We start from the raw sequence: 121896 nt of genomic DNA on the forward strand, positions 1-121896 counted from the left end.
CGCTAAACAAAGTGTAAACAACGGCCGCCAGGTGCGCAAGTCGGTACGGTCTACACGTAGGCATGCACATTTTTCAGTGGCGGGACGTTCAAATGTTATATATAACGGGAGAACCGCGTACACTTTCCTAAAACGTTAAGGTTGACCAAATTAAATAACCTTTGTTACATGTAATAAGACTATGTTGTCTTTAAGTGTCATATCCACTTTAACAGCCGACAGTTCACAGAATGCTCAAAACAGGAATGATCACACTTCTGGAAATAATGTTCACAATCTAGGAAATAAGGTTTGCTCTTCAGGAATCATTCACAGTTCATGAGTTATCATCAGAGGTCAAGTGCTGTACATCTTGTCATGCAGTTCCAATTAAGCAGGACCTGACTTTAGAAACAACTTGGAAAATTCTCAGTGGTGTAATATCAGAGTTCATACAGTTCTTGGAAAACAGTTCTTGGAGATAGTTCTTGGTATTAGTTATTGGAAACAGTTCTTAAACATGCACAGTCACAGGCAGGAGTGCGTGAGAGTGGAATCCCACAGAACATGAAGGAACTTAACTGGAGCGGGGCAGAGCTGCACGCTCTGAGCTGAGAGCCGAAGAGTTCCAAAGTGATGTTGATATGCAGGTAGCTGTAGAGCCAGGAGTCAGTGCAGCATGGAAGCCATGCAGCATAGTGTCTGGGAACACCAGGAAAAACAACACGCTGTGATACGGGAATTAGAGTTGGCCAGTTTACCTTGAAAATAGCTGCGAAAAGCTCCATCGTCTCTGAGTGCATGGAAGCGTCAGAAAAGATGAGGTCAAGGTCATGGAATCTCATGCAGGATGCAATGCAAGAATCTGGCTTCATGGCACGGAAAACCATTTGGCTTCATGGCATGGTCATGGAAAACCACAAGGAAACAGGCAGTGAATGAGCTGCAAGCCTGGGATTAAATAGCCTGCTGCTAATGAGCCACTTATGCACATCAGGTGTGTCGCGGTGATAAGAAGCGGGTGTTCCTCAGCTCTGGAGTGCACTATCTGGGGGAAAGACTCACAAACTACACAAGGTTAAACTAGGCAAGAAGAGAGGCAGACAAAGGCAGACCATGACACAGTGTGGCTCAGAATCCGGGATATAAATTGATTTGAGGTTGAAGGAGTGTCCTTTGTTTTGTTCCAAGTAGTGGTATGTGGCTGAGCAGTAGCTGCTCCCGCTGGCCCTGCAGTATTGTGTGGACTTCTCCTTGAGTGGCTGATTGGTTTCCACAATGTAGGTGTTGTTACATTGAGGATCCTCACACTTGAGTTTGTAGATGATATTGGCCTTGATGCTGTTGTGGGGACTTTCCCAGTTTCTGCATGTGAGTGGAGTAGTGTTTGAAACTGGTGGTGGAGTTTTTCTGGAAAATCACTGAGTTTTTCTGACACCCCTTGAATGTATGGGGGTTATGATGCTCACTATCTTTGTGTTGTTCAGTGGGTTGCAGTGCATCCAGAAAGTATTCACAGCGCTTCTTCATTTTTTTTCCACATTTTATGTTACAGCCTTATTTCAAAATGGATGAAATTATTTTTTCCCCTAAAAATTCTACACGCAATACCCCACAATGACAATGTGGAAAAAGTTGGGTTTTTGTTTTGTTTTGTTTTGGGGGTTTTTTTGTTGTTTTTTTTTTTTTTTTGAGATTTTTGCAAATTTATGAAAAATAAGAAAAATAAGAAATCATATGTACATGCGTATTCACAGCATTTGCCATGAAACCCAAAATTGAGCTTAGGTGCATCCTGTTTCCACTGATCATCCTTGAGATGTTTCTACAGCTTAATTGGAATCTTCCTGGGGTAAAGTTTCTGTGAAGGCTCTCAGCTGTCCAGGTGGTTTACATAGTAGAGAAGCTTGAATCTTCGACTGGACTGGGTTGCTTGATGGGAGGACATTTCGCTTCAAATCGCAGAAGCTTTCTCAGCTAAAATTCTTGCTCTGGTAGTCTGACTTCTGTCTTAACTCTTGTAGAGAAGAAGAGTCTTCTCTACAAGAGCTTGAGAGGTGCCGCAAATATGAATGGGGAAAACTGCCCAAAGATAGGTGCACCATGCTTGTGTCATCATATTCAAGAAGGTTTAAGGCTGTTAACGCTGCCACATTTGCATCAACAAAGAATTGAGCAAAGGCTGTGAATACTGATGTACATGTGAGTTCTTTTTTATTATTATTTTGAATAAATTTACAAAAATTAAAAAAAAAAATTTCATGTTGTCATTATGGGGTGTTGTGAGTATAATTTTGAGGGAAAGAAAGAATTTTCTCCATTTTGGAATAAGACTGTACATAACCAAATGTGGAAAAAGGCGAAGCACTGCATTGTACAGTTGTATGCAAAAGTTTGGGCATCCCTGATAATTTTCGTTTATAAATCATTGGTTGTCTGGATCAGAAATTTCTGTTAAATATATCACATAGCAGATGAATACACTGATATTTGAGAAGTGAAATGAAGTTAGTATTTACAGAAAGTGTGCAATAATTATTTAAACAAAATTGGGTAGGTGCGTAAATTTGGGCACCCTTGTCATTTTATTGATTTAAATACATATAGCACTAATTATTGGAACACAAAATTCGTTTGGTAAGCTCATTGACCCTTGACCTCCTTATACAGGTGAATCCAATCATGAGAAAGGGTATTTATGATGGCCATTTGCAAATGTTTCTCCCCTTTGCATCTCTTCTAATGAGTAGCAACATGGGAGCCTCTAAACAACTCTCAAATGACCTGAAAACAAAGATTGTTCAACATCATGGTTTAAAAAAGGATACAGAAAGCTATCTCAGAGATTTCAGCTGTCAGTTTCCACTGTGAGGAACATAGTGAGGAAATGGAAGACCACAGGCACAGTACTAGTTAAGGCCCGAAGTGGCAGGCCAAGAAATATCTCAAATAAGCTGAAGTGAAGGATGGTGAGAACAGTCATAGTCAACCCCCCAGACCTGCTCCAAAGACCTACAACATGATCTTGCTGCAGATAGTGTCTCTGTGTATCATTCAATTAAACAGCGCACTTTGCTCACAGAGATGCTGTAATGCAGAGGAAGCGTTTTCTGCGTACACGCCACAAACAGAGTCACTTGAGGTATGCTAAAGTACATTTGGAAAGCCAGCTTCATTTTGGAATAAGGTGCTGTGGACTGATGAAACTAAAATTGAGTTATCTGAACATAACAAGGGGCGGTATGCATGGCTGAAAAAGAACACAGTATTCCAAGAAAAACACTTGCTACCTACAGTAAAATTTGGAGGTGGTTCCATCATGCTGTGGGGCTGTGTGGCCAGTGCAGGTACTGTGATTCTTGTTAAAGTTGAGGGTCACATGGATTCCAGTCAATATCAGCAGATTCTTGAGAACAATGTTCAAGACTCAGTGACAAAGTTAAAGTTGCGCCGGGACTGGATCTTTCAACAAGACAACGACCCTAAACACTGCTCAAAATCTACTAAGGCATTCATGCAGAGGAACATGTTGTGGGCTGCCTGCTCTGTTCCTGCTGCTGCTGCTCTCTCTCCTTTCTCTGCACAGGTGTCGCGCCTCAAACCGATCGACACACCTGATTCACATCTCATCAGCGCTTGTATATGAACCCTGGCTCTTCACTCCATCCTCGCCAGAAACTTAGCGTACCTTCCACGGCAACTTGTTTATCTTACTGCATTCCTATGCAAAACTTATTCTGGTTATTTCTGAGCTTCCATGCTCCAGTCTTATACTGGGTAATATTGAGCTTTCATGCTCCTGATTATCGTTCAGTATTTTTTGTCCTGCAGTCTGTCAGAGTTTCCTCTAGCTCTGTGTTTTCTGCAGCAGCATTTCACAGCTTCAGCTCTCTTCAGCACACAGGACACAGACAATCTGTTACCAATTGACTGTGATTACTTAGCTGTGGAATTAATTCAGCCCAGCACTCACTCACCCGTGTATCTTCTCCAGACAGCATCGACAGCTTGCAGGTGGCCACCTGGCTCCGGATCCATCCCATCAGAACTGAAGACATCTGGGCTGTGGTTGCCCTGGTTCCACCACTGAGTGGGCCAGTCTCTACACGGCTAGACGGCCTTGCACATTAGCACTATACTCATCTGTGAACCCATTCTGTAAACAAATCCATGTTCTGACTTCTTGTTCTTGCTCCCTGCTTCTGGGTTCGCCGTTCACTCATGCCCGAACCATAACAGAGCAAATACAACATTCTGGAATGGCCATCTCAGTCCCCAGACCTGAAAATTATTGAAAATCTGTGGTGTGATTTTAAGCGGGCTGTCCATGCTCGGAAACCAACAAACCTGACTGAACACGAGATGTTTTGTAAAGAAGAATGGTCCAAAATACCTTCAACTAAAATCCAGACTCTCATTGGAAACTATAGGAAGTGTTTAGAGGCTGTTATTTCTGCAAAAGGAGGATGTACTAAATATTGATGTATTTTTTCTGTTGGGGTGCCCAAATTTATGCACCTGCCTAATTTTGTTTAAAGAATTATTGCACACTTTCTATAAATCCTATAAACTTCATTTCACTTCTCAAATATAGCTGTGTTTGTCTGCTATATGATATATTTAACTGAAATTGCTGATCCAAACAACCAATGATTTATAAAGGAAAATCATGGAAATCATCAGAGATGCCCAAACTTTTGCATACAAGTACTTTATATTGACAGTTTCTTGGACTCATCCAATGGTTTGAGGGCTTAGTTGAAAGTCCAGGAAGCTACAGTTGTTCAAAACATTTTTACCAAGTGTGGCTACCAAACATGGAACCAAAATCATTCACAATTCACTTATGGAAGACAGTGGATGCTGTCTGAAACATCTGACTGTAGACACCTTATCCAGTTGTTTGAATTATTTTGTACTTTTCACCTGGATGTCTAACCTTCATCGACAAATCTGCCCTTAGTTTCTGCCATGGTCTGTTGGAGAGCTTTGAGGACATGAGAGGGAGGTTCTCTTGCATTGGCATATTCCTATATGCATCTTGAGCATTTCAACAACAAATCTCCCGTATGACTGTTTCCTTGCACTGAAGCCTAACAGCATAGAGGAGCGTCCCACGGATACAGGAGAACTCCTTCTCCTTTAGAGGTTGGGAGAGCTTCCTTTGGCTTCCTTGGGCTGGGACTGTCTGTGTGGGCAGGTCCTGCTGGCCTTGGTCAATGGCTGGTGTCAGTGGACTTGCTTGCATTGCCAGTTCTGGTTACGGGCTTCTGTTGGGAGGCTAACTCTCAATCCTCTTAGGGATGGGACATCTTCCTTTGGTTGCCATGGACTCGCATGGCTGTGCGGGCAGGCTCTGTTGGCCTTGGGAACCTTAAAGCTCTTTATTTATCTTCCATTTATGGATGATAGAGGCCATGGTGTTTCTGTACCCTTCCCCAATCCGATCAGGGCGGGCAGGATGGCCTGCATGGCTCGTACTTGTTTGGGGGCTACCTGGAAGGCTGTGGACCAAATGGCTGGGTAGGTGGCACCAGTTAGTCTTGGTTGACCACCCATCTAGGAGACAGAAATCTCTGATTTCAGACCCAGATGTAGTCAGCATCTGTTACTTGTGGGCCCTTGGCCTACAGCAAATTGACTAGCGTAACGATGGGCAGTAACTCAGAGACCGGCCCTCAGTACCCAGTGAATAAGGGTTCTAAAATCAATGAGGACCCAGCCCGTGATGTGCAGTGAGCAAGAGCCCTGGGTGGTCGTGTATCTGAGCCCCTGACTTGTCCAGTAGGGAACCCTGCTGGGCTTGTCAGTAATATTATGGGAACATTTCGTGTGCCGCATGTGGGGAACTCAGAGCTGGAAGGGAGTGCTGCGACTGAGGGTTTGGCTTCAGATGTTGCTAACTCTGACAGCAATTCTGAAGGGGATGATGTCCATCCATTTTTGGAAAAACATTGAAGGACTATCTCTGGAGGATAGTTTTGCCACCTCCTCAGGGCGGCATTAAAAGATACAACACAAAAAGTGAAGGAAAAATAAGGGACAAGGGACTGCGGATGGAGTGTCAGCATCTGCCTCTTTGGAGGTGGGAGCTGACCATGCGCCACCTCCTGGCACCTCGGTAAAGCTGTCACGCCAGCGTGGCGTAAGTGAAAGCGGGCTGTTGACTTGATGCCAGGGAGTGCTCAGAAGCCCACAAAGAAACAAACAAGAGTGCTCATATTTATAACAGTGGGGGGAGATTTGCAGGTTGTTATCTATCCTGGTGACAACCAGCAAAGACCTCTCACTACTGCTGAGGCAGAGAACATTAGGGCAGGTCTGGTAAACCTGCTAGATCTGGTGCTCCCTGAAGAGGAGGAGCCTCGATTTAACCCTCTGGGGCCGACGCCATCGTATACGACGGCTAAGACCAAGCTTTGCTAAATTATAAATAACTTTTTAATGATATGAGAAAGAAACTTACTTCTTTTTTTTTGGCTGAAAAGGTAACTCCGCAGACTTTCGAGCCAGCCATCAGCCATCTTTGTACTCCTCACAGAAGCTGTGTGATGACGTGTGCAATGTGAGTGTCCAATCGGAATTGGTTCACCGTCACATGGTTTTACAAAATTCAATCGTAGGGCAGATTTATATCACGTGAAAAGCCAAAGATCATTTTCAGGAGTGATATGTTACTAGTTGGTCCATTTGAATAGCCCCCTGGGTGCTCCAATGAGTACATACTATTATTACATACTCAGTGCGCCCTGCTCCATTACGCACAGTGATCAGTGAAAGCAGACAGAGAGCCTTTGATGACAATCTCATGTGAAAGCTGCTTTAGGAGCAGCACAGAACAGTCCAAAACAGAGTAGAAGCAGAAGTTTCTGTTGTAACGTTTGTGTAATAGCAGTCAGAAATTGCTTTGAGATGAAGAAAAAAAACACATAGACCATTTTGTATATATTGTTCAAAATGTGCATTTGTTTATTGTTTGAACCTTTTTGTTGGACAGTCTTTCACACAAGACCTCAAATTACCTTCATAAAGTGTCAAAACAGTTGTTTATTGTTGGGAAAGTGTAGTGACACGGACCCACAACAGGGGGCATAAATGAACGGACTGTGCACAACGAGAATACAGACAAACACAGAATTTGGGTTACAATCAAAATGTACAAGGTGACGTGTGGGCAGGCTCGGGGGTAGGAGACGTCTGTCCCGAGAAGAACCGGATCCCACACGATTTCCACTGCCACCGAACCCGAAGGATACTGCAGCCGCCAAGTCCTGAGTCCCCAGGTGGTCACCGTCTCCGACTGTCGAATCTGGTACTGCTGACAGGAAGCAGAGAACAGATATAATGAGTGTGTGGAAACACACTCAGTAAACAGTCAGCTGGAACAATAGTTTCTGTTACAGTGGGAAAGACACCTCCACCTCAAGTACACAGTTTATGTGGAGTCTGTATTCCTACTTATTGAAGTTCGGAGTGAGGAGTGAAGTGCGTCACTCCTCCACCATCCGCGAACCCAGCCTCCAGCTGAAAGTAGCGAGCAAGACACCTGCAAACAGTTCAACAAACACGAAAACAAGTAACGTGCGTCAGCACAACAACGGCTGAGAATTTACCTCGTAGATAGACGATATCTCTGCGACGAGGTGGAGATGTCGTCCGGCTTTTGTAGGGTGGTTGATGACCTGGTGATTGGTGACAGCTGTCATAGTTGATGAGTGACAGCTGTCACCCCCGGCTGTTCTTGTGAGGCAGCAGCGCCCTCTCGTGCCTGAAGCCCGCACTTCAGGCAGGGCACCCTTTGGTAGTGGGCCAGCAGTACCTCCTCTTCAGCGGCCCACACAACAGGACCTCCCCCCCTCAACGGGCACCCAGGCTTGTCGGGATGGCGGTGGTAGAAATCGGCCAGGAGGGCCGGGTCCAGGATGAAGCTCCTCTTCACCCAGGAGCGTTCTTCAGGTCCATATCCCTCCCAGTCCACCAAGTACTGGAAACACCGGCCCTTCCGGCGGACGTCCAGGAGCCGACGCACAGTCCAAGCTGGCTCCCTGTCGATGATCCGGACAGGAGGCAGCGCCGGTCCGGGAGCACAGAGGGGTGAGGTGTGATATGCTTTAACTCTGGAAACATGAAAAACCGGGTGGATCCGCAGTGAAGCTGGGAGCTGGAGCTTCACTGCGGCACGACTGAGGACTTTAAGGATCCTGAACGGACCAATGTATCTGTCCTTGAGTTCTGGCGAGTCCACTTGCAGAGGAACGTCTCTCGTGGATAGCCATACCTCCTGTCTGGGCTGGTATGCAGGGGCCGGGGAACGCCGGCGGTCTGCATGGGCTTTAGCCCTCATCCGGGCTTTCAACAGGGCAGAACGGGCGGTGTGCCACACCCGACGGCATCAACGCAGGTGGGCCTGGACCGAGGGCACACCGACCTCTCCCTCAACCACGGGAAACAGTGGGGGCTGGTACCCCAGACACACCTCAAATGGGGAGAGGCCGGTGGCAGAGGACACCTGGCTGTTATGCGCATACTCGATCCAGGCCAGATGTTCACTCCAGGCCGTCGGGTGCGCGGACTCACACAGTGTAGGGTTTGTTCCAGTTCTTGGTTGGCCCGTTCTGCCTGTCCGTTGGTCTGCGGGTGATACCCGGATGAGAGGCTCACTGTGGCCCCCAGTTCTCGGCAGAAACTCCTCTAGACTTGAGAGGAGAACTGGGGACCACGATCGGAGATGATGTCAGTAGGTATCACATGCAGACGCACGACGTGGTGGACCAGGAAGTCTGCTGTCTCCTGGGCCGTAGGGAGCTTCGGGAGGGCCACGAAGTGGGCCGCCTTGGAGAACTGGTCCACTATTGTGAGGATGGTAGTCATGCCCTGGGACGGCGGGAGGCCTGTGACGAAGTCCAGGCCGATGTGGGACCAGGGGCGATGGGGCACAGGTAACGGCTGGAGGAGTCCCTGTGCCCGTTGATGGTCAGCTTTACCCCTGGCGCAGGTGGTGCAAGCCTGGACATAGTCCCGGACATCGGCTTCCATGGGCGCCCACCAGAAGCGCTGCCGGACCACTGCCACGGTCCTTCGCACCCCCGGATGACAGGAGAACTTGGAACCATGACAGAAGTCCAGGACTGCAGCTCTGGCTTCTGGTTGGATGTAAAGTTTGTTCCTTGGGCCCGTCCCTGGGTCCGGGTTCCGTGCCAGGGCCTCCCGGACAGTCTTCTCCACGTCCCAGGTGAGGGTGGCCACGATAGTGGACTCGGGGATGATGGATTCCGGCGGATCCGACAGCTCTGTTTTGACTTCGACTTCGTGAACCCGGGACAGGGCATCCGATCTTTGGTTCTTGGTCCCGGGGCGGCAGGTGATCCGGAAGTCAAAACGCCCAAAGAAAAATGACCGGCGGGCTTGCCTGGGGTTCAGCCGCTTGGCGGTCCTGATATACTCCAGGTTCCGGTGGTCCGTGAAAACCGTAAATGGTACCGTGGCTCCCTCTAACAGATGTCTCCACTCCTCAAGAGCCTCCTTCACCGCGAGGAGTTCCCGATTGCCCACGTCATAGTACCGTTCAGCCGGGATCACCCTGCGTGAAAAATAGGCACAAGGATGGAGAATCTGATCGGACTCCCCGCTCTGGGACAGCACGGCTCCTATCCCTGAGTCCGAGGCATCCACTTCAACCACAAACTGGCAGCTAGGATCGGGCTGCACCAGAACTGGTGCAGTCGAAAACCGGCGTTTCAACTCCCTAAACGTGGCCTCCAACCGATCCGACCAGGTAAATTGTACTTTGGGGGAGGTCAGAGCGGTCAGGGGGCTAACTACCTGACTATAGCCCTTAATGAACCTCCTGTAGAAATTTGCAAAGCCAAGGAACTGTTGCAGTTTCCTGCGGCTTGTAGGTTGGGGCCAATCTCTCACCGCCACAACCTTGGCCAGATCAGGGGCGACGGAGTTGGAGGAGATTATAAACCCCAGGAAGGACAAAGAAGTGCGGTGGAACTCGCACTTCTCGCCCTTCACAAACAGCCGGTTCTCCAACAACCGCTGCAGGACCTGACGTACATGCTGGACATGGGTCTCAGGATCCGGGGAAAAGATGAGAATATCATCCAGATATACGAAGATGAATCTGTGCAGGAAGTCCCGCAAGACGTCATTCACCAAGGCTTGAAATGTCGCGGGGGCGTTGGTGAGGCCGAACAGCATGACCAGGTACTCAAAGCGACCTAATGGGGTGTTGAATGCTGTCTTCCACTCGTCTCCCTTCCGGATCCAAACCAGGTGGTACGCATTCCTAAGATCGAGTTTCATGAATATTTGGGCTCCATGCAGGGGCGTGAACACCGAATCTAACAGGGGTAGAGGGTATCGGTTGCGAACCGTAATCTTGTTCAGTCTTCTGTAGTCGATGCATGGACGGAGGCCACCGTCTTTCTTACCCACAAAAAAGAAACCTGCTCCCATTGGGGAGGTGGAGTTCCGGATCAGCCCGGCAGCTAACGAGTCCCGGATGTAGGTCTCCATTGATTCGCGCTCTGGGCGTGAGAGATTGTACGGCCTGCTGGACGGGTACTCAACGCCCGGGATCAAATCAATGGTGCAATCATACGGACGGTGCGGGGGAAGAGTGAGTGTCAGATCTTTGCTGAAGACGTCAGCAAGATTGTGGTACTCCTCGGGCACCGCGGTCAGATTGGGGGGGACTTTAGCCTCCTCATTAGCCGTCACACCGTGGGGAACCGAGGATCCTAAACACTCCCGGTGGCAGGTTTCGCTCCACTGAGCCACAACCCCAGATGGCCAATCAATCCGGGGATTGTGTTTAATCATCCACGGGAAGCCCAAAATCACGCGGGAGGTAGAAGGAGTCCCGATGACTCCCAGACACTACCAGAGTTACTGGCAGTGTCTTGTGTGTGATTAAAGGGAGAAGGGTGCCATCTAGTGCCCGCACCTTCAATGGTGAAGGGAGCGCCACCAGAGGGAGCCCTACTTCCCTTGCCCATCTGCTGTCCAGCAGATTCCCTTCTGACCCCGTGTCCACCAGTGCTGGAGCCTGAAGGGTTAGATCCCCACTCAGGATCATAACTGGGAGACGTGCAGATAGGCGTGTATGTCCCACGTGAATGTTATGACCCACCCTTAGCCCAGTCTCTAAAGGCGAATGTTGTCGTTTTGGCCGTTTGGGGCAGTTTTTCTGTATATGCTCTTTTGAGCTGCAGATAAAACACTCCCCGCGGGCCAGCCTCCTCATTCTGTCATCTGATCTCCTTTTGGCCCTGCTCGTCTCCCTAGCAACGTCAGCATGGGGAGCTGTTGCCACACGGAGTGCTGAGGCTGTGGAGCATGGCGAGGGCGGAACCTTTTCGGACCCGGAAGGGAGAGGGACGGCGTGCCCGGACACGTCCTTCATCTCTCTCCCGACAGCGTTGTTTAACCAATTGTCTAATCGTATGACTAGATAAATAAGCCCGTCCAAATCCCGCGGCTCGTCCTTAGCCACCAGATGCTCCTTTAGGACCAGAGACAGTCCATTTACAAAGGCGGCGCGAGCCGGACCTCGCAGCCGCGATGCGGAAGTCGACTGCATACTCGGCTGCACTCCGACGCCCCTGTCTCATAGACAGCAGCACCGTTGAAGCGGTCTCGCCTCTATGTGGGTGATCGAACACCAGTCTGAACTCCCTCACAAACTCAGTATACACCATTAGGAGCCGTGAATTCTGCTCCCAAAGCGCCGTAGCCCAGGCGCGTGCCTCACCTCGAAGCAAATTAATCACATAAGCCACCCGGCTTGAGTCCGACGCGTACATGATGGGACGCTGTGCAAAGACAAGCGAACACTGCATTAAGAAGTCTGCGCACGTCTCTACACAACCTACGTACGGTTCCGGGGAGTTATGTATGCTTCAGGGGACGGTGGGGGGGTTCGTTGAACGACCAGTGGAATGTCTATATTCGGCACCAGGACAGCAGGAGGAGGAACTGCAGCCGCGCCCTGTGCGCTCGCTTCCACCTCCGCGGTGAAAGCCTCCATCCTGCGGTTGAGTATATTGCTCTGCTCGGTCACTAAGTCCATCCGAGCAGTGAAGGCGGTTAAGATGGGCTGCAACTCACCTAACATGCCTCCTGCTGGCGCCTGTGCACCCTGCTCTTCCATTGGTTGTTCAACAGATGGTTCACGCCCCTCGGAATCCATGACGTTGGCCGAGATATCCTGTTGGGAAAGTGTAGTGACACGGACCCACAACAGGGGGCGTAAATGAAAGGACAATAGATGAGCCAAAATACAACACTTTACTGTTGTGAAATGTGCACAACGAGAATACAGACAAACACAGAATTTGTGTTACAGTCAAAATGTACAAGGTGACGTGTGGGCAGGCTCGAGGGTAGGAGACGTCTGTCCCGAGAAGAACCGGATCCCACACGATTTCCACTGCCACCGAACCTGAAGGATACTGGAGCCGCCAAGTCCTGAGTCCCCAGGTGGTCACCGTCTCCGACTGTCGGATCTTGTACTGCTGGCAAGAAGCAGAGAACAGATATAATGAGTGTGTGGAAACACACCCAGTAAACAGCTGGAACAATAGTTTCTGTTACGGTGGGAAAGACACCTCCACCTCAAGTACACAGTTTATGTGGAGTCTGTATTCCTACTTATTGAAGTTCGGAGTGAGGAGTGAAGTGCGTCACTCCTCCACCATCCGCGAACCCAGCCTCCAGCTGAAAGTAGCGAGCAAGACACCTGCAAACAGTTCAACAAACACGAGAACAAGTAACGTGCGTCAGCACAACAACGGCTGAGAATTTACCTCGTAGATAGACGATATCTCGGCGACGAGGTGGAGATGTCATCCGGGTTTTGTAGGGTGGTTGATGACCTGGTGATTGGTGACAGCTGTCATAGTTGATGAGTGACAGCTGTCACCCCCGGCTGTTCTTGTGAGGCGGCAGTGCCCTCTCGTGCCTGAAGCCCGCACTTCAGGCAGGGTGCCCTTTGGTAGTGGGCCAGCAGTACCTCCTCTTCAGCGGCCCACACAACAGGACCCCCCCCCCCAACGGGCGCCCAGGCTTGTCGGGATGGCGGTGGTAGAAATTGGCCAGGAGGGCCGGGTTCAGGATGAAGCTCCTTTTCACCCAGGAGCGTTCTTCAGGTCCATATCCTTCCCAGTCCACCAAGTACTGGAAACCCCGGCCCTTCCGGCGGACGTCCAGGAGCTCCCCGGCTGTTCTTGTGAGGCGGCACATCCTCTCCACCATTGGTTTTAAGACACCCCTAGCTCACTCTGCACAATCCTGATCTTGATTGGCCCACGGATACTATCAACTGCTGGGGCAACAGCTGCCATCTTAAGTGTCTTAGATCTTCCATTCCGGTCATCCTGTGTGCTAGGGAAACTTTCAGCAGCAATCCCCCAAATTTAATTTTCATTTCTGAAAAATATCCTTCTCACAGACCATATGACTGCTCCATCGATTTGCTCTTGGGGCACCTCTTCATTCTGGCCGATTGTATGACCTGTCATGCCCAGAGAGGGAATCAATGGAGCAGTATATCGAAGAATCCATGGCTGTGGGGCTCATTCACCCCTCGTCATCTCCCTTAGGGGCCAGGTTTTTCTTTGTGGAGAAGAAGGATGGGACCCTGCACTCGTGTATTGATTTTCATGGCTTAAATGCCATTATTGTACGTAATAAATATCAACTCCCGTTGACTAATTCCGCATTCGATTAATTGCATGGGGGTTCCGTATTCACCAAATTGGACTTACATAATGCCTATCATTTATTCAGGATCAAGGAAAGCGATGAGTGAAAGATCGTGTTTAACATGCCCTTCGGTCTCACAAATGCTTCCGCCACTTTTCAAGCCTTAGTGAATGATGTGCTTTGGGATATCCTTAATCATTTTGAAATGGACTGCATTTATATAGTGCTTTTCCATCTGCATCAGAGGCTCAAAGCACTTTACATTTTAATACCACACATTCACCCCAATGTCAGGCGGCTGCCATACAAAGCGCCCACTACACAGTGGGAGCAACTAGGGGATTAAGTGTTGGAAGTCTCACAGGACAAGTTGTGACATGCCCAGCTGTTACACAATTTCTCAGATACTCACTCGACTGAAAAGCCACCGAAAGCCGTCTGAATCTTCCGAATGGTTTCCAACACGGACATGCTTTTTGTTGTGCGCCATGAGCGGCTCCATCCCGATGCGTGAATTCCTCCGCATGTCTTTCATTACAAAATCTCCTGTAACAGTGGAATGTGCCGCAAAAGTGCTGATGTCCACCTCTTCCACAATTTCTCTGGTAGTCAGACAACGTCCCGGATTAACACAGCCTTCACTTTGGAAATGATCTGGTCGTTTCAGCCTGTCGATGGCCGCTCGGAGCGCGGCGCGCCCTGCGCCGCTGTGGGCCGTCTTTAATCCGGTTGTAATGATCCTTAATCTGTGTGACGCCCAGAGTGTCTTCACCAAAAGCCATCTGAATCTTCTGAATGGTTTCCACCTGGCTGTCTCTCACAGTTTCTGGAAAAATTTGATTCAGCGCTGCTCCAATCGCTCAGCCATTTCCCTGACAATGAAAATCCAACGATGGGGCTGGACCAGTGCTCATTCAAAGCCTGCCCACAGGCGAATGACGCAACCGACAGGCGTGAAAAAACTCACGCATGCGCACGAAGGTTCAAGCTTGGCTGATGCAAGCGCACATGATTCAAATCCATATAGTTTTTTAAAAAAAATAAAAAGGTCGGATAGTTTTCTAACAGACCTCCTATATATATAATGTTTTTCTTGTGTGTATAATTAAGCAAAAGGGCATTGCATATTTACATGTTTAAGCTAACATGTTTTCTTTTATAACTTGGCATATGTTAAATGTGATACTTGAATTATTAATGCATTGCCATGGTGAAATGTTTTCTTTTAATCAATGGTTTGTTTTAGAAGGTTTGGGAAACTAATTATATTTGGTGTAGTTAAAAAGAACCTAAGAACAAATGTATGTCAATATATTTTAATGTCTGCATCTGAAGTCTCTGACTTTCTCTGAGTGAAAATACATACTAAATGGGCGGAGCTAAGTGATCTTGAACTTTTTCTAAGGTTACAAAGACTTTAATCCGGTCCCACAAGTTTTTGAGGACACTGGAGTACCATTTTTAACAAACACCTAAACCTTCGTCTGTGGGTCAAGCAAGCCAAGGCAGACCTGCAGAACCACTGGTCTATCCTGCCGGCAAACCAAGCCAGAACCACATCTGGTATCACCGGGAAAACCAGCAGTTCAACCCCAGAACCAGGCAAGCTCAGACTAAACCCAGCCCATCAACAACCAAAGCCGATTGGATCGTGATCTTCAAAGGACAAGCTAAGTGAGCCATCAAAAGATTCAGCAGGGCTTTGTTAATTAAGTGGTACAAGGTGGCTTCATACAGATTTGTGTGATATTTTCTTAATAATAATAATGGGCAACCCAAAATTCATCACTAAATTCCAGATTTATTCAATTAATTCCCTAAACTTCCTCCATTGCTTTAACCTTCAACATCTCATGAGTAACAAAATGCGTCTATGATATATATATATATATATATATATATATATAGATATATATATATATATATATATATATATATATATATATATATATATATATATATATATAGATATATAGATATATATAGATATATATATATATATATATAGATATATATAGATATAGATATATATATATATATATATAGATATAGATATATATATAGATATATATAGATATATATAGATATATATTTAATCATTGTTCATATCCTCAAAATGTCAATAACCTGTTCACTTCTTGTATAATTGTAAATAAAGGTATGTAAATATCCCTGCAGTGGTTTTATTGTGTTCAGATGCCAACAGTGTTGGTCAATTGTATCTTACAAATTACGACTTTTAGATTTGAGACTGATCAATGATTTGAGATTGATTACTGATTAATATTTCAATTAAAAAGAGGCAGGAGAAACATAAAAAGGCCTAAAAGACTGGAGACCCAAAGGATGACTGATAACATGACCAAAAATAGGCAAGGGAACCAACGGGCAGTAAACAGGATGGGTGACACCAGCAGGAGGGCGGCCACTGGGTGGAACCTGGTGCATAGATAAGTTGGGGGATCGGCGTAAGACCAGATCTGGAGGGCAGCCATGAGGCTTTTCGAGACGTATGCCAGCATCAGAGAACCAACTAATGGGGGGACTGGACTCAGAGGCGGAGTTAGAGGCACATACAGGAACCGACATAAGGCCGAAACACCAGGAACCACAAAAGGAGAGAACCAGATGCTTAAAGGTAGAGACCACCATACGGGGAAGCCAAAGAAACTGAAAATTAACAAAAGCCAAAACATCACAAATATGCAATGAGACGAAAACTCACTATTTGTCTCCAAACCCCAATTCCACATAACTATACCCTCCAAGGAGTTCAGAAACCGGTTAGCTACAGTACTTAGATGAGATTTTACAATTTTAATTAAAGCAGTAAGGAGAACAGACATGAAGTACCAAGGTGTTTAATCCATAAACACCAGGAGTTTGACACCCAAATCATCCCAAATTTCCCAAGAGCCGAAAAATCACAATCTGTCCCAAAACCCCAGATCCAGGTAACAAACCACTCTAACCAGTACAGGAACCAGTGATCTAATATATACTGATGAGGCTTTGACAATGTAAATACAGCATTAACGTGAGCAGCAAAAGAGAGCTTATAGGAGGCACAAAGGTGCATAATCTGAAAACCCAAAAGGTTCAGCACCCAATTGCAACACAGCCAAAGAAAATAAATTTCACCAGAGAATGAGTTAATTCTGAAAATCTTCTCCCTCGAAAAGTGCGAAAAATAACGGCTTCCGTCAGATGAGTCCAAAACATGATAGTAACAAGTCTGTAACCAATGAGAGGCTATAGCTGTATGAGTGATGTTAAGTGCCACAAAATAACAACCAATTTCCAGGGAGGACCTGAAGAATGAAATGATTTTGAAGCTAATCATTAAACAGACCACAATCATTAAAGTTAGAAGTCGTTTACCAAAAAACCATCTGTGGTTCTGACATAACACCTTGAACAGATTTCCAACTGCTGCACAAGAAACCATTTCAAGTTTAGACATGGTGCTTTTAAAGAATTTCCAACAGATTCACAGGCATGAAAACAGAACAGCACAACCCAGGGGAAAAACAAAAAGTCACTAACTGTCCCACAGTTACTGTCCTCTGGAGTTGTCTTCGGGACGAACGCTGGAGCTGGCTGAAGAAGTTTTGGGACAACTGAACTGTTTGGCTGCATGTGGAATGCTTTCCCAGGGCCCGCCACTGGCTGTGAAGCAGAGCGCATGGAGACTCTTCCAGCGGCTGCCGAGGATGAATCTGCGGCGGGACATGTAGAGGCTGAGATGAGTGCAGGTGATGATGAGGCAGAGCGAGCTGGTATCGACACAGCTGGCGTCACAGAAGCAGTAGCTCTGAGTGACGTCTCTAGCTCAGCGGCCGAGGTGCATGCAGAGACGGGACCGGCTGATGTCGCCATGAGGACAGAGCTGACTGGTGATGTAGATGATGCAGGTCTAGGCGGTGCGCCAGCATAGCTACTGCTGGGCACACTGAGGAGGAGGTGGCAGGTGCAGCTGAGGAGGTGGAGATCCCTGCAAGAGAGTGCGACGGGGTTCTCCCAGAAGAGATCACTGGTGGTAACATGCACATTCCTGAAGGCTCAACCGGCGATGACGAAGACAGTGACTGCCCAGAATGACAGGTAGGTGTGGCCACCAGAGAGTTGTCAGGTAAAACCAGTGCTACGGTGGTCATCGATGTAGGAATCTCAGAAGCGGGTGAGTGACAGTGAAAGTCACTTGCTTCCTCCGTGGAACAGGCTTAGGAGGGATTTGGAGTGAGACTGGCATCACTGGCTGCATTTCAGGAACAGCATGCAGGAGGGAAGCAGCCAGATTCTGTGCTGCTGCATGCCAGGGTGGAGCAATGGCAGCATCTGAGAGCGTGATTATGCGTGGTTCTTCACAGCAGGTGGCGGTAATCTCAGACTCAACAAAAAAGTCCATAGGGCCCTTCAGGAACAGGGTTGAGCACAGCTGACGTAAGGCATCATGCATATCAAGAGCTTTCCACAGAGACTGCCCTGCATGATCTTGTCATGACAATTGAGAGAACTGTATCTTGTCAACAGTATGGATTAGGCTGTGTTCTTGATATTCAGGGAGCATTAATGCATCAGTTGATTCTATCAAAGTAGCTCTGCAGTCCAAACGTGAGCATCATTGTCACTAGATGGATTGTTACCATGCTTCAATGTAGAAGGGCAACAACTTCACTTGGTGACAGAACAGTAATGATGCCACATGAGGCACGGGTGTCCTCATGGAGGGGTTATCACTCCTCTTTGTTGGTTACTTGTTGTTGACAGCCTTCTCAGTGAGTTAAATAATCTCAGACTGAACACCCAAGGGTATGCAGACGATTTAGCTATCTTTATTGAGGGATTCTGAAATTAATGATGTAGTTGTAGTTTGAATACTTGGTCATACAGCCATTTTGGATAATGAGAGAGTGGACTGACTTGCAAAGTTGGGGAGCTCAACTAAATTTGTGGATCCAGGGCCTATTGTAGGGATGTCAACTGTTGTGCAGAAGACTGCCCTCCAGAACTGGATCAGGAAGCAGCACCACAAATGATGGCAGTGCTTGAGTAACTGCAGTCAGGGAAGACAGCTTGTGGAAGAACCAAATTTAAAGTTTTCCAGGGAGCTAGTTGGCCTGCCTAGTAGTATAATAAGTACAGTGTTTGGGACTCTTGCAGGTCATAACCTATTGAACAGACATAGAATGGTAATGAGACTCCAACAGGTCAGTACATGTATGGTCTGTGGATTTCGCCTATTGCTGGTTATTTTTAGAACGTAACACCCGCGATAAACGAGGGACCACTGTATTCGGCTGGCGAGCTGTTGGGGTTGGTGACAGTACATGTGACGTCACCAAAAAGCCCCCAGGTTGTATTAAGAGAATTGAGAGATAACAGAAGAACTGAGAAAACTGAGAAGAGATAAGAGCCATCAACGAGCCGTGGAGTGGTGACAATGCATGCGGACATCACCCCCAGATTGTGATAGGAGAAGTGAGAGTATAAGCGAAGTGCGCATCTCAGGCCGCGCGGTGCATTATGGGCAGGCTAAAGTTTTCAGCTACCAACCCACAAGCTATGGCGGTGGAAAGCAGCGAGGAGTGCTGTGATTTGGATCATTTCAACCGCTGGAAAGTTGACGATTTAAAGCATTTTTGTAAGCTCCGCGGATTGACTGTTACAACCAGGACTACGTACGGCAGTGGACAGAAATGGAAAGAAAAGCTGGATGTGCTTGCGTGTGCTGCATCTGTACAGAAAGTACCGTTAGTGCCGACAAAGGAGGAAGAGTGCGCTGCTGTCGAAAATGACCCGTGCTTGTTGATAGTTGGAGAAAAACAAATTTCTGACCCCTTGAAGGCAACTGGACTGGAGGATTGGTGTTTCGTCCACAAAAAACAGCATTTTCGGTGGCAAAAAAAAAAAAAAAACAGGTCCCAGAGTAGATAAATCTGAAAAGCCACATCGGCGTTTTCATCTGGGTGAGCAATACACAGCTTTTCTGAAATGATGATGTCATGGCTTCACCTCTCTAACGCAGCCTCTCAAAAATAAATGGACATTACTGTTGTTAAGTGTTTTTTTTCCCTGGTGGATTATAATGAGACTTATTTTCATCATAAACAGAATTCTGTAGAGACAAAGGATGGCTGTGGTGTAGGGGTGTAACAATTAGTTTTAACAATGACTCGATTTGTACCACAAATTGTGGTTGCCGACATGGAAATATAGACCTGGAATGGACATGCACGCCTCAATCTATTAGCGTCGCTCAGGACAGGAAGGCGCCATTACTAAGGTGGAGATGTGCCGATCATCAATAATAAACTGACCGCTTTTTTTGCACTACTGTTGCTATTTCTTAACAGATTTTAATAAATGTAGGCTTGTTTTAAAGCCCTTTGAAAGCTCTTTCCAATGAACCTATGCATGTGTGAGTGAAAAAAAAAGTATGTAAAATGCAGAAATTTGGGGAAATAAGCGAAGTGCACATCTCACGCCGCGCGGTGCATTATGGGTAGGCTAAATTGTTCGACAACCAACCCACAAGCTATGGCGGCGGAAAGCAGTGAGGAGTGTTGTGTTTTGGATCATTTCAACCACTGGAAATTTGACGATTTAAAGTGTTTTTGTAAGCTCCGCGGATTGCCTGTTACAACCAGGACTACGTACAGCAGTGGACAGAACTGGAAAGAAGAGCTGGCTGTGCTTGCGTGTGCTGCATTGTTACAGAAACTACCGTTAGTGCCAAAGAGAGAGCTGCTGTCGAAAATGACCGGTCCTTGTTGATAGTTGGAGACAAATTTCTGACCCTTGGAAGGCAACTGACGGATGGTTAGACAAAGTCCAGAGACTGAAACTGTGGATATTGCAGAATATTTGCTAAGCAGGGATGAGAAATCGCGACTCCGCCGGCTTCATAATGATGACAATGACGGTGAGTCTCACATATAACCTCTTTGGTGTCACGTTTGTTTTGATAAGTTGACAGACATACAATGACATGTTCATGCATGCAGTTTGTTTATAGAACATGTCAATTTTACAATATTACGCGCCACGTCATTCATTGCGCGACATTACAGTCATAAGCCGATGCACGAAAACAGCGGCATGGTTTCAGGATATTGACAAAATAAATGTGTGCAAGAAACTTACAGTTTTAGTCCGACTTTTACGTCTGTCTGGAACTTTCTTTTCTGTGGCAAAATTGTGTAGAATGAACAGAGGTTTACGACCACATTTCTTCTTCTTTCCGTCTTTGTTTGGACTTGGCAGAGGTTTGCAATCGTGTGTTTTCAGCCAACTTTCAAGCCTATAAATTCCATTCAAGCATTTGAAAACAGCACAATGTGCCCCTGTCATTATTGTATGTGTCGCTTAAGGCTTAAAGCCTTTGAAACAATCCCTGTAAAAGCCTTAACTTTTACAGTCCACTAATGCTACTGTATACGAAATTCAATGGGAGCAGTGTGAGTGTGGTAGCTCGGATTTTTGCCCCCGTTTGACCCACGCATGCGCAGATACGATACGCACTTCGCTTATTGAGAACAACTGAGAAGAAATTTACGAGGCTTCGCGCGTAAAGACCGATTCGCTTTGGAAGCGAGACAAAGGAACACCTCCATTTCAACGTGTCAGAGGACAAGTTTGGACATGTCTATCTCGGCTTTCAATGCTTACCAGTCCAGTAAGTATCAGTGAAATTGTGGAGAGCTGGACATGTCCAAACTTGTCCTCTGACACGCCGAAACGGAGGTGTTCCTTTGTCTCGCTTCCAAAGCGAATCAGTCTTTATGCGCGAAGCCTCTGCGCGGCTTTCCATGACAAAATCTCTTGTTAAAAGTGAAATCTGCCAGAAAATGGCTTATGTCCAGCTCTTGTGATAACCAGAGAAAGAGCGAGCACACGACGGTCTCGTATCCACAGAGCCATCCGTTTAGAAATGGTCCGGTGGCTTGTGCCGCATTGTCGCAGCTCGGTGCGCGGTGCACCGAGCGTCCTTAAAGGGGTCCTTAAAGCTGTAGTAACAGACCTTATTCTCTGTGAAGCCCGTAAAATTTTCACCGAAAGCCAGATAAATTTTTCGAATGCTTTCCAGGTGCCAGTCTCTAACAGCTTCTGAAAAAATTCTGATGGAAAAAAAGTCCTTTTCATTTCGCCATTTCCAGACAATGAAAATCTGATGAGGGGGCGGGACCACTCCTTCCCAAGGCGTGCTCACAGGCGAATGACGTCACCGACAGGCGTGGAAAAACTCACGCATGCGCACGAGGGTTTAAGCATGTCTGACGTAAAAACATATGAATGAAATCCATATAGTTTTTGAAAAAAATAAAAAGGACGGTTACTTTATTGACAGACCTCGTATTTCCTGAGAAACTCAACTCCGCCGGCTCCCCTCCTGGTCCAGTTCTCCCTGTGGCTTCCAGCTGTTCCACGGCCTGGAGTGGGCCATGTCCTCCACTCTACAGACCATCTGACTTTATAATTTGTTCTCTTGATTTGTGTGTATTTAAATATCAGTTATTTATTCCTTCCATCTCTGCTTCCTTGCGTTTGGGTCTAGTTCAAATCCTGGGTCGGCTTAAATCCCGCACCCAAACTGTAACATAAGTGCTGCCACCATTGCCAACAAGGTGACGCCCAGATATGGGCTTCATATAAGCTCTTCCAGGTCTCTATAGAAAACCTACAGGTGATGTCACACAGGCTTTGTTCAGTATATATATACAGACAATGGTTCTCCATGGTGTAGACTGCAAAACTCCACTCATACATTTATAAAGCCAACAAAAGACACCAACAAAACTACAGACTTGAGGTATTCAAACATTAAATACAAAGAGAGAGCGATACTGTGATGAAAAGAATGAAAGAATGAGTGAAAGAAAAAAAATGTGCATTTTGGAACGACAACAGTTGTTGTCAAAAAAGCATAGTGTTTGCAGAGGTAAACGATATACATACTGCAATATCACTTTGTCCCTCCATCGCAAAAATGTCAAATATTGGTCCACCTCAGCCCTTTCTGCTAAAATTGACAGTAAGGTTACATACAGTGAGGAAAATAAGTATTTGAACACCCTGCGATTTTGCAAGTTCTCCCACTTAGAAATCATGGAGGGGTCTGAAATTTTCATCTTAGGTGCATGTCCACTGTGAGAGACATAATCTAAAAAAAAAAAATAAAAATCCGGAAATCACAATGTATGATTTTATAATAATTTATTTGTATGTTACTGCTGCAAATAAGTATTTGAACACCTGTGAAAATCAATGTTAATATTTGGTACAGTAGCCTTTGTTTGCAATTACAGAGGTCAAATGTTTCCTGTAGTTTTTCACCAGGTTTGCACACACTGCAGCAGGGATTTTGGTCCACTCCTCCATATAGATCTTCTCTAGATCTTTCAGGTTTGGAGTTTCAGCTCCCTCCAAAGATTTTCTATTGAGTTCAGGTCTGGAGACTGGCCAGGCCACTCCAGGACCTTGAAATGCTTCTTACGGAGCCCCTCCGTAGTTGCCCCGGCTGTGTGTTTGGGGTCATTTTCATGCTGGAAGACCCAGCCATGACCCATCTTCAATACTCTTACTGAGGGAAGGAGGTTGTTTGCCAAAATCTCACAATACATGACCCCATCCATCCTCCCTTCAATACGGTGCAGTCGTCCTGTCCCCTTTGCAGAGTATGATGTTTCCACCCCCATGCTTCACGGTTGTGATGGTTTTCTTGGGGTTGTTCTAATCCTCTAAACATGGTAAGTGGAGCTGATTCCAAAAAGCTCTATTCTGGTCTCATCTGACCACATGACCTTCTTCCATACCTCCTCTGGATCATCCAGATGGTCACTGGTGAACTTCAAATGGGCCTGCACATGTGCTGGCTTGAGCAGGGGGACCTTGCTGCCCTGCAGGATTTTAAACCATGACAGCATCATGTGTTACTCATGTAATCTTTGTGACTGTAGTCCCAGCTCTCTTCAGGTCATTGACCAGGTCCTCCTGTGTAGTTCTGAGCTTTCTCAGAATCATCCTTACCCCACAAAGTGAGATCTTGCATGGAATCCACGGACTTTCGAGCCAGCCATCGGCCATCTTTGTACTCCTTATAGAAGCTGTGTGATGACGTGTGCAATGTGAGTGTACAATCGGAATTGGTTCACCGTCACATGGTTTTCCAAAATCCAAACATAGGGCAGATTCACCTCACGTGAAAAGCCAAAGATCATTTTCAGGAGTGATATATTACTAGTTGGCTTGTTTGAATAGCCCCCTGGGTGCTCCAATGAGTACATACTATTGGGCTGCAAATGCACCCTGCGCCATTATTCACAGCGATCAGTGAAAGCAGACGGAGCAGACAGAGAGCCTCTGATGACAATCTCACGTGCTCAAACAAAGAGTGTGTAACTGTCAGGATTGCTCCACTAGTTTGCATGTGAATGTTACTGGATAACTCTGTTGCTTTCTCGGCATAAAGCACTGTTTACCATATCAAAATAACAAAATTCATAGACCATTTTGTATATATTGTTAAAAATGTGCATTTGTGTTTATTGTTTAAACCTTTTTTTGTACAGTCTTTCACACAAGAACTCAAATTACCTTTATAAAGTGTCAAAACAGTTGTTTATTATAGCTTGCTGTGTGTTTTGAATAAATGTGTGTGGAAAATTATTTTTCGCTTTATTTTTTCCTTGCCTGTTTCTGATTATAAACCTTTATTACACTTATAAAACACAACAAAAATATACATATTCTGAAAGCACATGTTGTCCTGAAAAAAAGAGACATAAAACCTGATTGTGGGATGCACGGAGAGCTGTTAACAGCAATAATAAAACATTTATGCCAAGTGAGTGAACTGTCCAAAAAATGCCCTCGGACCCTGTAATGATAAGTTAATGAGTTGCAGTTTTACCCCCTGCCACTAGATGGCTGCAGATATGATGTACCCCCGGATGTGTGTCTGTGTGTTGGAAGTCAGCAGTAGATGAAGAATAAACATACATATCACGGTGTACCTGTATCCTCCTGACTCGCTATGTTAATAAATAAGTTTAGTGATGAACCCAAGTTTCTTCCATAACATTAGAAACATTATATGGTACCAGGAGTGATCCAACAGATGTCATGGAAAGTGTGAAGCCGCCTGAACCTCTGAATTGGACTGGAAATGTGGACTGTGAGTGGCGAACATTCAAACAATGATTCAACTTGTACCTGCAAGCACTGGGCCTGGACACAAAGCCAGACGCGTGGAAAATAGCACTGCTTCTTACTGTCGCGGGACCTCAGGCTGTGGAGGTATTTAATACGTTCGTATTTGCTGAAAGTGATCACCAGGAGCAGTTTGACAAAGTCGTGGAAAAATTTGATGAACACTGTTCACCAAAGAAAAACGAGACCTTTGAACGGTATGTGTTTTGATACCGCATGCATTTGCAAACTGACAGTTTTGATGCTTTTGTGATGGACTTGAAATTGAAAGCAAGAACATGTAACTTCTGAGAACTGAAAGACTCAATGAATCGTGACCAAATAGTGTTCGGAGTGCACGACAAAAAAGTTAGAGAGAGGTTACTACAAGAACCTGAACTAAAGTTAGCTGAGGCTATTAAAATTGGCAATGCGAGCGAACTGGCTAAGCAGCATGCAAAAACATTCAGTGGGCAGAAGGATCAGGAGAGTGCAACGGTGCCCGTGGCTGCTGTGAATAAGCAAATGCAGAAACAGAAAAAACAGAGTAAACAACAAAAAGACACGGAAACGTTTTCATGCAAAAGATGTGGCAATCAGCATGCACCTAAACAATGCCCAGCATTTGGCAAAACGTGTAGCAAATGTAAAGGGAAGAATCACTTTGCTAAGCAATGCTTTTCCAAAGGGAAACAGAGTGGCAGTGATGGAGTCCACACAGTGGAGGAAACGGAGCTTGCTGATTCGTTCTTTGTCGGCATGGTAGCGCAAGCTGAAGATAGCATGGCAGCATAGCCAAAAGACATTGAACAGTGCACAAATGCAACCTGTGTTGGAAAGGACAAGTGGATGGTGCCACTGGAGATAAACAGTGCAGTCATTCCGCTGAAGTTAGACACAGGGGCAAAGGCCAATTTAATCAGTGAGTGCAACATCAGAGCAATGAAGGTGAAACCACGCATCCATCCCAGCTCAGTGACGTTCAAAGCCTACAATGGACACAGCATTGACACAAAAGGCACATGCAAACTAAAAGTGAAAATTAAAGGAAAAGAGCATCACCTAATGTTCGTAGTTGTTCCGGATGGACATGACTCATTATTAGGGGACACTGCATGTGAAAATTTAGGCTTAGTGAAGAAGGTTTACTACATTAACAATGTTAATAGCCAGACTAGTGTGGGGTCAATAGTGAACCAATACCCAGACATCTTCAAGGGGTTTGGAGTCTTACCATTCAACTACAAGATACAACTGAAGGATGATGCACAGCCAGTTGTCCATGCTCCCAGGCGCGTTCCAGCTCCCCTATGAAAAAAGCTGAAACAAGAACTGGATAGAATGATGTCACTGGGTGTGATAGAGAAAGTGGAAGAGCCCACGGAATGGGTGAATTCGATGGTGTGTGTCAGAAAATCGAATGGAGAACTACGTGTGTGCATGGATCCAAAAGATCTGAATAACAACATAAAAAGAGAACATTATCAAATACCTACCAGAGATGAGATAACAAGTGAGATGGCCGGTGCCAAATACTTCAGTAAATTGGACGCCTCTCAAGGCTTCTGGCAGTTAAAACTGCATGAGGACAGTACAAAGTACTGCACTTTCAATACACCGTATGGGCGCTACTGCTTCCAGAGAATGCCTTTTGGCATATGCTCCGCTCCAGAAGTATTCCACAGAACGATGGACCACATCATAGAGGGCATTGAAGGTGTATGTGTGTATGTCGATGACTTGATCTTATGAGGATCTACTCTTGAGCAACACAATGAAAGGCTCATCAAAGTGCTTCAGAGAGTCCAGAAGTACTAGCTGAAGCTGAACAGATCCAAGTGTCAGTTCGGAGTGAAGGAAATCACCTTTCTTGGTGATAAGTTGTCAGCAGCTGGTGTTGAACCAGACAAAAGCAAGATCAAAGCAATACTGGAAATGCCAAGATCGGAAGACAAAAAAGGTATGCTGCGTGCATTAGGCATGATCAATTTCATTGGAAAATTCATACCGAACTTATCCTCCAAGACTGTGCACTTAAGAGAGCTACTACATGACAGGTGTGAGTTCAAGTGGACGTCTGAACACGAGGCAGAATGGTCCCGTCTGAAAACAACTCTCACAACAGAACCAGTGTTGACGTTTTTCCATCCATCTAAAAGGATAAAGATATCCATGACTCATCAAAGGATGGCATTGGAGCTGTTCTGCTGCAGGCATGTGGAGAAGACTGGAAGCCCATCGCCTATGCGTCAAGAATGATGACAAGTGCAGAGTGCCGCTACGCTCAAATTGAAAAAGAGTGTTTGGGACTGGTTGTACGGTTTCCAGAAGTTCCATGGCTATGTTTATGGCCTACCAAAGTTTGTAGCAGAGACAGACCACAAGCCGTTAATAGCCATCATCAAGAAAAACCTCAGTGAAATGTCACCACGCATTCAAAGGCTCATGATGAAGCTACAACGCTATGATTTTGACCTGATTTACACACCTGGAAAGCACATAGTGCTAGCTGATGCTCTGTCAAGGGCAACCACACAGAGCGAGGAGCAGGCCGAGTGTTCCACTGAAAATGAAGTGAATGTTCATGTGAACCTGATCACTGAGACACTGCCCATGTCCGACATGAAATCCAGGCTGATCACTGATGAAACAAAGAAGGATGTCGTCCTGCAGAGAGTCATCCAGCTGATAAATGAAGATTGGCCACAGGGTGAGTGTCAACAATATTACAACATTATAGTGCAGCAGATAACCAAAACAGTCGTTCAGTTTGTGATAAAAGCATGAAATTTGGTACACATATAGCCAAAAGGCATACCGAAAAGATTTGCATATGGAGGCATTATGAATTTTCAACATGGCACCCATGTTGATGGGCGATGTCCATGTCTGATGGTGAAATGCAGACCATTCTATCTGTCGAGAGAGTTTGGCGCAGTGTTTATTTTGTCTATTTACATCCCGCCACGTGCGAACTTGGCTACGGCATTGGGGTTGCTGCATGACGTCATCAGTAAACAAGAGACCACGCACCCGGATGCCATGTTCATTGTTGCCGGCGACTTTAACCACTGCAACCTGAGGACTGTCCTTCCCAAGTATCATCTGCACGTGAGCTTCCCGACGAGAGAGAACAACATACTCGACCAAGTCTACAGCAACGTGAGGGAGGCCTACAGACCGTTGTCTCGGCCGCACTTTGGACAGTCCGACCACATTTCTGTGTTCCTCTATCCAGCATACAGACAACTCCTCAAGCAAACACCTCCAGTAAGTAAAGATATTAAAGTGTGGAATGAAGAAACTGACTTAATGCTTCAGGACTGCTTTGATAGTACCGACTGGGATGTGTTTAGAACTGCCGCTGTGAGAGAGGATGGCTCTGTTGATTTAGAGGACTATGCTTCTGGGGTAACAGGTTACATCAGCAGTTGCATTGAGACCACTGTCCCCACAAGGCGCTGCACAAAATACCCTAATCAGAAACCCTGGTTAAATGGTGAGGTTCGGTCCATGCTACATGCTCGCCATACTGCATTTCTCTCTGGCAACACTGAAGACTACAAAAGGTCCAGATATGACCTGCACAGATCTATCAGTGAGGCAAAGAGACAGTACAGACAAAAACTGGAGGGCTACTACACCAGCACAGACTCCCGGCGCATGTGGCAAGGACTGCAGCACATCAACTATCAACAGATGAGCAGGTCAGTCACAACCAGCCACTCTTCACTACCTGATGAGCTGAATGAGTTCTATGCTCGCTTTGAAGCCCTCAACCATGATCGACTGGAAGAGGTGGTGGCCAAGGAGCATACACAGAATGCACCGCTCATTGTCACACCAGCAGATGTGCACAGGAACTTGAGGAGAATAAACCCACGGAGAGCAGCTGGCCCAGATAACATCCCAGGGCGTGCACTCAGTGTCTGCTCATCAGAACTGACTGATGTGTTCGTGGATATATTCAACCTGTCACTTGCACAAGCTTTTGTGCCATCATGTTTCAAGAGTACCACCATCGTGCCCATTCCAAAGAAAAGTGCTGTGACCTGCCTAAACGACTACCGCCCTGTGGCACTTACTCCAATTGTGATGAAGTGCTTTGAGAGGACAGTCATGACTCATATCCAGGAGACCATTTCTAATACCATAGATCCTCTTCAGTTTGCGTACCGTCGAAACCACTCCACAGATGATGCAGTCAATACTGCCCTTCACACAGCCCTCACACACCTGGAGGGAAAGGAAACGTATGTCAGAATGCTGTTTATCGACTACAGCTCAGTATTCAACACTGTCATACCATACAAACTTATATAGAAGCTCCTCATCCTTGGACTGCCACCTGCCATTTGCAACTGGGTGTTGAACTTCCTTACGAATAGACCCCAGTCAGTCAGAATTGGCAGTCGTACATCCAGCACAAGAACAGTGAACACTGGGATCTCCCAGGGCTGTGTGCTGAGTCCCCTCCTGTACACACTCTTCACACATGACTGTGTGACGTCTCAGAATAACACCAGTATCATCAAGTTTGCCGACGATACTACAGTCATTGGTCTGATCACTGGCGGGGAAGAGACAGCATACAGGAAGGAGGTGGCTGAGCTTGTGGTCTGGTGTCATGACAACAGTCTTTTATTAAATGCAGACAAGACCAAAGAAATGATTGTTGATCCGAGGAAGAAGCAGGTGCTGCACACACCCCTGTATATAGGTAAAACGGAGGTGGAGAGGGTGAGAACTTTCAAATTCCTTGGCATCCATATCAGTGAGGATCTTACCTGGTCTCACAACACAAAGACCATCATTAGGAAGTCCCAGCAGCGATTATACTTTCTGAGAAGACTAAGGAAATTTGGCATGCCAGCCAAAATTCTTAGTACCTTCTACAGGAGTACGATTGAGAGTGTTCTCACCAGCGCCATCACAGTCTGGTATGGAAACTGCACTGCTCAGGACAGAAAGGCTCTCCAGCGTGTGATCAAGACTGCTCAGTCCATCTCAGGAGCAGCCTTTCCCTCACTACAGGACATTTATCACACCAGAGTTATCAGGAGGGCCCAGAATATAATCAAGGACAGCACTCACCCCCAGCACAACCTCTTTACACTCCTACCTTCAGGCAGACGTTACAGGAGTGTGAAGTCCAGGACCACAAGACTAACAAACAGTTTTTATTCACAGGCCATCAGGCTTATAAACACATCATACACTACCTCCTACCACCTCCTACATTCACCCCTGACATCGTGGTGAATGTGAAGCATAATTGTAAAGTGCTTTTAGCGTCTGATTCAGATGGAAAAGCGCTATATAAATGCAGTCCATTTACCGCCTCTCCTCTCCCACCCTGAACTGTTTTTTTTTACTTTTGCCTGTTTACATTAGATTGCACCTTAAATTCACCGTACTGCTGTTATTGAAATACTGTTTACATAGGTTTATTTATATTTGTTCTGAATACTACTGTCCACATCTGTTACTCGTGATTTGCACTCTCTGAATCGCTGCTCCACATATTTGCACAATTTGCACAATAACTTAAGTGTTTTTTTATTTTAAACATTTCGCCTTTTCCTCTCTCTCTCTCTCTTTCTTTCTTTTTAAGATTATATTGCTGAATGGAGGAATAGCAAAGTAAGAATTTCATTGTATAGTGTAACTGCCTGTTTCTGCTGTACATATGACAATAAAACTCTTGAATCTTGAATGGCAGCCATTTTTCAAAATGGCCACCAGCAATGCCTGTTTTCTTATGAGTGACGGACATAATATGATATTTTAGACATATTTACCATATATTGTACTTGGTAAATGTCTATAGGATAATTAAAAAGTTGTCATTTCATATTCAAGATGGCCGCCATTTCCCAAGATGGCAGCCGTCACTTGTATGACGGTCTGATATGTATGATCTCGGTGTCAAATCAGTCATCGTTTATGATGCAGAATTCAAATTCTGAACTTAAAATTGGCCAGAAGCATCCTTCTACCTCACAACTAAACATGACCACTGTTTCTCTCAAAATGGCAGCCATATGGCCCACAATAAAATGTATAATTGCATGTAAATAGAGCTATTATACATTTTATTGGAATTAAAATGTTGAACAATAAAGTAAAAATCCCCATATCTGCAAGAACTGAACCATTCAATGAATGGAAATATAATAGAGTGGATGTCAAAGCACAGCCAGGGCACACTGGTGACACCACTGCTGTGAAACTCAGCATGGGTTTCAGTGCCAGCTAAATACACTCCTCTAGTCTTAATAATGCCATATTTTCTGTAATGTGCTGGTTGTGGTGATAGTTTAGTGGTAGTATAGTTTAGTTTCCTAAATGCTATCTAATGTTAGCCCCACATCTACTTAATAGTTTATTAATTTAGATTTAGTTAGATAGCCGCACCTGAATGGACAAGATGTGCCAGCGCGAGAGAGCCGAGCCAAAGGTAATGGGGCTTTATATGACTTTCATATTGTTACCCGGATGGTGTACAGATCGCACAGGAATGAAATGGCATTGGATGAACGATCGGGCTAGGTGTAGGACAATTTTCTTGTCCGAACCTAGTTGTAACCCATACACAAATGTGTTACTGTTGTCCCTGGTAGTAAACAGTGGTAAAAGGATAAACCCTCGGCCTTTACTGCAAACATTTTTTTTGTTGAGAAAATGTCAAAGAAATTACAACTTGTGAATTTTGATGGTCAAGGACCATCAACTTCTTGCACAGCCAAGACTGACTGGAAGCTCTGTATTATTTGCCAAGAGCACACAACAGAGGCATTGAGATGTCCTTTGCAGTCTAAGCGAGAAGACAAGGGGAGTGGATATACTTCACTTGCAGAGCATTTAATCCAGTTCAATGAACTTGGCCAGCTCCCTTCAACATTTCCTACTGGAAGACTGGATGAGGGTCATGGTATTGAAGCAGCCATGGTTGTGAACAAAGCTCAATATCATCATACATGCAGGCTGAAGTACAATGAAACCATATTGAAAAGGGCAAAAAAGCGAGCATGCAGTGAAAGTCCTGATCAACAGTCAGAATCCAAACTCAGAAGATCCCAACCAAGTCGGACTCCTGAAATGAGACGGGACATCTGTTTCTTCTGCAAACAGCCTGCTGGAAATGAAGGCCTTCACGAGGCTGCAACATTTCAAGTAGACAATCGGGTGCATGCTGCTGCAACCCTGCTTCAAGACACAGAATTACTTGGATGACTTAGTGCTGGGGACATGGTGGCAATTGAAGCTAAGTATCACTCCAGATGCCTAGCAGGTCTCTATAATCGTGCAAGAAAGGTTAACCTGGAAGGTCTTGAAGGTAATAGCAAGGGACATGCAGCATCAACCTCTGGTGTTGTTTTTGCTGAGTTGGTGCTTTACATTGAGGAGACCAGACATGATGGGTCAGCACCAGTATTCAAACTAGCAGAACTTTCCCAGCTCTACAAGTCACGAATGGAACAGTTAGGAGTTGAGGTTGAGAGCAGAATTAACTCTGCACGGCTGAAAGATAAACTTCTTGCTGACTTCTCAGATATGCAAGCTTACACGTAGGGAAGAGATGTCCTAATGGCCTTTGAAGATGACATCGGCACTGCCCTTGTCAAAGCCTGTGAGCAGGATAACAACGAAGATCATAATCATAATCCCAATTCCACAACAGCTAGGGATTCTTTCCATGGCACAGCAATCTCTTTGATCCAGCATCCATCTTTTGTTGGTGAAGGGATTGACCGAAGCCTCCTGGCACTCAGTGGACCTGCAGGAGGATGTTCCAAGACCAGTGACCGCTTGCCAGCATACTACACTGAGGTTCCCCCTGTTGCTAGCAGTATCAAGGTCTCACAGGTTCCAGAAACCAGGCTAGAATCACTCACTAGAGATGGAATTAGCCAGTATACCAAGGAAGAGTACCAGTGGCTGGACAATGCAAGTGAGGTCATTGAAAACAAAAGCACTGCAGACTCCTTGGATACCTCTTGGGCTGCCTTCCATGCTAGCCATCAGACACCAGGAATTCGTGCCACATGTTCCACTGCTCTCCTTCCACTGTTTCAGGAGAGTGCTCACACTGTGGCCATGATTAAGCATTCACTTGATGTCATAAGTAAGGCTGTGGAACACCTGAATCCTGGCCAAAGTCCAGTGGTCACATTTGACCAACCATTATACACCCTGGCAAAACAAATCCAGTTCAAATTGCTGGAAAAATGTGGTGAAGACAAGCTGGTGGTTATGTTTGGTGGACTGCATATTGAGATGGCGGCATTGAAGATTTTGGGGAACTGGTTACAAGGAAGCGGTTGGGTTGAAGCACTAGTGCAAGCTGACATATCTCCAGGGAAAGCTGACTCCTTCCTTAAAGCAGCCCATGTAACTCGCACCAGGAGAGCCCATCAAATTACAGCAACGGCTCTGTATGTTCTGCAGTACCGGGCTTATGACAACTATTGTCAAAAACAAACAGATCAAGTGCCGCTTGTGTTTGAAGTTTGGTGCAGCAGGAGAGCAGAAAACATCCCACAATTTCAATACTGGTCTATTGTTCTTGAATTAGAGCTGCTCGTGCTACTATTTGTGCGGTCATTGCGAGAGGGATGTTTCTCCAGGTACCTTGATGCACTAACAGAACTAGTCAAGTGGTTTCATGCAATGGATCATACCCATTATGCAAGATGGATTCCAGTTCACCTGAGGGACATGGCTGAAATACCAAGGACACACCCGAGCGTAGCCCAAGTGTTCAGGGAAGGCAAGTTCACTGTCCAGAAGACCAATAATGTGTTTTCCTCTATGGCCATTGACCAGGCTCATCAGCAGATGAATGCTTGCATCAAAGGAGATGGTGGTGCTGTGGGCCTCACTGATAACTCATCTGCACTATTGCGATGGATGGTAGCAGGACCAGAAGTAGCCCGATCCATACAGGAATTTGAGATTAGTTAAAAAAAAATCAGATAACACACTTCACCATGATCAAACAACAAATGCCCAGATCTCATTCATCAAAGATGTACGGTCTTTGGTTAGTGCAATGGAACATTTTGGAAATCCATTTGAAGAGGAAAGCAAGGACTTGGTTGTTCTCCATTCAAAGGAACTTGCTGGACCTTCAGCTGCTGAGGCAGTTAGAAAGGTGAAACAGACAGGAGAGCAACAATTTGACGCTTTCACAAAAGAACGCATTGTTGAGAGAATAAAACCAGTGGATGACACGATACCAAGAAATAACCTGCAGGTGTTCGGTACTTCAACCAGGAGGACAGTATCAAAACCAAAACAGAAATTGGTTTCTCTCAGACAGGATATGGCACTCTTTTCAAGACTATTTATTGCTTGCCAGACCAGGGATGGAAACTTAGATGAATTCTTTCGACACGAGAACCAACCGTGTCCACCAGCGCTGTCTGATGGGGGAGGTCTCCACCTGGGACAGAAGAGTGATCTGCTTCCATGCCTGGAAAAAGTTCACAGTGCATACTCAGAAAGTCCAAAGGTTACCTGTACCATTGTAGATGGGGCAGCCATCATCCAGATGCTGAAACCAAGTTCAGTAAAAACCTTCAGTGACTATGCCCATGTGATCTTCATTCCATATCTGACCAGAAAACTTGAAAGTGTGTCCAGGCTTGATCTGGTGTGGGACCGCTACTTGTCTGATTCTCTGAAAGCTGCTACAAGAGCAAAGAGTGGAACTGGGATTCAGAGACGTGTGGTAGGTGATGCAGCCATTCCCGGGAACTGGCCAAACTTTCTCAGAGTTGACAGCAATAAGACAGAATTGTTTGCCTTTCTCTCAAAAGCTCTTCTCACATCATTACTGCAGGAGGACAAACAGCTTGTTATCACTAGTGACATAGAAGTCCTTAGCAAGCCACCACTCCCAGATAGGTCTTCGATTGCTCCTTGTTTGCATGAGGAAGCCGATAGTCGCATGTTATTACATGTAGCCCATGCAGCCAGAAATGGCCATCATAAGATCATGATTAAAACAGTAGATACTGATGTTGTGGTGCTAGCTGTGGCAGTGGCTCAGACTCTACAACCAGAAGATGAGCTTTGGTTGGCTTTCAGAACTGGAAAGAATTTCCAATACTTAGCAGCCCATGAAATTGCAGCAGGGCTAGGACCTGAGAAAGCACGTGCGCTACCACTGTTCCATGCAGTGACAGGTTGCAACACTGTGTCAAGCTTTGTTGGCCATGGAAAAAAGACGGCGTGGGCTGTATGGACTGTGTTTCCAGAGCTTACACATGCCCTGTTGAAACTGTCTTCAGCCCCAACTGAGATACCACAAGAGGTAATGGCCACAATTGAGAGGTTTGTTATCCTACTCTATGACTGAACCAGCACATGCACAGAAATAGATACAGCAAGAAGGAAGTTATTCGCCAAGACACACACTGCAGAGTCAATCCCTCCGACCAAGGCTGCCCTGGAAGAGCATGTCAAGAGAGCAGTATACCAAGGAGGTCACGTGTGGGGTCAAGTGCTGGTGTCAACACCAGAACTACCTTCACCGTGCAAATGGGGTTGGTCAAAGACATCTGAGGGAGACTATGAACCCTTCTGGACATGCCTACCAGATGCAGGCCAGTCCAGTTATGAACTTGTCTCTTGCAAATGTAAGAAGGGTTGTGTTGGGCATTGCAAGTGCAAAAAAGCTCAGTTACAATGCACTGCCCTCTGCTTCTGTGAAGGCGAGTGTGAATAGTCTTCCTTGTGATAGACCCTAGATTTGGCCTCACTTAATATATGTCTTGTGAGATAGAACAAAGCTTCTTAGGAATTCTACATTTGCTAATTCAAATTATGCATCACGAAAAATGTATAATTCGACACAGAGTTTATCCGTATCTAACCAGTCTGGAAACAATGGCGACCATTTTAAATTTTTAATGAAAATGTCTAATCCAAAAAAAACACATTAGCAAGCACTTATGGTAATTAATTAATCGAATTCTGTGTACAATGTCACATTATATCCATCACTCATAAGAAAACTGTTGTTTCTGGTGGCCATTTTGAAAAATAGCTGCCATGGGCGCCATGTTGAAAATTCATGATGCCTCCATTTCCATATCTTTTTGATATGCCTTTGGCTATATGTGTACCAAATTTCATGCTTTTATCACAAACTGAATGATTCTTATACATACTGGAGTTAAGCTGCTGGACTATTAGAGGAGAGCTGAGCTTTGTTAATGGATTGCTGTTGCAAAAGAACAGAATAGTCATTCCTCAGTCTCTGAGACCAGACATGCTTAAAAGATTACATGAAGGACATCTAGGCATGGAAAAGTGCAAAAGAAGGGCTAGAACCTAGATCTGTTGGCCAGGTATAAATACTGATTATAGACAGAATGGTGTCAAGATGTGCCACATGTCTAAAACATCAAGCAAAGCAGCCAAAAGAGCCCATGGCAATCACAGAGATACCTGACAAGCCCTGGCAAAAACGTTGGGACTGATTTGTTCTACTTGGATGGAAAGAATTACCTGCTTGTAATCGACTACCTATCCAACTATCCAGAGATTGCACTGCTCCCCAACATGTCAGCGGCTTGTGTGGTTAAGCACATGAAATCTATCTTTGCCAGGCATGGGATTCCTCAAGTTGTGTACAGTGACAACGGTCCATCCTATAGCTGCAAAGAGTTTCAGGATCTTGCACAAGAATATGACTTTTGTCATGTGACTTCTAGTCCCCTGTATGCCCAATCAAATGGAAAGGCAGAGAAAGGTGTGCACATAGTCAAACAGCTGCTCAAGAAAGCGCAAGAAAGTCATTCAGATCCATTCTTAGCTCTGCTGAGTTATCGAGCTTTGCCTCTTGAGCATGGCCTGTCCCCTGCAGAAATTCTTATGGGACACAGACTACACACCACACTTCCATACACCTCAGAACAGAAACAAAAGGAAGTGAAGCAAAAACAAATACGAGGTCTGTTAGAAAAGTATCATACCTTTTTATTTTTTTCAAAAACTATATGGATTTGATTCATATGTTTTTACGTCAGCCAAGCTTGAACCTTCGTGCCCATGCGTGAGTTTTTCCACGCCTGTCGGTTGCGTCATTCACCTGTGGGCAGGCTTTGAGTGAGCACTGGTCCACCCCTCTCGTTGTCGTTTCATTGCGAGGAAATGGCGTCATGATTTGGGCTTTTTTTCCATCAGAATTTTTTCAGAAACTGTTAGAGACAGGCAGCTGGAAACCATTCGAAAAATTTATCTGGCTTTCGGTGAAAATTTTACAGGCTTCACAGAGAATAAGGAGTGTTACTACCGCTTTAAGGACGACCCACAATGGCGCACAGCGCGCCATGCTCAGAGCCGCCATCAAGAGGCAGAAACCACCACATCATTTCTAAACGGATCGCTTTGTGGAGCCGGGACCGTCGTGTGCAATATCTCTGGTTATCACAAGAGCTGGACATCAGCTATTTTCCGGCAGATTTCACTTTTAACAAGAGATTTTGTCATGGAAAGCCGCGCAGAGGCTTCGCGCATCAGGCCATTGTGGGTCGTCCTTAAAGCAGTAGTAACACTCCTTATTCTCTGTGAAGCCGGTAAAATTTTCACCGAAAGCCAGATAAATTTTTCGAATGGTTTCCAGCTGCCTGTCTCTAACAGTTTCTGAAAAAATTCTGATGGAAAAAAAACCCAAATCATTCCGCCATTTCCTCGCAATGAAACAACGACAAGAGGGGTGGAGCAGTGCTCACTCAAAGCCTGCCCACAGGCGAATGATGCAACTGACAGGCGTGGAAAAACTCACGCATGCACACGAAGGTTCAAGCTTGGCTGACGTAAAAACATATGAATCAAATCCATATAGTTTTTGAAAAAAATAAAAAGGTACGATACTTTTCTAACAGACCTCGTACATCTTCAAAAGAGACAAAAAGCAAATTATGACAAGTCAACAAAAAGCATAGTGCCACTGGCTAGGCATGACACAGTGAGAATACATGATTCCAACACCCGGAGCAAGAAAGCAACAGTTCTTGAGGAAGTGAGTCCAAGATCTTACAATGTCAAAACAGAAGATGGTCAAGTCCTCAGAAGAAATCGACGGAGTCTACTAAAAACACAAGACACCTGGCAAGAACAGACAGATGAAGATTCTCATGGAGATCCAGCCCCCACTGCATCAGATGATCCACCGCCAGATGATTACCAGAGAGCTGTAGAGACTGACGTGCCAGTGTTGAGAAGATCATCGCGCACTGTCAAAGCACCTGACAGGCTGAGTCTATAAGGACTATGAGCTGTATACTTTTCATTGAAATTTGAGTTCATGTTTATGTTGTTTATTAAGTAATGTTAAGAAAAAAAAACATTGAGTTCATAGTTATATATGAGTGTTAAAAGAAAAACAATAATACACAGATACAGACTGCTAGATAAAGATTGCCTGATAAAATTGCTAGTTATGAGATTGCTGGTAAAATAGTTTGTGTGTGATGTTTTCATCTCAAGAAAAAGGGGGATGTAGTGATAAGTTAATGAGTTGCAGTTTTACCCCCTGCCACTAGATGGCTGCAGATATGATGTACCCCCGGATGTGTGTCTGTGTGTTGGAAGTCATCAGTAGATGAAGAATGAACATAGATATCACGGTGTACCTGTATCCTTCTGACTCGCTATGTTAATAAATAAGTTTAGTGACGAACCCAAGTTTCTTCCACAACATTAGAAACATTACAGACCCCAGAGGGTTAATAAAGGTAAAGAGTGCAGAATAAGAGGGCTTCTTAAAGAAAAATTAACAGGTCTGTGTGAGCCAGAATTCTTGCTGGTTGGTAGGGGTTCAAATACTTATTTGCAACAGTAACATACAAATAAATGATTAACAACTCATGCATTGTGATTTCCGTTTTTTTTTTTTTAGATTATGTCTCTCACAGTGGAAGTGCACCTAAAATGAAATTTTCAGACCCCTCCATGATTTCTAAGTGGGAGAACTTTCAAAACTGCAGGGTGTTCAAACACTGATTTTCCTCACTGTACGTGGTGTCCCTTCTAAATTAAGCAAACAACTGTACTTTGAAAGTTATATTTTCAGTGGGTTTTTCTCCATGCTACATATCAATGCTTACAACCCAGACGTTTTCTCTTCTGATGGCTGCGATCCACTTCTCACTCCATTCTGGGTCTGATGACTTGACAGATTTGGCTTGTCTGCATTCTAATATGTACATCCAATAACTGAGCATCCTTCGCAATAAAACCTTTACGACAGTGTTTGTTCATTGTTGTGGTCAGGAGGAGAAGATGTGCATTTTAGATGAAAAAAAGCACATAAATAATGAGCAAAGGAAAACAAATTTATACCAAAAAAATTTCATATAATTAAATAAATGACACCATGCTTTGAGGGCATGAACAAAAGTCGCATTTGGAAACTACAAAAGCTGCATGTATTTTGTTAAATTACATTTTTTTTTTTTTTAAAGCCAGGCTGTGTACTAATATTGTGTGCGTATTTATCAAGCACCAGATGAGAAATTTGGAAATAAATACAAAATGTCACTGCTGGAATCGAGAAATGCCAGTTACTCCATGCATCCACAGATAAATGTGCAATGTTTGTGCATGCTGAAACATTTAATTGAGCGTTCTGGTCTTCTGGGACCTTGACTGATTGAACGTTTCCATCGAACCTGAGGGCCTCTTTTTGTTTTCTTAGCAGTGAGAATTCAACCGACCGCCGTAACGGAGGCGGGGAACGACGTGCTGAAAAAGTACTGACCGACAGGACGTTTCTCCAATCGGAAGACGAGTAGTCGTTCAAACCAGCCAATGGGAGCAGCGGAGCGCCGTAGCTCTCCTCTCAGAGCCCCCCATGGGGGCGGTGCTTACATCCTGGGATCCACCCCTCAAGGCCGCATGTTTGGCTGCGCTTAGGCTGCGGTTTCAGTTTGTTTTATTCACCATTTTGTGTTGCTGAAGGTATAATTAAAAAGAAAGCAAGGGGAAGAATTTCGGGATATTTGCGTTTGGAGGACGAGTCGCGTCCATACTTTAATTTATACGCACTAGCTCGGACGGCGGAGTTGTGCGCCACCTCGCTCCCCTCGGTGTTTTGCAGAGCGGGAATCTATATTTCTTTTTTTTTTCCCTCCCCCTATTGAGCTTTTCTCTTCTCCCTCCTTTCTCACATCCTTCACCTCCACTATTCCTGCAAAATGTCAAGACCAGTCAGGTAGGTGTGCTAAGTGTGCGCTCCGCCGTGCTGCCTAGCGGCGCAGAGAACACGCACGACCCTCTGCCTTGTCGTGTTTTATGAGTGGGGAATGTTTCACGGAGAAAGAGAGAGAGAGAGAGAGAGAGGGAATGTGTGTCTAACATGGATCCTTGTTCGCCATGTCTGTGGAACTGCGCTGCCTTTATGCGGGAGCGCGGTGTGTATTGTTGGCTGCTGTTTTTACGTGTAGGCCAGATGCAGAAATTAATTAGTCTGTGTGATTTCAGACGTTCAGCTTTTTTAATTAATTTTTTTTTTTACTATTCCTGAAATCGCTCGGTTTGTCGCCTCACGAGAACATTTGGCCTGCACGAGTGAAAATTAGAATATGGCTTCCCATTCATCCAGCTCTGTACGTTAACGTCCCCCCCCCCCCTCCTTTAAAAAAAAAAAAGAGGTGGTCGGTCTCAGGATTCGAACCTGTTACCGCGTATGCTGGACGTGTTTCTGCTCCACATTACGCCTCACTGCGGCGTTTTTTTTTTTTTGGTGGGGGGGGGGGGCGGTTGTGACACTAGAACGGCGTGTGGACATGAACGAAAATGCCGTTGCACGGGATCGTGAGAGCAGATGCACATTTTCACCGCTGGCAGTAAATTTACACTGTTGGTTGATGTCAGAGGAAGGCGGGAACTACAGAAAGTCGCCACGCCCCCAAACTAAGATCCACTGCTGTGATTATTTTCAGTCCTTTATGACACATTAAAGTGTTTTTGAGGGTACTTCCATGCTGTTTGGTCCAGACTTGCTGAGTTTTCGGTTTGGTCCAAGCCAATGTAGCAGGAATGAAACTTACCCACACCATGGCCTAGGGCTGGTTTGATTCAAATAAGCTGATTTAAATCATTATTTAAATTGCTGTAAAAAAAAAAAAAATTGTACATAAAACATCACCGAAATATGAAATCGGTACCATTAATTAATGGTACTTGTACATGTTGTATGTGAGCCTTTATGTTTTAACATGTCAATAAAAATAAATATTACTTTTGTAGTCTCATTTAGAAAGTAAAATAAATAAACTGAAAAGTATATTTTAAATCAATAAAAGTAGCTTTAAATGGGGAAAAAAATCATGACTTTTTAGAAAATGGTTGTTTGTTTTTTGCCAGCCCTGCCATGGTCTGGACCAGTGGTCCCAAAATTTGGTTTGAACAAAAGAAAAGCCTTTATTGCCATTGCCCATATATACAATAGAATTTGTTTTCTGCAGTTAATCCATCCTAATTACAGTTGAACACAGTCCAACCACTAGGAGTAGTGTGCAGCCACAGTCCAGCACCCAGGGACCAACTCCAGATATACAGATACTGCCTGGTCACGGACAGAGAAAGGAGCAGAGCCTAAATAATAAGGATGCACCAATCCCGATACCAGTATTGGGTATCGGCCAGATGCCATATTCATTTACTTGTACTTGTAATCATAAAACTTTCCAGTACTCCAACACCCAATACCACTTTATAGCAGCGTGATGTCAACCTCTCAGTGAGGGATTTTCATGCACATGCTCCGTAATAACCGGACTCTAAGCCGCTACTTTTTTCATACGTTTTGAACACTGTGGCTTAAACAGTGATGTGACTAATTTATGGATTTTTACACGCTTTCATGTAATTTACTCATAAGTCGAAGTATGTCCATCACTGCTGTCCATTGACTGGCTGAAAGCCGCAGTCCTCATGCAAAGTAAATTCACACACAGAATAAATATAACGTCTTACCTGTTCCTTTCAGTGAGATTCATCACACCCTGAAGAAATATTATCCACATAAAGCAGGGGTGCCCAACCTTTTTTGAAACAAGATCTACTTTTAAAGTTGAAAGTGCATAATATATTGTGCACCAATATAATAACACAATTTTTGGGCACAAAGTAAAGTTTTAACAATAAATTATTGAAGTAAATATGTTTGGTGCTAAGAATAAGCACAAGTAGGCCTAGGACTGGCCTGTAACAACACAACAAAACAACCCAAAATGACACAATGCCTAATTGAAGTTGGAAAAGTCGTTCCCTACCTTAGCTGTACTTCTGGCACTGAGATGAGTCTGCATGTGGCTATACTAAAATAAAAAATGGACGAAATGTGCGAAATGGAGCCTGATAATCACGAAATGGGTGCAAAATGTAATGAAACGGCGCAGACTGGCCCAGAGGCTGAAGTTTCATCTCTTCTATGCCAGATGGTGCACCTGCCGGGGTACATGTACTCAGCGCATCTCTCAAAAAACAAACACCAAACAATTACAGTACATAGTTAGAATCAGTATCAATAAAAGTATATTACAGGCAGGGAGAGAGCCAGAGTGCTATATTGGTACACAATATATTGTGGGTATGCTATGGTTTTTGATATGGCTTGGTAGATCTCGATACACTTTCAACTTTAAAAGTAGATCTTGGTTCAAAAAAGGTTGGGCACCCCTGCTTTAGTGCTGAAGTCCACAGGTTACATTTAAGTGAGATGTCTGGCAGTGTCATGTTTGTTAAGAAACACACGGTTAATCTTAAAAGACAATTTGTTGTGGTCAAAAATGTTACATGATTTAAGTGAAATGTTTGCAGTGCACTTTGTAAATAAAAACAAAACTAATGATATTGGTAGTAGTTACAGTCAAAAAGTAAGGAACAACTGATGACTAAAACATGTTATCAGAGTCATTATAAAACTGTAATGGTATCATTAAATACTTGCATCGGTACTCGGTATCGACGAGTACCCAAATGTATGTACTCGTACTTGTACTTCGTCTGGAAAAAACTGGTATCGGTGCATCCTGACTAAATAAGCATGTTTTGATTGTGGGAGGAAACCCATGCAGACACAGGGAGAACATGCAAACGCCACACAGAAAGGGTAGGAAACAATCTTACAACCTTCTTGCTGTGAGGCACTAGTGCTAATCACTAAGTTACCGTGGTGGTCTCAGTGTGTTTTCACACCTGAAAGTCCAAAACAAATTCTGAATCAAGGTTCAGGTTTGTTATGTTTGGTTTCATAATGCAATTTTGCAATTGGACTAAAGGGCTTCTTATGACATACTTATGACCTGATATCATCGTCTATGCACGCTGTGTCTCCCCATATTCAATATTGATTGCCGCGTAGATGCGCATCCGACATTGACTTGTCAACTTACAGGGTTCTCCCCAGAAAGTTTTGGTATAGTGGTGCTGTTGGGAACTAGCACTGCGCAATGCTTCTACTCGGGGTCCTATCCGACCTTGTGTCCTGAAGCCCTAAGACAGAAATGAAAATCTTTTAGTACTGTTTCTGCTCTGATTCTGTGCTGAATTGTTCAATAGTTAAATTTATCTAAAATGTTTGTGTTTCATTGACACGCTGTTTGTTATGAATGTGCAATAAACCTATTTGAAATAGGGATAGGACCGATCCGATCCTTGGCCCAATACCGATGTAATTCATGTATTGGAAAATACCTATCCAATTCGCAACATTTTCCGATACCGAAGAAGAGCCACTGTGAATCCTCTCAACTGCTTTCACAATTGAAAAGTTTGAATTCCCAAGTCACAATATCACCAGGTTGGGGGTGCATTCACTTCAGAGTGTGAAAATCTCACCTTGTTCTTGTGATTCAGATTTTAATACCCCCCTCTATATTGTCAAAAGGTCCGGCTTTCCTTCCCGAGTCAGCAGGTGCATTTCTCAGGGCTGTGAAAACTCTGTGGATCTGAGGAATTCTGCAGATTTCATCATGGGGGGGGGGGGGGGGGGGGGTCGTGTTGTACTCTGTAATTGTGATCGTCACTGAGTTTTTAAAATGCCTATCGTGAAGCGTTTCCTTTTTTTTTTTTTTCGACATCGTGCAAGTTTTATAAGTCTGCGGACACTGATCTGTGTCATTATTCATTCATTACAGACACAAATCTGTGTCCTCAGATCTTCGTAAGTTCGCAGAGATAAAATGCCACTCATAGCGTAGCTGTTACCACAGTTGTTGTAAAGTGGGATTAGTTGGTATTGGTTGTGTGGAATAAAGTCACGAACTGGGACTCTTGTCTTGTTGCAGTCAAGAAACGAGTATCATTCTCCGTTCTGTTGGCACAGCTCCAAATGCTGCTCTGCTCTCTGCCGAGACAGAGTGGTCGGAATTAATAACTTCAAAATGAATTGCCGCTTTAAATAAAATTACACCTCTTTACAAACGTTGTAATACAGACAAGCAACTACAATTGACTAAAATGATTTTCCTCCCAAAATGAGACCTCCTACATTCTTTATGAATTACATCCTGACGCGCAGCACAACCAGCTGCAAGAGCTCAGCTCAGATGTATGGAAAGAGATTAATGCCAGTAATGTCTGAAAGGAAATGCTTTTGACAAAACTACAGGTTTTGTTTATTTCTATTTATGTCCAGGGATCTAGGATCCACCATGTAGAGTTTATTATGTCTAGAGTTTAAGGATCCAGTAACCAATTTCATATTTATTTACTTTAAGACTCAATAAAATGTTGTTCAATTTCAGTTTAATCAACTTATAAAGTGCCAAGTCACAACAAAAGCCATCTCAAGGCACCTCACACAGAACAGTTCAACATAAAAAATTTAAATAAATAAAAATTAAAACGTCAAATACAAATTTTAAAAACAGAAGTAAAAGAATAAAACAGGTAAAAAATAAAAACTATTCATAAGAAAGAGAACAAAAATAGGTTTTAAATCTGACTTAAAAATGTCCACGGCTCCGACTGCCTCACGGTCGTAGGATGACCGTTCCACAGAGCGGGTGTACGATAAGAAAAAGCTCTTTGACCCGCTGACATAGAAACCTGTAAAGCCTACTTTTAGTACAGCAAAAATTCACAAGAGGTATCGATAAGGGAATTGATAAGGAATCGGATCAATAAGCGGAATCGATAATGATGTCGATAAAATCTTATCGACGCCCATACCTAGTGTGATGTACATTTTAGGAAAAACAGAAACATCCCGATGGCTGATAGTGAAACGAACACTGCTTCATCTGATAACGAAGCTTCTGAGCTTTCATTTGAAAGTGAAGGTTCGGCTTTACAGAGGCTGTACAGAGAGACAGGAGGCGACACACTTCACTCAGAAACTCTTAATTTTTTCGGAGTCTGTCAGATTTTGGATTCTAACGTGTGGTGATGGTGTGCTGTTTGTGTCGCTGGACACTATTTTAGTCCCGCCGAAGCAGTGCTCTGATCTGCTGGTTCATTGTTTTATTTTGCTTTATCTTAATTTTCCCTGCTAAAGCCCCAAAGGGCATATGTCTGTGAGTAATATTTACCTTTTTACGTTAAACAGACCTGTTATGGTCTTCTAAAACTGTTGATAGATGTATTTTATAACTTAGAAACAGGACTGATGCTAACGCGTTAGCATGTCTAGGGAGTTTTCAATGTTAAAGTTAGCATTAAGCTGTTTGCATCTCAGCACGTTTGTGTGCATTTGTTTTCTGTATAATAATTAATGGCTCAGTGTTGTCGTAAAAGAGTCAAATTGTAATTTTTTTAAATTTATTTTTGAATGAATGAATGAAAACTGTTTATTTCGAACATTTGATACAACAACAATTACAAGATAGATCAGTAAAGACAACAACAAAAAAGTTCCTACTGTGTACCCAACATGTCCGAAAGGGGTAGGGTGAAGCATCAGCTTATTTATCCCTACCCCTTCTTCCCCACAACCAGTAATACCCTTTGCCACATATACACATAGATTCTACACACCTAAACCGATATCAATATATATATATATACATATATACACATACACATACATATATACATACACACATCAACATACATACACATATATACACATATACATATATACACATATATATACACAAACATAAATATACACCTACACATACCTACTTACATACAAAATACTATATATTTACAAGCCGAAGCAAAAAACAAAAACACCCTAACCCTCATTACCCTTCCTCCTCCCTATACCCAGAAAAAACTATATTTTTGTACCGCTGTTTGAACTGGTTCATGCTTGGACATTGCTTGAGCCCCACTCCCAATCTGTTCCACATCCTCACCCCACAGACAGAAATACAGAAACCTTTTAATGTTGTTCGTGCCCACTGATGCTTTAAATTAAATTTCCCCCTCAGACTGTAATCCCCTGATCTGTTAAAAAACATATTTTTAATATTTGCTGGAAGTAAATTGTTTATTGCTTTATACACAATTTGTACTGTTTGAAAATGAACCAAGTCTGTGAATTTTAAGAATTTGGATTGTAAAAATAGTGGATTTGTATGATCTCTATATCCAGTATTATGAATAATTCTTATAGCTCTTTTCTGCATTACTGATAGTGATTGTGTTGTACCTTTATAAGTATTACCCCATACCTCTGCACAGTACTGTAAATATGGTAAACCAGTGAGCAGTAAAGAATGCGGAGTGAGTTGTGGTCCAGAATATGTTTCGCTTTGTTTAGAACTGAAATGCTTCTTGACAGTTTACTTTGTATATGTTTTATATGAGTCTTCCAGTTTATCTTATCATCTATTATCACCCCCAGAAACTTATTTTCATGTACCCTTTCAATATCTACCCCCTCGACTTGTAACTGAACCTGTATGTCTGTATTACAATAGCCAAATAACATGTATTTTGTTTTACTTAAGTTTAATGATAATTTGTTTCTGTCAAACCATATTTTCAATTTTCCCATTTCTATACTGATCCTCCTCAGTAACTCCTGCAAATCCCCCCCTGAACAAAAAAATGCTTGTGTCATCTGCAAATAATACTAATTTTAATATTTTGGAAACATTGACAATATCATTTATATAAATTAGAAACAGTTTTGGACCCAATACTGACCCCTGTGGGACGCCACAAGCATTGTCCAAGCATGATGATGTATATTCCCCCAACTTCACAAACTGTTTTCTGTTACTTAAGTAGCTTCTCACCCAGTGCAACACCAACCCCCTAATCCCATACTGTTCAAGTTTATTGATTAATATGTCATGATTAATTGTATCAAAAGCCTTTTTAAGGTCTATAAATATTCCAACTGAATGTAATTTGTGGTCTATGGCGTTTGTAATCTCCTCAACTGATTCTATTAATGCAAGTGATGTTGAACTATGTGCTCTGAATCCATGTTGACTATCAGTAAGTAATTTATGTTTATTTATGAATTTGTCTAATCTATTATTGAATAACTTTTCTAATAATTTGGAAAATTGTGGAAGCAAAGAAACAGGTCTATAATTTGTGAAGTGGTGTCTATCCCCAGTCTTATACAGCGGCACAACCTTAGCTATTTTCATTTGATTGGGAAATTTACCGGTTTGAAATGATAAGTTACAGATGTATGTTAATGGTTCTACAATCCATTCAATGACCTGTTTTAGTCATTTTTATTCATCTATTAATAATAATAGCAACAACAAAATTAATAATAACTCATAATAACTCATAATGCTACAGTACAATTTTAGAGAAAGAGACAAAAAGAACCTGATGAAACAAAACACAACAGAAAAGATAAAACCAACTAACAATGAAAATAAATAAATACATATAGAAATAAATAACTGTTTCCTGTGAACACCTAGTGACTCTTACACCTCCACTTCATCCCTGTTTTAAATTTAATGACAATTTGTTTTGGTCAAACCATATTTTCAATTTCTTAATTTCTTCAGTGATTTCCTCCAGAACTATCTGCCAAGCTAGAAAAGTGCTGCATCCTAGTAAGAGCAGAATACTATTGGAATGAATTGAAATAAGGAAAGTTTTTTTTTTTTTTTTTTTCTCACCAAAATGGATGCTGCACTCACTGCAGTTTATTGTCTGGAATAGTCCCAGATTGCATTTCAGAGCTTCTAGAATTTAAACATTTTCATGTGGGTGTTGTTGGGGGTAATTTTGGGTTTCAGCTTTTTTGTTTTTCACCGCTTTCATCCCTGAATATGTCATTCGTGAGTCACTTTTGTGAGGATTAAAGTCACTAACTGGGACTCCTGTCTTGTTGCAAGAATGAGATGAGAATCGTCCTCCGTTCTGTTCACACAGCTCCAAACACGCGGCTCTCTGCCGAGTCAAGTTGGAACGGTAGAGTCCAGTCGGAATTAATAAATTCAAAGCGAAATGCCTTTTAAATCAAATGACACCTCTCTCCAAATGTTGTAATACGAACAAATTGCAATCGATCAAAACATTTTTTTTTTCCTCCTAAAACGAGACTCCTGCGCTGAGTGGCAGCAGCCTGCTGAGCTCAGCTCAAAGGTATGGAGTGACATTCATGCCAAAATGTCTCAAAGGAAATGCTTTTAACAAAAACTACAGATTTTGTTTATTTTTATTTATGTCCAGAGATCAAGGATCCAGTGACCAATTTAAAATGTTGTTGACATAGAAAACCTGTAAAGCCTACTTTTAGTACACAGAAAATTTACAAGAGGTATCGATAAGGGAATCGATAAGGAATCGGATCGATAAGCGGAATCGATGATGGCATCGATGTCGATAAAATCTTATCTCCCCAAAATATCTCCCCAATCAAAATGTCTATGATAAACCAAAAATAACCTGTTTGTCCAAGAGAGCTGATTTTTTTTTTTTTTTTTCTCCCCTGCATATCCACTGAATATAGACCAAACTTTGATACATTGGTATGTATGGTCTATTTTGAAGTTTGTCACTCTTTATTTTTCAAAATAAGAAAACTCATTAAAATTGATGTCTTTTCATATATTGCATCAAATATCACCAGAGTTGATAGAAATATTCTCTTTCATGTAGAAATTAATGTTTTTACATTTTGTCCATCTTTACCATTTCTTTTAATTTTTCAACATAAAATTTATAGTTTGAAAAGGGGTGCGGCCCACGCTGTACAACTTTTAAAGCTGGAATTTTTATGGATGACAAAGATCTGTTCATGTTCCTCATATACCAGGAATTACATGTATTTACTTGCAGTTGGCACTATAATACAAAAACTGCATTTTGGGCTGAAATGCACTTTGCGGAAATCAATCAACATTCAAACAGTCAGTCAGAATTCAGACATTCCCATATTCTTTTACATTTACTGAATGTTCTACAATGGACTACACACATTTCTGCCTTTTAATTTTTATGCACAATTGCAGCAAATTTGACACCTACCTGTTCAACATCTGCTTTGTTCATGAGTCTCACCTGCACCAAGAGTTGTACATATATTCAGTGGTGAGTCAAGGACTCATTAAGATGAGCTTGATAATGCAAAAGGTGCCAAAGTTGTACAAGAAAATACACTCGAGGTAGCAATCACAACAGGAAGGCTTGCATATTTTCAGAAATTAATTTCAATATACACAAAACATGGTCCAGTGACACAGAAAAATGATTAACCGAAAAAGCTGCCTGCCAAATTTAAGAGCAGTCAGTCACAAGTTGGTGCCACAAAGGAGAACATAATGATTTGAATTATGTGCATAGAAAGGCATAAAATTCAGACCATAGCAACATATTCATCAAAGACCATCAAAGTTCTTTTCTATGTTTCAATATGAATAGCTTTAAATTACACTCAGACTGAGCACTGCAGATGCCATATTTGCTCTGAGAGTGATGATGAAGTGTAGAGAAGGCCAGAATGAGTTGCATTGTTTGTTTGTTTGTGGACTTAAAGAAAGCTAATGACGGAGTGACAGGAGGAGTTGTGGTATTGTATGAGGAAGTCTGGTAAGGAAGAGAAGTAAATATGGGAGGTGCAGGATATATCCAAGGACAGTTGCCTCATTGACTCTGGTGTGCTTCAGATTTCTTGCTGTCATCAAAATGCCTGAGGAAGGTTTTTTTTTTCCACTGTTGCCAATGAGCTTGCTCAAGGAATGGATCAGATTAAACCTTATTCACATGAAGCACCTTGTGGCCCAGTCGCACGGCACATGACGATTCCTGAATGAAGTGGAAAAAAGTAAAAAAAAAGTCAGTTCATTGCAAAAAGTTGGACGAAAGAGCTTTATCACCGAATAGCCTGCGAAGCAAGATCGCAAAAGGGATGAAAGAGGAACTAAACGAAACAGAAGCTAGCATTGATCTTGATGGTTTGAACGAGACACGCCTGGAGCCACAGCTGGAGCAGTGTGTGTCTGCATCTCTGAGTTCCAGGACTCTGCACTAGGATGGAGCTCATAGCGCCTGAGTCCTGGAGAAACTGCAAACAGAAGCTGTGGAGATCTGTGCTCACGTCGGTGGACCCACCTGTTCTGGTTCCTCGTCCAGAACAAAAGAGGAATTATCTCCATCATCAGAATCCACACTGTTGACACACAGCATGCTCAGTCTTGCTCCAATTAAAAAAAAAAACTCTGGTGTGCCATGGTCACTGCTTTATCACTGTATTAAGTTACTGTAAGTCCCTTCGGCTGCTCCCTTGTTTGCACTCGGGGTCGCTGCAGCAAATCCAAGGTGGATCTGCATGTTGAATTGGCACAGGTTTTACGCCGGATGCCTTTCCTGATGCAACTCCACATTACATGGAGAAATGTGGCAGGGGTGGGATTTGAACCCAGAACCTTCTGCACTGAAACCAAGTGCATTCAGTGCAGAAGGTTCCGGGTTACGTTACTAAGCTATATATATTGATTTATAACAGAAAACTTTCAAAACGGGGAATAAATATAAGTATAAAGATGATTGAATATGTCAGAGCAGTAAATTGATCAGTCCGTGTGAACGCCGCGGATTGACTCCCCATGTGCAGTTATTTCCACCAGCTGCAGCTGATCCACAAGGTGAATTCTGCCTTCCAGAACAGCTCTTTATATAATCGTTTGAATTATCCACCTGTTGCCACATATTCATAATGGCTGGATTGTCATTCCTACACTCCTACTGTTATATTTATAAAAAACAAAAATAAGCGCGCACAGGAACTGCTGCTGCCGCTGTGTTCAAGTACTGTCAGAAATTACGCAACTTTTTGGTTGTTTCAAATTCAGCAGTTGCTTGTGGCAAAATAATTAATTGTATCCACACAAAGATTAATTCTGGCCTATATAAGGTGCCTGAGCCCATTGAAGCTGACCCCCACCCATATTAAAAAAAAAAATTCCAGCAAACAAGCTGTTTTCCATGTAATTTCTGACAGTACATGAATGCAAAAGAGGAGCAGCAGCAGTGCTCAGAAACGGCTTCTGCACTGTATAAAAACATTCAGCTGGTCAAATGAAGTCAAACTAAACGCTGACATTACAAATACTAAGCAAACGCTAAATAAAAATGTCAACGACAGCAAAACAAAATACGGGCGAATTGAGGTTTTCGTTGCCCTTCATTGAAATTTTTCGACAGTTTAAAAATTCTGACAAAGGGACCACTGCAGGAACAAAGCTGAGCGAAGGTTAAACGATGCCAACGAAACTCAAGGAAAGTCCAGATTTATTGTTTCGTTAAGGCTTCATTGCTCTTCGTTAAGTGCTGTGTGACTGATGTGATTGTCATATATGGAAAAATATTCAACTCAATCCATTGCCTAATCACCTCTGACCGTAAAGAGAATATGTACCATAAAGAGAATATTTAGGGCCTGAGTCGGACACAGTCCTACGAGGACCCTAATAAAATTGTGCTGTTTATTATTATTATTATTATTCACACTTTTCAAGCACCAATTTCGGCCCTTTCCCATGCTCAAAAACTCACCAAACCTTGCAAAGTCGTCCGTCGTTTTTTTTTTTTTTTTACCAAAAATGACCAAAATTGGAGCAACTTTAACTTTTAACCCCTGTACAAACTGAAATTGACGTTTCTCAGTGTTTTTGCTGTTTTTACCCCACAACTCCAGAACATTCATTCACAGATGGTCCAAATTATACCTTTTTTGAATCTTTATGATTAGACAAATAATATGGAATACCTTTCAATATGATTGGGGCATTTTTAAATTTTGACCCCTGTGTAATTCTTCAATTGACCCCTTCTTGGCCGTCTATTGAAAGTTCATGTGGCCACTCGGCATTTTTAAAAGAGTAATGCCAAATTTGGTGTTGCATCACCATTTGAAGGATCCCTCAGTAAATATTCACTTATCTGCTGCACTATATGTATTTTGGGTAAAGGATGAATGGTGCCAAAATTGAATGTTGATGGGATAAATTTTTTAGAGAAGCTACATATGCTAGCTACCAACACTGAACATTCGACATTGACATTGATATTTACATTTTGGACTTGCACGCCAAACCAGTAGGAGGCGGTAGACCATCTATATATCAAAAGCATGAGTTTGTGTGTGCGTACGTGATTTCATTTAGTAAGCTCAATGTAAGTACATAATATTTTAAATACATTAAAATACATGGATGACACAAGAAAGTGAAAACGCTTATTTCCATTAAAAAAAAAAAACAAATGACACAATAGAAGTAAAAATAAAATACTGATAATGATGGTGTTAATGGTTATAATAATGGTGATATTAATAATAGTGTGTATACGACAACAAGAACCTAAACAATTTCTAAATTCATAAAACAGTAAATTACCATAAAAATACATAATTAACAGGAAATGAAAGGGTTGAGTTCTTCACAAAACTGTTGAGGTCCAAGGTTCTAAAAACATTCTGGACTTACATACCATTCCAATTCATTACAGAAAATTTACACTAGTTATTACCACCCTTGGAAAAATGTCGGCTACCTATTTTATAGACACTACCCAGTCTAGAGTCTGTAGATCTCCACTGTCAATGCAATAGTGTCATTTTAAAAGCTGAAAGTCCGTTCTGCAATTATTTGTGTCACAGTGCTCCATTTATTCACACTTGCATTCACCACAGTAGGGGTGTAATGCTTCATCTTCTACATTGATGTGTCAATTTCAATTCTTATGATCAAACTGCATCAATCTGTGCTTGGGAAGTTGACCTTCTGGACTACATATATTGATCTAAAAGTTTTAGAAGGTAATTACTTGATTGTGTCAATACTAGGAAATAACACATTGGATTTAAGCACTTCAGATTTTATATAGATGTGTTAGCCGTTTTAATGATAAAGATGGTAACGTTACTTGATTCAGTCTGCCTGCCTGTGACGTTATTGCATTGTGCTAGCAGACAACAAAACATAGCATGGTGGATACGACAGAAAAGCCGGCGAGCGAGAAATTATCAAGCCACTATAGTGGCCCAGTGCGTGGAAACACTTTGGCTTTTGCAAAGATGGATTAGTTCTAAATAAGTCGCTCGCTATTTGTCAAGTAAGATATACTTTATTGATCTCACAGTGGATAAATTATGTTTATACTCCAGTTACCTCAGACAGCAATTAGTCCACAATTTTTTTTATTTTATTTTTTTACCGTAATAATGGCACACATCAGAATTAAAGACAGCACATACACATTTGACATTGTTTATGTGCACTAAGTTTGAAGAAGTTATCCGAATTGAGTACCACGGCAACATGACAAATCTTTCCAGCTACCTATCATGGGTTTTCACGCAACGCTGAATGAGTAACGACGGATGACTGGGCTTCATGCTGAATTGATCCAGTGCGAAAATGAAGACCTTTGTTCTGCAAACCAGAGTTTTAAGTGAAGCACATACTGGTAAAAATATTGGCATGTTACTGCGTCAAGCCTGCACAGGGTGGAAAATCTCAGACAAGAATCCTGCCATCATCACAGATGAGGCCAAGAACATATTTGTGGCCAGTGCAGAAATCCAGTTCAGTCCACAAATTACCCACTACGAAGAACTATCCAGGTATTTATTTCACAGTTACACTAGTTGAATTTTGGCTAAAATGTTAGCCTACTGAATTGATTTCAAGTCAGTGAATTGTATCGGATCGTTCTAAATGAACCAACATCATCCTTGAATTGCATCGGCAACCATGAAAATAGAGACCTGGAATGGACGTTACATGTCTCGCAGCGTGCCGCATGGCGGCCATTACTAAGGGTGGAGAGAGCACCTTGAGCCTGTTAAACAGAAGCGACATGAGGTGGAAAAAAGGCAGCCAGTGCTTCACCATCAACTGTACCAACTACAAAAACAAATTCTCGAATACTAAAATGAACTGTACAAGAGCCTTAATTTAATTATGTAAAACAAATGTCTATTTTAAAGTCGTTATGTCGCAATTTAATATCGATATACTGAGACTATAACTCAGCGCTATAAGTTCTTTTCATTAAGCTGCGTTCACATGCATACAAACAACACAAACAAAAATGTTTGTTTATATATATATATATATATATACACACACAAGGTCTGTTAGAAAAGTATCTGACCTTTTTATTTTTTTTCAAAAACCATATGGATTTGAATCATGTGTGATTGCATCAGCCAAGCTTGAACCTTTGTGCGCATGCGTGAGTTTTTTCACGCCTGTTGGCTGCGTCATTTGCCTGTGAGCAGGCTTTGAGTGAGCACTGGTCCACCCCTCTCGTCGTTAAGGAAATGGCGGAATGATTTGGAGCTTTGCTGCATCAATTTTTTCTTGAAACTGTGAGAGACCTCCAGGTGGACACCATTCGAAAAATTAATATGGCTTTCAGGGACGATTTTATGGGGATTACACAGATTGAGTGCTCCAGCCGGTTTAAAGACTGCCCACAGCGTCTGAGAGCGCGGCGCGCTCCGAGCGCTGATCGACAGGCTCAAACCCCGCTGAAACAACCAGCTCATTTCCAACGTGAAGGCTTTGTTGATCCGGGACATCGTGTGACTTTCACAAAAAGGCAGAAGGCCTGGACTTCGGCACATTCCACTGTTACAGGAGTGTTTTTCATGGAAAAAGAAGCGGATGAATGTACCACCGTGCCGCTCATGGCGCGGGACAAAACCACCTCCGTGTTGGTCTCTCAGGACGGCTTTCAGACGGCTTCCGGTTGCTTTTCAGTCATGTGAATATCCGAGAAATTGAACATGAGCTGGACATGCCCCAACATGTCCTGTGAGGCTTCATCACGGCGTTGCCTTGCGGCATGCGTCTCCGCCGCGATGCGCGGGATTCCTCCGCTCCTCTTTCCATGACAAAAACCCCTGTAACAGTGGAATGTGCCGTTCATTTCTAAACTGGACGCTGTCTTGATCCGGTATGTTGTCTGACTAGCACAGGAATTGCCGAAGACTTTATCGGCACATTGAGAGAGACGTGCGGAGGAATCCTGCGCGTCGCGGTGGAGCCGCATGGCGCAAAGCAATGCCGCGATGAAGCCTCACAGGATATGTTGGGGCATGTCCAGCTCATGCTCAATTTCTCGGATATTCACACGACTGAAAAGCAACCGGAAGCCGTCTGAAAGCCGCCCTGAGAGACCAACACGGAGGTGGTTTTGTCCCGCACCATAAGCGGCACGGTGGCGCATTCATCCATTTCTTTTTCCATGAAAAAAACTCCTGTAACAGTGGAATGTGCCGAAGTCCACGCCTTCTGCCTTTTTGTGAAAGTCGCACAATGTCCCGGATCAACAAAGCCTTCACGTTGGAAATGAGCTGGTTGTTTCAGCGGGGCTTGAACCTGTCGATCGGCTCTCGGAGCGCGCCGCGCTCTCAGACGCTGTGGGCGGTCTTTAAACTGGCTGGAGCACTCCTTAATCTGTGTAATCCCCATAAAATTGTCCCTGAAAGCCATATTAATTTTTCGAATGGTGTCCACCTGATATGAAAATTAAGTAAGGTATATCTTATATATTATATTCAAATTGTAAGGTGGAACTATGCTAGTATATAAAGGTATATCTAAAATAGGAGAGTAGAAAAGAGTAGAGTAGAGCCACTTAGGTGCCTGGTCTTGAGAACCAGGGATGGTGAATGGCTTTATATCTACTTGTAATAAAATGCTTAGTAAAGAATCTTATATATATATATATATATATATTATATATAATATATATATATATATATATATATATATATATATATATATATACTCAACAAAATATAAACGCACACTTTTGGTTTTGCTCCCATTTGTTATGAGATGAACTCAAAGATCTAAAAATTTTTTTCCACATACACAATCACCCTTTCCCTCAAATAATGTTTACAAACCAGTCTAAATCTGTGATAGTGAGCACTTCTCCTTTGCTGAGATAATCCATCCCACCTCACAGGGTGCCATATCAAGATGCTGATTAGACACCTTGATTAGTACACAGGTGTGCCTTAGACTGCCCACAATAAAAGGCCACTCTGAAAGGTGCAGTTTTATCACACAGCACAATGCCACAGATGTCGCAAGATTTGAGGAGCATGCAATTGGCATGCTGACAGCAGGAATGTCAACCAGAGCTGTTGCTCATGTATTGAATGTTCATTTCTCTACCATAAGCCGTCTCCAAAGGCGTTTCAGAGAATTTGGCAGTACATCCAACCAGCCTCACAACCGCAGACCACGTGTAACCACACCAGCCCAGGACCTCCACATCCAGCATGTTCACCTCCAAGATCGTCTCAGACCAGCCACTCGGACAGCTGCTGAAACAATCGGTTTGCTTAACCAAAGAATTTATGCACAAACTGTCAGAAACCGCCTCAGGGAAGCTCATCTGCATGCTCGTCGTCCTCATCGGGGTCTCGACCTGACTCCAGTTCGTCGTCGTAACCGACTTGAGTGGGCAAATGCTCACATTTGCTGGCGATTGGCACGTTGGAGAGATGTTCTCTTCACGGATGAATCCCGGTTCACGCTGTCCAGGGCAGATGGCAGACAGCGTGTGTGGCGTCGTGTGGGTGAGCGGTTTTCTGATGTCATTGTTGTGGATCGAGTGGCCCATGGTGGCGGTGGGGTTATGGTATGGGCAGGCATCTGTTATGGACGAAGAACACAGGTGCATTTTATTGATGGCATTTTGAATGCACAGAGATACCGTGACGAGATCCTGAGGCCCATTGTTGTGCCATACATCCAAGAACATCACCTCATGTTGCAGCAAGATAATGCACGGCCCATGTTGCAAGAACTGTACACAATTCTTGGAAGCTGAAAATGTCCCAGTTCTTGCATGGCCGGCATACTCACCGGACATGTCACCCATTGAGCATGTTTGGGATGCTCTGGACCAGCGTATAGGACAGCGTGTACCAGTTCCTGCCAATATCCAGCAACTTCGCACAGCCATTGAAGAGGAGTGGACCAACATTCCACAGGCCACAATTGACAACCTGATCAACTCTATGCGAAGGAGATGTGTTGCACTGCATGAGGCAAATGGTGGTCACACCAGATACTGACTGGTATCCCCCCCAATAAAACAAAACTGCACCTTTCAGAGTGGCCTTTTAATGTGGGCAGTCTAAGGCACACCTGTGCACTAATCATGGTGTCTAATCAGCATCTTGGTATGGCACACCTGTGAGGTGGGATGGATTATCTCAGCAAAGGAGAAGTGCTCACTATCACAGATTTAGACTGGTTTGTGAACAATATTTGAGGGAATGGTGATATTGTGTATGTGGAAAAAGTTTAGATCTTGAGTCATCTCATACAAAATGGGAGCAAAACCAAAAGTGTTGCATTTATATTTTTGTTGTGTGTATGTATGTGTATATATATGTGTATGTATGTGTATATGTGTATGTATGTGTATATGTGTATGTATGTGTATATATGTATGTATGTGTGTATATATGTATGTATGTGTGTATATATATATATATATATATATATGTATGTGTATATATGTATGTGTGTGTATGTGTGTGTATGTGTGTAAAATACTAGCAGTAATATTACAGTGGATAAATCAGCAAGGTAAATGACCACAATGGCAAGGCATACTTCAGATTTAGATTTTAATACATAAGGATTTTTTTAATCCGAGCCTTTAATCGGCTTGAATACAATTTACAAGGCTTCATTTATAAAAATCCATCAAATTATGCTGACAGGAAAAAAAAAAACACAGTAAATTCCCCAAATTTCCACACTTAAAAAAATTTTTTCTACCCAGGCATGTATGGGTTCATTATAAAGTGCAATTAAGGGTTTTAAAACTGGCCTACTTTTATTAAATCTGTTAACAAATAGCGACAATAGTTTGTCCAATAAGCGAAGTGCGCAACGCATCTGCCTCATGCGTGGGACAAACGGGCGCAAAAATCCCAGCTACCACACTCACACTGCTCCCATTGAATTTCATATACAGTAGCATTAGCGGACTGTAAAAGTTAAGGTTTATAGGGATTGTTTCAAAGTCTTTAAGCCTTAAGCGACGCATACAGTAATGACAGGGGTGCATTCTGCTGTTTTCAAATGCTCAAACAGAATTTATAGCATTGAAAGTTGGCTGAAAACACACGATTGCAAAGCTCCGCCGAGGTCCACACCAAAGACGGAAAGAAGAAATGTGGTCGCAAACCTCGTTCATTCTACATAATGGTGCCACAGAAAGAAAGATCCAGATGGACGTAAAAGACGGACTAAAATTGTAAGTTTCTTGCACACATTTATTTTGTTGATATTCTGAAACTGTGCTGCCGTTTTCGTGCATTGGCTTATAACTGTAATGTCGCGCCATGAATGACGTAGCGCGTAATATTGTAAAATTGACATGTTCTATAAACAACTGCATGAGTGCACATGTCATTGTATGTCTGTCAAGTTATCAAAAACAAACGTGACACCAAGAAGTTATATGCGAGACCCACCTTCATTGTCGTCATTATGAAAGCCGGCGAAGTATGCGATTTCTCATCCCTGCTTCGCAATATTCTGCAATATTCACAGTTTCAGTCTCTGGACTTAGTCAAACCATCCATCAGTTGCCTTCAAAGGGGTCAGAAATTTATTTGTCTCCAACTATAACAAGGGACCCGGTCATTTTCGACAGCGGCTCTGTCTTTGGCACTAACGGTAGTTCCTGTAACAATGCAGTACACGCAAGCACAGCCAGCTCTTCTTTCCAGTTCTGTCCACTGCCGTACATAGTCCGGTTGTAACAGGCAATCGCGGAGCTTACAAAAACACTTTAAATCGTCAATTTCCAGAGGTTGAAATGATCCAAAACCACAGCACTCCTCCCTGCTTTCCGCCGCCATAGCTTGTGGGTGGTTTGTCGAACAATTTAGCCTACCCATAATGCACCGCGTGGCCTGAGATACGCACGTCGCTTATTTCCCCAAATTTCTGCATTTTACATAAGTTTTTTTTTTTTTTTTTTTTTACTCACACATGCATAGTTTCATTGGAAAGAGCTTTCAAAGGTCTTTTTAAACAAGCCTACATTTATTAAAATCCGTTAAGAAATAGCAACACTAGTGCAAAAAAAGCGGTCAGTTATTATTGATGATCGGCACATCTCCACCTTTAGTAATGGTTGCCTTCCTGTCCTGAGCGACGCTAATAGATTGAGGCATGCATGTCCATTCCAGGTCTATATTTCCATGTCGGCAACCACGAATTGGATACAAATTGAGGTCATTGTTAAAACTAATTGTTACACCCCTACACCACAGCCATTCCTTTGTCTGTACAGAATTCTGCTTATGATGATCTCTATGATCCACCAGGGAAAAAAAAACACTTAAAGCAGTAATGTCCATTTATTTTTGAGAGGCTGCGTTAGAGAGTGGAGCCATGACATCATCATTTCATGAAAAGCTGTGTATTGCTCACCAGATGAAAACGCCAAGGTGGCTTTTCAGATTATCTAGTCTGGGACCTGTTTTTTTTGGGGTTTTTTTTTTTTTTTGCCACCGAAAATGCTGTTTTTTTTTTTTTGTTGTTGTTGATGATGAAACACCAATCCCTTTTGATGATGTAAACATACGTTTCATTTGAAATTGAATTGAGGAGAGAGGATGAGGCAGAGGGGAGAGAGGACTTCATTTTTACTCGAAACATTTGCTTTGACAATGTAAACATATGATTCCCATGTCAATAAAGCTCCATAAGTATATAAATGTTGTAAATAAAGTACCTAATTCTTTCACGAAACCACCGCTGATCTACCTTCTGGCAAATTGTAGCTGAACTTCAAGTCACCGAATCTAGGCTTGCATCTTAGATGTGTCTTCTGGCAAATTGTAGCAGAATTTTCAAGTTTTCTTTTTAAGAAAATCCTCCTCTAAACCTTCATCATGAAGCTGTATAATTGGGAATACAAAATATCCTCAAAATTACAATAATGATAACATTAAAGTAAATAGAGCTCTGGTATTGGTTATAGTATCATATCAGCAGATATCCCGATACCTGAATTTGGATCGGATCAGAAGTGGGAAACAATGTGGATCGGTGCATCCCAAGTTATGTTGCAACAATGGCAGGCTGTCCCTGGAACGTGGTCAAATCCCATAATATCACGCAGGGGTTCAAATGACACTGTGCTACCCTGTTAGGGATGGGTATTGAAAACCGGTTCCTGTTAAGAATCGATATGAAATGATCAATCCGTTGACATAGCCTTTTTGCTTAACAATTCCCTTATCGGTTCTTCAGTTCACATTACACCAGAGGGGCTGTTGTTTTGAGGGTGTGTATCACCGAAGCAGCTTCTCTCAGAAGCAGCAGATCTGCAATTTCTTCATTAACACCCCCCCCCCCCCCCCCAAAGCCATTTAAAGATGTCAATCATGAAACTTTTGTGCTGATTAAAGTCAAGTACTGGGACTCTTGTGGGCAAGAAACGAGAATCATCCTCCCTTTCACATTGGAGTTTTTATTTGTTCCTTATTAAATTTTCATGGGGCAGCGCACACGATAGTTCTTTGGCGAGAGCTGGACCCGCTTCGCCGCTTTGTAAACTGAAGTTACTGTCCCTCATGTAAAGGAAATAATAATATCCTCTGTTTTGTGGAACTAACTGCACAGCTCTAAACACTATGCCGCTGTCTGCCGAGTAAAGGGTGCATTTCACAAGGTGTTCCATTTTTGAATATTCCTGGTTTACTTTCTTTAAAATGATAGTCATAGCACACATGGTACGGCTGTACCATTTTTGTTCTTTGAAAAACTAAATATTTTAATGTCGTTGTTCAGAATACAACTACGGTGTTGCTTTTTCTATTCTACTACATATGTGCTCATAGCAATTAACTTTGATTGATGTATCAAGTAATGGATTCTACAAAGGCATCTGTCTGTCGCAGGCTCTTCATTTTATCTTAAACCTATACCGTACATTTTTTGCCAAACAAGTAGTGTTTCAGTTTACTTTAACTCCTCTTTGCTTTACAAAGCATATTAGAATTCATGCAAGGATGTCAGCCAAATAAATGCTTATTACAAAAACTTTATTTTGGTGTGTGTTACGCTTTGAAATAAAATATACTTAGTTTAAGCACCTTAAATCTTAAACTTTTGCAACTTTACAGTTTAAGACAGGTCTTAAACTGCAGGACAAGTAGGTTTGTAAAATATTCATGTCAGTGTTTACTTTTTTGAGATATTCTGATTCTTTTCAGGGTATCTATTTAAAATGAGTGGAAGAAGTCTAGGACAGAGGAATGGAGACAGATGAAAACTTAAAAAGAGGGAACAGAGCAAAGTGGATTATGAAAAGCATAAGTCCAGCCCATGCAAGAGCGAAGAAAGCAAAAACTAAAACTGCTACAGTCAAACGTAAAGTCACTGCAAGATCAGAAAGTCAGAGTAAAAACAGTCAGAAGACAGAAGAAAAAAGAGCTAACTGAAAGAAAAAGAGGACAGCATAGTAGCAGTTCATCCCACAAAGAACTCAAATCTATGACTACTTCTTGTTCAAAACCACATGTGCAAGTTCTTTCTTGCCAGATGAGATAATGGATGACACGGACACTATTTCCCAGAGGTTCAGCCGTTTAGAGTTCACTTTTTTGATTATCATAAAAAAATGAAATCAGGATCTCAGTATAACTTAAACAGGAAAGAGCTTATGTCCATGCGGACTCTGTTCTGTATGTAGGCATGAACTTCATTATGAAAAAAAGTAATTACTTGTTGACCAATCAGTGTTGACCACCAAGACATAATCTGTGTTTTCAAGTGCTCAACTTTTCTTTTTTAGGACTTTTTTTTTTTGTAACAATTTAGTCAATTTAAAACATATAGTCACAGATGTGAAAAAAAAATTGTGCTTGCATGCACATTTTTTTTGTAGAACTTCCTGTAATGTCCAAAAATTTTTAGCTCAACTAAAATAACCATGTGCCAAATTTTTGTGCTTTCATGTACAGACATAATTTATTCTGTAAATTTGAAGTAAATAGCATTAAAAACTCTCTAAGATGTGGAGATGTTTTACAGAAAAGTAGAAACAGAAGAAAAACAGCTTTTAAATTTCAGACTTGCATTGATTTACATTGTATTTTAATGTGTAATTTATTGGTTTTAGCCTTAATAAAAACGATTTAAGCTTGACATATACTGTTTTTAATAGATATTATTAAGGTGAATCACATATTAAATTTTTCAAAAATTAATAGTTTTGGCCCATGTAACACTTTATGGATCACCTTGTGAAATGTGACCTAAAGTTGGAAAGAGATTTTGGTCAGAATTATTAACTTCAAAGAGAATCTGCATTTTAAATCAAATAATGCCTCTTTACAAAGGTTGTAATACAAACTACAACTGACCAAAACCTTTTTTTTCCCTCTCCCCCAGAATGAGTCCGACCAATATATCGGCTGATATAAGCCCTTTTCAAAGTACTCGCTATCGGCCGAAATTTTGCCGATTAGAATGCTGATAATTTCTCATAAACAGAACAGTTACTGAAATAATGTTTGTGTCGGCAATGTAAAATGTCCTTGCACCATTTGTCCAGGAGATGGAGCTCTGACTCCATTCAGCTGAGAGCTGCTTACACCCCTGCTTAAATGCATTCATCACCGGCCCCCGTAGTTCGCTGTCACACTGCACTGATCAGCTGACAAAAGCATACAAGTTTATAAGGCTCTGTAGCCTTATCCTGAACCTATATCTAAGTTGCAGCAACAAGAGGTACAAGATCAGATTTATTCCAGAACTCTTTTTAAGGATATGTATTTGCTAATTTCACAAAGGTTTAATTCTTGATTGCATTTTTTGAACTTGAAAATTCTTCTCTGTTATAAAGTTAATCAATATGAGGACAAAGCTTCAGCTTTTAGGTCATACCTTTTTGTTAAGGGTCCAAAAAAGAACATTTTATTCATTAAAAAAACTATAATAATATTGGCTATCGGCAAATCAGCCGATTTATCGATTGTCTGCATTTTTTTCATCCAAATATCGTTATCGGCATCGGCCTAAAAAAATCCATATCGGTCGGGCTCTAGTTTTATGAAGTGCAGTGCAGCTGTTTGCAAGACAGCAGTTCAGGAGCTATGGAGTTAAATTTGTCTCATTAATACCTGAAAGGAAATGCTTTTGACAAAAACTACAGATTTGGTTTTTTATTTATGTCCACAGATCCACCATGTACAGATTTTATTTATTTTATATACGTCCAGAGATCTAGTGCCTGTCTCTAACAGTTTCTGAAAAAATTCTGATGGAAAAAAAACCCAAATCATTCCGCCATTTCCTCGCAATGAAACAACGACAAGAGGGGTGGAGCAGTGCTCACTCAAAGCCTGCCCACAGGCGAATGATGCAACTGACAGGGTGGAAAAACTCACGCATGCACACGAAGGTTCAAGCTTGGCTGACGTAAAAACATATGAATCAAATCCATATAGTTTTTGAAAAAAATAAAAAGGTACGATACTTTCTAACAGACCTCGTACATCTTCAAAAGAGACAAAAAGCAAATTATGACAAGTCAACAAAAAGCATAGTGCCACTGGCTAGGCATGACACAGTGAGAATACATGATTCCAACACCCGGAGCAAGAAAGCAACAGTTCTTGAGGAAGTGAGTCCAAGATCTTACAATGTCAAAACAGAAGATGGTCAAGTCCTCAGAAGAAATCGACGGAGTCTACTAAAAACACAAGACACCTGGCAAGAACAGACAGATGAAGATTCTCATGGAGATCCAGCCCCCACTGCATCAGATGATCCACCGCCAGATGATTACCAGAGAGCTGTAGAGACTGACGTGCCAGTGTTGAGAAGATCATCGCGCACTGTCAAAGCACCTGACAGGCTGAGTCTATAAGGACTATGAGCTGTATACTTTTCATTGAAATTTGAGTTCATGTTTATGTTGTTTATTAAGTAATGTTAAGAAAAAAAACATTGAGTTCATAGTTATATATGAGTGTTAAAAGAAAAACAATAATACACAGATACAGACTGCTAGATAAAGATTGCCTGATAAAATTGCTAGTTATGAGATTGCTGGTAAAATAGTTTGTGTGTGATGTTTTCATCTCAAGAAAAAGGGGGATGTAGTGATAAGTTAATGAGTTGCAGTTTTACCCCCTGCCACTAGATGGCTGCAGATATGATGTACCCCCGGATGTGTGTCTGTGTGTTGGAAGTCATCAGTAGATGAAGAATGAACATAGATACACGGTGTACCTGTATCCTTCTGACTCGCTATGTTAATAAATAAGTTTAGTGACGAACCCAAGTTTCTTCCACAACATTAGAAACATTACAGACCCAGAGGGTTAATAAAGGTAAAGAGTGCAGAATAAGAGGGCTTCTTAAAGAAAAATTAACAGGTCTGTGTGAGCCAGAATTCTTGCTGGTTGGTAGGGGTTCAAATACTTATTTGCAAAGTAACATACAAATAAATGATTAACAACTCATGCATTGTGATTTCCGTTTTTTTTTTTTAGATTATGTCTCTCACAGTGGAAGTGCACCTAAAATGAAATTTTCAGACCCCTCCATGATTTCTAAGTGGGAGAACTTTCAAAACTGCAGGGTGTTCAAACACTGATTTTCCTCACTGTACGTGGTGTCCCTTCTAAATTAAGCAAACAACTGTACTTTGAAAGTTATATTTTCAGTGGGTTTTTCTCCATGCTACATATCAATGCTTACAACCCAGACGTTTTCTCTTCTGATGGCTGCGATCCACTTCTCACTCCATTCTGGGTCTGATGACTTGACAGATTTGGCTTGTCTGCATTCTAATATGTACATCCAATAACTGAGCATCCTTCGCAATAAAACCTTTACGACAGTGTTTGTTCATTGTTGTGGTCAGGAGGAGAAGATGTGCATTTTAGATGAAAAAAAGCACATAAATAATGAGCAAAGGAAAACAAATTTATACCAAAAAATTTCATATAATTAAATAAATGACACCATGCTTTGAGGGCATGAACAAAAGTCGCATTTGGAAACTACAAAAGCTGCATGTATTTTGTTAAATTACATTTTTTTTTTTTTTTAAAGCCAGGCTGTGTACTAATATGTGTGCGTATTTATCAAGCACCAGATGAGAAATTTGGAAATAAATACAAAATGTCACTGCTGGAATCGAGAAATGCCAGTTACTCCATGCATCCACAGATAAATGTGCAATGTTTGTGCATGCTGAAACATTTAATTGAGCGTTCTGGTCTTCTGGGACCTTGACTGATTGAACGTTTCCATCGAACCTGAGGGCCTCTTTTTGTTTCTTAGCAGTGAGAATTCAACCGACCGCCGTAACGGAGGCGGGGAACGACGTGCTGAAAAAGTACTGACCGACAGGACGTTTCTCCAATCGGAAGACGAGTAGTCGTTCAAACCAGCCAATGGGAGCAGCGGAGCGCCGTAGCTCTCCTCTCAGAGCCCCCCATGGGGGCGGTGCTTACATCCTGGGATCCACCCCTCAAGGCCGCATGTTTGGCTGCGCTTAGGCTGCGGTTTCAGTTTGTTTTATTCACCATTTTGTGTTGCTGAAGGTATAATTAAAAAGAAAGCAAGGGGAAGAATTTCGGGATATTTGCGTTTGGAGGACGAGTCGCGTCCATACTTTAATTTATACGCACTAGCTCGGACGGCGGAGTTGTGCGCCACCTCGCTCCCCTCGGTGTTTTGCAGAGCGGGAATCTATATTTCTTTTTTTTTCCCTCCCCCTATTGAGCTTTTCTCTTCTCCCTCCTTTCTCACATCCTTCACCTCCACTATTCCTGCAAAATGTCAAGACCAGTCAGGTAGGTGTGCTAAGTGTGCGCTCCGCCGTGCTGCCTAGCGGCGCAGAGAACACGCACGACCCTCTGCCTTGTCGTGTTTTATGAGTGGGGAATGTTTCACGGAGAAAGAGAGAGAGAGAGAGAGAGGGAATGTGTGTCTAACATGGATCCTTGTTCGCCATGTCTGTGGAACTGCGCTGCCTTTATGCGGGAGCGCGGTGTGTATTGTTGGCTGCTGTTTTTACGTGTAGGCCAGATGCAGAAATTAATTAGTCTGTGTGATTTCAGACGTTCAGCTTTTTTAATTAATTTTTTTTTTTACTATTCCTGAAATCGCTCGGTTTGTCGCCTCACGAGAACATTTGGCCTGCACGAGTGAAAATTAGAATATGGCTTCCCATTCATCCAGCTCTGTACGTTAACGTCCCCCCCCCCCCTCCTTTAAAAAAAAAAAAGAGGTGGTCGGTCTCAGGATTCGAACCTGTTACCGCGTATGCTGGACGTGTTTCTGCTCCACATTACGCCTCACTGCGGCGTTTTTTTTTTTTGGTGGGGGGGGGGGCGGTTGTGACACTAGAACGGCGTGTGGACATGAACGAAAATGCCGTTGCACGGGATCGTGAGAGCAGATGCACATTTTCACCGCTGGCAGTAAATTTACACTGTTGGTTGATGTCAGAGGAAGGCGGGAACTACAGAAAGTCGCCACGCCCCCAAACTAAGATCCACTGCTGTGATTATTTTCAGTCCTTTATGACACATTAAAGTGTTTTTGAGGGTACTTCCATGCTGTTTGGTCCAGACTTGCTGAGTTTTCGGTTTGGTCCAAGCCAATGTAGCAGGAATGAAACTTACCCACACCATGGCCTAGGGCTGGTTTGATTCAATAAGCTGATTTAAATCATTATTTAAATTGCTGTAAAAAAAAAAAAATTGTAAAAACAATCACCGAAATATGAAATCGGTACCATTAATTAATGGTACTTGTACATGTTGTATGTGAGCCTTTATGTTTTAACATGTCAATAAAAATAAATATTACTTTTGTAGTCTCATTTAGAAAAGTAAAATAAATAAAACTGAAAAGTATATTTTAAATCAATAAAAGTAGCTTTAAATGGGGAAAAAAATCATGACTTTTTAGAAAAATGGTTTGTTTGTTTTTTTGCCAGCCCTGCCATGGTCTGGACCAGTGGTCCCAAAATTTGGTTTGAACAAAAAGAAAAGCCTTTATTGCCATTGCCCATATATACAATAGAATTTGTTTTCTGCAGTTAATCCATCCTAATTACAGTTGAACACAGTCCAACCACTAGGAGTAGTGTGCAGCCACAGTCCAGCACCCAGGGACCAACTCCAGATATACAGATACTGCCTGGTCACGGACAGAGAAAGGAGCAGAGCCTAAATAATAAGGATGCACCAATCCCGATACCAGTATTGGGTATCGGCCAGATGCCATATTCATTTACTTGTACTTGTAATCATAAAACTTTCCAGTACTCCAACACCCAATACCACTTTATAGCAGCGTGATGTCAACCTCTCAGTGAGGGATTTTCATGCACATGCTCCGTAATAACCGGACTCTAAGCCGCTACTTTTTTCATACGTTTTGAACACTGTGGCTTAAACAGTGATGTGACTAATTTATGGATTTTTACACGCTTTCATGTAATTTACTCATAAGTCGAAGTATGTCCATCACTGCTGTCCATTGACTGGCTGAAAGCCGCAGTCCTCATGCAAAGTAAATTCACACACAGAATAAATATAACGTCTTACCTGTTCCTTTCAGTGAGATTCATCACACCCTGAAGAAATATTATCCACATAAAGCAGGGGTGCCCAACCTTTTTTGAAACAAGATCTACTTTTAAAGTTGAAAGTGCATAATATATTGTGCACCAATATAATAACACAATTTTTGGGCACAAAGTAAAGTTTTAACAATAAATTATTGAAGTAAATATGTTTGGTGCTAAGAATAAGCACAAGTAGGCTAGGACTGGCCTGTAACAACACAACAAAACAACCCAAAATGACACAATGCCTAATTGAAGTTGGAAAAGTCGTTCCCTACCTTAGCTGTACTTCTGGCACTGAGATGAGTCTGCATGTGGCTATACTAAAATAAAAAATGGACGAAATGTGCGAAATGGAGCCTGATAATCACGAAATGGGTGCAAAATGTAATGAAACGGCGCAGACTGGCCCAGAGGCTGAAGTTTCATCTCTTCTATGCCAGATGGTGCACCTGCCCGGGGTACATGTACTCAGCGCATCTCTCAAAAAACAAACACCAAACAATTACAGTACATAGTTAGAATCAGTATCAATAAAAGTATATTACAGGCAGGGAGAGAGCCAGAGTGCTATATTGGTACACAATATATTGTGGGTATGCTATGGTTTTTGATATGGCTTGGTAGATCTCGATACACTTTCAACTTTAAAAGTAGATCTTGGTTCAAAAAAGGTTGGGCACCCCTGCTTTAGTGCTGAAGTCCACAGGTTACATTTAAGTGAGATGTCTGGCAGTGTCATGTTTGTTAAGAAACACACGGTTAATCTTAAAAGACAATTTGTTGTGGTCAAAATGTTACATGATTTAAGTGAAATGTTTGCAGTGCACTTTGTAAATAAAAACAAAACTAATGATATTGGTAGTAGTTACAGTCAAAAAGTAAGGAACAACTGATGACTAAAACATGTTATCAGAGTCATTATAAAACTGTAATGGTATCATTAAATACTTGCATCGGTACTCGGTATCGACGAGTACCCAAATGTATGTACTCGTACTTGTACTTCGTCTGGAAAAAACTGGTATCGGTGCATCCTGACTAAATAAGCATGTTTTGATTGTGGGAGGAAACCCATGCAGACACAGGGAGAACATGCAAACGCCACACAGAAAGGGTAGGAAACAATCTTACAACCTTCTTGCTGTGAGGCACTAGTGCTAATCACTAAGTTACCGTGGTGGTCTCAGTGTGTTTTCACACCTGAAAGTCCAAAACAAATTCTGAATCAAGGTTCAGGTTTGTTATGTTTGGTTTCATAATGCAATTTTGCAATTGGACTAAAGGGCTTCTTATGACATACTTATGACCTGATATCATCGTCTATGCACGCTGTGTCTCCCCATATTCAATATTGATTGCCGCGTAGATGCACATCCGACATTGACTTGTCAACTTACAGGGTTCTCCCCAGAAAGTTTTGGTATAGTGGTGCTGTTGGGAACTAGCACTGCGCAATGCTTCTACTCGGGGTCCTATCCGACCTTGTGTCCTGAAGCCCTAAGACAGAAATGAAAATCTTTTAGTACTGTTTCTGCTCTGATTCTGTGCTGAATTGTTCAATAGTTAAATTTATCTAAAATGTTTGTGTTTCATTGACACGCTGTTTGTTATGAATGTGCAATAAACCTATTTGAAATAGGGATAGGACCGATCCGATCCTTGGCCCAATACCGATGTAATTCATGTATTGGAAAATACCTATCCAATTCGCAACATTTTCCGATACCGAAGAAGAGCCACTGTGAATCCTCTCAACTGCTTTCACAATTGAAAAGTTTGAATTCCCAAGTCACAATATCACCAGGTTGGGGGTGCATTCACTTCAGAGTGTGAAAATCTCACCTTGTTCTTGTGATTCAGATTTTAATACCCCCTCTATATTGTCAAAAGGTCCGGCTTTCCTTCCGAGTCAGCAGGTGCATTTCTCAGGGCTGTGAAAACTCTGTGGATCTGAGGAATTCTGCAGATTTCATCATGGGGGGGGGGGGGGGGGGGGTCGTGTTGTACTCTGTAATTGTGATCGTCACTGAGTTTTTAAAATGCCTATCGTGAAGCGTTTCCTTTTTTTTTTTTTTCGACATCGTGCAAGTTTTATAAGTCTGCGGACACTGATCTGTGTCATTATTCATTCATTACAGACACAAATCTGTGTCCTCAGATCTTCGTAAGTTCGCAGAGATAAAATGCCACTCATAGCGTAGCTGTTACCACAGTTGTTGTAAAGTGGGATTAGTTGGTATTGGTTGTGTGGAATAAAGTCACGAACTGGGACTCTTGTCTTGTTGCAGTCAAGAAACGAGTATCATTCTCCGTTCTGTTGGCACAGCTCCAAATGCTGCTCTGCTCTCTGCCGAGACAGAGTGGTCGGAATTAATAACTTCAAAATGAATTGCCGCTTTAAATAAAATTACACCTCTTTACAAACGTTGTAATACAGACAAGCAACTACAATTGACTAAAATGATTTTCCTCCCAAAATGAGACCTCCTACATTCTTTATGAATTACATCCTGACGCGCAGCACAACCAGCTGCAAGAGCTCAGCTCAGATGTATGGAAAGAGATTAATGCCAGTAATGTCTGAAAGGAAATGCTTTTGACAAAAACTACAGGTTTTGTTTATTTCTATTTATGTCCAGGGATCTAGGATCCACCATGTAGAGTTTATTATGTCTAGAGTTTAAGGATCCAGTAACCAATTTCATATTTATTTACTTTAAGACTCAATAAAATGTTGTTCAATTTCAGTTTAATCAACTTATAAAGTGCCAAGTCACAACAAAAGCCATCTCAAGGCACCTCACACAGAACAGTTCAACATAAAAATTTAAATAAATAAAAATTAAAACGTCAAATACAAATTTTAAAAACAGAAGTAAAAGAATAAAACAGGTAAAAAATAAAAACTATTCATAAGAAAGAGAACAAAAATAGGTTTTAAATCTGACTTAAAAATGTCCACGGCTCCGACTGCCTCACGGTCGTAGGATGACCGTTCCACAGAGCGGGTGTACGATAAGAAAAAGCTTTTGACCCGCTGACATAGAAACCTGTAAAGCCTACTTTTAGTACAGCAAAAATTCACAAGAGGTATCGATAAGGGAATTGATAAGGAATCGGATCAATAAGCGGAATCGATAATGATGTCGATAAAATCTTATCGACGCCCATACCTAGTGTGATGTACATTTTAGGAAAAACAGAAACATCCCGATGGCTGATAGTGAAACGAACACTGCTTCATCTGATAACGAAGCTTCTGAGCTTTCATTTGAAAGTGAAGGTTAGGCTTACGAGGCTGTACAGAGAGACAGGAGGGGAACTTCACTCAGAACTCTAATTTTTTTTCGGAGTCTGTCAGATTTTGGATTCTAACGTGTGGTGATGGTGTGCTGTTGTGTCGCTGGACACTATTTTAGTCCCGCCGAAGCAGTGCTCTGATCTGCTGGTTCATTGTTTTATTTGCTTTATCTTAATTTTCCCTGCTAAAGCCCAAAGGGCATATGTCTGTGAGTAATATTTACCTTTTTACGTTAAACAGACCTGTTATGGTCTTCTAAAACTGTTGATAGATGTATTTTATAACTTAGAAACAGGACTGATGCTAACGCGTTAGCATGTCTAGGGAGTTTTCAATGTTAAAGTTAGCATTAAGCTGTTTGCATCTCAGCACGTTTGTGTGCATTTGTTTTCTGTATAATAATTAATGGCTCAGTGTTGTCGTAAAAGAGTCAAATTGTAATTTTTTTAAATTTATTTTTGAATGAATGAATGAAAACTGTTTATTTCGAACATTTGATACAACAACAATTACAAGATAGATCAGTAAAGACAACAACAAAAAAGTTCCTACTGTGTACCCAACATGTCCGAAAAGGGGTAGGGTGAAGCATCAGCTTATTTATCCCTACCCCTTCTTCCCCACAACCAGTAATACCCTTTGCCACATATACACATAGATTCCTACACACCTAAACCGATATCAATATATATATATATATATACATATATATACACATACATATATACATACACACATCAACATACATACACATATATACACATATACATATATACACATATATATACACAAACATAAATATACACCTACACATACCTACTACATACAAAATACTATATATTTACAAGCCGAAGCAAAAAACAAAAACACCCTAACCCTCATTACCCTTCCTCCTCCCTATACCCAGAAAAAACTATATTTTTGTACCGCTGTTTGAACTGGTTCATGCTTGGACATTGCTTGAGCCCCACTCCCAATCTGTTCCACATCCTCACCCCACAGACAGAAATACAGAAACCTTTTAATGTTGTTCGTGCCCACTGATGCTTTAAATTAAATTTCCCCCTCAGACTGTAATCCCCTGATCTGTTAAAAAACATATTTTTAATATTTGCTGGAAGTAAATTGTTTATTGCTTTATACACAATTTGTACTGTTTGAAAATGAACCAAGTCTGTGAATTTTAAGAATTTGGATTGTAAAAATAGTGGATTTGTATGATCTCTATATCCAGTATTATGAATAATTCTTATAGCTCTTTTCTGCATTACTGATAGATTGTGTTGTACCTTTATAAGTATTACCCCATACCTCTGCACAGTACTGTAAATATGGTAAAACCAGTGAGCAGTAAAGAATGCGGAGTGAGTTGTGGTCCAGAATATGTTTCGCTTTGTTTAGAACTGAATGCTTCTTGACAGTTTACTTTGTATATGTTTTATATGAGTCTTCCAGTTTATCTTATCATCTATTATCACCCCCAGAAACTTATTTTCATGTACCCTTTCAATATCTACCCCCTCGACTTGTAACTGAACCTGTATGTCTGTATTACAATAGCCAAATAACATGTATTTTGTTTTACTTAAGTTTAATGATAATTTGTTTCTGTCAAACCATATTTTCAATTTTCCCATTTCTATACTGATCCTCCTCAGTAACTCCTGCAAATCCCCCCCTGAACAAAAAATGCTTGTGTCATCTGCAAATAATACTAATTTTAATATTTTGGAAACATTGACAATATCATTTATATAAATTAGAAACAGTTTTGGACCCAATACTGACCCCTGTGGGACGCCACAAGCATTGTCCAAGCATGATGATGTTATTCCCCCAACTTCACAAACTGTTTTCTGTTACTTAAGTAGCTTCTCACCCAGTGCAACACCAACCCCCTAATCCCATACTGTTCAAGTTTACTGATTAATGTCATGATTAATTGTATCAAAAGCCTTTTTAAGGTCTATAAATATTCCAACTGAATGTAATTTGTGGTCTATGGCGTTTGTAATCTCCTCAACTGATTCTATTAATGCAAGTGATGTTGAACTATGTGCTCTGAATCCATGTTGACTATCAGTAAGTAATTTATGTTTTTTGAATTTGTCTAATCTATTATTGAATAACTTTTCTAATAATTTGGAAATTGTGGAAGCAAAGAAACAGGTCTATAATTTGTGAAGTGGTGTCTATCCCCAGTCTTATACAGCGGCACAACCTTAGCTATTTTCATTTGATTGGGAAATTTACCGGTTTGAAATGATAAGTTACAGATGTATGTTAATGGTTCTACAATCCATTCAATGACCTGTTTTAGTCATTTTTATTCATCTATTAATAATAATAGCAACAACAAAATTAATAATAACTCATAATAACTCATAATGCTACAGTACAATTTTAGAGAAAGAGACAAAAGAACCTGATGAAACAAAACACAACAGAAAAGATAAAACCAACTAACAATGAAAATAAATAAATACATATAGAAATAAATAACTGTTTCCTGTGAACACCTAGTGACTCTTACACCTCCACTTCATCCCTGTTTTAAATTTAATGACAATTTGTTTTGGTCAAACCATATTTTCAATTTCTTAATTTCTTCAGTGATTTCCTCCAGAACTATCTGCCAAGCTAGAAAAGTGCTGCATCCTAGTAAGAGCAGAATACTATTGGAATGAATTGAAATAAGGAAAGTTTTTTTTTTTTTTTTTCTCACCAAAATGGATGCTGCACTCACTGCAGTTTATTGTCTGGAATAGTCCCAGATTGCATTTCAGAGCTTCTAGAATTTAAACATTTTCATGTGGGTGTTGTTGGGGGTAATTTTGGGTTTCAGCTTTTTTGTTTTTCACCGCTTTCATCCCTGAATATGTCATTCGTGAGTCACTTTTGTGAGGATTAAAGTCACTAACTGGGACTCCTGTCTTGTTGCAAGAATGAGATGAGAATCGTCCTCCGTTCTGTTCACACAGCTCCAAACACGCGGCTCTCTGCCGAGTCAAGTTGGAACGGTAGAGTCCAGTCGGAATTAATAAATTCAAAGCGAAATGCCTTTTAAATCAAATGACACCTCTCTCCAAATGTTGTAATACGAACAAATTGCAATCGATCAAAACATTTTTTTTTCCTCCTAAAACGAGACTCCTGCGCTGAGTGGCAGCAGCCTGCTGAGCTCAGCTCAAAGGTATGGAGTGACATTCATGCCAAAATGTCTCAAAGGAAATGCTTTTAACAAAACTACAGATTTTGTTTATTTTTTTTATGTCCAGAGATCAAGGATCCAGTGACCAATTTAAAATGTTGTTGACATAGAAAACCTGTAAAGCCTACTTTTAGTACACAGAAAATTTACAAGAGGTATCGATAAGGGAATCGATAAGGAATCGGATCGATAAGCGGAATCGATGATGGCATCGATGTCGATAAAATCTTATCTCCCCAAAATATCTCCCCAATCAAATGTCTATGATAAACCAAAAATAACCTGTTTGTCCAAGAGAGCTGATTTTTTTTTTTTTTTCTCCCCTGCATATCCTGAATATAGACCAAACTTTGATACATTGGTATGTATGGTCTATTTTGAAGTTTGTCACTCTTTATTTTTCAAAATAAGAAAACTCATTAAAATTGATGTCTTTTCATATATTGCATCAAATATCACCAGAGTTGATAGAAATATTCTCTTTCATGTAGAAATTAATGTTTTTACATTTTGTCCATCTTTACCATTTCTTTTAATTTTTCAACATAAAATTTATAGTTTGAAAAGGGGTGCGGCCCACGCTGTACAACTTTTAAAGCTGGAATTTTTATGGATGACAAAGATCTGTTCATGTTCCTCATATACCAGGAATTACATGTATTTACTTGCAGTTGGCACTATAATACAAAACTGCATTTGGGCTGAAATGCACTTTTGCGGAAATCAATCAACATTCAAACAGTCAGTCAGAATTCAGACATTCCCATATTCTTTTACATTTACTGAATGTTCTACAATGGACTACACACATTCTGCCTTTTAATTTTTATGCACAATTGCAGCAAATTTGACACCTACCTGTTCAACATCTGCTTTGTTCATGAGTCTCACCTGCACCAAGAGTTGTACATATATTCAGTGGTGAGTCAAGGACTCATTAAGATGAGCTTGATAATGCAAAAGGTGCCAAGTGTACAAGAAAATACACTCGAGGTAGCATCACAACAGGAAGGCTTGCATATTTCAGAAATTAATTTCAATATACACAAAACATGTTCCAGTGACACAGAAAATGATTAACCGAAAAAGCTGCCTGCCAAATTTAAGAGCAGTCAGTCACAAGTTGGTGCCACAAAGGAGAACATAATGATTTGAATTATGTGCATAGAAAGGCATAAAATTCAGACCATAGCAACATATTCATCAAAGACCATCAAAGTTCTTTTCTATGTTTCAATATGAATAGCTTAATACACTCAGACTGAGCACTGACAGATGCCATATTTGCTCTGAGAGTGATGATGACGTGTAGAGAAGGCCAGAATGAGTTGCATTGTTTGTTTGTTTTGTGGACTTAAAGAAAGCTAATGACGGAGTGACAGGAGGAGTTGTGGTATTGTATGAGGCAGTCTGGTAAGGAAGAGAAGTAAATATGGGAGGTGCAGGATATATCCAGGACAGTGCCTCAATGACTCTGGTGTGCTTCAGATTTCTTGCTGTCATCAAAATGCCTGAGGAAGTTTTTTTTTTCCACTGTTGCCAATGGAGCTTGCTCAGGAATGATCAGATTAACCTTATTCCATGAAGCACCTTGTGGCCCAGTCGCACGGCAACATGACGATTCCTGAATAAGTGGGAAAAAAGTAAAAAAAAAGTCAGTTCATTGCAAAAAGTTGGACTAAAGAGCTTTATCACCGAATGCCTGCGAAGCAAGATCCAAAAGGGATGAAAGAGGAACTAAACGAAACAGAAGCTAGCATTGATCTTGATGGTTTTGAACGAGACACGCCTGGAGCCACAGCTGGAGCAGTGTTGTGTCTGCATCTCTGAGTTCCAGGACTCTGCACTAGGATGGAGCTCATAGCGCCTGAGTCCTGGAGAAACTGCAAACAGAAGCTGTGGAGATCTGTGCTCACGTCGGTGGACCCACCTGTTCTGGTTCCTCGTCCAGAACAAAAGAGGAATTATCTCCATCATCAGAATCCACACTGTTGACACACAGCATGCTCAGTCTTGCTCCAATTAAAAAAAAAAAACTCTGGTGTGCCATGGTCACTGCTTTATCACTGTATTAAGTTACTGTAAGTCCCTTCGGCTGCTCCCTTGTTTGCACTCGGGGTCGCTGCGACAAATCCAAGGTGGATCTGCATGTTGAATTGGCACAGGTTTTACGCCGGATGCCTTTCCTGATGCAACTCCACATTACATGGAGAAATGTGGCAGGGTGGGATTGAACCCAGAACCTTCTGCACTGAAACCAAGTGCATTCAGTGCAGAAGGTTCCGGGTTACGTTACTAAGCTATACTATATTGATTTATAACAGAAAACTTTCAAAACGGGAATAAATATAAGTATAAAGATGATTGAATATGTCAGAGCAGTAAATTGATCAGTCCGTGTGAACGCCGCGGATTGACTCCCCATGTGCAGTTATTTCCACCAGCTGCAGCTGATCCACAAGGTGAATTCTGCCTTCCAGAACAGCTCTTTATATAATCGTTTGAATTATCCACCTGTTGCCACATATTCATAATGGCTGGATTGTCATTCCTACACTCCTACTGTTATATTTATAAAAAACAAAAATAAGCGCGCACAGGAACTGCTGCTGCCGCTGTGTTCAAGTACTGTCAGAAATTACGCAACTTTTTGGTTGTTTCAAATTCAGCAGTTGCTTGTGGCAAAATAATTAATTGTATCCACACAAAAGATTAATTCTGGCCTATATAAGGTGCCTGAGCCCATTGAAGCTGACCCCCACCCATATTAAAAAAAAAAAATTCCAGCAAACAAGCTGTTTTCCATGTAATTTCTGACAGTACATGAATGCAAAAGAGGAGCAGCAGCAGTGCTCAGAAACGGCTTCTGCACTGTATAAAAACATTCAGCTGGTCAAATGAAGTCAAACTAAACGCTGACATTACAAATACTAAGCAAACGCTAAATAAAAATGTCAACGACAGCAAAACAAAATACGGGCGAATTGAGGTTTTCGTTGCCCTTCATTGAAATTTTTCGACAGTTTAAAAATTCTGACAAAGGGACCACTGCAGGAACAAAGCTGAGCGAAGGTTAAACGATGCCAACGAAACTCAAGGAAAGTCCAGATTTATTGTTTCGTTAAGGCTTCATTGCTCTTCGTTAAGTGCTGTGTGACTGATGTGATTGTCATATATGGAAAAATATTCAACTCAATCCATTGCCTAATCACCTCTGACCGTAAAGAGAATATGTACCATAAAGAGAATATTTAGGGCCTGAGTCGGACACAGTCCTACGAGGACCCTAATAAAATTGTGCTGTTTATTATTATTATTATTCACACTTTTCAAGCACCAATTTCGGCCCTTTCCCATGCTCAAAAACTCACCAAACCTTGCAAAGTCGTCCGTCGTTTTTTTTTTTTTTTTACCAAAAATGACCAAAATTGGAGCAACTTTAACTTTTAACCCCTGTACAAACTGAAATTGACGTTTCTCAGTGTTTTTGCTGTTTTTACCCCACAACTCCAGAACATTCATTCACAGATGGTCCAAATTATACCTTTTTTGAATCTTTATGATTAGACAAATAATATGGAATACCTTTCAATATGATTGGGGCATTTTTAAATCTTGACCCCTGTGTAATTCTTCAATTGACCCCTTCTTGGCCGTCTATTGAAAGTTCATGTGGCCACTCGGCATTTTTAAAAGAGTAATGCCAAATTTGGTGTTGCATCACCAGTTGAAGGATCCCTCAGTAAATATTCACTTATCTGCTGCACTATATGTATTTTGGGTAAAGGATGAATGGTGCCAAAATTGAATGTTGATGGGATAAATTTTTTAGAGAAGCTACATATGCTAGCTACCAACACTGAACATTCGACATTGACATTGATATTTACATTTTGGACTTGCACGCCAAACCAGTAGGAGGCGGTAGACCATCTATATATCAAAAGCATGAGTTTGTGTGTGCGTACGTGATTTCATTTAGTAAGCTCAATGTAAGTACATAATATTTTAAATACATTAAAATACATGGATGACACAAGAAAGTGAAAACGCTTATTTCCATTAAAAAAAAAAACAAATGACACAATAGAAGTAAAAATAAAATACTGATAATGATGGTGTTAATGGTTATAATAATGGTGATATTAATAATAGTGTGTATACGACAACAAGAACCTAAACAATTTCTAAATTCATAAAACAGTAAATTACCATAAAAATACATAATTAACAGGAAATGAAAGGGTTGAGTTCTTCACAAAACTGTTGAGGTCCAAGGTTCTAAAAACATTCTGGACTTACATACCATTCCAATTCATTACAGAAATTTACACTAGTTATTACCACCCTTGGAAAAATGTCGGCTACCTATTTTATAGACACTACCCAGTCTAGAGTCTGTAGATCTCCACTGTCAATGCAATAGTGTCATTTTAAAAGCTGAAAGTCCGTTCTGCAATTATTTGTGTCACAGTGCTCCATTTATTCACACTTGCATTCACCACAGTAGGGGTGTAATGCTTCATCTTCTACATTGATGTGTCAATTTCAATTCTTATGATCAAACTGCATCAATCTGTGCTTGGGAAGTTGACCTTCTGGACTACATATATTGATCTAAAGTTTAGAAGGTAATTACTTGATTGTGTCAATACTAGGAAATAACACATTGGATTTAAGCACTTCAGATTTTATATAGATGTGTTAGCCGTTTTAATGATAAAGATGGTAACGTTACTTGATTCAGTCTGCCTGCCTGTGACGTTATTGCATTGTGCTAGCAGACAACAAAACATAGCATGGTGGATACGACAGAAAAGCCGGCGAGCGAGAAATTATCAAGCCACTATAGTGGCCCAGTGCGTGGAAACACTTTGGCTTTTGCAAAGATGGATTAGTTCTAAATAAGTCGCTCGCTATTTGTCAAGTAAGATATACTTTATTGATCTCACAGTGGATAAATTATGTTTATACTCCAGTTACCTCAGACAGCAATTAGTCCACAATTTTTTTATTTTATTTTTTTACCGTAATAATGGCACACATCAGAATTAAAGACAGCACATACACATTTGACATTGTTTATGTGCACTAAGTTTGAAGAAGTTATCCGAATTGAGTACCACGGCAACATGACAAATCTTTCCAGCTACCTATCATGGGTTTTCACGCAACGCTGAATGAGTAACGACGGATGACTGGGCTTCATGCTGAAATTGATCCAGTGCGGAAAATGAAGACCTTTGTTCTGCAAACCAGAGTTTTAAGTGAAGCACATACTGGTAAAAATATTGGCATGTTACTGCGTCAAGCCTGCACAGGGTGGAAAATCTCAGACAAGAATCCTGCCATCATCACAGATGAGGCCAAGAACATATTTGTGGCCAGTGCAGAAATCCAGTTCAGTCCACAAATTACCCACTACGAAGAACTATCCAGGTATTTATTTCACAGTTACACTAGTTGAATTTTTGGCTAAAATGTTAGCCTACTGAATTGATTTCAAGTCAGTGAATTGTATCGGATCGTTCTAAATGAACCAACATCATCCTTGAATTGCATCGGCAACCATGAAAATAGAGACCTGGAATGGACGTTACATGTCTCGCAGCGTGCCGCATGGCGGCCATTACTAAGGGTGGAGAGAGCACCTTGAGCCTGTTAAACAGAAGCGACATGAGGTGGAAAAAGGCAGCCAGTGCTTCACCATCAACTGTACCAACTACAAAAAAAATTCTCGAATACTAAAATGAAACTGTACAAGAGCCTAATTTAATTAGTAAACAAATGTCTATTTTAAAGTCGTATATGTCGCAATTTAATATCGATATACTGAGACTATAACTCAGCGCTATAAGTTCTTTTCATTAAGCTGCGTTCACATGCATACAAACAACACAACAAAAATGTTTGTTTATATATATATATATATATATACACACACAAGGTCTGTTAGAAAAGTATCTGACCTTTTTATTTTTTTTCAAAAACCATATGGATTTGAATCATGTGTGATTGCATCAGCCAAGCTTGAACCTTTGTGCGCATGCGTGAGTTTTTCACGCCTGTTGGCTGCGTCATTTGCCTGTGAGCAGGCTTTGAGTGAGCACTGGTCCACCCCTCTCGTCGTTAAAGGAAATGGCGGAATGATTTGGAGCTTTGCTGCATCAATTTTTCTTGAAACTGTGAGAGACCTCCAGGTGGACACCATTCGAAAAATTAATATGCTTTCAGGGACGATTTTATGGGGATTACACAGATTGAGTGCTCCAGCCGGTTTAAAGACTGCCCACAGCGTCTGAGAGCGCGGCGCGCTCCGAGCGCTGATCGACAGGCTCAAACCCCGCTGAAACAACCAGCTCATTTCCAACGTGAAGGCTTTGTTGATCCGGGACATCGTGTGACTTTCACAAAAAGGCAGAAGGCCTGGACTTCGGCACATTCCACTGTTACAGGAGTGTTTTTCATGGAAAAAGAAGCGGATGAATGTACCACCGTGCCGCTCATGGCGCGGGACAAAACCACCTCCGTGTTGGTCTCTCAGGACGGCTTTCAGACGGCTTCCGGTTGCTTTTCAGTCATGTGAATATCCGAGAAATTGAACATGAGCTGGACATGCCCCAACATGTCCTGTGAGGCTTCATCACGGCGTTGCCTTGCGGCATGCGTCTCCGCCGCGATGCGCGGGATTCCTCCGCTCCTCTTTCCATGACAAAAACCCCTGTAACAGTGGAATGTGCGTTCATTTCTAAACTGGACGCTGTCTTGATCCGGTATGTTTGTCTGACTAGCACAGGGAATTGCCGAAGACTTTATCGGCACATTGAGAGAGACGTGCGGAGGAATCCTGCGCGTCGCGTGGAGCCGCATGGCGCAAAGCAATGCCGCGATGAAGCCTCACAGTATATGTTGGGGCATGTCCAGCTCATGCTCAATTCTCGGATATTCACACGACTGAAAAGCAACCGGAAGCCGTCTGAAAGCCGCCCTGAGAGACCAACACGGAGGTGGTTTTGTCCCGCACCATAAGCGGCACGGTGGCGCATTCATCCATTTCTTTTTCCATGAAAAAACTCCTGTAACAGTGGAATGTGCCGAAGTCCACGCCTTCTGCCTTTTTGTGAAAGTCGCACAATGTCCCGGATCAACAAAGCCTTCACGTTGGAAATGAGCTGGTTGTTTCAGCGGGGCTGAACCTGTCGATCGGCTCTCGGAGCGCGCCGCGCTCTCAGACGTGTGGGCGGTCTTTAAACTGGCTGGAGCCCTCCTTAATCTGTGTAATTCCCCATAAAATTGTCCCTGAAAGCCATATTAATTTTTCGAATGGTGTCCACCTGATATGAAAATTAAGTAAGGTATATCTTAATATTATATTCAAATTGTAAGGTGGAACTATGCTAGTATATAAAGGTATATCTAAAATAGGAGAGTAGAAAAGAGGAGAGGTAGAGCCAATTAGGTGCCCTGGTCTTGAGAACCAGGGATGGTGAATGGCTTTATATCTACTTGTAATAAAATGCTAGTAAAGATCATTATATATATATATATATATATATATATATATATATATATATATATATATATATATATATATATATAAGATATACTCAACAAAAATATAAACGCAACACTTTTGGTTTTGCTCCCATTTTGTATGAGATGAACTCAAAGATCTAAAAATTTTTTCCACATACACAATATCACCCTTTCCCTCAAATAATGTTTACAAACCAGTCTAAATCTGTGATAGTGAGCACTTCTCCTTTGCTGAGATAATCCATCCCACCTCACAGGTGTGCCATATCAAGATGCTGATTAGACACCTTGATTAGTACACAGGTGTGCCTTAGACTGCCCACAATAAAAGGCCACTCTGAAAGGTGCAGTTTTATCACACAGCACAATGCCACAGATGTCGCAAGATTTGAGGGAGCATGCAATTGGCATGCTGACAGCAGGAATGTCAACCAGAGCTGTTGCTCATGTATTGAATGTTCATTTCTCTACCATAAGCCGTCTCCAAAGGCGTTTCAGAGAATTTGGCAGTACATCCAACCAGCCTCACAACCGCAGACCACGTGTAACCACACCAGCCCAGGACCTCCACATCCAGCATGTTCACCTCCAAGATCGTCTCAGACCAGCCACTCGGACAGCTGCTGAAACAATCGGTTTGCTTAACCAAAGAATTTATGCACAAACTGTCAGAAACCGCCTCAGGGAAGCTCATCTGCATGCTCGTCGTCCTCATCGGGGTCTCGACCTGACTCCAGTTCGTCGTCGTAACCGACTTGAGTGGGCAAATGCTCACATTTGCTGGCGATTGGCACGTTGGAGAGATGTTCTCTTCACGGATGAATCCCGGTTCACGCTGTCCAGGGCAGATGGCAGACAGCGTGTGTGGCGTCGTGTGGGTGAGCGGTTTCTGATGTCATTGTTGTGGATCGAGTGGCCCATGGTGGCGGTGGGGTTATGGTATGGGCAGGCATCTGTTATGGACGAAGAACACAGGTGCATTTTATTGATGGCATTTTGAATGCACAGAGATACCGTGACGAGATCCTGAGGCCCATTGTTGTGCCATACATCCAAGAACATCACCTCATGTTGCAGCAAGATAATGCACGGGCCCATGTTGCAAGAATCTGTACACAATTCTTGGAAGCTGAAAATGTCCCAGTTCTTGCATGGCCGGCATACTCACCGGACATGTCACCCATTGAGCATGTTTGGGATGCTCTGGACCAGCGTATAGGACAGCGTGTACCAGTTCCTGCCAATATCCAGCAACTTCGCACAGCCATTGTAAGAGGAGTGGACCAACATTCCACAGGCCACAATTGACAACCTGATCAACTCTATGCGAAGGAGATGTGTTGCACTGCATGAGGCAAATGGTGGTCACACCAGATACTGACTGGTATCCCCCCCAATAAAACAAAACTGCACCTTTCAGAGTGGCCTTTTAATGTGGGCAGTCTAAGGCACACCTGTGCACTAATCATGGTGTCTAATCAGCATCTTGGTATGGCACACCTGTGAGGTGGGATGGATTATCTCAGCAAAGGAGAAGTGCTCACTATCACAGATTTAGACTGGTTTGTGAACAATATTTGAGGGAAATGGTGATATTGTGTATGTGGAAAAAGTTTAGATCTTTGAGTTCATCTCATACAAAATGGGAGCAAAACCAAAAGTGTTGCATTTATATTTTTGTTGTGTGTATGTATGTGTATATATATGTGTATGTATGTGTATATGTGTATGTATGTGTATATGTGTATGTATGTGTATATATGTATGTATGTGTGTATATATGTATGTATGTGTGTATATATTATATATATATATATATATGTATGTGTATATATGTATGTGTGTGTATGTGTGTGTATGTGTGTAAAATACTAGCAGTAATATTACAGTGGATAAATCAGCAAGGTAAATGACCACAATGGCAAGGCATACTTCAGATTTAGATTTTAATACATAAGGATTTTTTTAATCCGAGCCTTTAATCGGCTTGAATACAATTTACAAGGCTTCATTTATAAAAATCCATCAAATTATGCTGACAGGAAAAAAAAAAACACAGTAAATTCCCCAAATTTCCACACTTAAAAAAATTTTTTTCTACCCAGGCATGTATGGGTTCATTATAAAGTGCAATTAAAGGGTTTTAAAACTGGCCTACTTTTATTAAAATCTGTTAACAAATAGCGACAATAGTTTGTCATAATAAGCGAAGTGCGCAACGCATCTGCCTCATGCGTGGGACAAACGGGCGCAAAAATCCCAGCTACCACACTCACACTGCTCCCATTGAATTTCATATACAGTAGCATTAGCGGACTGTAAAAGTTAAGGTTTATAGGGATTGTTTCAAAGTCTTTAAGCCTTAAGCGACGCATACAGTAATGACAGGGGTGCATTCTGCTGTTTTCAAATGCTCAAACAGAATTTATAGCATTGAAAGTTGGCTGAAAACACACGATTGCAAAGCTCCGCCGAGTCCACACAAAGACGGAAAGAAGAAATGTGGTCGCAAACCTCCGTTCATTCTACATAATGGTGCCACAGAAAAGAAAGATCCAGATGGACGTAAAAGACGGACTAAAATTGTAAGTTTCTTGCACACATTTATTTTGTTGATATTCTGAAACTGTGCTGCCGTTTTCGTGCATTGGCTTATAACTGTAATGTCGCGCCATGAATGACGTAGCGCGTAATATTGTAAAATTGACATGTTCTATAAACAAACTGCATGCGTGCACATGTCATTGTATGTCTGTCAAGTTATCAAAACAAACGTGACACCAAAGAAGTTATATGCGAGACCCACCTTCATTGTCGTCATTATGAAGCCGGCGGAGTAGCGATTTCTCATCCCTGCTTCGCAAATATTCTGCAATATTCACAGTTTCAGTCTCTGGACTTAGTCAAACCATCCATCAGTTGCCTTCAAAGGGTCAGAAATTTATTTGTCTCCAACTATTAACAAGGACCGGTCATTTTCGACAGCGGCTCTGTCTTTGGCACTAACGGTAGTTCCTGTAACAATGCAGTACACGCAAGCACAGCCAGCTCTTCTTTCCAGTTCTGTCCACTGCCGTACATAGTCCTGGTTGTAACAGGCAATCCGCGGAGCTTACAAAAACACTTTAAATCGTCAAATTTCCAGAGGTTGAAATGATCCAAAACACAGCACTCCTCACTGCTTTCCGCCGCCATAGCTTGTGGGTTGGTTGTCGAACAATTTAGCCTACCCATAATGCACCGCGTGGCCTGAGATACGCACGTCGCTTATTTCCCCAAATTTCTGCATTTTACATAAGTTTTTTTTTTTTTTTTTTTTTACTCACACATGCATAGGTTCATTGGAAAGAGCTTTCAAAGGTCTTTAAAACAAGCCTACATTTATTAAAATCCGTTAAGAAATAGCAACACTAGTGCAAAAAAAGCGGTCAGTTTATTATTGATGATCGGCACATCTCCACCTTTAGTAATGGTGCCTTCCTGTCCTGAGCGACGCTAATAGATTGAGGCATGCATGTCCATTCCAGGTCTATATTTCCATGTCGGCAACCACGAATTGTGATACAAATTGAGTCATTGTTAAAACTAATTGTTACACCCCTACACCACAGCCATCCTTTGTCTGTACAGAATTCTGCTTATGATGATCTCATTATGATCCACCAGGGAAAAAAAACACTTAACAGCAGTAATGTCCATTTATTTTTGAGAGGCTGCGTTAGAGAGGTGGAGCCATGACATCATCATTTCAGAAAAGCTGTGTATTGCTCACCCAGATGAAAACGCCAAGGTGGCTTTTCAGATTTATCTAGTCTGGGACCTGTTTTTTTTTGGGGTTTTTTTTTTTTTGCCACCGAAAATGCTGTTTTTTTTTTTTTGTTGTTGTTGATGATGAAACACCAATCCTTTGATGATGTAAACATACGTTTCATTTGAAATTGAATTGAGAGAGAGACAGAGGGAGAGAGAGGACTTCATTTTTACTCGAACATTTGCTTTGACAATGTAAACATATGATTCCCATGTCAATAAAGCTCCATAAGTATATAAATGTTTGTAAATAAAAGTACCTAATTCTTTCACGAAACCACCGATGATCTACCTTCTGGCAAATTGTAGCTGAACTTTCAAGTCACCGAATCTAGGCTTGCATCTTAGATGTGTCTTCTGGCAAATTGTAGCAGAATTTTCAAGTTTTCTTTTTAAGAAAATCCTCCTCTAAACACTTCATCATGAAGCTGTATAATTGGGAATACAAAATATCCTCAAAATTAACAATAATGATAACATTAAAGTAAATAGAGCTCTGGTATTGGTATAGTATCATATCAGCAGATATCCCGATACCTGAATTTGGATCGGATCAGAAGTGGGAAAAAATGTGGATCGGTGCATCCCAAGTTTATGTTGCACAATGGCAGGCTGTCCCTGGAAGTGGTCAAATCCCATAATATCACGCAGGGGTTCAAATGACACTGTGCTACCCTGTTAGGGATGGGTATTGAAAACCGGTTCCTGTTAAGAATCGATATGAAATGATTCAATCCGTTGACATAGCCTTTTTGCTTAACAATTCCCTTATCGGTTCTTCAGTTCACATTACACCAGAGGGGCTGTTGTTTTTGAGGGTGTGTATCACGAAGCAGCTTCTCTCAGAAGCAGCAGATCTGCAATTTCTTCATTAACACCCCCCCCCCCCCCCCCAAAGCCATTTAAAGATGTCAATCATGAATCACTTTTGTGCTGATTAAAGTCAAGTACTGGGACTCTTGTGGGCAAGAAACGAGAATCATCCTCCCTTTCACATTGGAGTTTTTATTTGTTCCTTATTAAATTTTCATGGGGCAGCGCACACGATAGTTCTTTGGCGAGAGCTGGACCCGCTTCGCCGCTTTGTAAACTGAAGTTACTGTCCCTCATGTAAAGGAAATAATAATATCCTCTGTTTTGTGGAACTAACTGCACAGCTCTAAACACTATGCCGCTGTCTGCCGAGTAAAGGGTGCATTTCACAAGGTGTTCCATTTTTGAATATTCCTGGTTTACTTTCTTTAAAATGATAGTCATAGCACACATGGTACGGCTGTACCATTTTTGTTCTTTGAAAAACTAAATATTTTAATGTCGTTGTTCAGAATACAACTACGGTGTTGCTTTTTCTATTCTACTACATATGTGCTCATAGCAATTAACTTTGATTGATGTATCAAGTAATGGATTCTACAAAGGCATCTGTCTGTCGCAGGCTCTTCATTTTATCTTAAACCTATACCGTACATTTTTTGCCAAACAAGTAGTGTTTCAGTTTACTTTAACTCCTCTTTGCTTTACAAAGCATATTAGAATTCATGCAAGGATGTCAGCCAAATAAATGCTTATTACAAAAACTTTATTTTGGTGTGTGTTACGCTTGAAATAAAATATACTTAGTTTAAGCACCTTAAATCTTAAACTTTTGCAACTTTACAGTTTAAGACAGGTCTTAAACTGCAGGACAAGTAGGTTTGTAAAATATTCATGTCAGTGTTTACTTTTTTGAGATATTCTGATTCTTTTCAGGGTATCTATTTAAAATGAGTGGAAGAAGTCTAGGACAGAGGAATGGAGACAGATGAAAACTTAAAAAGAGGGAACAGAGCAAAGTGGATTATGAAAAGCATAAGTCCAGCCCATGCAAGAGCGAAGAAAGCAAAAACTAAAACTGCTACAGTCAAACGTAAAGTCACTGCAAGATCAGAAAGTCAGAGTAAAAACAGTCAGAAGACAGAAGAAAAAAGAGCTAACTGAAAGAAAAAGAGGACAGCATAGTAGCAGTTCATCCCACAAAGAACTCAAATCTATGACTACTTCTTGTTCAAAACCACATGTGCAAGTTCTTTCTTGCCAGATGAGATAATGGATGACACGGACACTATTTCCCAGAGGTTCAGCCGTTTAGAGTTCACTTTTTTGATTATCATAAAAAAATGAAATCAGGATCTCAGTATAACTTAAACAGGAAAGAGCTTATGTCCATGCGGACTCTGTTCTGTATGTAGGCATGAACTTCATTATGAAAAAAAGTAATTACTTGTTGACCAATCAGTGTTGACCACCAAGACATAATCTGTGTTTTCAAGTGCTCAACTTTTCTTTTTTAGGACTTTTTTTTTTTTGTAACAATTTAGTCAATTTAAAACATATAGTCACAGATGTGAAAAAAAAATTGTGCTTGCATGCACATTTTTTTTGTAGAACTTCCTGTAATGTCCAAAAATTTTTAGCTCAACTAAAATAACCATGTGCCAAATTTTTGTGCTTTCATGTACAGACATAATTTATTCTGTAAATTTGAAGTAAATAGCATTAAAAACTCTCTAAGATGTGGAGATGTTTTACAGAAAAGTAGAAACAGAAGAAAAACAGCTTTTAAATTTCAGACTTGCATTGATTTACATTGTATTTTAATGTGTAATTTATTGGTTTTAGCCTTAATAAAAAACGATTTAAGCTTGACATATACTGTTTTTAATAGATATTATTAAGGTGAATCACATATTAAATTTTTCAAAAATTAATAGTTTTGGCCCATGTAACACTTTATGGATCACCTTGTGAAATGTGACCTAAAGTTGGAAAGAGATTTTGGTCAGAATTATTAACTTCAAAGAGAATCTGCATTTTAAATCAAATAATGCCTCTTTACAAAGGTTGTAATACAAACTACAACTGACCAAAACCTTTTTTTTTCCCTCTCCCCCAGAATGAGTCCGACCAATATATCGGCTGATATAAGCCCTTTTCAAAGTACTCGCTATCGGCCGAAATTTTGCCGATTAGAATGCTGATAATTTCTCATAAACAGAACAGTTACTGAAATAATGTTTGTGTCGGCAATGTAAAATGTCCTTGCACCATTTGTCCAGGAGATGGAGCTCTGACTCCATTCAGCTGAGAGCTGCTTACACCCCTGCTTAAATGCATTCATCACCGGCCCCCGTAGTTCGCTGTCACACTGCACTGATCAGCTGACAAAAGCATACAAGTGTTTATAAGGCTCTGTAGCCTTATCCTGAACCTATATCTAAGTTGCAGCAACAAGAGGTACAAGATCAGATTTATTCCAGAACTCTTTTTAAGGATATGTATTTGCTAATTTCACAAAGGTTTAATTCTTGATTGCATTTTTTGAACTTGAAAATTCTTCTCTGTTATAAAGTTAATCAATATGAGGACAAAGCTTCAGCTTTTAGGTCATACCTTTTTGTTAAGGGTCCAAAAAAAGAACATTTTATTCATTAAAAAAACTATAATAATATTGGCTATCGGCAAATCAGCCGATTTATCGATTGTCTGCATTTTTTTCATCCAAATATCGTTATCGGCATCGGCCTAAAAAAATCCATATCGGTCGGGCTCTAGTTCTTTATGAAGTGCAGTGCAGCTGTTTGCAAGACAGCAGTTCAGGAGCTATGGAGTTAAATTTGTCTCATTAATACCTGAAAGGAAATGCTTTTGACAAAAACTACAGATTTGGTTTATTTCTATTTATGTCCACAGATCCACCATGTACAGATTTTATTTATTTTTATATACGTCCAGAGATCTAGGATCCAGTGACCAATTTCTGCTGTAGTGACAGTAATGCTACTGACCACATATCTTAGGTTGATCCTATATTTATCTGATTCAAAAAGGCACCATTTCAATTAAAATGTGACATTATGAACTTTAAACAGGATGTTCTAGTTTGTATTTATTACCAAAGTATGGTACAGTGCTCCAGTTAGGGATGCACCGATCCACAATTTTTTTTTTTTCTCTTCCGATCCGATCCCGATACCTGAATTTGGATATCTGCCGATACAGATACTTTTCCGATCCGATACCAGATCTCTGTTTGTTTTTAATATTATCATTATTGTTGTTTGTTTTTTATATGAGGATTTTCTTAAAAAGGAGACCTTAAAGTTGAGCTACAATTTACCAGAAGGTGCATCTAAGATCAAAGCCTAGATTTGATGTTTTGGTGAAAGAATTAAGTACTTTTATTTTTTATAGACTTTTATAGCCTTATTTTTATAGACTTAAAGAGAAAAGACAGCATTCTCTGTCTCTCTCTCCCTCCCTTTCTCTCTCTCTCTGCCTGTCTCCTTCTCTGTCTCGCTCACTGTCTCTCGTTCACTTTCTCTCTCTTTTTCCTCTCTTGCTGTTTATGTGCTGCGCAAACTTCGAACTTTTGGTAAACACGAAGGCTTTCAACTGCAAAACATATATCATCATCGACGCTTATGATTTTAAAGAATTAAAGGGTTTCAATGGAGACTTTTTCCCTTTCAGCGGACAGAATCTCTGTTCGCTGGCCTCATCGGCTGCACACTGAGCTGGGTTTTCATAGCGTTTTACAGCCACAGGATAGTGAAACAGCTACCTTTTTGGCTCACGTTTTCAGCAACAATTCAATTAATTTTTTGGAAAATCTGTGCTCGATGAACAGACAATTTGAAGCCTCCCTCGTCCCGCTCGGCAGTAAATAAGCAGAGAGCAAACAGCAGCAGTTGAGATGATTCACAGTGGCTCTTATCTGGTTTGCTTGGAGCCCTGAAATGTCTTCTTTTGTCCACATCCCAAAGATACTCAGTTTAGTGCTTTCTTGTAGTAAAGCAGCTTGTGAAATAATAGTTTAAAAAAATCACATTGTAGAAGCTGAAATGAAAGAATTGAGTTATTTTAAAAAAACTCAGTCTGTAAAAATTTCAGAATCGAGTCATTCTTGCAGCTCTACAGCTAGTGCTGGGGCAACACACTGACGTAATTGATTGCGTAAATGCAGTGATTTATGTAAACGTTAATTGATTCATAGCAAGCCAGAGTAATGGCTGTGCTTGAACTCCACCAAAGAGCCAGAGGTGTCAGAGCTGAGAATGCTATGTTTTTTTTTTGTGAGTTTTGAGGGTGGACAGGGTTAGGAATGAAAATATTGGAAGGGCAACACAGGTAGGATGGTTTGGAAGCATATTCGGATGAGATGGAGATGGTTTGGTTGTGTGCAGAGGAGGGAAATTGGGTATATAGAAAGAAGGATGCTGAGGATGGAGCCACCAGACAGTAGGAGAAGACTGAAACAAAAGAGGTTCATGGATGTGGTGGAGGAGGACATACCACAGCTTTTAACATGTTATTCTGTGACTTGAGAAACTTTCATTTTCTCGGACTACAGTAGTGTTCAGAATAATAGTAGTGCTATGTGACTAAAAAGATTAATCCAGGTTTTGAGTATATTTCTTATTGTTACATGGGAAACAAGGTACCAGTAGATTCAGTAGATTCTCACAAATCCAACAAGATCAAGCATTCATGATATGCACACTCTTAAGGCTATGAAATTGGGCTATTAGTAAAAAAAAAAAAAAAAAAGTACAAAAGGGGGTGTTCACAATAATAGTAGTGTGGCATTCAGTCAGTGAGTTTGTTAATTTTGTGGAACAAACAGGTGTGAATCAGGTGTCCCCTATTTAAGGATGAAGCCAGCACCTGTTGCTTTACTCTTTGAAAGCCTGAGGAAAATGGGACGTTCAAGACATTGTTCAGAAGAACAGCGTAGTTTGATTAAAAAGTTGATTGGAGAGGGGAAAACTTATACGCAGGTGCAAAAATATTATAGGCTGTTCATCTACAATGATCTCCAATGCTTTAAAATGGACAAAAAACAGTCATGTGGAAGAAAACAGAAAACAACCATCAAAATAGATAGAAGAATAACCAGAATGGCAAAGGCTCACCCATTGATCAGCTCCAGGATGATCAAAGACAGTCTGGAGTTACCTGTAAGTGCTGTGACAGTTAGAAGACGCCTGTGTGAAGCTAATTTATTTGCAAGAATACCTGCAAAGTCCCTCTGTTAAATAAAAGATGTGCAGAAGAGGTTACAATTTGCCAAAGAACACATCAACTGGCCTAAAGAGAAATGGAGGAATATTCTGTGGACTGATGAGAGTAAAATTGTTCTTTTTTGGTCCAAGGGCCACAGACAGTTTGTCAGATGACCCCCAAACTCTGAATTCAAGCCACAGTTCACAGTGAAGACAGTGAAGCATGGTGGTGGAAGCATCATGATATGGGCATGTTTCTCCTACCATGGTGTTGGGCCTATATATCGCATACCAGGTATCATGGATCAGTTTGGATATGTCAAAATACTTGAAGAGGTCATGTATCTCATGCTGAAGAGGACATGCCCTTGAAATGGGTGTTTCAACAAGACAGTGACCCCAAGCACACTAGTAAACGAGCAAAATCTTGGTTCCACACCAACAAAATTAATGCCTTGCAGATGTGAAGAAATCATGAAAAGCTGTGGTTATACAACTAAATAGTAGTTTAGTGATTCACAGGATTGCTAAAAAAGCAGTTTGAACATAATAGTTTTTAGTTTATAGCGTCAACAGCAGATGCTACTATTATTGTGAACACCCCCCTTTCTACTTTTTTTACTTATAGCCCAATTTCATAGCCTTAAGAGTGTGCATATCATGAATGCTTGGTCTTGTTGGATTTGTGAGAATCTACTGAATCTACTGGTACCGTTTCCCATGTAACAGTAAGAAATATACTCAAAACCTGGATTAATCTCTTTAGTCACATAGCACTACTATTATTCTGAACACTACTGTATTTCAGTGAAAAAGCCTGGTTTTCTGCTTTGAACCAGAAGGGAGCAGTCAGTGTTTGTTTTTTGTGCGTGTTGGGGAGGCGGAGGATGAGCTCTATGCCACCTGCAGTGTCTGTGCTGAGAATCTGCGTTAACGAAAACGGCACTGTTGATCAATTCCATTGTAAATGGGTATCTAATCCAATGCATTTATTTTGTATCGATTTAGAATCTTGGTATTATGTTTCTTGACAATGCTATCTGCTCTATGTATCAGCCATCGGCTGTGCTGCTCGCTAGATACCAATATCGGCATCGGCCATTGAATACCCCATATCTGTTGAATCACAAATAGATGTCGTCGTTCCTTACATTGGACATCATGAAGAAAACTGAAACACACACTCACCGTGTGCATTTCTTTACAATTCTGCTGGAACCTGCATATACCTAAAGCATCATTGTTTGAACATACAGATAACGTATCGCAATTTATTTGAATGCGCAGGTTTTGTTTTTTGTTTGTTTGTTTTTTGGACAAATTGTGCAAAGGTGTTTGTGATACTTACCATTCTTCAACTTGGGGTTTATTCTTCTGCCACATGATTTTGATTTCGTGCATGCGTGGAGAGGAGATAGATGGGCCGACTTGCAGATCTGTTGCCGGTGCCTTTGTGCACATGAAAGTGACAGCGTGGGGAGGGGTGAGTGTTTGTGCGGAGTGTTTCTGTTGTGGTGAACTACCACAAATAAGTCAGTGTGGGAAACTATTTATTTTAAACATGACAACAGGGTTCTCGCCAGCGCAGCTGAACATAGCGGGCCCCTTATGCTGTGATTTGGATCCACTATGCTGTGATTTGCCCAGCAAAGGAAGGCTTTTATGTCCCCCCCACCCAAAAGGACATGTCGCACGTTCTTAATGTCCCAGTTACCAACAGAAAAATGCAGGAAATAGTGTTTCAAAGTGTTATACATTTCAAAGTTTCTGGGAGGGCGTATGTCCCGGACCCCCCAACAAGACTCGTGCCTGCAACGCTTGTCGTGCGGCTAGGCCCCACTAAGTTTCCTCCTATACTGTGAATCCTGGTGTGAACCCTGGACAAGTTGGACCAGTCACCGCAAGGAGCACTAGACTGGACCTAGACAAGTGAATGTTTTTCAGATATGCCTTAAATGTGGAAACATGGTGTGAGCACTTGCGGTATTGTTGGGTGCTGTCACTTGAGGTGCATTGCCTAATTACCAATGAAATTGTAGAAGGTAAACCAGTGTCCAGAGTTGCAGGCTTCAAACAATCCAGTCATTCATGATGTGCAACAAAGTAAATGTTGCCAATCCAGCCCTCCCACTTTTACTGATGTCTCATATCAGGGTAGCGAAGCCACATTTAGAATGTAAACTAATGCCTTCTTTTTACTTTTTCACAGGAACAGGAAAGTCGTGAACTATTCACAATTCAACGAGTCTGACGATGCAGGTAAGATGACTGTCTGTTTTGCTCTGGTAATAATTCTGTGATGTTACATATAATAAAACAATTCTGATAGGAGCACAAAACCTGTAAAAATGGAAAAATACACCAACTAAAGTTTAATATTATAGCTGTCACCTGCAGTATGTTATGTTTAAAGCTGCAAAGGGTTCAGTTGTACGAAATAGGTGAACAAAAGATGTGGCATCAAAACAAAACCAGTATTGTCTGTTTTTTCCAAATTAACTCAAATTGTCACATCTTATTTACAGCCTGACTGATACAGCGGGTAAATATATTTCTAAAGGTGTTACTGACATGAAAGTTTTTCCAGATGTCAGTTTCGGGTTCAAATCCCACCCTGCCACATTTCTCCATGTAATGTGGAGTTGCGTCAGGAAGGGCATCTGGCGTAAAACCTGTGCCAATTCAACATGCAGATCCACCTTGGATTTGCTGTTGCGACCCCGAGTGCAAACAAGGGAGCAGCCAAAGGGACTTATTAGTAATGATCCAAGTAATACACACATACAAAGAAACCAAACATCTAAGTACAAAAAATAAATTATGCATTATAAGATGGAATGACACAGGGAAAAGTATTGAACACGCGTACTGAAATTTATTTAATACTTTGTATAAAAGCCTTTGTTGGTAATGACAGCTTCAAGACTCCTGTGTGTTTTGGTCCATTCTTCCACACAAATTGTCTTTAAATCGTGAAAGTTCCATGGACCTCTTCTATGAACACTGATCTTTAGTTCTTTACATAGATTTTCAGTTGGATTCAATGGATTCAAATCATGTGATTGGCTGGGCCATTCTAGCAGCTTTATTTTAATTCTCTGAAACTAATTGAGAGTTTTCTTGGCTGTGTATTTGTAATCACTGTCTTGCTGAAATGTCCACCCTTGTTTTGTCTTCATCATCCTGGTAGATGTTTATCAAGAATGTCTCAGTACATTTTTACATTCCTTCAATGCTACAGTTGTATGTAAAAGTTTGGGCACCCCTGATGATTTCCCTGATTTTCCTTTATAAATCATTGATTGTTTGGATCAGCAATTTCAGTTAAATATATAATATAGCAGACAAACAGTGATATTTGAGAAATGAAATGAAGTTTGTAGGATTTACAGAAAGTGTGCAATAATTCTTTATACAAAATTAGGTATGTGCATAAATTTGGGCACCCCCAAAAAAATACATCAGTATTTAGTAGCGCCTCCTTTTGCAGAAATAACAGCCTCTAAACGCTTCCTACAGCTTCCAGTGAGAGTCTGGGTTCTGGTTGAAGGTATTTGGACCATTCTTCTTTACAAAACATCTCAGGTTTGTTGGTTTCCAAGCATGGACAACCCGCTTAAAATCACACCACAGATTTTCAATAATATTCAGGTCTGAGGACTGAGGTGGCCATTCCAGAACGTTGTACTTGTTCCTCTGCATGAATGCCTTAGTAGATTTTGAGCAGTGTTTAGGGTTGTTGTCTTGTTGTTTTTTAAAGTTTTTAAGTTTTTTAAGTCTGCGGAAACTGATATGTACAACAGATACAGTTCAGTATCCTCTGAGAAAAATGCTTCACTCAAAGCGTGACTGTTAGGACAGTTGTCATAAAGCGGAACTGTGTGCCTGCTCCAAGATGCTGAAGATAAACGTAGCATGTGGACTTGGCATACTTATAGAGCCATCAAGTTTTTAAAAGAAGAATTTTGCTGCATGTCTGTGTCACGGAGTGACGTTGGACAGAGGGAAGATGGCAAAAATATGGTTTGAAAAAGTTTAAAATAAGGACATGAATCCGTGGAATTGTCACTGGCTTGAATTTAACACATCCGAAAGCTAAAAGAAATGGGAAAAGCAAACTGCATCTTGTGCCCTCAACAAACATGGTAAGAATTTTTTGTTTTTTGTTTTTGTTTTGTTTGTTTGTTTGTTTTTTGTCTCTTTGTGGTCTTCAAACATTGTGGTCTTCAAACAGGATTTCAGACAAGATTATGTGACTTTTTTAATTAATCTAGACTTTCTTTCATGGGGAAAAAAGATATTGTGGCTTTGAATGGGTTTGCAAGAATTTACACAAGAATATGTGACTTTTTTACTATAAGGTATGTTATTAATTTTTAATTAATTAATTAAAAAAATTAATTAATTTTACTATGATTTTCAAAATATTCTCCAAGCTGTGGTTTTTGAAATGCTTTAACAGTCTTTTCAGTCTTTATGAATTTCATGTAGTTTAATTGTTCTGAATTAATGCATAATTTGGTTTCCAATTAAAAGAAAAATCATTCCAGGTCCTACTTCCATGTCATATTCTCTTATTTCAACATTATCATTGACAGTTCAAATGAAAGGTTGAATCTAGGATCATATGCACTTCTTTTATGTTTTTTTTTTTTTTTTTTTTTTTTTTTTTCCCCCCCTTCCAGGAGATGCTGAAAATGTTTCATTAGATAAAAAAAAAATAATTTGGTTTCTGGGGTCCTCCAGGCCCGAGACCCTGACTCCAGGGGGGCAGCAACCCCCCAGACCCCTTGCAAATTTTCCTCAGATTTCAAAATTTTAATTTCACAGCCCTGGGTATAGGGCTGCCACGATTAGTCGACGAATCAAAATTGTCAGTGACGAATTTAATAATCAACATCATCGTTAATTGTTTTAAGCTTTGTTTTTCTCTCAAAGCTGCCACTGTACCTTCTGCTGCCTTTCTGTCCTTGACGCACATGCGCACTAGTGGTAATCTGGGTCAGCCGTGATGTCGCTGGAAAAGTTAATACCCAAACAATATCATGGCTAGCTAGCAATGAAACTCAAAAGTTTGGGAGCATTTAAAGCTAAAAACATTCAATGCAAAATGTGCATGCAGTACAACAGTGATGCGGGAGCATCTGAGAAGGAAGCGCGATTTGTCTGATTCAGATGCTGACGAAGAGGGACAGTCGTCTCAGTAAGCTAATTGGCTAGTTAGCTGCTAGCTGTAAAAGGTAACATTATGGATGAGGATTGCACATGCCCTTGACGATCACAGCTAGAGTTGGGTATCGGGAACCGGTTATTTTTGGGTATCATTAAGAAATTATTCGATCCACCGACATCAATAGCCTTTTTGCTTAGCGGTCCTTCAGAGCGGCTGTTGTTTTGAGGGTGTTTGTCGGGAAAATGGTCATTTCTCTACATTGATTACAGACCCTGCAAAACCCTGTAATCAACCATTTCTGCAACGCGGCTTTGCTTTGAACCTTGAACCAATGAAGCAGTGCTTTGATCTGCTGCTTTCGTTGGTTTATTGTGTCGCTCCTCTTCAGAAGCGGCAACTCCACTTCTTAACCCCTCTCAATGCCATTAAAATATGTCAATCGTGAGTCACTTTTGTGCAGATTAAAGTGACTAACTGGGACTCCTGTCTTGTTGTGAGAAAGAAACGAGAATCGGCATCCATTCCGCTGTGCCGCCGAGTCAATTTAGAAAGCTAGAGTCCACTCGGAAACAATAACTTCAAAGCCAATTGCCTTTTAAATCAAATGACACCTTTCCAAATGTTGTAATACAAACGATAAACTGCAATTGATCAAAATGTTTTTTTTTTCCTCCCAAAATGAGTCGTCCTGTGCTGACATGCAGCAGCCCAAGACTGTATGGCTGCAGATCTGCAGACTCCAGCAGCCAGCTGAACTCAGCTCAGATGTATGGAGAGACAATCATGCCATTAATGTCTGAAAGGAAATGCTTTTGACAAAAACTACAGATTTTGTTTATTTCTGTTTATGTCCAGAGATCAAGGATCCAGTGACCAATATCATATTTATTTACTTTAAGACTCAATAAAATGTTATTGACATAGAAAACCTGTAAAGCCTACTTGTAGTACACAGAAAATTCACAGGAGGTATCAATAATGGGATCGATAATGGTATCTATCAGTAAAATCTTATCAATACCTATCCCTAATCACAGCGTACCACAAAAAATGACACAAACAAACCACATATTCCCTAAAAAATTGATTTAATAAACATCCAAATCATGATTAGCTTCGCTTGTTCTGTATTTTTAAGTACGGAGGAGCGTTCGGGCTTCATTTGTCCTGCCTAGGTCATCTATCCACCTTTATTCATTTGTGAGCTGGCCGCAACATAGGCGGCGTAAGCAACCTGGTGACACCTAGAGCAGCAATTTTTTGATTTGAGAACGTCTCTTCTGGGTCACTCGAAAAACCTGTGGTGACATCATGTAGGGCTTGTCCAGTAAATATGCTGTCTTTGTGGTGGTGGTGGTGGTGGTGTTGTTGTTATGTCAGCCAATTAACCCTGTACATTTGTTTGTACATTGCTGTGTGGAAGCATCAATTCAGGCTGCTGTGTTCACACCAACTTTTTGTGTGCTCCACAAAGACTCCGGTTATCCACCAGGAGCTTGTTGGGAGAGCGGTTTCAGATAAACACCCCCCAACACAAAAGCTTCAGTGATGCAGTGTTGGAGGTTCATACCGTCATAAAATGCAGTACAGCATCTCAGCCTGTGGAAAAATGGTTTTTCCTTTGCCAGTGTTAAATGTTTGTGAATAGATTTGTGATTGTCAAAACTAAGTTCTCATGTCCTATTTAGATGAGGAGTACGGTGATAAGCCGAAGAAGGTGCGTGCAGCCCCTCGTGAACCGAAGCAGAAGCGCTCAAAGAACTCACAGGAAGACAGGTGGGTGGCTGGTAGTATTTCACAGCTTTCTGCACTATGATTAGTGATGCAGATTACAGTGTGTGATTCATGGTTTTCGTCATCGTTCTTGCTACTAAAAAATGTGGTGGTGTCTGACATATGCATTATCATCCTGGTCAGATAATTGCATAATTTCAGCAATATGATGGTTTAACAAATTAAGTCCTGGTCACGCTGAATGATAAAGCCATGAATAATGAGCCATGTATGGATTTGCAGGGTTAGAGAAATATCTTTTGAGCCTACTGGTCAGGACCAGTAGCACCAAATTATTTACTGGTCCTCCTGGTCCAAGGTAGTGGCCCCAGGTATTTGGAAGCTCAGAGCCTCCGACGGTGAACCTCAGAGTAGCATTCATCATCACATCATGCGCATGTATTCAGTCAGTATTGTATTTTTTATATCTGTAGCCTGATAGAATGTTTTCATTTTGATGTAAAATTATAAACATTTTTTTTTTTTACATCATCTGCTTTTATATGAATGTACTGTGCACCTTCTGCTTCACTTCTCAGTAATTCTGGCCTTGTGCTTATCTTATGCATCCCAAACATAGCCTTTTCTCTTGTTACTTAATCCACTTGTCTATTCTTGCTGTGTAAGCTCTATAATATCTCTTGCAACAATTATATCTATTGCTCCTCAGACTAGTATGTTCAGAATTTTATGAACAGGTCAGGGGTCTGCAATCTTTACTGTCAAAAGAGCCATTTTTGTCCAGTCTTCCATGAATAGAATTTTTGTCCAGTCTTCCATGAATAGAATTCTTCTTATTAGACCTTTAAAATGAATGAATGAAGATAACACAGCTTATAATGTTGTTCGATATACCGTTCAACTTTATGTTCTTAATTCTTCTTTTTATTTTGTTTTTTATAACTAAATCAGAAAGGTTTGGATGATGTAAAATATGTGGTGGTGGTGGTGAACCCATAATGATCCTGACATTAACTTTGACTTCTGTTTCTTTGCCAGTGTTAAATGTTTGTGAATAGATTTGTGAGATGATGGTCTAATGGTTAAGGTGTTGGGCTTGAGACCTTGGGCAAGGTCCTTAATCCCCTATTGCTCCCGGTGTGTAAAGGCGCTATATAAATGCAGTCCATTTACCATTTATTTCTGTAACTGCAGATGGTATGAAACCAACATATTTGTGTATGTTTGTTTTGTGAGGTCAGCTTTATTTTATTTGTTAATATACATCCATTCCTACATTTTAAGGCCTGCAGCATTTTCCAAGAAAAAAAAAGGTTGGGATGGGGCAGTTTATTCTAAATATTCTAAAGCATCGACTGATTCTGTAAACTGGAAAATAACACAGAAAAATCGTAGCAACTGTAGCCATACCATAATGACATGCATATCAACAAAGCTATTTCAGAACGTGATGTTGAAATCAGTGTATATATATCAAGTGGTCCTGTATAACGAACAAGAATAGATCTTAAGTCTTGCATATTCATTTCTCAACTACAAGATGGTTATAAATATCTTTTGAAATTGTTGAAGGTACATGTCATTCATGAGTTTCCTGGCTAAAAAATACTCCTGGATAGTTCTGTTTGTAATTTTCACAAGAATGTAGACCAATAACATCAAAAAATGTAATGCAACAATCCTGATTGTGGCTCAGCCATCTATCTTCATTGACGTATAGTCTAACTTTTTCTGATTTTGTAGTTTTCTGTTGCATTTCTGAAATTACAGAACTGCTATAAAGAAAAATGTTACCATTTTATTATTATTATTTTATTTTTTTTTAACTTTGTAGAACTGGTGTAAACACCAAACTCATATAAAAAAAAGGAAAAAAATACCTTGGCATGTGCAGGAAAACTTTGATATAAATTGAAGAAAACAATGCAGGCTGATTTGACTCCCTGTGTTTTTTTTGTTTTTTTTTTAGTAAGAGGTAACATACTTTGAAATAAATAAAACATATAGCTGCAGCCTAATAACTTTGAAAAATACCATAAATTCATAGCTTGTATTTTTATTGTGCCAGGAGTACATTTTAGTGTGATGATGGAATTTATCCTGTTTTTTTTTTTGTTTTTGTTTTTTTTTTTTCCTCCTCCTCCTTGGTCACGTTTTGTGCTTGAACATAAAACTACATTAACTCATGATCTAAAATAAATACCTTTAAAAATAAAAACTTATTAAAGTTCAGAGTTCTCACCTGCTTCATGTGATTTATGTTTGTGAAAATCACTGCTGATAGCTGAGCAGAATGTAACGTGTGTGTGTGTGTGTGTGTGTGTGTGTGTGTGTGTGTGTGTACCAGCTGCAGCAGCTCTGCGCGCTGCAAAGGTCACTGGTCCGTGTCCTTGAACCAGTGGATTTCTCTACCTCTGGATTTGTCAGAAATTTCGGTGATTATTCAAATAATGAGCCATGTATATGATGTCCTTCTGAAGGAATTGCAGTAAACGGATGTTAAAAAAGCCTACAAGGGTTTTCTCAGAGTGGAACCTGCTCTGTTGCAGGTAACCTGTCCTGTCCTCGTACCCGCCAGGTACTCGGATAATGGGCTTCTTACAGCCTCGTACTCACCTCTAACATGTCTCTAACATCCTCCTTTGTCCTCGTAGTACCTGGTACACCAGTCGCCACATGCGATTTTTGTGAAATTTTTAACTCCTTGAAATTAGCTTTGCGCCTAAGATGAGCCTCAGCTGAATAATCTGCCTCTAATGCCGCGTTCACAACGGGCGTGACCAGACGCCACAAATTCGCTTCGGTCTCGTGGCAACGGACGCGCCACCATAGCCCGGTCTGTCGCTCTGCTTTTGCTGTGAAAATTTGCCCCAGTGCATCATCAAATAGGAGGAGCTTCAATTCCGCTCGCTGGCTCCGGTTGTCCGTCAGGTTAACATAACGGACCTTGATCACACGGAGTGAGTTGTTGTGGAAAGCTCCCAATTCAGGGAGTATCATTATTTGCTGCAAGAGCTGCATTTGGATGATGGCCGCTTTCAGCGGTCCTTCCGCCTCTGCAGGACCTAGTTTGAGGACCTCCTGTCCCGTTCACGTGCGCACATGTAAACAAACAAAAAAAAACTCCGCTGCTTGCTGTGGGGCTGCTCCTCGCTCTTCCCCAAAAAACTCTTATAATTGTGTTTAGAAACCAGTCACCATTTGTTTTTTTTTACACATCTGTGTAGTTAATAAGTAAAACAATCTCCACGGACAATTCGCTCGCGTGCGCACATAAAAAAAAAAAAAAACTCTGCTGCTTGCTTTGGGGGCTGCTCCTCGCCCTTCCCCAAAAAACTGTCATAATTGTGTTTAGAAACCAGTCACCATTTGTTTTATTACACATCTGTGTAATTAATAAGTAAAATAATTTCCATGGGCGATTCGCTCACGCGCGCACGTACAAAAAAGAAACCTCCGCTCCCCCTGCTGTGGGGCTGCTGCTCGCTCCAACAACTCTGTCATAATTGTGAAATAAAGGACAAAAGAGACATAAGTCCTGCTCACAGGCTGCTACCAGAGACAGGACATGTTCACATCCTCAGTCAAACTCCAGACATCTCCACGTCACTACATATTCAGTCCCTGATTGGTCATCGCGGCACGACAAGACAAAAAAGTTCAGATTTTTCAACTTGGGGAGGAGGGCAACGCGACGCAATATCGCGCCACAAACCCGCCAATCACTCACAATCGCTTCACTCGCGTCGCTTCATTCGCGTCCATCGCGCTGCGTGACTTGGCGCCAAAACGCGTCCTTCCGTAGGGATTACATGGCAACCTGTCGCTCGCGTCGCGCCCGGTGTGAATGCGGCATAAGAGGCACCATTCTCCCATGTTTATTGAATAACTCCACTCATACAAAAAAGAAAAAAAAAACACGCTACGTGGCTCATTATTCATTGTTCATTATTCGGTGTGACCAGGGCTTTACACATTTCTGATGTTTTGTAAAGTTTGTGTTTTGTAAAATATAGAAGTAATGCCCCAATATTTTTAAGTTCTAATTTCACCTTATGTGTCCCATCCCAGTCAATCTTTTGACTGGAAGTGTACCTGCTTTTGCTGCGACACTTTCTCCATTAATATTATCGGATACTTCACCAGGTAACATTTCTGTTTCAGCAGAGCTGCATTTTGTTTCAGGCTGCCCGCAGTCACGGTTGCGACAGACCAGCCTGCCATTGTAATACGAGGATACTGATCAACAAATCCATTTTTCCCTCGTTGTGTTAACTTTTACATTGTTATATTGGCATGATGCAAGTATCAGTCAATTAAAGTTGGAGAGTTCATTATCAGCACTGGAAGAAATGCAGAGTTCTGCTAATAAGGCTGACCAGTAAGGTGGCCCCGTTAATAGTTCTCTTCAATTTTAATCAATGAAATGCATTGCTACATGGTTACTATTTATATAAAAAGGCAAGAGACCAGTTGACAAATGACCAGAAGCCCAGCTGCTCAAACGAATGACAATTATTAAAATTTAAGTTGAGATTAGCTAAGGAAAGCTAGTCATTTTCCACTAGGTTGTTTTAGTGAAGGTATGAAGAAGAATATGCCTATGATTATAGGCACTGGGCGGCAGGACCTACTAAGCCACCCTGCACTCTGTTGCAGGGCTGCAGGCTTTGACCAACCTTTTTTTTCTTTTTTTTTTAAGCATGCCTGCTAAAATGTCAGCTGGACACATTAGTAATGGTGCTTGATATACTTCTTTTTGGCAGCTGCAATCGCAGTTGTCAGGCTACTTTACAAAATGCTACTGTAACTTTTAATTGCGTGTCAGTGACGTTTAAGCAGCTGTGAGCGGAGAAAAAGGAGTTCTGCATTCACAGAATGGAGCAGACACTCTGTGCCGCTTTCTGCTCCACTCAAAGCAGCCTGGGGCTTGATGCAGTTTGGGTCACGCACAGAAGTTTTTACTCTGTCCAAAATATCAAGAGATGAGAATGTAATGTGTGCAATTATCATTCTTATTATCCCTGAGTGTGCGCTGTGTCTCCAAGCTGTCCTGTGCTGCGGGCTGGAAGTACTGATCTGTGTCTGGAAGTCCACTGAGTGCAGCACCTCTGCAGGAAGGCACAGGAGGAGGAAAACAAGTAAACAATAAAATGATTTTAGAGGAACTGCAGCTTTTGAACAATACAGTTAAATGATCAACATTAATATATTATCCGAAACCTACAGTTTGTAATTGTTTAGCATCATCAGACTCACCAAGCAGTTTGTGCACTTGTTTCCACAGTGGAAGGTTCCCCCTGTCCATTCTTCATGTAATGTGGAGTTATGTCAGGAAGGGCATCTGGTGTATGTCTTGTGCCAAATAAACATGCAGATCTATGTTAGATCTGCTGTGTTGAAGGGGTGTTGAAGGAACTTACTTTTGGAGTCATTAGATTGACTGAGTTTCAGATAACATTTCTTTCTTGCACCTCCATAAATAAGTGTGGATGCAGGTTTCCTGGTGCAGCGGCACGCCAAAATTTTGATGTGTGTGGGGGGGGGTTTACCTTTAAATAACATGTAAAACGGCAAAATTTACAGCCCTTGACTCTTTGTAATAAGACAACATTACTGTAATTTTGAAGTGAAATATGAGATTCATTCTTATTTTTATTCTGAAACGTCACCAGGAGTTATGTAGACATAGAAATTCCAGATTTTCTCAAAAACCCGATTGCACTCTCCTCCGGAAAACACCTTTGGTATTTGCTCTTCAGTTGCCCATTTGAGAGAAATATGGAGTACTGGGCTATAAATAAAAATCACAGACTGCATATGGCTTAATTTGACTGTTTGAAATGATAATAGTTGCAAGAAAAAAAAAAGCGTTATCTAAAATAATTACCCGAAAAGCCTATCAATGAATGTCTTTTATTGTTTGGGGAAATAGCCTTTGAGTGAAACATTTTGCATCTGAACATACAAAACTGTCTGAGGGAGAACGCTCCTGACCCTGCCCTAGAGTGGGGAAAAGTTGCCGTGTAGGCCGCTTCTACACCCACCACTCGCTTCTTTATTGGCAGAACCCATCTGTAGCATTTGGCCATGTCACATGCGTCTTTGGGTGTGATCCAGCACCCAGGTGCCTCAGTTTTGAGGATCCCAACAACTGGAAAACGTCAGTAGGACACCCATATGTCACCTGGCTGCAGCAAATGATTGATATTTTGATGGATACTTTGATTTCAATGTAAACTCTATGCCTTTATGATGTCTCTTGCAGTTATAATAGGAACATTTATTTGCATTGCATAGGGACAAAACTTTTGTTTCCATGTCCCTCACACCTCAATCTGGACTACAGTTGGTCAGTTTGGATTTGAGATAGCCAGTAGCCTGCCTTGGATCAACATTCGGGTATGGGGTTAAAGGATGCCTGTCTGAAGTTTTCCCCTTGTTTATGCACGTTTCCCCGCTCACATTTGGAGACTAAATCCTAGGGATTCTTGGAAAATGGACCGTTGTTACATTGTTTGGCACGTATGCAGTGAGTACTCTGCAAGTTGCTCATGTAGACCGCAGAGCCTTTTAATCTGGGCATGTAGGTTCCCTTCAATGTGTTCCAAATGCGACAATCAGAACAATAAGGTGAGATTTAGTAGATAACATTGGAACCGTCAGCTGTAATCCTGTATGCACAATGCACACGTTTTTGTCACAGCTTTATTTGTCAAAGTCATTCAATATTACAACCAAAATAGCTTTAGTAGAGAAGCTTGACTCTTCGACTGGACTGGGTTGCTTGACGCGAGGACGTTTCGCTTCAAATCGCAGAAGTGGTCTGACTTCTGTCTTGACTCTTAAGACAGAAGTCAGACCACCAGAACAAGAATTTTAGCTGAGGAAGCTTCTGCGATTTGAAGCGGAACGTCCTCGCGTCAAGCAAGCCAGTCCAGTCGAAGATTCAAGCTTCTCTACTATGGAAACCACCTGGACAGCTGAGAGCCTACACAGAAACCAAAATAGCTTGTGTGAAACTACATTTAATGTCTTGAGTCAAACATGCGTTGCACAAATGACACCTGTGTTTGGGAGGAAAGCCGGAAAAACAGTGACACTTTCCATCAACAAGCGCTGTCAGGCAGATTGCATAACGCTATTAAAAACACAACGTTCCATTCATTCATCAAAAACATTAAAGTGTACTGCTCTAGTGGTCATGAAAAGAAAACCACCAACTCAATATTTTTCGAGTGTTTAGAAAGGTTAAAATGCGCACTGTAAACCAGATTCTCTGAATCTTTTGATTATATTATAGACTGTAGATGATGGAATCCCTAAATTCCTTGCAGTTGAACATTGAGAAACATTGTTCTTAAATTGTTGAACTATTTTTTTCAGGCAGTTGTTCACAAAGAAGTGATATTCGCCCCATCTTTGCTTGTGAAGGGCTGAGCCTTTTGAGGATGCTCTTTTTATACCCAACCATGACACTCACCTGTTTCCAATTAACCTGTTCACCCATGGAATGTTCCAAACAGGTGTTCTTTGAGCATTCATCAACTTTCCCAGTCTTTTGTTGCCCCTGTCCCAGCTTTTTTGAAATATGTTGCAGGGATCCATTTCAAAATCAACAAATAGTTGCACAAAAACAAAAAAGTCTATCAGTTTGAACATAAAATATCTTGTCTTTGTGGTGTATTCAGTTGGATATAGGTTGAAGATGATTTGCAAATCATTGTATTCTGTTTTTAATTTACATTTCACACAACATCCCAACTTCATTGGAATTGGGGTTGTAGTTCAATTGGTTTAGTTCATTTAGTTGTCATGTTGCCATTACCATGAGTGAAAATAGTATTGCTTTAGAGCATTGTGTAATCGTGAAAATAATTTGTCATGATGATGAAACCCAGCAAAACTACTGAGCTAATTTCTACTGCACTGAGTCAGATTTCAGTCGACTCAGTAGTAAGACAGCATTCCCCGTGTTAGCAGTATTTTCAGCTTAAATCAGTGCTTTAAAACTTGTTCCACTTGTCTTTACTGTTTAATAAGATTCTAAAGCATTATTAACCGAGCGCGAGGTCTGTATGGAAAAACACAGAGGTCTGACATTACCATACAGACCGAGCAAGCAAAGTTAATAATTTATTCTATAGCTATTATATATATTGCAAGAATCGGTTGGTATTGGATTTAGGAATGGTATCGGGCCGATTCACGTTTCTTTTCAGCATCATTGCGCTTTATGACTGCCTTAAACCGAGATGCAATTTTGCGCCTACGATAGAGATTTGGACTCCACTGCCTAACAGCGATAATGCCCGCGGAGTTTTTCGATTCAGGAAAACTTCTGTGTGAAGTGTCTGTGCACCGCTGTTGCAGAGGGCTAAGTGTGGGGGTGTTCTGAGCTAAAGTGTGTCTCACTGTTCATGTGAGATGTGTGATGCATCTGGTACAGAGACGCCGACAAACAGCTCAGTGAGGCTGCAGAACAGCAGCATCTGTTTTGCAGCCTCACTGTGCCGTCAGCTGACTGTTCTCTGATTAGCTTCAGCACTCTGTACAGCGTCCGAAAAAAAACCTCCATTAAAATATTTCATTAAATAATCCAGTTAATCCAATAATTCTGTGTCCGTAGCTGCTGTAGTTTCAGAAAGTTACAATTTATTATAGTTGAAAGGCTTCATGTTCTCATCTCAGTCAGGGGAGGGGTGAGAGTGGGGGAGCAGAAGGGGGAGCTTCACTCTTTTTCACATGAAAAGAACAACTGTACAAGCTGTTTACTGTTTCCAATTGATCCCACAATCATTTGTAGAAAGTTTTTTTTTGTTGTTTTTTTTTTTTCTTTTCAGATTTCATTTTTAAAAGAGCAGGTTTGACAAATTAGTTTAGGTTCAGGCACCTGTTGTTCAAACAGTTTTTTTTTTATTTAGATGTAATTTATTCTGTTAAAGAAAAGAGAAAAACCCAGCTACTGTGTGTAAATTTACATTCACAGTCAGTGTTACAGTGTTAAATTGTGAGACACAGGCCTCTTTCTCACTGGATTAAAAGGTACTGTGTCATTTTTGAAGTTGAGAGCAAATGCTATATCCATGATGAAATGTTAATGTTTTTAACCTTTTCAGCATTATTTATAATAAATAATAATGAATGATCTTGAAAAAGAACATTCATTCATTTTATTAAGTTAGACTTTAACAGAATAATGCAGAAAAATTTGATACTAACTATTACAACGCGTCATCCACTCACAATTTGTTGGCATCCCAATAACGTTTTAGAGGTATAAAACCCTATAGCTCATCAAAAAGTGCCACATTAAATAACACATCAGCCACGGAATGGCAATTTACCCAGCCTGACTTCAAATATGAGTAAATTAAGTGCATTTTGGAAATGCAGAAATGCCTCTGTCCTGAAAACAGTTCATGTGTTCAGAGTGGGTGTGCCATCTAGTGTTCAAGAGAACAAACTTCGGTCACTGACCCAGTGACAAATGTACGAAAACATCAAATCTAGACTTGCATCTTTGATGTACCTTCTGGCAAATTATAGCTATAATTATAGCTATAATTATAGCTAATTATAGCTATTTTGGTCCACTCCTCCATACAGATCTTCTCCAAATCTTTCAGGTTTGGAGTCTCAGCTCCCTCCAAAGATTTTCTATTGAGTTCAGGTCTGGAGACTAGCCAGACCACTCCAGGACCTTGTTGCCCTGCAGGATTTTAAACCATGACAGCATCATGTGTTACTAATGTAATCTTTGTGACTATGGTCCCAGCTCTCTTCAGGTCACTGATCAGGTCCTCCTGTGTAGTTCTGAGCTTTCTCAGAATCATCCTTACCCCACAAAGTGAGATCTTGCATGGAATCCCAGACTGAGGGAGATTGATAGTCATCTTGTGTTTCTTCCACTCTCTAATAAATAATCATAACAGTTGTTGTCTTCTACCAAGCTGCTTGCCTGTTGTCCTGTAGTCCATCCCAGCCTTGTGCAAGTCTACAGTTTTGTCCCTGGTGTCCTTAGACAGCTCTTTGGTCTTAGCTATGGTGGACAGGTTGGAGTGTGATTGATTGAGTGTGTGAACAGGTGTCTTTTATACAGGTAACAAGTTCAAACAGGTGCAATTCATACAGGTAGAGAGTGCAGAATAAGAGGGCTTCTTAAAGAAAAATTAACAGGTCTGTGTGAGCCAAAATGTTTGCTGGTTGTAGGGGGTCAAATACGTATTTGCAGCAGTAACATACAAATAAATTATTAAAAAAAATTATACATTGTGATTTCCGGATTTTTTTTTTATTTTTTAGATTATGTCTCTCAGTGGACTTTCACCTAAGACCATGATTTCTAAGTGGGAGAACTTGCAAAAGTGCAGGGTGGTATTGCCGGAATATGAAAGCTGATGGTTTTGGGCTCATAGACCTGTTCGCTTTCTTCACTGCCATGAAGAACTTGCTAAAAGATGATCTGGTCATTAGCTGGAAAGCTTTCAATCTGTTTTTTCTGATGCTGTTTTAGTCTATCTATTTTGACCTAATCGGTACCACATAAGGTGATGAAACGACACTTAGAATCCAGTAGGGATGGGTATCGCTAAGATTTTATCTATCGATTCCGCTTATCGATCCGATTCCTTATCGATTCCCTTATTGATACCTCTTGTGAATTTTTTGTATGTTAAAAGCAGGCTTTACAGGTTTTCTATGTCAGCGGGTCAAGGAGATTTTTCTTATCGTGCACCTGCTCTGTGGAACGTTCTCTGCTTGGCTCATGGACTATTGAGATATTTATGGAGTGTGTTCATGTTCGACTTGGTTTTCCTAATCGTCTATTTGCCTTTCTGGTTTGTAACGAATGATACACAATCCGGCTCAGTTATCATGGTAACGGTCTGATATGGGAAAGTATCAGATCAGAAATCAGCCAATCAGAGCGCGCGTAGTGTTGTAGCCATGTAATAATTTCTTTTGTCATTTTTGTTCCAGTGAGGACTCTGACAGCAAGCTTTCCAAATCCAAAAATGATTCAGCTGGTAAGTCCGACTGTGGTTTGCTGATCAGACGTTCCTGGAAAAGGATTAGAATTAGTGGAAAACTAATTGATCTCATGTTGCTGTAGATGACTTTGGAAGTGATGAAGAAGATAACGACTTTGGAGAAGAGGAGGAGGAAGAAGGTGGAAGTGACTATGAAGAAAAAAAGGGGAAAAAGGGAAAGAAACCCAAGGTGGAGAAGCCCAGCAAGAGGACGCCGAAGAGAAAACGTGCTGCAGGTAACAAGTCAAACTAGTTATGTTGATGGATTGACCTGATGCAGTTTAAATTATTATTGTTATTCACACGTAATGTGCTGGGTGTTCACTAAGTTAAACCCTGGGAGATGAACTCTCAAGGGCCTTTCACACCGGATGCTTTGGAAGCGTCAGAGGCGTCACAAATCGGTCTAAAATGTTATGTGTCGGACGCAGGTGGAGAACCGACCAGCGTTTGAAGGACCCAAGCATAAAATAAGCAGAGCACGGTACAAAGGATAACAGAATTTAATAACATAACAGTGAGTGCTCAATAATAACAAATGAGTGCGCGGTCTGGCGAGGTGGAGAGACGGTGCGCTCCCAGCAGCACAAACGGTCCGGAGCCAGAACAGTTCGGACCCAAGGACCACGCCGACACCCCCCAGGTGGCCGCGACCAACCGAGTCTGTGAAAGGAAAAAACCATCATGTGAGTCCACCACTCCACACACAGAGAGACCACTCAAAGGTGTACATAAACAGCAAACACTTCCTGGCTTAATCACCAATCAGCTTCCCACCCTGCAGGCATGGAATACCCAGTTCAATTCTCCACTGCAGTGGAAGCTGATTAAACTACTAACATAACAGCTCAATATAATAAGGTGTGAGGGACACCACATTTACTGACTGTACTCATGTTAGTCACAAAACCTAAAGTACTTCAGGAAGTGTGCTGACGAGCGTGAGACCTCACCCCCTCCTCTTTCACAGACCATGGCATCAAACCTGGTACGGTCTCTGCATCCATGATGATGAGATGGCTCTCTAGACGACGATCTCACCCGTCTGGTCACAAGGTCGAGTCTCTGGCAAATACACATTGTGTACTCCAGACTTAAATGCAACCATGCCCCAATCCATAAAGATGCACCACAGCTGTGAGTCCTGACGAGCTGCACATGACCAGCCTCAGGTGATCAGGGTGAGGTCCTAGTAACTCAGCCACACAGCCACTCAGTCCTGAACGCATGCCACCTGGAAGGAAAAACAAAAGACAGAACAGAAGACAGAAACAAAAGGCAGCCAGGCACCCCAGCCATACAACATAAAAAGCATTATTTTCAATGAGACACGTTGCCTTTTAGAAGCGTTGTGTCAAAAGCTGAGCTAAGGAACCTCTTCTGACGGGAACGCGCACTGCCACTTGTCAACAGGCTTGACGCGGTCAAGGTTCAACCCAATCCAACTTTCGGCACTCTGAAATGTGATGTAGCTTCGCGTTGTCCAATAGGAACGATGCGTCGGGCCAAAACACGGAAGACTAGTGGCAGAAACCACTGATCTGTACAAAACATAAACATAAATTTCTGATTACTGTAAAAAAAAAAAAAAAGTTTAGAACACTTGTAATTAAAATAGCAAATAAATAAATAAATGGTTCTTTAGAAACCTTTCTTCATCTGTAAATTAAACCACCTGTTATTTCAGATTAAATAATTTCTTGTTTAATATAAGGAACCTTGGACATTTATTTTTAGACAAATAAAATGGCATGGAAATTTGTACATTTTTTTTAAGTCTGGTAGATTATTCATATCTCATTTGAACCAGAAAAACAGACACTATAAATAAATACAAATGTTTATTATAAATGCAACAGGAAATAATTTAACAATGACTGCAGTGATTGTAAAGTAAGATTTCTGTGACATAAACCTCATGATGAAATATTTTCTTAATTGAGTAATTTCAACTTGTAATTTCATCACAATATGCGATTGCCTTTAATGTTGTGATCAGGATAGAGTCATTTCTAAAATATGAATTTGGCTAGTGATTGTGAATGTTTTAAAATTGTGCACAATAAGGGGAGAGTTTCGACCTGTGCAAATGTCTTTTGACTTAACTTTGATTTTGTGGACATTTTTAATGATTCATTCATTTATTGTTAAAATATAAAATGAAATGGCTTTTTAAAAAAATAACAATAGTTACTGTTTAAAGAGCCTTTTAGTTAGAAGCAGGTGATGTTATGCTGGATTCTTGGGACTAGATGAAGGTCTCTTCTGCAGCTTTGATCTCTGGTGGTGGTGTTGAAGACACTTTTCTCCTATTTTGAAGAGCAGAGATGTTTTCTTTCAACCAGACTTCATGGTGTTCAGTTCATCAATGGAAGTATTTGAAGTGCATCTGTATTTAGGTTGTGTGCACAGCAAATGTTCCTGATTAGGACAAATAAAAAATATTTCTTAAAATATAAAGAAACACTAAACTGTGTGTGTGTGTGTGTGTGTGTATACATATAAACGACTGGGGGGGAAAAAGTTACTTGAAGTTGAGCTACTGTGGTCTCCGAAAAAAGCTGTAACTTTATTTTGTAAAATAAAAAAAGACTGAAGCATTTACAAATTAAAGCGTTCACTCAGATCAACTGTGCTAAAAGGCTAAGCTAAGGTTAGCCGATCAGTAAACCTTCACAGCAGTGCAATAAATATCACGTTTTCTTTTTATATTATTTTCACCTCGATAAGCTGCAGAACTAAGCTCTGGGACTTTGCATATATCCAAAAAGTGGAAAATTTTGGACTGAGTGGGTCTCCTCCATCACCCTGGCTGCCTGCCTCGCTCTGCTCAGGGATGATGCCTGAACCCCGGCTTCTCCTTGTGGGTTGGCCCGCTGTCGCAGTTCGATCAATATCCCACCAAGTCGTCAGTCCTCCCTCAGTCAGCATCACTCCAATAAGTAGCTGAAAAAAGCTTCTCCCAGCAGGGTGATGGGAGAATCGTTCTACTGCTGTTTTGTAAACCTTTTGATGATGGCGATCACTCAACCTTTTTTTTTCGTGTTGTGGAAACAGCCAGAGTGTGACATAGCAATCCCCCCCCGGCTTCCAAAGTGAAGCATCTGATGTCACACGTTGGGGCGTTAAAATGTTGGTAGGTGTTGCCTGAAGCTTATAAAGCGCCTGGTGTGAAAGGCCCTTTAATCTAACCTAGAGCAGGGATAGATGGGAAAGCACAGTTGTTTTTCCCAGAACAGCACAGGGAACAAGCAAGTTAAACAATATTCTCATGACCTCCGAGGATATATTATACCCCCACAAACAAATGTTTGAGGGTATAGAGGAATTGCACCATGTGTCCATTTGTCTATGAGTCTAGTAAGCACAACTGTACCTGCATTTCAGGAAACGGTCACCCAGTTAAGAAGTGCATGAAGGAAAATTACTCTGTTTCACCGTCTTCAATGGGAGATAATCACAGACTGTATACATGGTGGATAAACCTGCTGTGATGTTGCCCATAAAGAGTGAGTTTGAAGCTCAAATGGGGCAGCTCTATGCGTCATCTTCTTAGCAATTCCTGACTGCCTAACTCCTGACCAACCCTTAAATGGGTAAAGAGAGGTGGCGCGTGGGCAAGATTGGTGAGACCTGAGCACACCCACCTGTCTCAGAATTATCGCGCTAGCTAACAGATTAGGTCACCTGTATTCAGATGACTGATTAACACATTTTTTTTTGCAGATAGGGCAGTGGTTTTTACAACTGGTGGCTTGTTGCAGGTATTATAAAACTACATCTGCCATTAAAAAACTTCGTGCCATGACAAGCTAAATTGTCACATTCATTAAGAGAAAGTTAACAGTGTTAGGAGTGGCACTCCAAATTATTTATGTTCTTGCGTTTGGTGGGCTAGTGTTGACTTAATGGTAAATTGACTATTTGTATAACATTTTTCCATCTGAATCAGAAGCTCAGTGTTTTACAATGATGCCTCACATTCACTCATTCTCACACCGATGTCAGGGTGATAATTACACATTTTGATGTTAACCGTTCTACTCTAGTAAACTGAATAATGCCCCCATAATGTCCTGCGTTAAATAAGTCAACTGTTTTTGGCAGATGACAGTGATGACGACAAAGAAGTGAGTCGAAAGGTGCGCATGGTGCGCCAGGCGGCGTCCAAGGCTGTGTCCAAACAGAGGGAGATCCTGCTGGGTGATGGCGGCAGTGAGGATGAAGAGCATGAAGAACAAGAGGAAACCTACTTGGACCGTATGTACAGCTGCTGCTTCTTGCTGCCACATGTCCACACCCACTGCTACACAAAAAAATACAAAGGGAACACATTGTTTCTCATTGAACTACAGAACACAGCAGGTTGGTCGCTACTTCAGAATTAAAAATCTTGACACACACTGCTTTGGAAGAATGATAGTTTCTCAGCCTTTCATTAAAAGTTTTCAAGAATCCACATGATTGTAACTGCATCTGTTAAGCAAAGTGTGCAGTTTCTATTCTATTGCAATCATTGTGGAAAAATACTTGGACTTTTCTAGCTGAGACAGTAAAGATGGCACAGGATACATGAAAGAGTCATGTTGGGCAAGAAAATCCCCCCCCCCCCTCCAAAAAAAAAAAAGGGGGAATTGGAACATTTCCTTCTGCAGAGCTGACACACTGTGACATGGCCAATGAGTGAGACCTTTCAGAAATGATGTTTCCACCACCATGCTTCATGGTTGGGACAGTGTTCTTGAGCTTGTTGATCTCATCTGGCCACAAACCTTCTCCCATGGCTCCTCTGGCTCTCAGAATCATTCTTACCCGACGAGATGAGATCTTGCATGGAATCCCAGACCGAGGGAGATTGACAGTCATCTTGTTTCTTCCATTTTCTAATAATTAAACCAACAGTTGTTGCCTTCTCATCAAGCTGCTTGCGTATTGTTCTGTAGTCCATCCTAGCCTTGTGCAGGTCTACAATTTTGTCCCTGGTGTCCTTAGACAGCTCTTTGGTCTTGGCTATGGTTGACAGGTTGGAGTGTGATTGATTGTGTGAACAGGTGTTTTTTATACAGGTAACAAGTTCAAACAGGTGCAATTAATACAGGTAACGAGTGCAGAATAAGAGGGCTTCTTAAAGAACAACTAACAGGTCTGTGAGAGACAGAATTCTTTCTGGTTGGAAGTTGATCAAATACTTATTTCATGCAATAAAATGCAAGTTCATTATTTAAAAATTATACATTTTTCTGATATTTTTTATTGCGAATAAATGTCTGAACGATTTGGAGCTTTGCTGTATCAATTTTTTTCCAGAAACTGAGAGACCTCCAGGTGGACACCGTTCGGAAAATTAATATAGCTTTCAGGGACGATTTTGTGGGGATTACACAGATTAAGGAGTGTTACTGCCGCTTTAAGGACGGCCCACAGCGTCTGAGAGTGCGTCGCACTCCGAGCGCCGATCGACAGGCTCACACCCCGCTGAAACAATCAGATCATTTCCAACGTGAAGGCTTTGTTGATCCGGGACGTCGTCTGACTTTCACAAAAAGGCAGGAGACGTGGACATCAGTACTTTTTCAGCACATTCCACTGTTACAGGAGTTTTTTCATGGAAAGAAAAGCGGAGGGACGCGCCACGGAGCCGTTCATTACGCGGCACAAAACCACCTTCGTGTTGGTCTCACAGGACGGCTTTCAGGTGGATTTCAGACGGCTGTCGGTTGCTTTTCAGTCGTATGATTATCCGAGAAATTGAGCATGAGCTGGACATGCCAGAACATGTCCTGTGAGGCTTCATCACGGCGTCGCTTTGCGCCATGCGGCTCCACCGCGACGCGCGGAATTCCGCTCCTCTTTCCATGAAAAAAACTCCTGTAACAGTGGAATGTGCCGTTCATTTCTAAACTGGACGCTGTCTTGATCCGGTATGTCGTCTGACTAGCACAGGAATTGTGAAAACTTTTTCAGCACATTGAGACAGACGTGCGGAGGAGTTCCGCGCGTCACGGTGGACCCGCATGGAGCAAAGCAACACCGTGATGAAGCCTCACAGGACATTTTGGGGCATGTCCAGCTCATGCTCAATTTCTCAGATAATGACATGACTGAAAAGCAACTGACAGCCGTCTGAAATCCACCTGAAAGCCGTCCTGTGAGACCAACACGGAGGTTGTTTTGTACCGTGTAATGAACGGCTCCGTGGTGCGTCCCTCCGCTTTTCTTTACATGAAAAAAACTCCTCTAACAGTGGAAAGCTGCCGATAAAGTGCTGATGTCCACGTCTCCTGCCTTTTTGTGAAAGTCAGACGACGTCCCGGATCAACAAAGCCTTCACGTTGGAAATTATCTGGTTGTTTTAGCGGGCTTTGAGCCTGTCGATCAGCGCTCGGAGCGCGGCGCACTCTAAGATGCTGTGGGCCGGCCTTAAAGCGGCAGTAACACTCCTTAATTTGTGTAATCCCCACAAAATCGTCCCTGAAAGCCATATTAATTTTCCGAACGGTGTCCAGCTGGAGGTCTCTCGCAGTTTCTGGAAAAAAATTGATGCAGCAAAGCTCCAAATCGTTCAGACATTTATTCGCAATAAAAAAACGACGTGAGGGTGGACCACTGCTCACACAAAGCCTGCTCACAGGCGAATGACGCAACCGACAGGCGTGAAAAAACTCACGCATGCGCACGAAGGTTCAAGCTTGGCTGATGCAATCACACGTGATTCAAATCCATATGGTTTTTGAAAAAAATAAAAAGGTTTCATACTTTTCTAACAGACCTCGTACAGCCGAGGGTATTGTAGCATTGCAGCAGTACACCATTTAAAATGATAAATAAAAAATCCGCTTTGGTTATATTTCACCTGAATTGTTTACTGTTATGAAGCACATCTGGGACACCAACATTTCTCATTTAAAATAAGTACAAATCTCTCACCATCATCCATGACTCTGAAGCTGTTTGGGAACTCTGCAGCCCATTCATGCAGCTTGTGGCATGTGGAAATTTAAATTTACTGATGTTGTTATGGTCAGGGATGCATTAACTTGCCATTCTATCATACGTTATGAGACTGTTATGATATTAATAGACTTTCACAGTGTGTAAATAGTAGTACTTGGTGTTAAGTGGTAGGAATGTACTGTAAAAAGGGACGGTGCTTTAAACTGATGGTTGAAAGACCCACTGTCCACACTTACATGTGGCCCTCATTTGTGTACAGCTGATGAGTCTGGCAGTGATGAGGACTTTATGGTGGAAGATGACGATGACAGTGATTATGGCCACTCAAAGAAGAAAGCCAAGAAGGTCTTTCGACGGGGACGGCCAGAGAAGAAGGAGAAGAAATCCCCCAAACCACAGCTAAAGGCAACGGGTAAGATTGCCAGAGTTCAGGCTCCTAGTTGGGGAACCCAGCTGGCTTATTTAGTGCAGGATGATAGTGGACAAAGTCTGGCCACATAGTTCAAAATAATACAACAACACAACAAAACATGGGAGCAGGAGGTAAGTACTATAAATAAGGATGCAAGATCTCAGTTTGTAAATGGATTTCCTTTATTAATCCTATTAGTTACATTTTTTTCCACTTGTCATTTGCTTGGACTGTCAAAGGCCAATAGAGCTCAACAGTTGACCACCCGCATTGTTAAGGGCTCCAGTTTGAGTAGAAAAAAATGGCATTCATGTTTTATGTTGATGGCAGATGTTGGTTTTATCCGTGCGTTATCTGTTTGTTTTCCATTTGGGTCCCAAAGCACTGTGGACCCACATTTGGTGGTTGTGCACTCAAATCAACTGGAGATCAAAAGATTCAGATTTTTGCCACTGGACAAATTATTTCAATCAATTACTTATCAGCTTACACAGTCCATCACAGTATAACTTTACCTGTATCATTACCCCGTAGGGTTCATTTGCAGGGTTTGTATGGGAGCTTGAAATCCTTAAAAATGTTTAAATTTTAATGTTGTGTTTTCAAGGTTTGAAAAGTGCTTGGATTTTGGAAATTGCTTGAAACTGTAATGTCATCATCAATTTATATTTAGTGTCTGTCATGCCTGTCTCAATGAAATATATAAACTTTTGTAAACATAAATTTCTGTTTGCGTCACTGTTTTGGCCATTGTAATTGATTGAAAATGCGAGCATGACTCAAACATTTTTCTCATTTCCAATCAAACAAGTGTTGAGTGAGTCACACCGGATGCGCCAGACTTACCAGTTTCTGACTGCAAAATTCAGCAAGTGTTTCTGTCTGAAAATTGCTTTTAAACAACCAAAGTTAAGTCTTCATGTTAAAGGGCATCTCACAAAATTCATGTCTCAGATTTTGGTTATTGGAGGTCTTGTGCTGATATACTGTTATTTATTTGTGCACCTCCATATCCCGTCCGTAAGCATACGCCAGTCATAACGTACAGCTACGGAGACTGCAGAAAATAAAGTTCCCGTCTTTGCGAGTGTGTCTGACAGTCTGCCTCCATCACTGTGAGCAAACTTGCCAGCGCACTGTGGAAAGGAATGTATACAAAGTGATGCTGACATAAGAATGAAAATTTCAATAGCGATATTTCTGACATATAAAATCACTTTATACACATTTGAAATGACACGAGGATGTGTTGTAGGACCTGTGACAACTGCTACAGCAATTTTATGTGGCCAAAAGATAAGTCATATGTTATATCAAGAATAAAGTACTGTCCCTTATCCATTATGATTCGTGCTGTAACAAAGCCATAGATTAATTGCAAGGTTTGCGTAAGTGTAATTTTGTATTATGATGACTCGTAAATTGTTACCAAAAGTCATGAAACAAAGGATGAAGTCACATGGTAGCTTTTAGCTAACTGGGCCTGTTTTGGCCCTAAAGCACTTGCAAAAAATACAGTGGGTAGAACAGAGAAACAACCAGAGCAAGAGAAACAAAGAATAGCAAAAAGCAGAGCCACTCCTTTCTGAAACTTTTAAAATGGACTCTACGTTGTAAAACTCCACCCATTTGGGTGTGTAATTTCACTCATGCCTCAGATGCAGCGAGAATCAGAGGAATTTAAAATACTTAGAAATTAAATATATTGACATACATTTTCTCCTTAGGTTTCTTTTAATGGAATATAAGATTATTAGAGTTTCAGGCACATCCTATGAACGAGAAATTGATTACAGGAAAAATGTTTCACCATGAAAAAAGCATTAACAATTCAAGAAATAACATTTTAACAGTTAAACACATTTCACCTGAAAGGGAAAATGTTACAGGTTAGATTGTAATATACAATGTCCTTTTTGGTCAATCAGACAAACAAGAACTTTCCATATGTGGATAAAATAATGTTCTTTGTTACACAAAGTGGTTGTGTTTTTCCCCACTGCTAAGATCTGTGGTCCTGTCAAGGTTCTGAGTTTATGGTCGTGTTATCTTTGAGGAGATATTGGCTGACTGGTCTGGGAAGCTTCTTATTTTGATGATTGACTTTTAAAATGTCCTATAACTCGCACTGGCCAGAATTTCACGGATAAGTATAGTTTCAGGGACACCTTTGAAGAACTCTAAATTATAGACACTGCACAGCGCCGCTGGAGGGAGTTTTTTTCAGGAGACATCTACAATTGGAAACCAAGCTGTTATTCAAAGAAATGTAATAATACTCTTTTCCTCAACTTGAGATCAGCCTTTCAGGAAAGCAAAGTAATGCACTTTACTAGATTACAGCTAAGTGAGACCATGTTCGCTACAGAAACCTATTCTCAACTTTTTTGAAGCGTCTGGTCGGCAGGTCCACTGATCTGAATGAATGCTGAGCCATTACTTTTCAAATGGTCAGTAGTTTCATGATCTGATGTTGCAAGCTTTTTTTTTCACTCTGTTGGTTCACCATTGTGCTGCTTCTGCCTTTGTCCTGTGTGGTGTCACCTGCAGACAAGTGCTGATAAACGCCAGGTTCAACGTTTTCTGGAAATGCATTCAAATGAGAAGTTTAAGTAGCCGCAATGTGCTTCAGCGACCACCGATTCCGACCGCATATGCGTGGATAGTCGTACAATCACACATACTTTGATGTAGAGTTGTTATACGGCACATCAAACAATATGAGACATGTTCTTTAAGGCTGTGATTCAGCATTTGTTGATCACTGATCGCATGCATTCATCGCTTTGCTCATTTACAAAATTTTGAGACATCCTAAGCGCAAATCCATAAAGGAAAACTTGCAATTCACACAAAGAAACAGTCATACCTGCAAATGCACAGAGGGTGATCTACAAATATTCCTTCATTTGCACACGTGTTTTGCGATCCACGAACACAAATTTCCGATTTGTAACCTGTGCTTTTTTTTGTTTGTTTATTTTACAAATAAATGTGTATTTTTAAACACATTTACATTTGTCACCCTAATAAATACAAATAGGCTGGTGGTTTGAATCTCATGGTCATTTTTCTTGAAGAGTAGTTACAGTGGGTTTACTCTGTAACAGATACAACTGCTGCAGGATCAGGATCTTAACTGTCCTTAACAGCCCCCCACCCCCAGTGACCACCACCACCACACAGAAAGGACCAGGCAGTTGGTTTGGAACCAACATGGTTCTGTGTGTTGGTGCACAAACACGGCAAGAGTGCTCTGTCCCACTTTTGTCCTGTCATTTTATTTGACTTGGTGCCATCTTGTGGTGTTTGGTCAGATGTGTGGCTGTGCTATGATAAGAGACTGAGACCACTCACTGATTTGTGGTTCTCCTCCTCCAGTGACACCCAGCCCAGTGAAGGGAAAGGGCAAAGGTCGCCCCAGCGCCAAGACCCTGGAGAAGAGTTCACCCAAAGAAGAGGAAGAGGAGGAACCTGAGAGTCCTGTGGAGGAGGAAGAGGAGGAGGCAGAGAAGAAGGAGTCCTTGCCTGCTCCCAAGAAGACAAAGGAGCCTGCAGGAGGTGATGAAGAGGAGGAGGAGGAGGAAGAGGAAGATGGCTCAGAAGAGGAGGCGCCCTCTGGAGAAGACTAGAAGATGGTACTTATTGAAGCCCACCATCCTCTACGTCTCTGTTTTCTTTTGTTGCTCTGCATTTCAAAGTTTTTTTTGTTTGTTTCCCCCCCCCCAAACCTCCGTTGGCCTGGCTCAAAGGATTGGATTTGATGTGCTTTTGTTGTTTTGCTTCTCTCCGAACCAACAGCAGCTACATCCTGCTCAGATATGTCATCCATCATGATAGCTCAAGACGTTACGCTCATGCCGCCATAGCGCACACGTTGACTTGCGTTGCATTTTTTCACTCGTGGCTTCTTTTAAAAACACCTGCACCTTGTACATTTGTCAGCATGTTCAGACGTGAGCATCCGTCCTGGGTTATCATCCAAAGTGTGCGCGACCAATTTCACTTTGACTCGTGTGATTGTTTTATCTTTTTTTTTTTCCCCCTTCTCTGAGCGTTCTTTTTCTCTGCTCATCACTGACCTGTGGTTGCTGGAAACACTTTTCACAGCTTCCCAGAATCTAACGCGCTGATTTTATGAACCATCTGTTCAGTTAACAAGTGTAGGTTCATCTTTTTTTTTTTTTTTTTTTTTTTTTTTTTTTTTTTTAAGCCTCGTTGGTACAGGCGTGTCCAAATGTATTTGGACAGTAACATGCTTCTTGTTTTTGCCTCTACACCACCACAGTGCTGTTGAAATGAAACCATGAGGATGTGCTTGCTGACTTTCAGCTTTCATCCAAAATATCACACGTACTATTTAGGAATTACAGCCATTTCTGTACATGGTGTCTCTCTCTTTTTTTTAACAGAGAGGCAATAAGTAATTGGACAAACTAAATAGGTGGATTGTTTGTAATACAGATCATCACTTTTACAGCCAGTTTTATTTAGACATGGCGGAAGATGGACACATGAACATTTTCTTTGAATGTGGCTTGAACTTCATTAACATCAAGAAAACCAAACACTGATTCTGTAGTTCTGTCTGAAGTAGCCAGTTCTCAAAAAATAAATGACCACACAAGAAGGAGACAAATGAGGGACGCCACCAAGACGCCCACGCCAATTACCAGTCACAGCTTCATGGTGGCTTTGACCAGGAAACGGATCAGATCTCCGCACCAGTCTACCATGTGAGTTCTGGCTT

General features: G+C 41.4%; 1 protein-coding gene across 2 annotated transcripts; it reads left to right on the forward strand.

Moving 5' to 3' along the window:
- Nucleotides 1-65829: 65829 nt before the first annotated feature.
- Nucleotides 65830-120881, forward strand: nucks1a (nuclear casein kinase and cyclin-dependent kinase substrate 1a). 2 transcript variants are annotated; one of them, XM_034167386.1, is made up of 8 exons: nt 65835-66154; nt 94050-94099; nt 98702-98789; nt 109731-109777; nt 109864-110016; nt 113888-114040; nt 116994-117146; nt 120528-120881. In XM_034167386.1, exons 1-8 carry the CDS (start codon nt 66138-66140, stop codon nt 120776-120778), a joined length of 912 nt encoding a protein of 303 aa, XP_034023277.1. In that variant the 5' UTR covers nt 65835-66137; the 3' UTR covers nt 120779-120881. The 2 variants fall into 2 exon arrangements, with proteins under 2 accessions (XP_034023278.1, XP_034023277.1); XM_034167387.1 differs by lacking the exon at nt 116994-117146 and having other exon boundaries at nt 65830-66154.
- Nucleotides 120882-121896: the final 1015 nt, after the last annotated feature.

This window comes from Thalassophryne amazonica, chromosome 3, assembly GCF_902500255.1.
Source record: "Thalassophryne amazonica chromosome 3, fThaAma1.1, whole genome shotgun sequence".
In the NCBI taxonomy this organism is placed as follows: Eukaryota; Metazoa; Chordata; class Actinopteri; order Batrachoidiformes; family Batrachoididae; genus Thalassophryne; species Thalassophryne amazonica.

Coding starts and splice junctions, on each gene's coding strand:
- nucks1a (XM_034167386.1), top strand. Junction 94,100..98,701: donor CAACGAGTCTGACGATGCAG/GTAAGATGACTG, acceptor TGTCCTATTTAG/ATGAGGAGTACGGTGATAAG. Junction 98,790..109,730: donor AAGAACTCACAGGAAGACAG/GTGGGTGGCTGG, acceptor TTTTTGTTCCAG/TGAGGACTCTGACAGCAAGC.